We start from the raw sequence: 144,179 nt of genomic DNA on the forward strand, positions 1-144,179 counted from the left end.
TCAGCACAAAAACTGTGCTGAAAAACTCGGCTTATACTCGAGTATATACAGGTAATAATTAGAGATGAGCGAACACTAAAATGTTCGAGGTTCGAAATCTGATTCGAACAGCCGCTCACTGTTCGACTGTTTGAACGGGTTTCGAACCCCATTATAGTCTATGGGGGGAAATGCTCATTTCAGGGGTAGGCAACATTTGATCAAAATCTACTTACCAAGTCCATGAGTGAGGGTCGGGCTGGATTCTTCTCCCTGCGCAGCGTCCCGCGTCCTCTTCCGGCCTTGAATTCACTCTGCTAGGCATCGGGCCTAGGCATAGCCGACTGCGCATGTGCGGGCATGCGCAGTCGGCTCTGCCCAGGCCCGATGCCTAAGCAGAGTGAATTCAGAGCCGGAAGAGGACGCGGCAACGCTGCGCAGGGAGAAGACTTCTAAAGGTGAGAGAAGAACCAGCATTGATTGGCAATGTATAGCATTCTGCCAATCAACGCTGGTTCTGCATCGAATCCTAACTTCAAACAGCTAGTAGTACGAGTATTTTGAATACCGTAGCATTCGATCGAATACCTACTCGATATCGAATACTACATGCTTATCTCTAGTAATAATTAGAGATGAGCGAACACTAAAATGTTCGAGGTTCGAAAATTCGATTCGAACAGCCGCTCAATGTTCGTGTGTTTCGAACGGGTTTCGAACCCCATTATAGTCTATGGGGAACAGATACTCGTTAGGGGGGAAACCCAAATCCGTGTCTGGAGGGTCACCAAGTCCACTATGACACCACAGGAAATGATACCAACACCTCTGGAATGACACTGGGACAGCAGGGGAAGCATGTCTGGGGGCATCTAACACACCAAAGACCCTCTATTACCCCAACATCACAGCCTAACAACTACACACTTTACACACTCAATACCACCTCTCTGACAGTAGGAAAACACCTTGAAACATGTGTATTTGGCACTTGCAGTGAGGAGAGCTTGTCACCAGCAGTGAATTTGGCCCTTGTAGTAGGTTGAGGTTGGCACCAACATTTGTTTTGAAAATCAGGGTGGATTGAGCCTCTAACCAGCAGAGTTTGTGCAAATTCATGGTGGAGGGAGCCTCTAAACACCCCAGTTTGGGCAAATTCATGGTGGAGGGAGCCTCTAAAAACCCCAGTTTGGACCAATTCATGGTGAGGGAGCCTCTAACCAGCCCAGTTTGGGCAAATTCATGGTGAGGGAGCCTCTAAAAAACCCAGTTTGGACCAATTCATGGTGGAGGGAGCCTCTAACCAGCCCAGTTTGGGCAAATTCATGGTGGAGGGAGCCTCTAACCAGCCCAGTTTGGACCAATTAATGGTGGAGGGAGCCTCTAACCAGCCCAGTTTGGACCAATTACATGGTGGAGGGAGCCCTCTATCACCACCCCAGTTTGACCAATTCATGGTGGAGGGAGCCTCTAAACAGCCCAGTTTGGGCAAATTCATGGTGGAGGAGCCTCCTCTAAAAACCCAGTTTGGACCAATTCATGGTGGAGGGAGCCTAACCAGCCAGTTTGGACCAATTAATGGTGGAGGGAGCCTCTAAACAGCCAAGTTTGGACCAATTCATGGTGGAGGGAGCCTCTAAAAACCCCAGTTTGGACCAATTCATGGTGGAGGGAGCTCTAACCAGCCCAGTTTGGGCAATTCATGGTGGAGGGAGCCTCTAAACAGCCCAGTTTGGGCAAATTCATGGTGGAGGGAGCTCTCTCAACAGCCCAGTTTGGACCAATTAATGGGAGGAGCTCTCAAACCAGCCCAGTTTGGGACCAATTAATGGTGGAGGGAGCCTCTAAACAGCCAAGTTTTGGGAAATTCATGGTGGAGGGAGCCTCTAACCAGCCCAGTTTGGACCAATTCATGGTGGAGGGAGCCTCTAAACAGCCCAGTTTGGGCAAATTCATGGTGGAGGGAGCCTCCTAAAAAACCCAGTTTGGACCAATTCATGGTGAGCCACTTAATTCCAGCCCAGTTTGGACCAATTAATGGTGGAGGGAGCCCTCTAAACAGCCAAGTTTGGACCAATTCATGGTGGAGGGAGCCTCTAAAACCCCAGTTTGGACCAATTCATGGTGAGGGAGCCTCTAACCCCAGCCCAGTTTGGGCAACATTCATGGTGGAGGGAGCCTCTAACCAGCCCAGTTTGGACCAATTAATGGTGGAGGGAGCCTCTAAACAGCCAAGTTTGGACCAATTCATGGTGGAGGGAGCCTCTAAAACCCCAGTTTGGACCAATTCATGGTGGAGGGAGCCTCTAACCAGCCCAGTTTGGGCAAATTCATGGTGGAGGGAGCCTCTAAACAGCCCAGTTTGGGCACATTCATGGTGGAGGGAGCCTCTAACCAGCCCAGTTTGGACCAATTAATGGTGGAGGGAGCCGCTAAACAGCCCAGTTTGGACCAATTCATGGTGGAGGGAGCCTCTAAAAACCCCAGTTTGGACCAATTCATGGTGGAGGGAGCCTCTAAACAGCCCAGTTTGGGCAAATTCATGGTGGAGGGAGCCTCTAACCAGCCCAGTTTGGACCAATTAATGGTGGAGGGAGCCGCTAAACAGCCCAGTTTGGACCAATTCATGGTGGAGGGAGCCTCTAACCAGCCCAGTTTGGGCAAATTCATGGTGGAGGGAGCCTCTAACCAGCCCAGTTTGGGCAAATTCATGGTGGAGGGAGCCTCTAACCAGCCCAGTTTGGACCAATTAATGGTGGAGGGAGCCGCTAAACAGCCCAGTTTGGACCAATTCATGGTGGAGGGAGCCTCTAAAAAACCCAGTTTGGACCAATTCATGGTGGAGGGAGCCTCTAACCAGCCCAGTTTGGACCAATTAATGGTGGAGGGAGCCTCTAAACAGCCAAGTTTGGACCAATTCATGGTGGAGGGAGCCTCTAAAAACCCCAGTTTGGACCAATTCATGGTGGAGGGAGCCTCTAACCAGCCCAGTTTGGGCAAATTCATGGTGGAGGGAGCCTCTAACCAGCCCAGTTTGGACCAATTAATGGTGGAGGGAGCCTCTAAACAGCCAAGTTTGGACCAATTCATGGTGGAGGGAGCCTCTAAAAACCCCAGTTTGGACCAATTCATGGTGGAGGGAGCCTCTAACCAGCCCAGTTTGGGCAAATTCATGGTGGAGGGAGCCTCTAAACAGCCCAGTTTGGGCACATTCATGGTGGAGGGAGCCTCTAACCAGCCCAGTTTGGACCAATTAATGGTGGAGGGAGCCGCTAAACAGCCCAGTTTGGACCAATTCATGGTGGAGGGAGCCTCTAAAAACCCCAGTTTGGACCAATTCATGGTGGAGGGAGCCTCTAAACAGCCCAGTTTGGGCAAATTCATGGTGGAGGGAGCCTCTAACCAGCCCAGTTTGGACCAATTAATGGTGGAGGGAGCCGCTAAACAGCCCAGTTTGGACCAATTCATGGTGGAGGGAGCCTCTAACCAGCCCAGTTTGGGCAAATTCATGGTGGAGGGAGCCTCTAAACAGCCCAGTTTGGGCAAATTCATGGTGGAGGGAGCCTCTAACCAGCCCAGTTTGGACCAATTAATGGTGGAGGGAGCCGCTAAACAGCCCAGTTTGGACCAATTCATGGTGGAGGGAGCCTCTAAAAAACCCAGTTTGGACCAATTCATGGTGGAGGGAGCCTCTAAAAAACCCAGTTTGGACCAATTCATGGTGGAGGGAGCCTCTAAAAAACCCAGTTTGGACCAATTCATGGTGGAGGGAGCCTCTAACCAGCCCAGTTTGGACCAATTAATGGTGGAGGGAGCCGCTAAACAGCCCAGTTTGGACCAATTCATGGTGGAGGGAGCCTCTAAAAACCCCAGTTTGGACCAATTCATGGTGGAGGGAGCCTCTAAACAGCCCAGTTTTGGCAAATTCATGGTGGAGGGAGCCTCTAACCAGCAGAGTTGGTGGAAATCAGGGTGGAGGGAGCCTCTAACCAGCAGAGTTGGGGGAAATCAGGGTGGAGGGAGCCTAGTATTAGCAGAATTGTGCAACGCTTATGGTGGATGAGTATGAGGATGCGGAGGAATTGGAGAGGTTGAGTACAGACATGGAGTTTCATGTTGGGGTGCTTTACACAGGTGGGCACAAAAATGACGGCTCTACCCAGTGGTGGTTCATTTTTATCAAAGTGAGCCGGTCGGCACTCTCAGCTGACAGACGGGTGCGCTTGTCAGTGATGATGCCACCGGCTGCACTGAACACCCTCTCAGATAGGACGCTGGCGGCAGGACAGGACAGCACCTCCAAGGCATATAGGGCAAGTTCAAGCCACAGGTCCAACTTCGACACCCAATACGTGTAGGGCGCAGAGGGGTCGGAGAGGACAGGGCTGTGGTCGGAAAGGTATTCCCGCAACATGCGCCTATACTTCTCACGCCTGGTGACACTAGGACCCTCCGTGGCGGCACTTTGGCGAGGGGGTGCCATCAAGGTGTCCCAGACCTTAGACAGTGTGCCCCTCGTTTGTGTGGACCGGTGAGAACTTGGTTGCCTACTGGAGGAACTGCCCTCCCTGCCGCCAACGTCACATGCTGGAAACATCTCCATCATATTCTGCACCAATTGCCTGTGGCAAGCATTGATGCGATTGGCCCTCCCCTCTACCGGAATAAAAGACGAGATGTTGTTTTTATACCGGGGGTCAAGGATAGCAAAGATCCAGTACTGGTTGTCCTCCATGATTTTGACAATACGCTTGTCGGTTGTAAAGCACCCCAACATGAACTCAGCCATGTCTGCCACAGTGTTAGTTGGCATGACTCCTCTGGCCCCACCGGAAAGTTCAATCTCCATTTCCTCCTCATCCTCCATGTCTACCCATCCGCGCTGCAACAATGGGACGATTCGAAGTTGCCCGGAAGCCTCCTGTATCACCATCACATCATCGGACAACTCTTCTTCCTCCTCCTCCTCCTCCTCCTCCTCCTCCTCCTCCATTAAACGCAGTGAAGCGGACAGATGTGTGGACCTACTCTCCAGCTGTGACGGATCGGATGCTATCCCTAACTCCTCTGTGTGATCTGAGTTATCCCTGATGTCAATCAGGGATTCTCTCAGAACACACAAGAGCGGGATTGTAAGGCTCACCATCGCATCCTCAGAGCTCACCCTCCTTGTGGACTCCTCAAAGACCCGTAGGATGTCACAAAGGTCTCTCATCCATGGCCACTCATGGATGTGAAACTGAGGCAGCTGACTTTGTGGCACCCTAGGGTTTTGTAGCTGGTATTCCATCAAAGGTCTCTGCTGCTCAACCACTCTATTCAACATCTGAAACGTTGAGTTCCAGCGTGTGGGGACGTCGCACAAAAGCCGGTGTTGTGGCACATGCAGGCGTTGCTGGAGAGATTTTAAGCTAGCAGCGGCTACTGTCGACTTGCGAAAGTGGGCGCACATGCGCCGCACTTTCACCAGTAGCTCTGGAACATTGGGGTAGCTCTTTAGGAAACGTTGCACCACTAGGTTGAAGACGTGGGCCAGGCATGGAACATGTTGGAGTCCGGCAAGCTCCAGAGCTGCTACCAGGTTCCGGCCGTTATCACAAACGACCATGCCTGGGCCCAGGTGCAGCGGCTCAAACCATATTGCCGTCTCATCGAGGAGGGCATCCCTCACCTCGGAGGCAGTGTGCTGTCTGTCCCCCAAGCTGATCAGCTTCAGCACAGCCTGCTGACGTCTACCAACGCCAGTGCTGCAACGTTTCCAACTCGTAGCTGGGGTCAATCTAACAGCGGAGGAGGAGGCGGTGGCGGAGGAGGAGGCGGTGGCGGAGGAGGAGGAGGAGGAGGGGGGTGTTCTTCTCGTGTCCCTGCCAGGAATGTTAGGCGGGGAGACGAGGTACACCGGGCCAGTTTGGGAAGCAGTCCCAGCCTCAACTACATTCACTAAGTGTGCCGTCAGTGAAATGTAGCGTCCCTGTCCGCATGCACTTGTCCACGCGTCGGTGGTCAAGTGGACCTTTGTGCAAAGCGCGGAACTAAGGGCCCGCCTGATGTTGAGTGACACGTGCTGGTGCAAGGCGGGGACGGCACACCGGGAGAAGTAGTGACGGCTAGGGACGGCATAGCGAGGTGCCGCAGTTGCCATCAGGTCCAGGAAGGCGGGAGTTTCAACAAGCCGGAACGCCAACATCTCCTGGGCCAGCAGTTTAGCGATGTTGGCGTTCAAGGCTTGCGCGTGTGGGTGGTTAGCAGTGTATTTCTGCCGCCGCTCCAATGTCTGAGAGATGGTGGGTTGTTGTAAAGAAACGCCTGATGGTGCCTTTGATGGTGCAGGAGAAGGAGATAAGACAGGAACAGGGGAGGATGAGGGAGAAGTCAACAAAGTGGCGGAGGCAGATGAAGTGGTGTCCTGGCTCGTCCTCTGGAGTGCATCGCCAGCACAGTCAGCAGTGGCAGTGGCAGAGGCAGAGGCAGTGGCAGAGGCAGTGGCAGTGGCGTGAACGGCAGGCGGCCTTTGTCCTGCCGTTGCTGCCTGCCACTGATTCCAGTGCTTGGATTCCAAATGACGGCGCATTGAAGTAATGGACAGGTTGCTCTTCTCAGAGCCCCTAATCAATTTCGAGAGGCAAATTGTGCAGACAACACTATATCTGTCCTCGGCGCATTCCTTGAAAAAACTCCACACCTTCGAGAAACGTGCCCTCGAGGTGGGAGTTTTTCGGGGCTGGGTACGAACTGGAACATCTTGGGAGATTCCGGGTGTGGCCTGGCTTCGCCTAAGCTGCTGACCTCTGCCTCTGCCTCTAGCTACCCTTTTTGGTGCTGCACCTGCCTCAACATCCACACTACTTTCCCCGCTTGACATCCCCCCTGTCCAGGTCGGGTCAGTGTCCTCATCATCCACCACTTCCTCTTCCAACTCCTGTCTCATCTCCTCCTCCCGCACAATGCGCCGGTCAACTGGATGCCCTGACGGCAACTGCGTCACATCATCGTCGATGAGGGTGGGTTGCTGGTCATCCACCACCAAATCGAACGGAGATGGAGGAGACTCTAGTGTTTGAGCATCTGGACACAGATGCTCCTCTGTTAGGTTCGTGGAATCGTGACGTGGAGAGGCAGGTTGAGGGACAATGAAAGGAGCGGAGAACAGCTCTGGGGAGCAGGGACAGTTTGGGTTATTGTTCTGTAAAGCTTCGGAATTTTGGGAGGAAGGAAGACAAGACTGTTGGGTAATAGGAGGAGAGGAGGCAGAGTCTGACTGGCTGCTGGACAATGTGCTGTAAGCGTTCTCTGACAGCCATTGCAAGACCTGTTCCTGGTTCTCGGGCCTACTAAGGTTTGTACCCTGCAGTTTAGTTAATGTGGCAAGCAACCCTGGCACTGTGGAGTGGCGCAATGCTTGCTGCCCCACAGGAGTAGGCACGGGACGCCCTGTGGCTTCACTGCTACCTTGCTCCCCAGAACCATTCCCCCGACCTCGCCCACGGCCTCGTCCACGTCCCTTTCCGGGAGCCTTGCGCATTTTGAATTCCTAGTTAGAAATTGGCACTGTATACCAGTAGTAAAAATTGTGGGTGCACGTAACCACAATATATTCTTTGAATTACCAGTCAGAAACTGGCACTATATGGCAGTAGCAAGAAATGAGGGTATTTGTATTCCCAATATATTCTTTGAATTCCCAGTCAGACAATGGCACTGTATACCAGTAGTAAAAATTGTGGGTGCACGTAACCACAATATATTCTTTGAATTACCAGTCAGAAACTGGCACTATATGGCAGTAGCAAGAAATGAGGGTATTTATAACCCCAATATATTCTTTGAATTCCCAGTCAGACAATGGCACTGTATACCAGTAGTAAAAATTGTGGGTGCACGTAACCACAATATATTCTTTGAATTACCAGTCAGACACTGGCACTATATGGCAGTAGCAAGAAATGAGGATATTTGTATTCCCAATATATTCTTTGAATTCCCAGTCAGACAATGGCACTGTATACCAGTAGTAAAAATTGTGGGTGCACGTAACCACAATATATTCTTTGAATTACCAGTCAGAAACTGGCACTATATGGCAGTAGCAAGAAATGAGGGTATTTATAACCCCAATATATTCTTTGAATTCCCAGTCAGACAATGGCACTGTATACCAGTAGTAAAAATTGTGGGTGCACGTAACCACAATATATTCTTTGAATTACCAGTCAGAAACTGGCACTATATGGCAGTAGCAAGAAATGAGGGTATTTATAACCCCAATATATTCTTTGAATTCCCAGTCAGACAATGGCACTGTATACCAGTAGTAAAAATTGTGGGTGCACGTAACCACAATATATTCTTTGAATTCCCAGTCAGACACTGGCACTACATACCAGTAGCAAGAAATGAGGGTATTTGTATTCCCAATATATTCTTTGAATTCCCAGTCAGACAATGGCACTGTATACCAGTAGTAAAAATTGTGGGTGCACGTAACCCCCATATATTCTTTGAATTCCCAGTCAGAAACTGGCACTATATGGCAGTAGCAAGAAATGAGGGTATTTGTATTCCCAATATATTCTTTGAATTCCCAGTCAGACAATGGCACTGTATACCAGTAGTAAAAATTGTGGGTGCACGTAACCACAATATATTCTTTGAATTACCAGTCAGAAATTGGCACTATATGGCAGTAGCAAGAAATGAGGGTATTTATAACCCCAATATATTCTTTGAATTCCCAGTCAGACAATGGCACTGTATACCAGTAGTAAAAATTGTGGGTGCACGTAACCCCAATATATTCTTTGAATTCCCAGTCAGACACTGGCACTATATGGCAGTAGCAAGAAATGAGGGTATTTGTATTCCCAATATATTCTTTGAATTCCCAGTCAGACACTGGCACTATATACCAGTAGCAAGAAATGAGGGTATTTGTATTCCCAATATATTCTTTGAATTCCCAGTCAGACAATGGCACTGTATACCAGTAGTAAAAATTGTGGGTGCACGTAACCCCCATTTATTCTTTGAATTCCCAGTCAGAAACTGGCACTATATGGCAGTAGCAAGAAATGAGGGTATTTATAACCCCAGTATATTCTTTGAATTCCCAGTCAGACAATGGCACTGTATACCAGTAGTAAAAATTGTGGGTGCACGTAACCCCAATATATTCTTTGAATTCCCAGTCAGACACTGGCACTATATGGCAGTAGCAAGAAATGAGGGTATTTGTATTCCCAATATATTCTTTGAATTCCCAGTCAGACAATGGCACTGTATACCAGTAGTAAAAATTGTGGGTGCACGTAACCACAATATATTCTTTGAATTACCAGTCAGAAACTGGCACTATATGGCAGTAGCAAGAAATGAGGGTATTTGTATTCCCAATATATTCTTTGAATTCCCAGTGAGACAATGGCACTATATGGCAGTAGCAAAAATAGTGGGTGTATATAGCCCCAATTCTATTGCTAGGGGACTTGCAGGGTATTTCTGGGGTGAAGGTGGGGGGGCACACCGTTGGAACGGGTATCGGGGGTATATATCGGGTATACGGGAATACACTGTCAGTGTGTTCCATTCAGGATCCTGGGAAAGCTGGGTTGCGGCGATTGAGCCCGTCAGTGCCACGTTACACTGACAAGCTTCTCCCTGGAATTTAGCTCTTATAAGAGCTGTTGGTTGTCTTCTCCTTCCTATCCTAGCCTGTCCCTGCCTACCCAGAATCTAAGCCCTAGCTAGCTGGACGGAAACCTCCGTCCTCGGTGAATTGCAAGCTCAGAATGACGCGAACCTGGGCGGCGCTGTTCTTTTAAATTAGAGGTCACATGTTTTCGGCAGCCAATGGGTTTTGCCTACTTTTCTCAACGTCACCGGTGTCGTAGTTCCTGTCCCACCTACCCTGCGCTGTTATTGGAGCAAAAAAGGCGCCAGGGAAGGTGGGAGGGGAATCGAGTAATGGCGCACTTTACCACGCGGTGTTCGATTCGATTCGAACATGCCGAACAGCCTAATATCCGATCGAACATGAGTTCGATAGAACACTGTTCGCTCATCTCTAGTAATAATCATTAATCATTTTAAAAGCACAGATTTCAGCTATATCACAACTGCAATGTGTAAACAAAATCGAAATCCAAAATTAGTTGATAATTGTTATTAGAGATGAGCGGATCGAAGTTGACAAAGTAGAATTCGATCCAAATCGAATATCCAAATATTTGATTTGCATCAAATCTGGATCTCCTCACACTCCGTGGTAGCAAATTGCATTTTTTCTAAAACAGCTGTTGCACATGTTAGGACACGGGGCAAGAAACTCTAGGAACGCGGGATCACCCACAATGCCTTGTGTTCAGCCAATCATCAGCCAGCCCTGTAATGTCATAGCCCCTTAACCTCTTTGTGACTGTCCACAGCATCGGCAGCAGGTTTCAGCTGTAATTGACAGCTAACACCCTACCACATAACCCCAAGTCGGAGCACAGATCCAATAGGGGGTTATAAACCCTTTTATGTCGGAGTCAAATACAACTACAGCATCCAAGGGGTTCAGCCATGCTACATGTTCTCCTTGACACCCCCACACCGAAATTGGGGGGTGCTGCTATACATCTTCTGAAGCCCGGTCTGGTCAATGACCCCAGGCTTCTAGTAGCCTCCAGTACCCGGTTAATCCTGCCCAGAAGTGAGGAAGTCAGCCTATTCATCTGCATAGACTGACTTCCTCTATACAATGCAATACATGAGTATTGCAGTCTATAGTGCTGAACCAGCTATTAGTGCATCACGGGTTCAGGTCCCCTAGGGGGTCATCACTAAAAACCACTGCAAGGCACAGTATCCTACACCATGATACAGGATCTCTGCAGCCAGGAAATAGTTGGGTTTTTTAACGCAATTCTCCGCAAATTATTTTGAATCAAATTGAAATGGAAAATTCGAGAAGCTGCCAAATTAAATTTTCGCTCATCTCTAATTGTTATAAACATACTAGAGATGGGCGAACATCTGAAGATTTTTTTGTTTCATGTTTGTGTGGTTTAATTTCAAGATTAGTTTCCGGTTGAATGTATTTGTTGCTAATTGGAGTAAATTGACTTCAAACTTAGTGAATGACACTGTTAGGAGTCCATCTATATATATATATATATATATATAACTCAAATTCTGTAGTAGTCTGCTCTATACAAATCCACAGTTCTTGCCCGATTTGGGTGAAATTTGTCCCCTCTCCACCCACAGGAGCAGAATACTGCGCATGTTACATCTCGCTAGCGTCCCCCCATCATGAGATTGTGGCCCCCGAAGTTAGGCCCTATACATATAATGGGGAAATGTGAAAGTGAAAGCGCTGAGGGGAAACAACAGTTGTGACTGACAGGGACGGATTATAGCGACAGCGCCAAAGAGTCGTTGCTGAAGGGGCCGCACCGCCACACATAACACACAAACATTTCGCAAACACCATATATACATCACAAAGACAGCACACATACACCAACCCATAAGCACAACACCACACAAATGCCACAACACTCCACACAAACACCAGACCACTCTAGACACACACAACACAAACACCACCCCACAAATACCACATGCACCCAAACACACACGCATGCATTCACGCAAACACACTCGGATGGATGCACACTATACACATGGATGAACAGAGCACACATAACTGCTGCACGCATAGACACTTGCACTGCGCACACACAAACACATGGATCACACGCGCACATACATGCATAAATATACATGGACCACACACGTGCATGTACACACGTGTACATACCCATGGATCACATGCATGTACAGACACACACACGGACCACACACGTGCACACACACACACTTTCACACGCACGCACTGACAAAACATGTCTGGTATCCTTTGTGGCTGCTTGTACACTAAAGTGTTCTTCGTGGGCATCCAGGCCAGGGATTTTGCAATTCCATAGACTTCTTTGTGCACAAAGCTGTAAATTTTGCAGGTTGCATAGAAGTCTATGGAGCTGTAAAATCCACGGCCCAGAGACCCGTGAAAAATCCTGCAGTGTGCAAGCAGCCTTAGGGAGTGTTCACACTTCCGTCGGTGTCCGACAGGTAGTGTCCGCTCAAAATCTGTCACGGACATCAGGAGCGGACACTAGCTGTGTCCATGACACCTGTCATTCATTTCAATGGGCATCAGGTGCGTTCTTTTGCACTCTCTGCCCGTCCTTCCCTGTCTGCAAGTGAAGATGTCTGACTTCTCAAGCGGACAGAAGAACCCTGCATGCATCCGCCTGAAGACACTCCCTCCCAACTAGCCTCATTCATTTGGGCCTAATCCAGAGCGGAGTGCGCGCACTGCACCAGCATCCAGACCGAGGCCAGACGTGAGCAGCGGTGAGCATTTTATGCTCTCCGCCATGAAAGTTTTTTTTAAACCAGACACAGAGTACTGCATGTCCAACTCTGTGTTCGGTTTTAAAAAAATGGTTCCGCGGCAGAGAGCACAAAACGCTCACCGGCACTCACGGCCGAACATCTCTCAAACCCATTCAAATGAATGAGTATGAAAGAGTCCTGCAGGTTTCCGTCTCCTGCCTCTGTTTTGTGCAGGAAACGGAAACTTGCATGAACCGGGCGCAGATGTGAACGAGCCCTAACTCTTTGGTCCGTGAACTACTTATACATTACACTGGAGGGAGGGGGAACGGGTGCACTATATTATTAATTGGGTGTAAAGGTTTTATATGTTTGTGTAAGGGGCAGAAATTAAAATCTTTGATAAACAAAATAGTTAAAAAAAATTGCTGTAATAGTTTATACTACATAATATATAATGAATATGTAAAATCAATAAATATGTTGAAATTAAAGAAAAAGTTGTTGTTCACATCAATGTTACGACAAATTAGTGCCAAAATAATAAAAATTTAAAGCGGAAAAAAAAGATTTACTGTAGCTCTGAGAATGGCAATTTCACTGTGACACTGAAAATTTTACTTTAGCATAACCAACAATTTAATATATTTTACGAGAGCGAAGCCGCGGAGATTCTACTAGTATATATAAAAAAGAGATTATTTTTAGAGATGAGCGAAAACTGTTTGGATCAGCCGATCCGAACAGCACGCTCCCATAGAAATGAATGGAAGCACCTGTGACACTGACTTTGCCGGCGACCGGCCGGCGTCACAGGTGCTTCCATTCATTTCTATGGGTGCGTGCTGTTCGGATCGGCTGATCCAAACAGTGTTCACTCATCTCTAATTATTTTGATATGAAACTATATATCCAGTATTTTATTTTTTGATGCATTGTAAAAAAGAAAGAGAAAGTTGTATGCCAAAATGACGCTCAGATGCAGACCATTTTGTTTTCTTTTTTTTTTTTTAGCACAATTCTCCCGAATTATAACTAATCATATGCTAAATAGCTGTAGGTCAAATTCTGTATGAGATAGCCAAGATGATTGTCTATAAAATGACGGTAGTGGATGGTGAGATATGGAGCCTGAAAGTCACACGTTCTAAACATTGTTACTAGAGATGAGCAAGTAGTACTCGATCGAGTAGGTATTCGATCGACTACTATGGTATTCAAAATACTCGTACTCGATCGAGTACCACTCGCTGTTCGAATGTAAAAGTTCGATGCAGAACCAGCATTGATTGGTCGAATGCTATACAGTCGGCCAATCAACGCTGGTTCTTCTCCTACCTTTAGAAGTCTTCTCCGTGCAGCTTCCCCGCGGCGTCTTCCGGCTCTGCATTCACTCTGCCAGGCATCGGGCCTGGGCAGAGCCAACTGCGCATGTCCGCTTGTAGTGCCTGATGCCTGGCAGAGTGAATGAAGAGCCGGAAGACGCCGCAGGGACGCTGCAAGGAGAAGACTTGGGCGCATGCGCAGTAGCACGCGGCTTCTACTACGGCTACTGCGCATGCGCCCAGGCTATTTTTTTTTATCAGTGTCCGCGAGCAAGCGCCGGAGGAGGACGAGACCCGAAGACATTGGAGGAAGAAGAGGCGGGGAAGAAGATGAAGACACACCCTGAATGCCCGCCCAGCGTGCACGATCCGTAAGTAGAGCACATTCTTTTTTAGGTTATTATTTTAAAACGGGGGGGTAGTTTAATATAACTTTTACGGTGCCTGAATAGCCTTTTTAAAGGCTATGCACGCATATGTGGGGCTCTATCAGTATGATTTTGCTGATAGAGCCCCTTTAAGACTGGCATAGAATATACCTTGCAAGTTCAGAAAACATTTTGTTAATTTGTATACATTTTTTTTCAAGAATTATCTAGAGTACACATAACACATTAGCTGTACTGGGACCTATTGGTCCTTTAGGGTACTGTGTCATTCCGTAGTTGGTCCTTTAGGGTGCTGAGTAATTCCTTAGTTGGTCCTTTAGGGTGCAGTGCAATTCCTTTGTTGATTCATAATGTAGCATAAAATATCAGATGTGAACAAGTCTTTATGCTAACGTGAAGGCCAACATACAGTTTATACACACGAGCTGTGGAGAATATATTATTTGATTTCTTTTTTTCCTGGACATCTTTTGAGCATTTTTTATTGACTCCTTATGTACCAAGTACTGTATTCTAGAAGATCTTGGATGTGTATTCAGTAATTTGATGAATGTTTTTACAAGGTGTGTAAGATTTATACTCAAATATATCTCACTGGTAAATTGAACTTACTCTGAAAGCTTTACATTGATATGGATTAGATGAGATGCAATTCTGGAGGTTCATCTGGTTCATAATGTAATTTTTACATTTTTCTATATATGCCATACATATGCATTCTTCTAATAAATATACTATATACAGTGTTGGCCAAAAGTATTGGCACCCCTGCAATTCTGTCAGATAATACTCATTTACTTCCAGAAAATGATTGCAATCACAAATTCTTTGGTATTATTATCTTCATTTAATTTGTCTTCAATGGATAACCACAAAAAGAATTGTCAGAAAGCCAAATTGGATATAATTCCCCACCAAACATAAAAAAGGGGATGGACAAAAGTATTGGCACTGTTTGAAAAATCATGTGATGCTTCTCTAATTTGTGTAATTAACAGCATTAAAGATGAGCGAACACTGTTCGGAACAGCCGTTCTGAACAGCACGCTCACAACACGCTCCCATAGAAATGAATGGAAGCAGCCGGCATCGGCTGATCCGAACAGTGTTCGCTCATCTCTAAACAGCACCTGTTATTTACCTGAGGCACCTAACAGGTGGTGGCAAGAACTAAATCACACTTTCAGCCAGTTGAAATGGATTAAAGTTGACTCAACCTCTGTCCTGTGTCCTTGTGTGTACCACATTGAGCATGGAGAAAATAAAGAAGACCAAAGAACTCTCTGAGGACTTGAGAAGCAAAATTGTGAGAATCATGAGCAATCTCAAGGCTACAAGTCCGTCTTCAAAGACCTGGATGTTCCTGTGTCTACCGTGGGCAGTGTCATCAAGAAGTTTAAAGCCCATGACACTGTGGCTGACCATGCCTAGATGTGGACGGAAAAGAAAAATTGACGATTTCAACGCAAGATTGTGCGGATGGTGGATAAAGAACCTCGACTAACATCCAAACAAGTTCAAGCTGCCCTGCAGTCTGAGGGTACAACAGTGTCAACCTGTACTATTCGTCGGCGTCTGAATGAAAAGGGACTGTATGGTAGGAGACCCAGGAAGACCCCACTTCTTACCCAGAGACATAAAAAAGCCAGGCTGGAGTTTGCCAAAACTTACCTGAGAAATCCAAAAACGTTTTGGAAGAATGTTCTCTGGTCAGATGAGACAAAAGTAGAGCTTTTTGGGAAAAGGCATCAACATAGTGTTTACAGGAAAAAAAAGAGGCCTTCAAAGAAAAGAACACGGTCCCTACAGTCAAACATGGCGGAGGTTCCCTGATGTTTTGGGGTTGCTTTGCTGCCTCTGGCACTGGACTGCTTGACCGTGTGCATGGCATTATGAAGTCTGAAGACTACCAACAAATTTTGCAGCATAATGTAGGGCCCAGTGTGAGAAAGCTGGGTCTCCCTCAGAGGTCATGGGTCTTCCAGCAGGACAATGACCCAAAACACACTTCAAAAAGCACTAGAAAATGGTTTGAGAGGAAGCACTGGAGACTTCTAAAGTGGCAGCAATGAGTCCAGACCTGAATCCCATAGATCACCTGTGGAGAGATGGCAGTTTGGAGAAGGCCCCCTTCACATCTCAGGGACCTGGAGCAGTTTGCCAAAGAAGAATGGTCTAAAATTCCAGCAGAGCCATGTAAGAAACTCATTGATGAAGCAGTTGTGCGCAGTTATTTTATCTAAAGGTTGTGCTACCAAATATTAGGCTGAGGGGGCCAATACTTTTGTCCGGCCCATTTTTGGAGTTTTGTGTAAAATGATCAATGATTTTACTTTTTTTCATTCTCTTTTGTGTTTTTTTATTGCAAGCAAAATAAATGAAGATATTAATACCAAAGAGTTTGTGCTTGCAATCATTTTCTGGAAGAAACTGAGTATTATCTGACAGAATTGCAGGGGTGCCAATACTTTTCGCCAACACCGTATCTCATATTTTGTCTTACTGTGGTGTGCCGTGTACCACCAGCCAGGTGTCATGCCAGTTACATGCCAGTTCTTATGTTGCCGCTTTAAAGTTTACCACCAATCACAAAACTACTTTTGATCTGTTAGTTGCCTGCGGCAGATTGGAAAATTCCATCACTTTGGAATTGCTTAAGCTACAATTCCATAACAGAATAGCAAGCCTAAAAAGTAATTTTTTAGAACAGGTACAAAACATTTTGGATAAAAAGCTCTCTCTGAGTGAGCTGGTTCGAGAACTTGCTGAAAGACTTCAAAATGTTAAGTCTGCACAACGCCAAGCTCCTGTTACTACCTCTGCATAAGATGAACCAAAGGTTAATCCACCTGATCGATTTTCTGGTGATCATAAATCTTATATCAATTTTTGTAAGAAATTCAATTGCATTTTCATTTTCATTTAAGACTTCAATCATCAAGGACCTCATCAAGGATAGAGATCAGCGAACAGTAAAATGTTCGAGGTTCGATATTCGTTTCTAGTAGCCCCTCAATATTTGACTACTCAAATTGAATATCGAACCCTATTATAGTCTATGGGGGGAAAATGATCGTTTCATGGGTAGGCAATGTTCAAATTATGCTTACCAAGTCCACGAGTGAGGGTCAGGCTGGATCCTCCGAGAAGTCTTCTCCGTGCAGCGTCCCTGCAGCATCTTCCGGCTCTGAATTCACTCTGCCAGGCATCGGGCCTGGGCAGAGCCAACTGTGCATGCCCCCACTACACGCGGACATGCGCATTCGGTTCTGCCCAGGCCCGATGCCTGGCAGAGTGAATTCAGAACCAGAAGACGCCGTGAGGAAGCTGCACGGAGAAGACTTCTAAAGTTAGGAGAAGAACCAGCGTTGATTGGCCGACTGTATAGCATTCGGCCAATCAATGCTGGTTCTGCATGGTACTTTTACATTTGAATAGCGAGTGGTACTCGATCAAGTACGAGTATTTCGAATACTGTAGTATTCGATCGAATACCTACTCGATTGAGTACTACTCGCTCAAGGACCAAAAAGGGCCTCAGGGACTTCAATAGTCAAGTTCTTATCATCTCTCTATGGCAGGGAAGACTGGGCCTTTTCTTTGGACTCTAGTGTCCTTAAACTTTCCTCTGTAGTTTCTTTATTCACAGCTTTAGATCTCATATGATAAGCCAGATCACATACCTGTGGCTAAATCAAATCCCCATTGACTTTGCCAAGATCTTTGCCCTGTTGAGGACTAAAGCTCTGAAATTAGAGGTTATCTGCAGTCTCTCCATGGAACAATCCAGTTCCTTCCTTTAAAGTTTCACTAAGGATTGTCAAAAAATGTATATTACCTTTTGAATATCTGACTAGATTGACATTAATTGGAACACAAAAAGGGACATTGTCTTATGCACACTTCCCACCCTAAAGACTCCCCTGAATCACCCAAGAAACCCATGAATCTGGGGTCTGCTATTTCTCCATAGAATTGGAAAAATAATCTAAGGACAGGAATTTATATTCTGGAGAAATAGACACACTTATGGACCAGACCAGGTAACCTATAGCTCCAAGTTAACACCAGAAGAGCAGAGAAGTATCCAAATCAAAAGCAGAAGAATGAAAGGTTCCAAGCAAGGGCAGAGCCCAAGAGATCAAGGATAAAACTAAATCAGCAAGAGATTGATTAAACAGGAAATCAAACCTAAATCAGTAACCGGATATACTGCAGAAAACCAGATAACTTCTGATAACAAGCCCAATACAAACAATGCAGACACCTGAGAGCCTCAATTGTAAGCAAGTTCTGACTGACTGCCGACCCAGTCGTAATTTGACTTGTAGTCATAGCAAAATTAAAGTGATGGCTGTGAGCTTTGCTGCCCTGATAAGTATGATGGATACAAGGAGGATTACGGATATTGAGATTCATATCAACTTTAAAGACTGTATATAGTTAATTACATATTGTTACTGTACATATTTTTTGAAAATACCTTTCGAATTGCATTATGATGTCTGGACCTTGTGTCCATCCATTTGACAAAGTAATCTGATAATTTTACAGCTCATTGCGGAGAAATGAGTGGGAAACATTGGAATAGTGGTGAAAAGTCAATAGAGGACCTTGGGAGAGCTTGAGGATCGTCTCTGCTTCTGATTATAATTTTACTTTTACAAGTTGTGGTCCATAAACTGGCCATAAAAAACTCTATGTTTATTTCAAAATGCAAGATGCCAACGAAACAAAAGTGATGGAATTTGTCTTCTTGGGATTTTCCAATTTTCATAAATATCAGAACTTCCTCTTCTGTGCGGTTCTTCTGGCATATATCACTTGTGTTCTTGGAAACATCACTATCTTTGTGTTAGTAAGAATTGAGTCTTCTCTTCACACCCCAATGTACTTTTTCATCAGTACTTTTACTATTTTGGAAATATTTTTTGTCTCAGCACTGCTTCCAAACCTGTTGGCTATCCTGATACAGACTGAGAAGACCATCTCATTTTATGGTTGTTTTGCTCAGATGTATACCTTCAATTCTCTAGGACAAGCAGAGAGCTTCCTTCTTTCTTTGATGGTCTTTGATCGATACCTAGCTATTACCAATCCATTACATTATTCTTCTATCATGAACAGTCGATTCTGTTATAAGTTGGCCATCTTGCCATGGGTGCTTGGTTTCCATCTAGCTTTAATTACTACAGTTGAGACTTTTCTTTTGGACTTCTGTGGACCAAACAAGATTGACCACTTCTTCTGTGACCTGTCAGCAGTGCAAAATTTAGCATGTTCTGACCCATTTGTTAGTAACTTAGCTACAGTTATGGTAGCTTTTATTTCAATAGTTTTGCCATTTTTTGCCATATTGGGGTTCTATATTCGTATCATATATACTGTGTTGAAGATTAAAAGTGACAAGGGCAAAACAAAAGCTTTTTCAACTTGCTCGTCCCATCTCATTGTAGCGTCTCTTCTTTATAGCTCAGTTATTATTGTGTATATCAGACCTAATGGCAGCCACTATGACAAGTTTCTTGCCCTCACATACACTGTATTTATACCAGTATTAAACCCATTTATCTATACACTTAGAAATAGAGAGGTAAAGAATGCTGTTAGGAAAGTAACTAGACAAGTTATCATGAAGTTTTTAATGTTAACAAGCCACACAAAGAATTTTTAATCTTTTGGGGTCAGGGCCTTTGTTTACTTACTTTTGTTATATAATACCGCAATCAGGCTGTATAATCTACATCAGACCAAGCGAAGATCACTCCGTACAGAAAACTAAATGATTATGAAATCTTCCTTCTTTCTTTCTTCTCTTCCTTAGCTGCTATGGACTCCTAGTATATCTTCTCTTCTCAACATATGTGTGTCTATTTCCGTAATATATTACTGTGTATTACTATGCTGCTATAACATACTGAAATTTCCCCATTGTGGGACTCTTAAAGGATTATCTTATCTTAATATTCACCCCTTTGAGGCCTTAAAAACGATGGGAACATTTAGAGGTTTTCAATCTTTTAGTTTTCCAATGTGATTGGTCCAGCCATTGGTGCCCCTGTTACATTGTCTTTAGCAAAAAGAGACAATGAAAGAGCTAATCTTGGCTTGTTAAGATCTAGCAGGTCTGTTACACCAAGAGGTACATGGAGACAACAACAGAACCACGTCTTATAGAGTTGTTATCAACTTCTCCTGAAACCTAGTGGAATGATCTGAGATTAAATTCAAAACAGAATATTCCTTGTAAAAGGAAGAGAGACCTATCAGCAAACAATTGTTTTGTTGTGAGCCAGGGCTTCAGATATAGATATGGATCAAGAGAGGTATTATGTCGTCTTAAGGAGGCTATTGCCTTTTTACGGCTGTCTTGGTAATATTATGGCTTGGCTTTATTCCCAGATCATGCCACTAGATTTGAGAAGAAACAGACATTGATCTTTCTTCAAAGTGTCATAACATTAACGTGCCTCATATGACCTCTATGCCCAATGGTACCATGGGGCAACTAAGCTCATCCAGGAGGCTGCAAGAGACCAGAAAACACCTGAAGATACCCCAGATTAAAGACATCTGAATAACTCAACCAGGACTAGTGGGTATGTACTGGATAAACCAGAAAAAAAGTAGAACGCGCTCACTCAGACCAATTTAAAAACAATTATTGTAGTTTATTCAGATGACGCGTTTCGGGGTTTACTTGGAGTCACACAGGATTCCACCCCTTCATCAGATCTGCAGCCCTGTACACCGCCCGGAACCTCCACCAACACCGACAACAGTCTGTCGGTGTTGGCGGAGGCTCTGGGCGGTGTACGGGGCTGCAGATCTGATGAAGGGGTGGAATCCTGTGTGACTCCAAGTAAACCCCGAAACGCATCATCTGAATAAACTACAATAATTGTTTTTAAATTGGTCCGAGTGAGCGCGTTCTACTTTTTTTCTGGTTTATCCAGTACATACCCACTATGATCTTCGACCTTTGGTCGTGAGTTTAACGCTGCCATTGTATACTCGGTTTACCTCGAAAGAGTTTTTATTTACTTAAAATTGGATTTTCTCGCTAAGGCAAACTTTTCCTGCTGTTTCTAAGATCTAAAAGGAAGCGTGGTTTTTCTTGTCTATTTTTCTGTTCAACCAGGACTAGGGTTGAGTGATCAGGATCAGAAAAGATGATCCCAATCTTTCCCGGCGGGATCAAAGTCAGACATTATCTCAAGATCGGAATAACCCTATTCATGTACTGTATATATCATTAATAGGTTTGAGTGATCGGGAAAGATCGGAGACCGATCGGCGATTGAGCAAATTTCACAATTGGGATCAGGATCGGCTGGAAAATGATCGGAAATCGGATTTTAAAATCGATCCTGAAATCTCAAGATCAGCTCGACCGCAATGAGGACCTCTCTCATGGGTAGAGGAGTCATAGGGGTGAATTTTGCTGTCTAGAATGGTTGTTTCCCTGAGTATCAAAGGAATCAGATTTAAATCATTTTGCTGTCAAGATATGTCTGAATCCTTAATTTTTACTTTTCTGAAAGTGGACATAACATGTCTTTACATTTTTAGAATGTCTCATTCTCTTTTAAACCTATTCAGCATGTCCTTGAGGTTTCGTAAGCTTAGCTTACACAGCCTTGGCATATCAGTAGTACTTTCTTGAATAACAAATAAATTGTCAAGTTGAGTCTGCCTCTTTTAAGATACAAGACTTGCACGTTTTTACTATTTTTATTTATAGTTATATATGATATAGAGAATACTTTTCTATAACCAGTCTGAATTCAATAAGACAACAGTAACAGAATTTCCATTTATTGATGTACCAATGACAAATGTATATATATATATATATATATATATATATATATATATATATATATATATATTCCTATCAGTATTAGAGATGAGCAAACAGTAAAATATTCGATATTCATTGTTCGTTTTGAATAGCCGCTCAATATTCGACTATTTGATCGAGTAACGAACCCTATTATAATCTATGGGGAAAAATGCTTTGTTTCAGGGGAACCCACCAATCGACTCAGGAGGGTCACCAAGTCCACTATCACAGCTCAGGAAATGATGCCAACAGCCTGGAATGTAACTGGGACAGCAGGGGAAGCATGTCTGGGGGCATCTAACAAGCCCAAGTCACAGTTTTACCCCAACATCACAGCCTATCAACTGCACACTTTCCACACTCAAAAAAACCCTCTATCAAAGTGGGAAAATACCTGGAAACCTTCTTTCCTCCCCAATTGGATGGACACAAACCCCAATTTAAAGCTAAAGAAACATTAACAAGCAGCCCTTGACACGTTTCCCATGACAACCACAGATGGAATAGGCAACGGGAAATCCAACAGTTCCCACCCTTAACCGTCATTGTTCATGTGTGTGTGATGTGGTGAGACCTTCAAAAATTCACTTTTTTGGCCATTAACGTGAGCCCTTCCAAATTAAGTTACAGACCCTTAAACTAAGCTACCAGCAGAGACTGAGGCCTTTCAGGTGACTTCAGCCTTTTACTTGCAGAGTTTTAGGCCCTTTAACTTAGTTCAGCCTTGCACCAGCAGAGATTTGTTGATCCTTTGGGTGAGTTGAGCCTTTAAACAGCAGAGATTTAGTTTTTGGTACTTACAGTGAGTAGAGCCATTAAAACGCAGTACTTTTGGGCCTTTAAGTGAGTAGAACCTTTAAAAAACAGTGCTTTTTGCCCTGGGAGTGAGTAGAGCCTTTAAAATGCAGTGCTTAATGATTTGGTTATAACCTCATGTTGTTCAGGGTTGCTTGCTATAGAGGGCAGCATAACAGAGGCACTGTCTCCCTGTTTACATCTTGGGAGACAGATTTGCATATTCTTCCCATGTTCCTTTGCAGTGGAGCAACTATGGCTATAAGTCTCCACACACCTGAGAAGGTGGTCTCTCCCTAAGGATAGACGTTATCCCCACAATCAGCCTAATAGGTTTATTATTAGAGATGAGCGAGTAGTATTCGATCGAGTAGGTATTCGATCAAATACTACGGTATTCAAAATACTCGTACTCGATCGAGTACTACTAGCTGTTCGAAGTTAAGAGTCGATGCAGAACCAGTGTTGATTGGCAGAATGCTATACATTGCCAATCAACGCTGGTTCTTCTCTTACCTTTAGAAGTCTTCTCCCTGCGCAGCGCTCCCGAGTCCTCTTCCGGCTCTGAATTTACTCTGCCAGGCATCAGACCTGGGCAGAGCCGAATGCGCATGCCCGCACTACAAGCGGACATGCGAGGTCGGCTCTGCCCAGGCCCGATCCCTAGCAGAGTGAATTCAAGGCCGGAAGAGGACGCGGGGACGCTGCGCAGGGAGAAGAATCCAGCCCGACCCTCACTCATGGACTTGGTAAGTAGAATTTGATTGAATGTTGCCTACCCCTGAAACAAGCATTTCCCCCCATAGACTATAATGGGGTTCGAAACCCGTTCGAACAGTCGAACAGTGTGCGGCTGTTTGAATCGGATTTCAAACCCTGAACATTTTAGTTTTCGCTCATCTCTATTTATTATGGTTCACATCAGTTTTTTGTTCCGAACTGGTATAGATTTCCAATCTGTTGCAAAGACAGCAAACAGATTTGTATAGAGGTTGCAGCTTCTTCATGAATCTCTTGGTCCCTGCATCAGTCAGATAGTTTATTAAGAATGGCATACAATATAACTTGCAACTTCAGAAAACATTTTGTTAATTTGTAAAAATATTTTTCAAGAATTATCTAGAGTACACATAAAACATTAGCTGTACTGGGACCTATTGGTCCTTTAGGGTGCTGTGTCATTCCGTAGTTGGTCCTTTAGGGTGCTGAGTAATTCCTTAGTTGGTCCTTTAGGGTGCTGAGTAATTCCTTAGTTGGTCCTTTAGGGTATAGTGTAATTCCTTTGTTGATTCATAATGTAGCATAAAATATCAGATGTGGACAAGTCTTTATGCCAACGTGAAGGCCAACATACAGTTTATACACACGTGCTGTGGAGAATATATTCTTTGATTTCTTTTTTCCTGGACATCTTTTGAGCATTTTTTATTGACTCTAATGTACCAAGTACTGTATTCTAGAAGACTCTTACCTTGGATTTGTATTCAGTAATTTGATGAATGTTTTTACAAGGCGTATAAGATTTATACTCAAATATATCTCACTGGTAAATTGAACTTACTCTGAATGCTTTACATTGATATGGATTAGATGAGATGCAATTCTGGAGGTTCATCTGGTTCATAATGTAATTTTTACAGTTTCCTATTTATGCCATACATATGCATTCTAATAAATATACTATATATGTCACATTTTGTCTTACTGTGGCGTGCCGTATACCACCAGCCTGGTGTCATGCCAGTTACCTACACCTTAGTTCTTATGTTGCCACTTTAAAGTTTACCATCAATCACAAAACTACTTTTGATCTGTTAGTTGCCTGCGGCAGATTGGAGAATTCCTTCACTTTGGAATTGCTTAAGCTACAATTCCATAACAGAATAGCAAGCCTAAGAAGTAATTTTTTAGAACTGGTACAACACATTTTGGATCCAATTCTCTCTCTGAGTGAGCTGGTTCGAGAACTTGCTGAAAGACTTCAAAATGTTAAGTCTGCACAACCCCAAGCTCCTGTTACTACCTCTGCATAAGATGAACCAAAGATTAATCCGCCTGATCGATTTTCTGGTGATCATGAATCTTATATCAATTTTTGTAAGAAATTCAATTGCATTTTCATTTAAGACTTCAATTGTCAAGGACCTCATCAAAATCCAAAAAGGGCCTCAGGGACTTCAATAGTCAAGTTCTTATCATCTCTCTATGGCAGGGGGATCTTCAAGACTGGGCCTTTTCTTTGGACTCTAATTTATTCACGGCTTTAGATCTCATATGATAAGCCAGATCATGTACCTGTGGTTAAATCAAATCTTTGTCAAGGTCTTTACACTGTCGAGGAATAAAGCTCTGAAATTAAAAATTATCTGCAGTCTCTCTATGGAACAATCCAGCTCCTTGCTATAAGTTTCACTAAGGTTTGTCAGAAAATGTATATTACCTTTTAGATAACTGTCCTCTACCAGTGTCCTTGGAGGAAACGATGACTGCAGCCATCTGACGAGATTGACATTAGAGGGAACTCAAAAAGGGGCATTGTCATAGGTACACATCCCACCCTAAAGACTTCCCTGATTCACCCAACAAACCCATGCCTCTGGGATCTACTATTTCTTCATAGAATTGGAAAAATAATCTAAGGCCAGGAATTATTTTTATATTCTGGAGAAATAGACACACTTGTGGACTAAAGACCAGACCAGGTAACGTATAAAAGAATAAAACATAGATCCAGGTTAAAACCAGAAGAGCAGGGAAGTATCCAAATCAAAAGAAGAAGAAGACAGGATCCAAGCAAGGGCAGAGTCCAAGAGATCAAGGATAAAACTAAATCAGCAAGAGATTGATTAACCAGGAAAGCAAACCTAAATCAGTCACCAGATATACTGCAGATAACCAGATAAGTTCTGATAACAAGCCCAATACAAACAATGCAGACACCTGAGGGCCTCAATGCTGACTGGCTGCCGACCCAGCCTTAGTTTGACTTGTAGACATAACAACATTAAAGTGATGGCTGTGAGCTGTGCTGCCCTGATAAGTATGATGGATACAAGGAGGATTATGGATATTGAGATTCACATCAACTTCAAGACTGTATATAGTGAATTACATGTTGTTAATGTACATATATTTTAGAAAATGCCTTTAGAATTGCACTATGATGTCTGGACCTTGTGTCCATCCATCTGACAAAGTAGTTTGATAATGTTATGGCTCATGGTGGAGAAATGAGTGGAAAACATTGGAATAGTGGTGAAAAAGTCAATGGAGGACCTTAGGACAGCTTGAGGATACTCTCTGCTTCCAATTATAATTTTTCTTTTACAAGTTGTGGTCATAAACCAGCCATAAAAAACTCTGTTTATTTCGAAATGCAAGATGCCAACGAAACAAAAGTGATGGAATTTGTCCTCTTGGGATTTTCCAATTTTCATAACATTCAGAACTTCCTCTTCTGCGCTGTTCTTCTGTCATATATCACTTGTGTTCTTGGAAACATCACTATCTTCATGTTAGTAAGAATTGAGTCTTCTCTTCACACCCCAATGTACTTTTTTATCAGTACTTTTACTGTTTTGGAAATATTTTTTGTCTCAGCAATGCTTCCAAACCTGTTGGATATCCTGATACAGACTGAGAAGACCATCTCATTTTACGGTTGTTTTGCTCAGATGTATACTTTCAATTCTCTAGGACAAGTAGAGAGCTTCCTTCTTTCTGTGATGGTCTTTGATCGATACCTAGCTATTACCAATCCATTACGTTATTCTTCTATCATGAACAGTCGATTCTGTTATAAGTTGGCCATCTTGCCATGGGTGCTTGGTTTCCATCTAGCTTTAATTGCTACAGTTGAGACTTTTCTTTTGGACTTCTGTGGACCAAACAAGATTGACCACTTCTTCTGTGACCTGTCAGCAGTGCAAAATTTAGCATGCACTGACCCATTTGTTAGTAATATCTCTACAGTTATGGTAACTTTTATTTCAATAGTTTCCCCATTTTTTGCCATATTGGGGTTCTATATCCGTATCATATATACTGTGTTGAAGATTAAAAGTAACGAGGGCAAAACAAAAGCTTTTTCAACTTGCTCGTCCCATCTCATTGTAGCGTCTCTTCTTTATGGCTCAGCTATTATTGTATATGCCAGACCTAATGGCAGCCACTATGACAAGTTTCTTGCCCTCACATACACTGTATTTATACCAGTATTAAACCCATTTATCTATACTTTTAGAAATAGAGAGGTAAAGAATGCTGTTAGGAAAGTAACTAGACAAGTTATCATGAAGTTTTTAATGTTAACAAGCCACACAAAGAATTTTTAACCTTTTGGGGTCAGGACCTTTGTTTACTTACTTTTGTTATATAATACCGCAATCAGGCTGTATAATCTACATCAGACCAAGCGAAGATCACTCCGTACAGAGAACTAAATGATTATGAAATCTTCCTTCTTTCTTTCTTTTCTTCCTTAGCTATTATGGACTCCTATGGACTTACTATGCTGCTATAACATACTGAAATTTCCCCACTGTGGGACTATTAAAGGATTATCTTATCTTAATATTCCCCCCTTTGAAGCCTTAAAAACGATGGGAACATTTAGATGTTTTCAATGTTTTAGTTTTCCAATGTGATTGGTCCAGCCATTGGTGCCCCTGTTACATTGTCTTTAGCGAAAAGAGACAATGACAGAGCTGATCTTAGCTTGTTAAGATCTAGAAGTTGGGGGCCACACGGTGACTCAGTGGTTAGCACTGCGGCCTTGCAGCGCTGGAGTCCTTGGTTCGAATCCCGCCAAGGGCAACAAACCATCTGCAAGGAGTTTGTATGTTCTCCCCATGTTTGTGTGGATTTCCATCCCATACTCCAAAGACATACTGATAAGGAAAAATGTACATTGTGAGCTCTATGTGGGCTCACAATCTACATTTAAAAATAAAAAAGATCTAGAAGGTCTGTTACACCAAGAGGTACATGGAGACAACAACAGAACCAGGTCTTATATGGGTATCAACTTCTCCTGAAATCTAGTGGAATGATCTGAGATTAAATTCAAGACAGAATATTCCTTGTGAAAGGAAGAGAGACCTATCAGCAAACAATTGTTTCGTTGTGAGCCAGGGCTTCAGATATAGATATTGATCAAGAGGCGTATTATGTCGTCTTAAGGAGGCTATTGCCCTTTTATGGCTGTCCTGGTAATATTATGGCTTGGCTTTATTCCCAGATCATGCCACTAGGTTTGAGAAAGAACAGACATTGATCTTTATTCAAAGTGTCATAACACTAACGTGCCATATATATATATATATATATATATATATATATATATATATATATATATATATAATTTTATTTTTTCCTATCAGTATTAGAGATGAGCGAACAATAAAATATTCAATATTCATTATTCGTTTTGACTAGCCGCTCAGTATTCGACTATTCGACCGAATATCGAACCCTAGTATAGTCTATGGGGAAAAATGCTTTGTTTCAGGGGAACCCACCATTCGACTCAAAAGGGTCACCAAGTCCACTATGACACCCCAGGAAATGATGCCAACACGTCTGCAATGCAACTGGGACATCAGGGGAAGCATGTCTGGGGGCATCTAACACACCAAAGACCCTCTATTACCCCAACATCACAGCCTAACAACTACACACTTTCCACACTCAAAAAAACCCTCTATCAAATTGGGAAAATACCTGGAAACCTTCTTTCCTCCCCAATTGGATGGACAGAAACCACAATTTAAAGCTAAAGAAACATTAACAAGCAGCCCTTTAAATCACAATTCCCTTGACAACCACAGATGGACTAGACAATGGGAAATCCAAAAGCCTCCACCCTTAACTGTCATTGTGGATGTGTGTGTGTGTGTGTGTGTGTGTGATGTGGTGAGACCTTCAAAAATTCACTTTTCTGGCCCTTAACATGAGCCCTTCCAAATTAAGTTACAGGCGCTTAAGCTGAGCTACCAGCAGAGATTGAGGCCCTTCAGGTGACTTCAGCCTTTTACCTGCAGAGTTTTAGGCCCTTTAACTTAGTTCAGCCTTGCACCAGCAGAGATTTGTTGGTCATTTGGGTGAGTTGAGCATTTAACCCCTTCCCGCCGATGGCACTTTTTGACTTCCTGACCAAGCTTGATTTTTCAAAACTGATATGTGTCACTTTATGTGGCAATAACTTTGGAACGCTTTAACTTACCAAAGTGATTTTAAGATTGTTTTTTCGTAACACATTATACTTCATGTTAGTGGTAAATTTTGGTTGATATGTTTTGTGTTTAATTATGAAAAAATAGGAAATTTGGTGGAAATTTTGAAAAATATGCATTTTACAAAGTGTGAAATGATGTGCATTACATACAGATAGTCAGACCGCCAAAATTATATCATAAATCTCATGTCCCAGATCTCTGCTTTATGTCGGCATCAAATTTAGTCACCCTTTTATTTTTTACGGACATTAGAAGGTTTACAAGTGAAACAACAATATTCAAAATTTTCAAGAAATTTCCAAAACCCATTTTTTAAGGGACTAATCCAGTTATGAAGGGGTTTTGAAAGACCCTTGTATTAAAGCCCCCCATAAATCACCCCATTTTCAAAACTGCACCCCTTAAATAAGCCAAAACAACATATACCTAGTAGTTTAACCCTATAAGTGCTTAACAGGAATTAATACAAAATGGAGGTGAATTTTTCAAATTTGATTTTATTTTACTAATATTTTCGTTTAGCCCTAGAATTTGCACATTCACAAGGGGTTAAAGGAGAAAACGCATCCCACAATTTGTTATGCAAGTTCTCCCGACTACCATAGTACCCCAATTGTGGGTGTAAACTAATATGGACGCACAGCGAGACGCAGGAGGGAAGGCGCGCCAAGGAGCTTTTAGAGGGCAGATCTGGCTGTGATCAGTTTCAGGAACCATGTCGCATTTACAAAGCCCTTGAAGTGTTAAAACAGTGGAAACCTCTAGAAAGTGACCCCGTTCTGAAAACCGCACCCCTCAAAGAATTTATCAAGTGATGTCGTGAGCATTAGTAACCCTGAAGTGAATGTGTAAGCTGTGCGGAGTAAATTGGGTACACCAAATCCCATTCTATTTTCCCACTAGCTCCTATGACGCGGACGGGGAAGAGGGGCATTCTGGGGGATCAGTGCTGGTGTCTTCTCTATCATAAGCTCTAAATACGGGGTGTCCCCTGAAAACGCTCGCACTGCTTATACATTTCCTTCTAGTCGCAGCCACTTATATCCTAATGATTTGGCGACTTTTGGGTTTTTTGTCTTCACATTGTACAAGGTAGATTTTTATTTTCTGGCAGTGTGGCCATATGAGGTCTTGGTGTTTGCGGTATTAGATGTGCTTTTCAATGCCACCATTTTGGGGCCTGTAACTTATTGACTACATTTTATTAACTCTTTCTGGGTGGGATGTAAAAGGAAACATCAATTCTGGCATTGCTTTTTAGCATTTATTTTTTTCCCCGTGCAGCGTACACTATAAGTAACGTGTTACCCTTATTCTGCGGGTCGGTACGGTTACGGCGATAATTCATTTATATTATTTTTTAATGCGTTGCTATTTATGCAGAATAAAATTCAATTTAAGGAAAAAAAATCTATTATTTTTGCATCGCCATCTTCTGAAAGGCGTAACATTTTTATTTTTCGCTAGACAGAGCTGGTTGAGGGATTACTTTTTGCGGGAAGACCTCTGCTTTTTATTGGTACCATTTAGGTTTTCATCTGACCATTTGATTACTTTTTATTGAACATTTTGTAAGGGAAAGGTGATGAATAATCATTATTTTGTGCGGTTTTCTACGGGGTTTTTTTATACGACGTTCGCTGTTCGGGTTAAATAATGTTTTAATTTTATTTTTCAGGTTATTACGGACGCGGCGATACCAAATATGTAAGTTTTTTTTTTTCTTTTTTTCTTTATTTTACATAATAAAACATTTTATATGGGGAAAAAGGGATTTTTGGGGCTTTATTTATTTCTATTTTATTTTAAACTTATTTAAACTTTTTTATTTTTACTTTTTTCTAGAGATGAGCGAACAGTGTTCTATCGAACTCATGTTCGATCGGATATTAGGCTGTTCGGCATGTTCGAATCGAATCGAACACCGCGTGGTAAAGTGCGCCATTACTCGATTCCCCTCCCACCTTCCCTGGCGCCTTTTTTGCTCCAATAACAGCGCAGGGTAGGTGGGACAGGAACTACGACACCGGTGACGTTGAAAAAAGTAGGCAAAACCCATTGGCTGCCGAAAACATGTGACCTCTAATTTAAAAGAACAGCGCCGCCCAGCTTCGCGTCATTCTGAGCTTGCAATTCACCGAGGACGGAGGTTTCCGTCCAGCTAGCTAGGGCTTAGATTCTGGGTAGGCAGGGACAGGCTAGGATAGGAAGGAGAAGACAACCAACAGCTCTTGTAAGAGCTAAATTCCAGGGAGAAGCTTGTCAGTGTAACGTGGCACTGACGGGCTCAATCGCCGCAACCCAGCTTTCCCAGGATCCTGAATGGAATACACTGTCAGTGTATTCCCGTATACCCGATATATACCCCGATACCCGTTCCAAAGGTGTGCCCCCCCACCTTCACCCCAGAAATACCCTGCAAGTCCCCTAGCAATAGAATTGGGGCTATATACACCCACAATTTTTACTACTGGTATACAGTGCCATTGTCTGACTGGGAATTCAAAGAATATATTGGGAATACAAATACCCTCATTTCTTGCTACTGACATATAGTGCCAGTTTCTGACTGGGAATTCAAAGAATATATTGGGGTTACGTGCACCCACAATTTTTACTACTGGTATACAGTGCCATTGTCTGACTGGGAATTCAAAGAGTATATTGGGAATACAAATACCCTCATTTCTTGCTACTGCCATATAGTGCCAGTTTCTGACTGGGAATTCAAAGAATATATTGGGGTTACGTGCACCCACAATTTTTACTACTGGTATACAGTGCCATTGTCTGACTGGGAATTCAAAGAGTATATTGGGAATACAAATACCCTCATTTCTTGCTACTGCCATATAGTGCCAGTTTCTGACTGGTAATTCAAAGAATATATTGGGGTTACGTGCACCCACAATTTTTACTACTGGTATACAGTGCCATTGTCTGACTGGGAATTCAAAGAATATATTGGGGTTATAAATACCCTCATTTCTTGTTACTGCCATATAGTGCCAGTTTCTGACTGGTAATTCAAAGAATATATTGGGGTTACGTGCACCCACAATTTTTACTACTGGTATACAGTGCCATTGTCTGACTGGGAATTCAAAGAGTATATTGGGAATACAAATACCCTCATTTCTTGCTACTGCCATATAGTGCCAGTTTCTGACTGGGAATTCAAAGAATATATTGGGGTTACGTGCACCCACAATTTTTACTACTGGTATACAGTGCCATTGTCTGACTGGGAATTCAAAGAATATATTGGGGTTATAAATACCCTCATTTCTTGCTACTGCCATATAGTGCCAGTTTCTGACTGGTAATTCAAAGAATATATTGGGGTTACGTGCACCCACAATTTTTACTACTGGTATACAGTGCCATTGTCTGACTGGGAATTCAAAGAGTATATTGGGAATACAAATACCCTCATTTCTTGCTACTGCCATATAGTGCCAGTTTCTGACTGGTAATTCAAAGAATATATTGGGGTTACGTGCACCCACAATTTTTACTACTGGTATACAGTGCCATTGTCTGACTGGGAATTCAAAGAATATATTGGGGTTATAAATACCCTCATTTCTTGTTACTGCCATATAGTGCCAGTTTCTGACTGGTAATTCAAAGAATATATTGGGGTTACGTGCACCCACAATTTTTACTACTAGTATACAGTGCCATTGTCTGACTGGGAATTCAAAGAGTATATTGGGAATACAAATACCCTCATTTCTTGCTACTGCCATATAGTGCCAGTTTCTGACTGGGAATTCAAAGAATATATTGGGGTTACGTGCACCCACAATTTTTACTACTGGTATACAGTGCCATTGTCTGACTGGGAATTCAAAGAATATATTGGGGTTATAAATACCCTCATTTCTTGCTACTGCCATATAGTGCCAGTTTCTGACTGGTAATTCAAAGAATATATTGGGGTTACGTGCACCCACAATTTTTACTACTGGTATACAGTGCCATTGTCTGACTGGGAATTCAAAGAGTATATTGGGAATACAAATACCCTCATTTCTTGCTACTGCCATATAGTGCCAGTTTCTGACTGGTAATTCAAAGAATATATTGGGGTTACGTGCACCCACAATTTTTACTACTGGTATACAGTGCCATTGTCTGACTGGGAATTCAAAGAGTATATTGGGAATACAAATACCCTCATTTCTTGCTACTGCCATATAGTGCCAGTGTCTGACTGGGAATTCAAAGAATATATTGGGGTTACGTGCACCCACAATTTTTACTACTGGTATACAGTGCCATTGTCTGACTGGGAATTCAAAGAATATATTGGGGTTATAAATACCCTCATTTCTTGCTACTGCCATATAGTGCCAGTTTCTGACTGGTAATTCAAAGAATATATTGGGGTTACGTGCACCCACAATTTTTACTACTGGTATACAGTGCCATTGTCTGACTGGGAATTCAAAGAGTATATTGGGAATACAAATACCCTCATTTCTTGCTACTGCCATATAGTGCCAGTTTCTGACTGGTAATTCAAAGAATATATTGGGGTTACGTGCACCCACAATTTTTACTACTGGTATACAGTGCCATTGTCTGACTGGGAATTCAAAGAATATATTGGGGTTATAAATACCCTCATTTCTTGCTACTGCCATATAGTGCCAGTTTCTGACTGGTAATTCAAAGAATATATTGGGGTTACGTGCACCCACAATTTTTACTACTGGTATACAGTGCCATTGTCTGACTGGGAATTCAAAGAGTATATTGGGAATACAAATACCCTCATTTCTTGCTACTGCCATATAGTGCCAGTGTCTGACTGGGAATTCAAAGAATATATTGGGGTTACGTGCACCCACAATTTTTACTACTGGTATACAGTGCCATTGTCTGACTGGGAATTCAAAGAATATATTGGGGTTATAAATACCCTCATTTCTTGCTACTGCCATATAGTGCCAGTTTCTGACTGGTAATTCAAAGAATATATTGGGGTTACGTGCACCCACAATTTTTACTACTGGTATACAGTGCCATTGTCTGACTGGGAATTCAAAGAATATATTGGGAATACAAATACCCTCATTTCTTGCTACTGCCATATAGTGCCAGTTTCTGACTGGGAATTCGAAGAATATATTGGGGTTACGTGCACCCACAATTTTTACTACTGGTATACAGTGCCATTGTCTGACTGGGAATTCAAAGAATATATTGGGGTTATAAATACCCTCATTTCTTGCTACTGCCATATAGTGCCAGTTTCTGACTGGTAATTCAAAGAATATATTGGGGTTACGTGCACCCACAATTTTTACTACTGGTATACAGTGCCATTGTCTGACTGGGAATTCAAAGAGTATATTGGGAATACAAATACCCTCATTTCTTGCTACTGCCATATAGTGCCAGTTTCTGACTGGGAATTCAAAGAATATATTGGGGTTACGTGCACCCACAATTTTTACTACTGGTATACAGTGCCATTGTCTGACTGGGAATTCAAAGAATATATTGGGGTTATAAATACCCTCATTTCTTGCTACTGCCATATAGTGCCAGTTTCTGACTGGTAATTCAAAGAATATATTGGGGTTACGTGCACCCACAATTTTTACTACTGGTATACAGTGCCATTGTCTGACTGGGAATTCAAAGAGTATATTGGGAATACAAATACCCTCATTTCTTGCTACTGCCATATAGTGCCAGTTTCTGACTGGTAATTCAAAGAATATATTGGGGTTACGTGCACCCACAATTTTTACTACTGGTATACAGTGCCATTGTCTGACTGGGAATTCAAAGAATATATTGGGGTTATAAATACCCTCATTTCTTGTTACTGCCATATAGTGCCAGTTTCTGACTGGTAATTCAAAGAATATATTGGGGTTACGTGCACCCACAATTTTTACTACTGGTATACAGTGCCATTGTCTGACTGGGAATTCAAAGAGTATATTGGGAATACAAATACCCTCATTTCTTGCTACTGCCATATAGTGCCAGTTTCTGACTGGGAATTCAAAGAATATATTGGGGTTACGTGCACCCACAATTTTTACTACTGGTATACAGTGCCATTGTCTGACTGGGAATTCAAAGAATATATTGGGGTTATAAATACCCTCATTTCTTGCTACTGCCATATAGTGCCAGTTTCTGACTGGTAATTCAAAGAATATATTGGGGTTACGTGCACCCACAATTTTTACTACTGGTATACAGTGCCATTGTCTGACTGGGAATTCAAAGAGTATATTGGGAATACAAATACCCTCATTTCTTGCTACTGCCATATAGTGCCAGTTTCTGACTGGTAATTCAAAGAATATATTGGGGTTACGTGCACCCACAATTTTTACTACTGGTATACAGTGCCATTGTCTGACTGGGAATTCAAAGAGTATATTGGGAATACAAATACCCTCATTTCTTGCTACTGCCATATAGTGCCAGTGTCTGACTGGGAATTCAAAGAATATATTGGGGTTACGTGCACCCACAATTTTTACTACTGGTATACAGTGCCATTGTCTGACTGGGAATTCAAAGAATATATTGGGGTTATAAATACCCTCATTTCTTGCTACTGCCATATAGTGCCAGTTTCTGACTGGTAATTCAAAGAATATATTGGGGTTACGTGCACCCACAATTTTTACTACTGGTATACAGTGCCATTGTCTGACTGGGAATTCAAAGAGTATATTGGGAATACAAATACCCTCATTTCTTGCTACTGCCATATAGTGCCAGTTTCTGACTGGTAATTCAAAGAATATATTGGGGTTACGTGCACCCACAATTTTTACTACTGGTATACAGTGCCATTGTCTGACTGGGAATTCAAAGAATATATTGGGGTTATAAATACCCTCATTTCTTGCTACTGCCATATAGTGCCAGTTTCTGACTGGTAATTCAAAGAATATATTGGGGTTACGTGCACCCACAATTTTTACTACTGGTATACAGTGCCATTGTCTGACTGGGAATTCAAAGAGTATATTGGGAATACAAATACCCTCATTTCTTGCTACTGCCATATAGTGCCAGTGTCTGACTGGGAATTCAAAGAATATATTGGGGTTACGTGCACCCACAATTTTTACTACTGGTATACAGTGCCATTGTCTGACTGGGAATTCAAAGAATATATTGGGGTTATAAATACCCTCATTTCTTGCTACTGCCATATAGTGCCAGTTTCTGACTGGTAATTCAAAGAATATATTGGGGTTACGTGCACCCACAATTTTTACTACTGGTATACAGTGCCATTGTCTGACTGGGAATTCAAAGAATATATTGGGAATACAAATACCCTCATTTCTTGCTACTGCCATATAGTGCCAGTTTCTGACTGGGAATTCGAAGAATATATTGGGGTTACGTGCACCCACAATTTTTACTACTGGTATACAGTGCCATTGTCTGACTGGGAATTCAAAGAATATATTGGGGTTATAAATACCCTCATTTCTTGCTACTGCCATATAGTGCCAGTTTCTGACTGGTAATTCAAAGAATATATTGGGGTTACGTGCACCCACAATTTTTACTACTGGTATACAGTGCCATTGTCTGACTGGGAATTCAAAGAGTATATTGGGAATACAAATACCCTCATTTCTTGCTACTGCCATATAGTGCCAGTTTCTGACTGGGAATTCAAAGAATATATTGGGGTTACGTGCACCCACAATTTTTACTACTGGTATACAGTGCCATTGTCTGACTGGGAATTCAAAGAATATATTGGGGTTATAAATACCCTCATTTCTTGCTACTGCCATATAGTGCCAGTTTCTGACTGGTAATTCAAAGAATATATTGGGGTTACGTGCACCCACAATTTTTACTACTGGTATACAGTGCCATTGTCTGACTGGGAATTCAAAGAGTATATTGGGAATACAAATACCCTCATTTCTTGCTACTGCCATATAGTGCCAGTTTCTGACTGGTAATTCAAAGAATATATTGGGGTTACGTGTACCCACAATTTTTACTACTAGTATACAGTGCCATTGTCTGACTGGGAATTCAAAGAATATATTGGGGTTATAAATACCCTCATTTCTTGCTACTGCCATATAGTGCCAGTTTCTGACTGGTAATTCAAAGAATATATTGGGGTTACGTGCACCCACAATTTTTACTACTGGTATACAGTGCCATTGTCTGACTGGGAATTCAAAGAGTATATTGGGAATACAAATACCCTCATTTCTTGCTACTGCCATATAGTGCCAGTGTCTGACTGGGAATTCAAAGAATATATTGGGGTTACGTGCACCCACAATTTTTACTACTGGTATACAGTGCCATTGTCTGACTGGGAATTCAAAGAGTATATTGGGAATACAAATACCCTCATTTCTTGCTACTGCCATATAGTGCCAGTGTCTGACTGGGAATTCAAAGAATATATTGGGGTTACGTGCACCCACAATTTTTACTACTGGTATACAGTGCCAATTTCTAACTAGGAATTCAAAATGCGCAAGGCTCCCGGAAAGGGACGTGGACGAGGCCGTGGGCGAGGTCGGGGGAATGGTTCTGGGGAGCAAGGTAGCAGTGAAGCCACAGGGCGTCCCGTGCCTACTCCTGTGGGGCAGCAAGCATTGCGCCACTCCACAGTGCCAGGGTTGCTTGCCACATTAACTAAACTGCAGGGTACAAACCTTAGTAGGCCCGAGAACCAGGAACAGGTCTTGCAATGGCTGTCAGAGAACGCTTACAGCACATTGTCCAGCAGCCAGTCAGACTCTGCCTCCTCTCCTCCTATTACCCAACAGTCTTGTCTTCCTTCCTCCCAAAATTCCGAAGCTTTACAGAACAATAACCCAAACTGTCCCTGCTCCCCAGAGCTGTTCTCCGCTCCTTTCATTGTCCCTCAACCTGCCTCTCCACGTCACGATTCCACGAACCTAACAGAGGAGCATCTGTGTCCAGATGCTCAAACACTAGAGTCTCCTCCATCTCCGTTCGATTTGGTGGTGGATGACCAGCAACCCACCCTCATCGACGATGATGTGACGCAGTTGCCGTCAGGGCATCCAGTTGACCGGCGCATTGTGCGGGAGGAGGAGATGAGACAGGAGTTGGAAGAGGAAGTGGTGGATGATGAGGACACTGACCCGACCTGGACAGGGGGGATGTCAAGCGGGGAAAGTAGTGTGGATGTTGAGGCAGGTGCAGCACCAAAAAGGGTAGCTAGAGGCAGAGGCAGAGGTCAGCAGCTTAGGCGAAGCCAGGCCACACCCGGAATCTCCCAAGATGTTCCAGTTCGTACCCAGCCCCGAAAAACTCCCACCTCGAGGGCACGTTTCTCGAAGGTGTGGAGTTTTTTCAAGGAATGCGCCGAGGACAGATATAGTGTTGTCTGCACAATTTGCCTCTCGAAATTGATTAGGGGCTCTGAGAAGAGCAACCTGTCCATTACTTCAATGCGCCGTCATTTGGAATCCAAGCACTGGAATCAGTGGCAGGCAGCAACGGCAGGACAAAGGCCGCCTGCCGTTCACGCCACTGCCACTGCCTCTGCCTCTGCCTCTGCCACTGCCACTGCTGACTGTGCTGGCGATGCACTCCAGAGGACGAGCCAGGACACCACTTCATCTGCCTCCGCCACTTTGTTGACTTCTACCTCATCCTCCCCTGGTCCTGTCTTATCTCCTTCTCCTGCACCATCAAAGGCACCATCAGGCGTTTCTTTACAACAACCCACCATCTCTCAGACATTGGAGCGGCGGCAGAAATACACTGCTAACCACCCACACGCGCAAGCCTTGAACGCCAACATCGCTAAACTGCTGGCCCAGGAGATGTTGGCGTTCCGGCTTGTTGAAACTCCCGCCTTCCTGGACCTGATGGCAACTGCGGCACCTCGCTATGCCGTCCCTAGCCGTCACTACTTCTCCCGGTGTGCCGTCCCCGCCTTGCACCAGCACGTGTCACTCAACATCAGGCGGGCCCTTAGTTCCGCGCTTTGCACAAAGGTCCACTTGACCACCGACGCGTGGACAAGTGCATGCGGACAGGGACGCTACATTTCACTGACGGCACACTGGGTAAATGTAGTTGAGGCTGGGACTGCTTCCCAAACTGGCCCGGTGTACCTCGTCTCCCCGCCTAACATTCCTGGCAGGGACACGAGAAGAACACCCCCCTCCTCCTCCTCCTCTACCGCCTCCTCCTCCGCCACCGCCTCCTCCTCCGCCACCGCCTCTTCCTCCGCTGTTAGATTGACCCCAGCTACGAGTTGGAAACGTTGCAGCACTGGCGTTGGTAGACGTCAGCAGGCTGTGCTGAAGCTGATCAGCTTGGGGGACAGACAGCACACTGCCTCCGAGGTGAGGGATGCCCTCCTCGATGAGACGGCAATATGGTTTGAGCCGCTGCACCTGGGCCCAGGCATGGTCGTTTGTGATAACGGCCGGAACCTGGTAGCAGCTCTGGAGCTTGCCGGACTCCAACATGTTCCATGCCTGGCCCACGTCTTCAACCTAGTGGTGCAACGTTTCCTAAAGAGCTACCCCAATGTTCCAGAGCTACTGGTGAAAGTGCGGCGCATGTGCGCCCACTTTCGCAAGTCGACAGTAGCCGCTGCTAGCTTAAAATCTCTCCAGCAACGCCTGCATGTGCCACAACACCAGCTTTTGTGCGACGTCCCCACACGCTGGAACTCAACGTTTCAGATGTTGAATAGAGTGGTTGAGCAGCAGAGACCTTTGATGGAATACCAGCTACAAAACCCTAGGGTGCCACAAAGTCAGCTGCCTCAGTTTCACATCCATGAGTGGCCATGGATGAGAGACCTTTGTGACATCCTACGGGTCTTTGAGGAGTCCACAAGGAGGGTGAGCTCTGAGGATGCGATGGTGAGCCTTACAATCCCGCTCTTGTGTGTTCTGAGAGAATCCCTGATTGACATCAGGGATAACTCAGATCACACAGAGGAGTTAGGGATAGCATCCGATCCGTCACAGCTGGAGAGTAGGTCCACACATCTGTCCGCTTCACTGCGTTTAATGGAGGAGGAGGAGGAGGAGGAGGAGGAAGAAGAGTTGTCCGATGATGTGATGGTGATACAGGAGGCTTCCGGGCAACTTCGAATCGTCCCATTGTTGCAGCGCGGATGGGTAGACATGGAGGATGAGGAGGAAATGGAGATTGAACTTTCCGGTGGGGCCAGAGGAGTCATGCCAACTAACACTGTGGCAGACATGGCTGAGTTCATGTTGGGGTGCTTTACAACCGACAAGCGTATTGTCAAAATCATGGAGGACAACCAGTACTGGATCTTTGCTATCCTTGACCCCCGGTATAAAAACAACATCTCGTCTTTTATTCCGGTAGAGGGGAGGGCCAATCGCATCAATGCTTGCCACAGGCAATTGGTGCAGAATATGATGGAGATGTTTCCAGCATGTGACAGTGGCGGCAGGGAGGGCAGTTCCTCCAGTAGGCAACCAAGTTCTCACCGGTCCACACAAACGAGGGGCACACTGTCTAAGGTCTGGGACACCTTGATGGCACCCCCTCGCCAAAGTGCCGCCACGGAGGGTCCTAGTGTCACCAGGCGTGAGAAGTATAGGCGCATGTTGCGGGAATACCTTTCCGACCACAGCCCTGTCCTCTCCGACCCCTCTGCGCCCTACACGTATTGGGTGTCGAAGTTGGACCTGTGGCTTGAACTTGCCCTATATGCCTTGGAGGTGCTGTCCTGTCCTGCCGCCAGCGTCCTATCTGAGAGGGTGTTCAGTGCAGCCGGTGGCATCATCACTGACAAGCGCACCCGTCTGTCAGCTGAGAGTGCCGACCGGCTCACTTTGATAAAAATGAACCACCACTGGATAGAGCCTTCATTTTTGTGCCCACCTGTGTAAAGCACCCCAACATGAAACTCCATGTCTGTACTCAACCTCTCCAATTCCTCCGCATCCTCATACTCATCCACCATAAGCGTTGCACAATTCTGCTAATACTAGGCTCCCTCCAACATGATTTCCCCCAACTCTGCTGGTTAGAGGCTCCCTCCACCCTGATTTCCACCAACTCTGCTGGTTAGAGGCTCCCTCCACCCTGCTTTCCCACAACTCTGCTGGTTAGAGGCTCCTTCCACCATGAATTTGCCCAAACTGGGCTGTTTAGAGGCTCCCTCCACCATGAATTGGTCCAAACTGGGCTGGTTAGAGGCTCCCTCCACCATTAATTGGTCCAAACTGGGCTGGTTAGAGGCTCCCTCCACCATGAATTTGCCCAAACTGGGCTGTTTAGAGGCTCCCTCCACCATGAATTTGCCCAAACTGGGCTGTTTAGAGGCTCCCTCCACCATGAATTGGTCCAAACTGGGTTTTTTAGAGGCTCCCTCCACCATGAATTGGTCCAAACTGGGGTGGTTAGAGGCTCCCTCCACCATTAATTGGTCCAAACTGGGCTGGTTAGAGGCTCCCTCCACCATGAATTGGTCCAAACTGGGCTGGTTAGAGGCTCCCTCCACCATGAATTGGTCCAAACTGGGTTTTTTAGAGGCTCCCTCCACCATGAATTGGTCCAAACTGGGCTGGTTAGAGGCTCCCTCCACCATGAATTTGCCCAAACTGGGCTGTTTAGAGGCTCCCTCCACCATTAATTGGTCCAAACTGGGCTGGTTAGAGGCTCCCTCCACAATTAATTGGTCCAAACTGGGCTAATTAGAGGCTCCCTCCACCATGAATTGGTCCAAACTGGGTTTTTTAGAGGCTCCCTCCACCATGAATTTGCCCAAACTGGGCTGTTTAGAGGCTCCCTCCACCATGAATAGGTCCAAACTGGGCTGGTTAGAGGCTCCCTCCACCATGAATTTCCCAAAACTTGGCTGTTTAGAGGCTCCCTCCACCATTAATTGGTCCAAACTGGGCTGGTTAGAGGCTCCCTCCACCATGAATTGGTCCAAACTGGGGTTTTTAGAGGCTCCCTCCACCATGAATTGGTCCAAACTTGGCTGTTTAGAGGCTCCCTCCACCATGAATTGGTCCAAACTGGGGTGGTTAGAGGCTCCCTCCACCATTAATTGGTCCAAACTGGGCTGGTTAGAGGCTCCCTCCACCATTAATTGGTCCAAACTGGGCTGGTTAGAGGCTCCCTCCACCATGAATTTGCCCAAACTGGGCTGTTTAGAGGCTCCCTCCACCATGAATTTGCCCAAACTGGGCTGGTTAGAGGCTCCCTCCACCATGAATTGGTCCAAACGGGTTTTTAGAGGCTCCCTTCACCATGAATTGGTCCAAACTTGGCTGTTTAGAGGCTCCCTCCACCATGAATTGGTCCAAACTGGGGTGGTTAGAGGCTCCCTCCACCATTAATTGGTCCAAACTGGGCTGGTTAGAGGCTCCCTCCACCATTAATTGGTCCAAACCGGGCTGGTTAGAGGCTCCCTCCACCATGAATTGGTCCAAACTGGGGTTTTTAGAGGCTCCCTCCACCATGAATTGGTCCAAACTTGGCTGTTTAGAGGCTCCCTCCACCATTAATTGGTCCAAACTGGGCTGTTTAGAGGCTCCCTCCACCATGAATTGGTCCAAACTGGGCTGGTTAGAGGCTCCCTCCACCATGAATTTCCCAAAACTTGGCTGTTTAGAGGCTCCCTCCACCATTAATTGGTCCAAACTGGGCTGGTTAGAGGCTCCCTCCACCATGAATTGGTCCAAACTGGGCTGGTTAGAGGCTCCCTCCACCATTAATTGGTCCAAACTGGGCTGGTTAGAGGCTCCCTCCACCATGAATTTGCCCAAACTGGGCTGGTTAGAGGCTCCCTCCACCATGAATTGGTCCAAACTGGGTTTTTTAGAGGCTCCCTCCACCATGAATTTGCCCAAACTGGGCTGGTTAGAGGCTCCCTCCACCATGAATTGGTCCAAACTGGGCTGGTTAGAGGCTCCCTCCACCATGAATTTGCCCAAACTGGGCTGTTTAGAGGCTCCCTCCACCATTAATTGGTCCAAACTGGGCTGGTTAGAGGCTCCCTCCACCATGAATTTGCCCAAACTGGGCTGTTTAGAGGCTCCCTCCACCATGAATTGGTCCAAACTGGGTTTTTTAGAGGCTCCCTCCACCATGAATTGGTCCAAACTGGGCTGGTTAGAGGCTCCCTCCACCATGAATTTCCCAAAACTTGGCTGTTTAGAGGCTCCCTCCACCATGAATTGGTCCAAACTGGGCTGGTTAGAGGCTCCCTCCACCATGAATTTCCCAAAACTTGGCTGTTTAGAGGCTCCCTCCACCATGAATTGGTCCAAACTGGGCTGGTTAGAGGCTCCCTCCACCATTAATTGGTCCAAACTGGGCTGGTTAGAGGCTCCCTCCACCATGAATTGGTCCAAACTGGGTTTTTTAGAGGCTCCCTCCACCATGAATTTGCCCAAACTGGGCTGTTTAGAGGCTCCCTCCACCATGAATTGGTTCAAACTGGGCTGGTTAGAGGCTCCCTCCACCATTAATTGGTCCAAACTGGGCTGGTTAGAGGCTCCCTCCACCATTAATTGGTCCAAACTGGGCTGGTTAGAGGCTCCCTCCACCATGAATTTGCCCAAACTGGGCTGGTTAGAGGCTCCCTCCACCATGAATTGGTCCAAACTGGGTTTTTTAGAGGCTCCCTCCACCATGAATTTGCCCAAACTGGGCTGGTTAGAGGCTCCCTCCACCATGAATTGGTCCAAACTGGGGTTTTTAGAGGCTCCCTCCACCATGAATTTGCCCAAACTGGGGTGTTTAGAGGCTCCCTCCACCATGAATTTGCCCAAACTCTGCTGGTTAGAGGCTCAATCCACCCTGATTTTCAAAACAAATGTTGGTGCCAACCTCAACTTACTACAAGGGCCAAATTCACTGCTGGTGACAAGCTCTCCTCACTGCAAGTGCCAAATACACATGTTTCAAGGTGTTTTCCTACTGTCAGAGAGGTGGTATTGAGTGTGTAAAGTGTGTAGTTGTTAGGCTGTGATGTTGGGGTAATAGAGGGTCTTTGGTGTGTTAGATGCCCCCAGACATGCTTCCCCTGCTGTCCCAGTGTCATTCCAGAGGTGTTGGCATCATTTCCTGGGGTGTCATAGTGGACTTGGTGACCCTCCAGACACGGATTTGGGTTTCCCCCTTAACGAGTATCTGTTCCCCATAGACTATAATGGGGTTCGAAACCCGTTCGAACACACGAACATTGAGCGGCTGTTCGAATCGAATTTCGAACCTCGAACATTTTAGTGTTCGCTCATCTCTACTTTTTTCCAATATTTTTTTCTGTCCCCATGGGGGATTGAAGCAGTGATTGGCTGATCACTGCTTCAATAGATATACGCTGCAATACACTATTACGGCGCATGTCGGGAAGGGGTTAAACAGCAGAGATTTAGTTTTTGGCCCTTGGAATGAATAGAGCCTTTAAAAAGAGCGTTTTAGGACCTTGGGATGAGTAGAGACTTTAAAATGCAGTGTTTTTGGCCCTTGGAGTGAGTAGACACTCTAACCAGCAGAGTTGGGGAGAATCAGGGTGGATTGATCCTAGTAGGAGCACAATTGTGCAACGCTGACGGTGGAGGAGGAGGAGGAATTGGATAGGGTGAACACACACATGAAACTTCATGTCGGGGTGCTTGACACCGGTGGACATGAAAATGATGGGTCGATTCAGTGGCTGTTCATTTTTATCAGTGTTAGCTGGTCAGCACTGTCAGCTGACAGCCGGCTGCGCTTATCTGAAAACACGCTGGCGCTAGGGCAGGAAAGGACCTCCAATACGTTCAGCACAAGTTTCAGCCACAAATCCAACTTAGAGACCCAATAAGTATTGGGCACAGATGGATCGGAGAGGACAGGGCTGGTGTTGGCCAGGTACTCCCGAAACATGTGCCTGTACTTGTCCCTCCTGGTGACACTAGACCCCTCAGTGGCGGTACTTTGGCCGCGGGGTGCTAGTAACGTGTCCCAGACCTTGGAGGGTGTGCCCCTGCTGGGTGTGGACTGGATGACAGTTTCTCGCCTGTTGGAGGAACTCTCCTGTGTGCCGCCAATGACAGTTGATGGAAACATCTCCATCATATTCTGCACCAGTTGCTTGTGGCAATCACTCATGCGACTGGCCCTCCCCTCTACCGGAATAAAATTACAAATATAATTTTTATACTGGGGGTCGAGGATTGTAAAAATACAGTAGTCGTTGCTCTCCAGGATTTTGGCAATGCGCTTGTCAGTTGCAAAGCACTCCAACATGTATTCAGTCATGTGTGCCAGAGTGTTACTTGGCATCACTTGGTTGCCCCCACCAGAATGGTCACTCTCCATTTCCTCCTCTTCCTCCTCCATTTTGCCCCAACCACACTGCAGCAATGGGACACAGTGAACTTCCCCGCTACCCTCCTGTGTGACAATGAGATCTGCCACTTTGTCCTCCTCCTCCTCCCTCAATATATGCTGTGAAGCGGACAGGAGTGTGCCCTGACTATCCTGCTGGGATAGTTGTGCTCCTATGCCAGACTCCTCAGTGTCCAATGCGTTATCCTTGATGGCGATAAGGAATTCTCACATCACACACAGGAGTGAAGTCGTCACAGCTGACCCTCATGGTTGACTCCTCAAAGACATGCAAGATCTCGCATAAGTCTGCCATCCATGGTCACTCGTGGTGAAGAAACTGCGGGAGCTGACTCTGAGGAACCCTTGGGTTTTGGAGATGGTACTCCATCAAGGGTCTCTGCTGCTCACACACTCTGCTCAACATGTGGTACGTCGAGTTCCAGTGTGTGGGGACGTCGCACATCAGCCGGTGTTCTGGCAGATGGAGGCGTTGCTGGAGGCTTCAGAGGCTAGCAGCGGCTACTGTGGACTTGCAAAAATGGGCGCACAAGCGCCGCACTTTCACCAGTAGCTCGGGCACATTTGGGTATGTTTTTAAAAAACGTTGCACCACTAAATTGAACACGTGGGCCAGGCATGGAACGTGTCGGAGGTTGGCAAGCTCCAGAGCCGCTACCAGGTTGTGGCCCTTATCGCACACGACCATGCCTAGGCCCAGGTGCAGCGGCGAAAACCATGTTGCTGTCTCATCAAGGTGGGCATCCCTCACCTCTGAGGCAGTGTTCTGTCTGTCCCCCAAATTGATGAGCTTCAGCATGGCCTGCTGACGTCTCCCCACGCCAGTGCTGCAGCATTTCTAGCAGGTAGCTGGGGTCGATGTGATGGCAGAGGCGGAGGAGGGTGGTGGCTCAGAGCCCCTGCCAGGAATGTTGTGCGGGGAAATGAGGTAGACCTCCCCTGATTGTGACCCGGTCCCAGCCTCAACTCACCCAGTGTGTCATCAGTGAAATGTAGCATCCCTGTCTGCATGCACTTGTCTACGCGTCGGTGATCAAGTAGACCTTTGCGCAAATCGCAAAAGTTAGAGCCCGCCTGATGTTGCATGACACGTTCTGGTGCAAGGCGGGGATGGCACAGCGGGAGAAGTAGTGACGGCTAGGGATGGAATAGCGAGGTGCCACACTCGCCATCAGGTCACAGAAGGCCTGAGTTTCCACAAGCCGGAATGGCAACATCTCCTGGGCCAGGAATTTGGAAATGTGCGCGTTTAAGGCTTGTGCTTGGGGGTGGGTAGTGCTGTATTTTTGCCTGAGCTCAAAAGTTTGGGAGATGGTGGGTTGCTGCGAAGAGGCGCATGAATGTACAGGAGAAGGAGCTAAGGCAGGAGAAGGAGCTGAGGCAGGAAAGGGGGAGGATGAGGGAGAAGTGGTGGAGCAAGATATGGGGTTTTCCTAGCTGCTGGTCTGAACTGCAGTGCCAGAACTGGCAACAGTAGAAGAGGCAGTGGCGGCAATGCCGGACGACGATTGTCCTGCGTTTGCTCTCTGCCACTCAGCCCAGTGTTTGCCTTCCAAATGACGGTGCATGGCAATGGTTGTAAGGTTGCTCTTTTCAGAGCCCCTACTTAGTTTTGTGTTGCAGAGTGTGCAAACCGCAGTATATTTGTCTGCCGCACAGACATTAAAAAAATTCCACACCACCGAAGACCGTGGCCTCAATGTGGGATTTTTTCTAGGCTGGCTACAAGAGGGAACATTTTGGGCCCTTCTGGCTGTGGCCTGGCTTCAGTGAAGCAGCTGTCCTCTGCCTCTGGACATACCTCTACCTCTAGCCACCCTCTTTGGTGCTGCACTTCCCTCCACATCTCCACTGCTCTCCCCGCTTGAGATACACCCTGTCCAGGTCGGGTCAGTATCCTCGTCGTCCACCACCTCCTCTTCCAATTCCTCCTCTTGCACACTGCACATGGCAACAGGCTGCCCAAGCTGCAACTGTGTCTCGTCATTGTCATCACTGAGGGCCGATTGCTGGACAACAACAACAGGAGATAACGGATGCTCCAGTGTTTGTGCATCAGGACACAGCAACTCATCTGTTACCTCTGGTGATTCAGGACGTGGTGGGACAGAGAGAGGGATAGTGGATGGAGCCAACAACTTTTCCCACCTCCCCAAAAAGGGAGGTGGGAAAATTGGGATTAGGTTGCTGGGAAGATTGGGCATGTTGTGAGGAAGAAGGACCAGACTATTGGGTAGGAGGAGGAGTTGAGGTAGAGGCTGACTGACTGGTGGAGAATGTGCTGGAAGCATTGTCCGCCAGCCATTGTAACACCTCTTCCTGGTGCTCTGTCCTGGTTAGGGTTATACCCTGCACCCTACTGATTGTGGCCATCAAGCCGAAGACTGTGGAGAAGCGTAATGCTTGCTGCTGCAGAGCAGTAGGCACAGTAGACGCTGTTGGTTGAGCACAACCTTGCTCCATATCTACATTTCCACACCCCCGTCCTCATCCCCGTCCCCTTGCGCTAGCCTTATGCATTTTTTTTTAGCAAGAACTGCCTGCTGTGGATTCCTGCTATTTTGTGGGGGGACACCCCTAATAAAGGCTATTTATCACGTATATAGCAAGAAATAACTGCTTTGGATTCCTGCTATGTTTTTGGGGACACCCCTAATAAAAGCTGTTTGTAACGTATATACCGAGTTTCTCTGAAAGTAGGACCCCCCCCCCCCCGAAAGTAAGGCATGCGGGGGGGGGGGGTTCTGTTGAATTGCCTAATATAAGGCACCCCCCGAAAATAAGGCATGCCCAAAAAATCTTTGCAGCCGACTGTACACTGTTCAATGTGCACAGGAAATCCGGCTGCTGCCTCTGCTGTTGTGTCCACTGTCCCTGCTGCTGTAGGATGAGCTCTCCCAGCTCATCGCAGAGGCAGCAGCCGCCATACAGAAGAGGCAGGAGTTGGCTTTCCTGTGCACATGAAGCTGCTTTGTCAGTGAAGTGAAGATCTCTAAGCCCCGCCCACGAAAGGCCCGCTAAGCCCTGTGCCCTAAAGGCTCGCTAAGTCCTGCCCACCACTGCTGGGACAAACAGCAGCACCAGCGCTACTATGAAGATGGGAAAGGTAAGTATAATACCTTTCCCCCCTCCCCTACACTACTTACAACCGGCAGTCATGCTGACGCTCTGCTAAGGAAGTGCCGGCATGACTGCCGGTTGTAATAAGACATCCCCCGAAAATAAGACAGGACCTATATTTAGTATGTCAATTTAATATAAGACACTGTCTTATTTTCGGGGGAACATGGTAGCAAGAAGTAACTGCTGTGGATTCCTGCTATTTTTGGGGGCACCCCTAATAAAAGCTGTTTATCACGTATACAGCAAGAAGTAACTGCTATGTTTTTTGGGGGGACACCCCTTGTTCTGCCCTCATAGGCTAATTTATATTGTTTGGTAACAGCACCATCTACTGGTCATTCGCTCTAACCTCCTTTTCAGCTCTAGCCCTGTGCATTATGGTTAGTGTCCGGGTTTTTTCTACTTCCCTCCTCTCCAGCCACCATTTTAGATCATCTCTCAGAGTGAGGCGGTCACTCCATTCCACCTGTGCCATGTGTTTGCTATCTCAAGCCTGTTTCAAGCAATAAGAGAGTTATACTTATGTCATTATGCCTTGTTTTACTCTTTGTTTGATGCATTACAAAGTTCTGTTCATAGCCTGTATTACTATCTCATATTGTACCATACTTGAGATTATCTGTGTGTGTATATATGTATATGTATATATATATATATATATATATATATATATATATATATATATATATATGCACTGTACAGATTGTATTCTAAGTGCCATTACTTCTTTCTATAGTTTCACCTTTCCTGTCAACTTCCAGTAGAGAGGTTTACTACATCACAAGCCTTTTTCTTAAGAAGACAGCTACATGTCTATTACACACCTCAGTCACGTGTATGAGGACAGTGTACCCCTAATAAAAACTGTTTATAACGTATATAGCAAGAGGTAACTGCTGTGGATTCCTGCTATTTTTTGGGGACACCCTTAATAAAAGCTGGTGTGCACGTATATAGCAAGAAGTAACTGTTCTGTATCCCTGTTTTCCACCGTCCGTGGAACGCTGGACTCCTCTCCCTACAGTGTATAGCTCTGAGAAGAGCTGTTGGTTTTCTTCTTTAGTTTTTCCCTGCCTATCTGAAGCTAATTGCTATCTACCCCTCAGCAGATCTCTCTCTCTCTCTCTCCCTATCTCTGAACACAAAAATGGCGAATACGGAGGCGGCCGTTCTTATAAATGGGAGGTCCCCTGATTTCGGCAGCCAATGGATTTTTTAAATTTTTTTCACTGCCCCCGTTGTCGTAGTTCCTGTCCCACCTCCCCTGCACAGAGTTTTCAATGAAATGGAAAGACGGCGCTCTCAGGTCACAACAGGATTTTATTCAAAAAGACAATGATGCACAACGCTAAAAAATCGCCGCGTTTCGGGCACACCTGCCCTTTCTCAAGTGCGTAACTAATTAGAAAATAGATAAAACAAGTATTCACTTCAACGTTTTTTTGGCCAGAGAAGCACTTAGGCCTAAGTTAAAATATACAATGAATTCAAAAAATAATAATACATGATTTATAAAATAATAGTAAAACAAATCTCATATACCAACCTTATCATTTAAAATATAAAAAAATCTATATATACATAATTAGAGATGAGCGAACAGTGTTCTATCGAACTCATGTTCGATCGGATATTAGGCTGTTCGGCATGTTCGAATCGAATCGAACACCGCGTGGTAAAGTGCGCCATTACTCGATTTCCCTCCCACCTTCCCTGGCGCCTTTTTTGCTCCAATAACAGCGCAGGGTAGGTGGGACAGGAACTACGACACCGGTGACGTTGAAAAAAGTAGGCAAAACCCATTGGCTGCCGAAAACATGTGACCTCTAATTTAAAAGAACAGCGACGCCCAGGTTCGCGTCATTCTGAGCTTGCAATTCACCGAGGACGGAGGTTTCCGTCCAGCTAGCTAGGGCTTAGATTCTGGGTAGGCAGGGACAGGCTAGGATAGGAAGGAGAAGACAACCAACAGCTCTTGTAAGAGCTAAATTCCAGGGAGAAGCTTGTCAGTGTAACGTGGCACTGACGGGCTCAATCGCCGCAACCCAGCTTTCCCAGGATCCTGAATGGAATACACTGTCAGTGTATTCCCGTATACCCGATATATACCCCGATACCCGTTCCAACGGTGTGCCCCCCCACCTTCACCCCAGAAATACCCTGCAAGTCCCCTAGCAATAGAATTGGGGCTATATACACCCACAATTTTTACTACTGATATACAGTGCCATTGTCTGACTGGGAATTCAAAGAATATATTGGGAATACAAATACCCTCATTTCTTGCTACTGCCATATAGTGCCAGTTTCTGACTGGGAATTCAAAGAATATATTGGGGTTACGTGCACCCACAATTTTTACTACTGGTATACAGTGCCATTGTCTGACTGGGAATTCAAAGAGTATATTGGGAATACAAATACCCTCATTTCTTGCTACTGCCATATAGTGCCAGTTTCTGACTGGGAATTCAAAGAATATATTGGGGTTACGTGCACCCACAATTTTTACTACTGGTATACAGTGCCATTGTCTGACTGGGAATTCAAAGAATATATTGGGGTTATAAATACCCTCATTTCTTGCTACTGCCATATAGTGCCAGTTTCTGACTGGTAATTCAAAGAATATATTGGGGTTACGTGCACCCACAATTTTTACTACTGGTATACAGTGCCATTGTCTGACTGGGAATTCAAAGAATATATTGGGAATACAAATACCCTCATTTCTTGCTACTGCCATATAGTGCCAGTTTCTGACTGGGAATTCAAAGAATATATTGGGGTTACGTGCACCCACAATTTGTACTACTGGTATACAGTGCCATTGTCTGACTGGGAATTCAAAGAATATATTGGGGTTATAAATACCCTCATTTCTTGTTACTGCCATATAGTGCCAGTTTCTGACTGGTAATTCAAAGAATATATTGGGGTTACGTGCACCCACAATTTTTACTACTGGTATACAGTGCCATTGTCTGACTGGGAATTCAAAGAGTATATTGGGAATACAAATACCCTCATTTCTTGCTACTGCCATATAGTGCCAGTTTCTGACTGGGAATTCAAAGAATATATTGGGGTTACGTGCACCCACAATTTTTACTACTGGTATACAGTGCCATTGTCTGACTGGGAATTCAAAGAATATATTGGGGTTATAAATACCCTCATTTCTTGCTACTGCCATATAGTGCCAGTTTCTGACTGGTAATTCAAAGAATATATTGGGGTTACGTGCACCCACAATTTTTACTACTGGTATACAGTGCCATTGTCTGACTGGGAATTCAAAGAGTATATTGGGAATACAAATACCCTCATTTCTTGCTACTGCCATATAGTGCCAGTTTCTGACTGGTAATTCAAAGAATATATTGGGGTTACGTGCACCCACAATTTTTACTACTGGTATACAGTGCCATTGTCTGACTGGGAATTCAAAGAGTATATTGGGAATACAAATACCCTCATTTCTTGCTACTGCCATATAGTGCCAGTGTCTGACTGGGAATTCAAAGAATATATTGGGGTTACGTGCACCCACAATTTTTACTACTGGTATACAGTGCCATTGTCTGACTGGGAATTCAAAGAATATATTGGGGTTATAAATACCCTCATTTCTTGCTACTGCCATATAGTGCCAGTTTCTGACTGGTAATTCAAAGAATATATTGGGGTTACGTGCACCCACAATTTTTACTACTGGTATACAGTGCCATTGTCTGACTGGGAATTCAAAGAGTATATTGGGAATACAAATACCCTCATTTCTTGCTACTGCCATATAGTGCCAGTTTCTGACTGGGAATTCAAAGAATATATTGGGGTTACGTGCACCCACAATTTTTACTACTGGTATACAGTGCCATTGTCTGACTGGGAATTCAAAGAATATATTGGGGTTATAAATACCCTCATTTCTTGCTACTGCCATATAGTGCCAGTTTCTGACTGGTAATTCAAAGAATATATTGGGGTTACGTGCACCCACAATTTTTACTACTGGTATACAGTGCCATTGTCTGACTGGGAATTCAAAGAGTATATTGGGAATACAAATACCCTCATTTCTTGCTACTGCCATATAGTGCCAGTTTCTGACTGGTAATTCAAAGAATATATTGGGGTTACGTGCACCCACAATTTTTACTACTGGTATACAGTGCCATTGTCTGACTGGGAATTCAAAGAATATATTGGGGTTATAAATACCCTCATTTCTTGCTACTGCCATATAGTGCCAGTTTCTGACTGGTAATTCAAAGAATATATTGGGGTTACGTGCACCCACAATTTTTACTACTGGTATACAGTGCCATTGTCTGACTGGGAATTCAAAGAGTATATTGGGAATACAAATACCCTCATTTCTTGCTACTGCCATATAGTGCCAGTGTCTGACTGGGAATTCAAAGAATATATTGGGGTTACGTGCACCCACAATTTTTACTACTGGTATACAGTGCCATTGTCTGACTGGGAATTCAAAGAATATATTGGGGTTATAAATACCCTCATTTCTTGCTACTGCCATATAGTGCCAGTTTCTGACTGGTAATTCAAAGAATATATTGGGGTTACGTGCACCCACAATTTTTACTACTGGTATACAGTGCCATTGTCTGACTGGGAATTCAAAGAATATATTGGGAATACAAATACCCTCATTTCTTGCTACTGCCATATAGTGCCAGTTTCTGACTGGGAATTCAAAGAATATATTGGGGTTACGTGCACCCACAATTTTTACTACTGGTATACAGTGCCATTGTCTGACTGGGAATTCAAAGAGTATATTGGGAATACAAATACCCTCATTTCTTGCTACTGCCATATAGTGCCAGTGTCTGACTGGGAATTCAAAGAATATATTGGGGTTACGTGCACCCACAATTTTTACTACTGGTATACAGTGCCATTGTCTGACTGGGAATTCAAAGAGTATATTGGGAATACAAATACCCTCATTTCTTGCTACTGCCATATAGTGCCAGTGTCTGACTGGGAATTCAAAGAATATATTGGGGTTACGTGCACCCACAATTTTTACTACTGGTATACAGTGCCAATTTCTAACTAGGAATTCAAAATGCGCAAGGCTCCCGGAAAGGGACGTGGACGAGGCCGTGGGCGAGGTCGGGGGAATGGTTCTGGGGAGCAAGGTAGCAGTGAAGCCACAGGGCGTCCCGTGCCTACTCCTGTGGGGCAGCAAGCATTGCGCCACTCCACAGTGCCAGGGTTGCTTGCCACATTAACTAAACTGCAGGGTACAAACCTTAGTAGGCCCGAGAACCAGGAACAGGTCTTGCAATGGCTGTCAGAGAACGCTTACAGCACATTGTCCAGCAGCCAGTCAGACTCTGCCTCCTCTCCTCCTATTACCCAACAGTCTTGTCTTCCTTCCTCCCAAAATTCCGAAGCTTTACAGAACAATAACCCAAACTGTCCCTGCTCCCCAGAGCTGTTCTCCGCTCCTTTCATTGTCCCTCAACCTGCCTCTCCACGTCACGATTCCACGAACCTAACAGAGGAGCATCTGTGTCCAGATGCTCAAACACTAGAGTCTCCTCCATCTCCGTTCGATTTGGTGGTGGATGACCAGCAACCCACCCTCATCGACGATGATGTGACGCAGTTGCCGTCAGGGCATCCAGTTGACTGGCGCATTGTGCGGGAGGAGGAGATGAGACAGGAGTTGGAAGAGGAAGTGGTGGATGATGAGGACACTGACCCGACCTGGACAGGGGGGATGTCAAGCGGGGAAAGTAGTGTGGATGTTGAGGCAGGTGCAGCACCAAAAAGGGTAGCTAGAGGCAGAGGCAGAGGTCAGCAGCTTAGGCGAAGCCAGGCCACACCCGGAATCTCCCAAGATGTTCCAGTTCGTACCCAGCCCCGAAAAACTCCCACCTCGAGGGCACGTTTCTCGAAGGTGTGGAGTTTTTTCAAGGAATGCGCCGAGGACAGATATAGTGTTGTCTGCACAATTTGCCTCTCGAAATTGATTAGGGGCTCTGAGAAGAGCAACCTGTCCACCACTTCAATGCGCCGTCATTTGGAATCCAAGCACTGGAATCAGTGGCAGGCAGCAACGGCAGGACAAAGGCCGCCTGCCGTTCACGCCACTGCCACTGCCTCTGCCTCTGCCTCTGCCACTGCCACTGCTGACTGTGCTGGCGATGCACTCCAGAGGACGAGCCAGGACACCACTTCATCTGCCTCCGCCACTTTGTTGACTTCTACCTCATCCTCCCCTGGTCCTGTCTTATCTCCTTCTCCTGCACCATCAAAGGCACCATCAGGCGTTTCTTTACAACAACCCACCATCTCTCAGACATTGGAGCGGCGGCAGAAATACACTGCTAACCACCCACACGCGCAAGCCTTGAACGCCAACATCGCTAAACTGCTGGCCCAGGAGATGTTGGCGTTCCGGCTTGTTGAAACTCCCGCCTTCCTGGACCTGATGGCAACTGCGGCACCTCGCTATGCCGTCCCTAGCCGTCACTACTTCTCCCGGTGTGCCGTCCCCGCCTTGCACCAGCACGTGTCACTCAACATCAGGCGGGCCCTTAGTTCCGCGCTTTGCACAAAGGTCCACTTGACCACCGACGCGTGGACAAGTGCATGCGGACAGGGACGCTACATTTCACTGACGGCACACTGGGTAAATGTAGTTGAGGCTGGGACTGCTTCCCAAACTGGCCCGGTGTACCTCGTCTCCCCGCCTAACATTCCTGGCAGGGACACGAGAAGAACACCCCCCTCCTCCTCCTCCTCTACCGCCTCCTCCTCCGCCACCGCCTCCTCCTCCGCCACCACCTCCTCCTCCGCTGTTAGATTGACCCCAGCTACGAGTTGGAAACGTTGCAGCACTGGCGTTGGTAGACGTCAGCAGGCTGTGCTGAAGCTGATCAGCTTGGGGGACAGACAGCACACTGCCTCCGAGGTGAGGGATGCCCTCCTCGATGAGACGGCAATATGGTTTGAGCCGCTGCACCTGGGCCCAGGCATGGTCGTTTGTGATAACGGCCGGAACCTGGTAGCAGCTCTGGAGCTTGCCGGACTCCAACATGTTCCATGCCTGGCCCACGTCTTCAACCTAGTGGTGCAACGTTTCCTAAAGAGCTACCCCAATGTTCCAGAGCTACTGGTGAAAGTGCGGCGCATGTGCGCCCACTTTCGCAAGTCGACAGTAGCCGCTGCTAGCTTAAAATCTCTCCAGCAACGCCTGCATGTGCCACAACACCGGCTTTTGTGCGACGTCCCCACACGCTGGAACTCAACGTTTCAGATGTTGAATAGAGTGGTTGAGCAGCAGAGACCTTTGATGGAATACCAGCTACAAAACCCTAGGGTGCCACAAAGTCAGCTGCCTCAGTTTCACATCCATGAGTGGCCATGGATGAGAGACCTTTGTGACATCCTACGGGTCTTTGAGGAGTCCACAAGGAGGGTGAGCTCTGAGGATGCGATGGTGAGCCTTACAATCCCGCTCTTGTGTGTTCTGAGAGAATCCCTGATTGACATCAGGGATAACTCAGATCACACAGAGGAGTTAGGGATAGCATCCGATCCGTCACAGCTGGAGAGTAGGTCCACACATCTGTCCGCTTCACTGCGTTTAATGGAGGAGGAGGAGGAGGAGGAGGAGGAAGAAGAGTTGTCCGATGATGTGATGGTGATACAGGAGGCTTCCGGGCAACTTCGAATCGTCCCATTGTTGCAGCGCGGATGGGTAGACATGGAGGATGAGGAGGAAATGGAGATTGAACTTTCCGGTGGGGCCAGAGGAGTCATGCCAACTAACACTGTGGCAGACATGGCTGAGTTCATGTTGGGGTGCTTTACAACCGACAAGCGTATTGTCAAAATCATGGAGGACAACCAGTACTGGATCTTTGCTATCCTTGACCCCCGGTATAAAAACAACATCTCGTCTTTTATTCCGGTAGAGGGGAGGGCCAATCGCATCAATGCTTGCCACAGGCAATTGGTGCAGAATATGATGGAGATGTTTCCAGCATGTGACAGTGGCGGCAGGGAGGGCAGTTCCTCCAGTAGGCAACCAAGTTCTCACCGGTCCACACAAACGAGGGGCACACTGTCTAAGGTCTGGGACACCTTGATGGCACCCCCTCGCCAAAGTGCCGCCACGGAGGGTCCTAGTGTCACCAGGCGTGAGAAGTATAGGCGCATGTTGCGGGAATACCTTTCCGACCACAGCCCTGTCCTCTCCGACCCCTCTGCGCCCTACACGTATTGGGTGTCGAAGTTGGACCTGTGGCTTGAACTTGCCCTATATGCCTTGGAGGTGCTGTCCTGTCCTGCCGCCAGCGTCCTATCTGAGAGGGTGTTCAGTGCAGCCGGTGGCATCATCACTGACAAGCGCACCCGTCTGTCAGCTGAGAGTGCCGACCGGCTCACTTTGATAAAAATGAACCACCACTGGGTAGAGCCTTCATTTTTGTGCCCACCTGTGTAAAGCACCCCAACATGAAACTCCATGTCTGTACTCAACCTCTCCAATTCCTCCGCATCCTCATACTCATCCACCATAAGCGTTGCACAATTCTGCTAATACTAGGCTCCCTCCAACATGATTTCCCCCAACTCTGCTGGTTAGAGGCTCCCTCCACCCTGATTTCCACCAACTCTGCTGGTTAGAGGCTCCCTCCACCCTGCTTTCCCACAACTCTGCTGGTTAGAGGCTCCTTCCACCATGAATTTGCCCAAACTGGGCTGTTTAGAGGCTCCCTCCACCATGAATTGGTCCAAACTGGGCTGGTTAGAGGCTCCCTCCACCATGAATTGGTCCAAACTGGGCTGGTTAGAGGCTCCCTCCACCATTAATTGGTCCAAACTGGGCTGGTTAGAGGCTCCCTCCACCATGAATTTGCCCAAACTGGGCTGTTTAGAGGCTCCCTCCACCATGAATTTGCCCAAACTGGGCTGTTTAGAGGCTCCCTCCACCATGAATTGGTCCAAACTGGGTTTTTTAGAGGCTCCCTCCACCATGAATTGGTCCAAACTGGGGTGGTTAGAGGCTCCCTCCACCATTAATTGGTCCAAACTGGGCTGGTTAGAGGCTCCCTCCACCATGAATTGGTCCAAACTGGGCTGGTTAGAGGCTCCCTCCACCATGAATTGGTCCAAACTGGGTTTTTTAGAGGCTCCCTCCACCATGAATTGGTCCAAACTGGGCTGGTTAGAGGCTCCCTCCACCATGAATTTGCCCAAACTGGGCTGTTTAGAGGCTCCCTCCACCATGAATTGGTCCAAACTGGGCTGGTTAGAGGCTCCCTCCACAATTAATTGGTCCAAACTGGGCTAATTAGAGGCTCCCTCCACCATGAATTGGTCCAAACTGGGTTTTTTAGAGGCTCCCTCCACCATGAATTTGCCCAAACTGGGCTGTTTAGAGGCTCCCTCCACCATGAATAGGTCCAAACTGGGCTGGTTAGAGGCTCCCTCCACCATGAATTTCCCAAAACTTGGCTGTTTAGAGGCTCCCTCCACCATTAATTGGTCCAAACTGGGCTGGTTAGAGGCTCCCTCCACCATGAATTGGTCCAAACTGGGGTTTTTAGAGGCTCCCTCCACCATGAATTGGTCCAAACTTGGCTGTTTAGAGGCTCCCTCCACCATGAATTGGTCCAAACTGGGGTGGTTAGAGGCTCCCTCCACCATTAATTGGTCCAAACTGGGCTGGTTAGAGGCTCCCTCCACCATTAATTGGTCCAAACTGGGCTGGTTAGAGGCTCCCTCCACCATGAATTTGCCCAAACTGGGCTGTTTAGAGGCTCCCTCCACCATGAATTTGCCCAAACTGGGCTGGTTAGAGGCTCCCTCCACCATGAATTGGTCCAAACGGGTTTTTAGAGGCTCCCTTCACCATGAATTGGTCCAAACTTGGCTGTTTAGAGGCTCCCTCCACCATGAATTGGTCCAAACTGGGGTGGTTAGAGGCTCCCTCCACCATTAATTGGTCCAAACTGGGCTGGTTAGAGGCTCCCTCCACCATTAATTGGTCCAAACTGGGCTGGTTAGAGGCTCCCTCCACCATGAATTGGTCCAAACTGGGGTTTTTAGAGGCTCCCTCCACCATGAATTGGTCCAAACGTGGCTGTTTAGAGGCTCCCTCCACCATTAATTGGTCCAAACTGGGCTGTTTAGAGGCTCCCTCCACCATGAATTGGTCCAAACTGGGCTGGTTAGAGGCTCCCTCCACCATGAATTTCCCAAAACTTGGCTGTTTAGAGGCTCCCTCCACCATTAATTGGTCCAAACTGGGCTGGTTAGAGGCTCCCTCCACCATGAATTGGTCCAAACTGGGCTGGTTAGAGGCTCCCTCCACCATTAATTGGTCCAAACTGGGCTGGTTAGAGGCTCCCTCCACCATGAATTTGCCCAAACTGGGCTGGTTAGAGGCTCCCTCCACCATGAATTGGTCCAAACTGGGTTTTTTAGAGGCTCCCTCCACCATGAATTTGCCCAAACTGGGCTGGTTAGAGGCTCCCTCCACCATGAATTGGTCCAAACTGGGCTGGTTAGAGGCTCCCTCCACCATGAATTTGCCCAAACTGGGCTGTTTAGAGGCTCCCTCCACCATTAATTGGTCCAAACTGGGCTGGTTAGAGGCTCCCTCCACCATGAATTTGCCCAAACTGGGCTGTTTAGAGGCTCCCTCCACCATGAATTGGTCCAAACTGGGTTTTTTAGAGGCTCCCTCCACCATGAATTGGTCCAAACTGGGCTGGTTAGAGGCTCCCTCCACCATGAATTTCCCAAAACTTGGCTGTTTAGAGGCTCCCTCCACCATGAATTGGTCCAAACTGGGCTGGTTAGAGGCTCCCTCCACCATGAATTTCCCAAAACTTGGCTGTTTAGAGGCTCCCTCCACCATGAATTGGTCCAAACTGGGCTGGTTAGAGGCTCCCTCCACCATTAATTGGTCCAAACTGGGCTGGTTAGAGGCTCCCTCCACCATGAATTGGTCCAAACTGGGTTTTTTAGAGGCTCCCTCCACCATGAATTTGCCCAAACTGGGCTGTTTAGAGGCTCCCTCCACCATGAATTGGTTCAAACTGGGCTGGTTAGAGGCTCCCTCCACCATTAATTGGTCCAAACTGGGCTGGTTAGAGGCTCCCTCCACCATTAATTGGTCCAAACTGGGCTGGTTAGAGGCTCCCTCCACCATGAATTTGCCCAAACTGGGCTGGTTAGAGGCTCCCTCCACCATGAATTGGTCCAAACTGGGTTTTTTAGAGGCTCCCTCCACCATGAATTTGCCCAAACTGGGCTGGTTAGAGGCTCCCTCCACCATGAATTGGTCCAAACTGGGGTTTTTAGAGGCTCCCTCCACCATGAATTTGCCCAAACTGGGGTGTTTAGAGGCTCCCTCCACCATGAATTTGCCCAAACTCTGCTGGTTAGAGGCTCAATCCACCCTTATTTTCAAAACAAATGTTGGTGCCAACCTCAACTTACTACAAGGGCCAAATTCACTGCTGGTGACAAGCTCTCCTCACTGCAAGTGCCAAATACACATGTTTCAAGGTGTTTTCCTACTGTCAGAGAGGTGGTATTGAGTGTGTAAAGTGTGTAGTTGTTAGGCTGTGATGTTGGGGTAATAGAGGGTCTTTGGTGTGTTAGATGCCCCCAGACATGCTTCCCCTGCTGTCCCAGTGTCATTCCAGAGGTGTTGGCATCATTTCCTGGGGTGTCATAGTGGACTTGGTGACCCTCCAGACACGGATTTGGGTTTCCCCCTTAACGAGTATCTGTTCCCCATAGACTATAATGGGGTTCGAAACCCGTTCGAACACACGAACATTGAGCGGCTGTTCGAATCGAATTTCGAACCTCGAACATTTTAGTGTTCGCTCATCTCTATACATAATAACAAGTAAATGTGCCAAATCATCTCAATCTCATGATAGAAAGCCATTGCATATCAAACACTGATCGTTAGCATGCATCATTGTGTTGTTATTTATATCAATGTGGCTACCAATAATCCCTAGTTTACAACTACAGCAAAAAAAGGGGGAGCATAGAGAGTCTTACCTTCACACAAAGCTCGGTCAGTCTGGAAGATGTATACAAATTGTATGCCGTGTGCTCCTAGGTTTAAATATAGTGGAGCTCGTTTGGCTCCCTACATTCCTTGGAGTGTTGCCAGATGGTGCGATTCAGGTTGGAGAACATATATGTCCACGCAAAATATTAAAGCTACACAACAATGTGCTCTAAGTTGTAGCGCATACGTGACTCACGCGTGCGTGGTATATTTAGCATTACTAAGCGCATAGCTAAGTGCTCATACGTGATATGCATATTCGTGGTATGATTACCATTACGGAGCACGTGACTGAGTGCTCATGCATAATTCGCGCATGCGTGGTGTATTTAACATCGCGGGACACATGACTAAGCGCTCATATGGTAAATAAAAGGTATTGATGTTTTTTCGGATTTCTCCCTAATATTACAAATGAATTGGAGCAACTCATAATGAAAACAATTGTTCCAAAAAACAACAGATATAGTAAGAAAAAATATATATACATACATATAAACACATACATACACATACATACACATACATACACACACATACACACATGCTACAGACTGGGACTTATATATTTTCAGCACATATATAATGATTAAACAATGTAGACCTTATTACTATGTGATTACATTTGGGTAAGAAGTATTGATGGTCCTTAAAAGTGCAAAAGTAATAAAGAGCTAAATCTCCAACTATATTTTTGAATACATATTTGGGATAGGAGTAGATAAACTCTTTAGGTATTTGGAGGGAAAATACATTAAATACCTAAAATCAAACACATAGGGGACAAAAAGTAAGATATGGAGTTAGATTAAAGATTGGATTACATACATTTATTTATTTATTAACGTCTTCTGAAGCTATATTAAGACCAAAAGGATGTAATGTATTAAACTTAAATAACCAAAACATTTCTCTCTTATTTAATGTACCATGCCTATCTGTAATTCCAGGAGGGATCCAATCGATGGGTGTTACAGTGAAACCACTAAAGCTTTTGTTATGATGTTCAGCTGCGTGTCGTGAAACGCTATGTTTAGTATATCCGTTTAGAACATTCGAGCGATGTTTATTGAGACGTTCACTCAATTGTCGAGTAGTTCTACCAATATACTGGAGGCCACAAGGGCACTCCAGTAAATAAATAACAAAGGTAGATGTACAATCCAAATGATGTCTCAATTTAAAGACTTCGTTTGTGGTAAAGCTGCTAACTTCACCAATTCCATTCTTAATGGATTTACAGCATTTACACCTATTACGATTGCAGCAAAAGCTTCCTTTAGGCAATGTGTTTGTCGTCAGGACAGTTGGTTTTGAAGAACGTAGTTTACTAGGGGCTATTAAACTTTTCAAAGTTCTTGCCCTTCTAAATGTAAAACCTGGTTTTGCGGGAAGAACTTTCTTAAGAAAGGGATTGTTAGATAAGACTGGCCAATATTTACTAATTATATCCTTTATATGTTGCTGGGACGAGCTAAAAGCTGTAATAAAATTTATGTCATAGTTCTTAGAGGTTGAGGTACATTTTGGAACTAGACATTCTGTTTGTTTTAATTGACTGGCTCTAGAGCAAGCTGCTTTGATCAGTTTATTAGGGTAGCCTTTTTCTCTAAACCTATCAGAGAGAACCATACTCTGAGTCTGAAAATCTGCATCATTAGTACAATTCCGTCTGATGCGGCGGAATTGTCCAAAAGGAACATTTTCTTTCCACCTCCTATAATGGAGGCTACGAAAATCTAGCAGACTGTTACAGTCGACAGTTTTAAAAAAAGTTTTTGTGCAAATTTTTCCATGGTCATTAGTTAATATAAGATCTAGATATTCAATCGAGATGGGATCTGATTTTCCAGTCAAATGAATCCCCCAGGTGTTAGAGTTAAGATAATCTGTAAAAAGTTCAAAAGATGCTGCTGGTCCGTCCCAAATAAAAATTAAATCGTCAATGTACCGTCTAAAATAAATAAATAAATAAATATTATTTATTTTAGACGGTACATTGACGATTTAATTTTTATTTGGGACGGACCAGCAGCATCTTTTGAACTTTTTACAGATTATCTTAACTCTAACACCTGGGGGATTCATTTGACTGGAAAATCAGATCCCATCTCGATTGAATATCTAGATCTTATATTAACTAATGACCATGGAAAAATTTGCACAAAAACTTTTTTTAAAACTGTCGACTGTAACAGTCTGCTAGATTTTCGTAGCCTCCATTATAGGAGGTGGAAAGAAAATGTTCCTTTTGGACAATTCCGCCGCATCAGACGGAATTGTACTAATGATGCAGATTTTCAGACTCAGAGTATGGTTCTCTCTGATAGGTTTAGAGAAAAAGGCTACCCTAATAAACTGATCAAAGCAGCTTGCTCTAGAGCCAGTCAATTAAAACAAACAGAATGTCTAGTTCCAAAATGTACCTCAACCTCTAAGAACTATGACATAAATTTTATTACAGCTTTTAGCTCGTCCCAGCAACATATAAAGGATATAATTAGTAAATATTGGCCAGTCTTATCTAACGATCCCTTTCTTAAGAAAGTTCTTCCCGCAAAACCAGGTTTTACATTTAGAAGGGCAAGAACTTTGAAAAGTTTAATAGCCCCTAGTAAACTACGTTCTTCAAAACCAACTGTCCTGACGACAAACACATTGCCTAAAGGAAGCTTTTGCTGCAATCGTAATAGGTGTAAATGCTGTAAATCCATTAAGAATGGAATTGGTGAAGTTAGCAGCTTTACCACAAACGAAGTCTTTAAATTGAGACATCATTTGGATTGTACATCTACCTTTGTTATTTATTTACTGGAGTGCCCTTGTGGCCTCCAGTATATTGGTAGAACTACTCGACAATTGAGTGAACGTCTCAATAAACATCGCTCGAATGTTCTAAACGGATATACTAAACATAGCGTTTCACGACACGCAGCTGAACATCATAACAAAAGCTTTAGTGGTTTCACTGTAACACCCATCGATTGGATCCCTCCTGGAATTACAGATAGGCATGGTACATTAAATAAGAGAGAAATGTTTTGGTTATTTAAGTTTAATACATTACATCCTTTTGGTCTTAATATAGCTTCAGAAGACGTTAATAAATAAATAAATGTATGTAATCCAATCTTTAATCTAACTCCATATCTTACTTTTTGTCCCCTATGTGTTTGATTTTAGGTATTTAATGTATTTTCCCTCCAAATACCTAAAGAGTTTATCTACTCCTATCCCAAATATGTATTCAAAAATATAGTTGGAGATTTAGCTCTTTATTACTTTTGCACTTTTAAGGACCATCAATACTTCTTACCCAAATGTAATCACATAGTAATAAGGTCTACATTGTTTAATCATTATATATGTGCTGAAAATATATAAGTCCCAGTCTGTAGCATGTGTGTATGTGTGTGTATGTGTGTGTATGTATGTGTATGTATGTATGTATGTGTGTGTGTATGTATGTATGTATGTATGTATGTATGTATATATATATATATATATATATGTATATATATATGTGTGTGTGTGTGTATGTATATATGTGTATATATGTGTTTATATGTATGTATATATATTTTTTCTTACTATATCTGTTGTTTTTTGGAACAATTGTTTTCATTATGAGTTGCTCCAATTCATTTGTAATATTAGGGAGAAATCCGAAAAAACATCAATACCTTTTATTTACCATATGAGCGCTTAGTCATGTGTCCCGCGATGTTAAATACACCACGCATGCGCGAATTATGCATGAGCACTCAGTCACGTGCTCCGTAATGGTAATCATACCACGAATATGCATATCACGTATGAGCACTTAGCTATGCGCTTAGTAATGCTAAATATACCACGCACGCGTGAGTCACGTATGCGCTACAACTTAGAGCACATTGTTGTGTAGCTTTAATATTTTGCGTGGACATATATGTTCTCCAACCTGAATCGCACCATCTGGCAACACTCCAAGGAATGTAGGGAGCCAAACGAGCTCCACTATATTTAAACCTAGGAGCACACGGCATACAATTTGTATACATCTTCCAGACTGACCGAGCTTTGTGTGAAGGTAAGACTCTCTATGCTCCCCCTTTTTTTGCTGTAGTTGTAAACTAGGGATTATTGGTAGCCACATTGATATAAATAACAACACAATGATGCATGCTAACGATCAGTGTTTGATATGCAATGGCTTTCTATCATGAGATTGAGATGATTTGGCACATTTACTTGTTATTATGTATATATAGATTTTTTTATATTTTAAATGATAAGGTTGGTATATGAGATTTGTTTTACTATTATTTTATAAATCATGTATTATTATTTTTTGAATTCATTGTATATTTTAACTTAGGCCTAAGTGCTTCTCTGGCCAAAAAAACGTTGAAGTGAATACTTGTTTTATCTATTTTCTAATTAGTTACGCACTTGAGAAAGGGCAGGTGTGCCCGAAACGCGGCGATTTTTTAGCGTTGTGCATCATTGTCTTTTTGAATAAAATCCTGTTGTGACCTGAGAGCGCCGTCTTTCCATTTCATTGAAAACTCTATCTTCCCTGGCCTTGGCCGGTGTCCATCAGACGTGCTGCCTCCTCCACCTGACGGTAAACCCCAAACGTAGTTGTGAGCGATTGTCACAACCTCATCAGGTGAGAGGCCATTTGGTCCTTTTAAATCTTCTGGTTATTTCCACCAAAATTTATCAGACATTCTACACTATATAGTGTGCTCGGTGTCTCTTTTGTTTTTTATTCACCTCCCCTGCACAGTTATTGGTGCAAAAAACGTGCCAGAGAAGGTGAAACAAATTTTTACTGCGTTTGCCTCGTGGTATTCGATTGTAATCGAATACCTCGAACGGCTTGATATTTGATTGAATACACAGGGGAACAAAAAAATAATTTTCTGTTGAGTTAAATTTTTGAGCTGTTTAATACTGAAATTGACATGCTGAACTCAAATCTGCAGTTACTTTTCTTCTATCACGTCAAGTTTTTTTTCTACAGCGCATCTTGATGTGACCACGCTAGGCTATTTGGTAACGCATGCGACAAGGTGGTGGGAGGTTGTGCACCCGTCTCCCGTGCGCGTGGTGACATCATAACTGTCCTGACTGACTGGGAGAAGACGCTGAGAGGTGAGTACTCAGTGTCGGGCTGTGGGGAGCGCCATGGTTACTATACTGTGTGTAGTGGGGGCTGCAATGTTGCACTGTGTGTGTAGTGGGGGCTGCAATGTTGCACTGTGTGTGTAGGGGGGCTGCAATGTTGCACTGTGTGTGTATGGGGGCTGCAATGTTGCACTGTGTGTGTAGGGGGGCTGCAATGTTGCACTGTGTGTGTATGGGGGCTGCAATGTTGCACTGTGTGTGTAGAGGGCTGCAATGTTGCACTGTGTGTGTAGGGGGCTGCAATGTAGCACTGTGTGTGTAGTGGGGCTGCAATGTATCACTGTGTGTGTAGTGGGGCTGCAATGTTGCACTGTGTGTGTAGTGGGGCTGCAATGTTGCACTGTGTGTGTATGGGGGCTGCAATGTTGCACTGTGTGTGTAGAGGGCTGCAATGTTGCACTGTGTGTGTAGGGGGGCTGCAATGTAGCACTGTGTGTGTAGTGGGGCTGCAATGTATCATTGTGTGTGTAGGGGGGCTGCAATGTTGCACTGTGTGTGTATGGGGGCTGCAATGTTGCACTGTGTGTGTAGGGGGGCTGCAATGTTGCACTGTGTGTGTAGGGGGGCTGCAATGTAGCACTGTGTGTGTAGTGGGGCTGCAATGTATCATTGTGTGTGTAGGGGGGCTGCAATGTATCACTGTGTGTGTAGTGGGGCTGCAATGTAGCACTGTGTGTGTAGTGGGGCTGCAATGTTGCACTGTGTGTGTAGGGGGCTGCAATGTTGCACTGTGTGTGTAGGGGGCTGCAATGTTGCACTGTGTGTGTAGGGGGGCTGCAATGGGGAATGTGATTGTGATGGAGCAATGGGCAGGCTTTGTGCCCTGCGCTCCAGACATCCTGTGTCCTGTTCTAGTCTACTACCACAGAATAGAACAGAGCAGGCCTCGCACACGGATGTTTTCACGGTCGTGTGCGGGAAGCCTTAAGTATATTAGTCTGGCCCTCTGAAACCATTCCAATTTCTAATGTGGCCCCATGGGAAAATGAATTGCCCACCCCTGGTCTAGATAGCTATCATTTTCCGAATTTTGTTGTGAGTTCTTGTTTGTAGACAAGCAGTTAACAGAATTTATTCTTTTATAGACATAAGTACTTTTTTTGCTTTCCATTCGATCATATCTGCGGCTTCATCTTCTCGTCGTAAGTGCCTCAACAGCCCTGATTCGTTATCTGTGGCAGTTTCACCATTCCAAGTCAAAACTTTACTACTTCTAAAACAATGGACCAAACTGAGCAATAAATAGCAATTGTAGGAGGAAAATAACTCTAGTATATTCAGATTAATTTCTGCTTCATTGTCATGTAAGTGTATATTTTGTAAGATTTTCATGAAAAATGGAGGGTATCCTGTATCTTAAAAACTTGATGTGCTTGAGAAAAATGGGGGTCATTTTTGGAACCAAGAGCTAAAAGTAAGTCTGAAACAAGTGTCAGATCTAAGTCAACAAAAATTGTGTTCCCCAGTGATATCTATTTGATCGAACGGTGTTCACTCATCTCTAATCAGTATGTTTTTGTAGAATGGGAGGAAATCCACGCAAGCACAGGGAGAACATACAAACTCCTTGAATATGTTGTTTCTGGCGGGATTCAAACCCAGGACTCCAGCACTACAGTGCTAACTGCTGAGCCACCGTGTTGCCTCACCAATGACAATCATATTTTGTATTGCTGGGACCTGTGTAATACCTATCCTAGTAATATACAGTATGAGCAATCACTTCATTCACCAATGCATTTCTTGTTTAGAGATTTTACTCTTCTGGATACAACATTCGTATTTGTCAGTGTTCCTACATTTCTAACAAGCAGGAATATATCATTTATATATCATTTATTTATTGGATCCTTTGCCATTAATTCTTTCAGAGCAGCAGAATGTTATCTTCTAATGCTTATGGTCTTTCAAGATCTAGATTCAGATCGGGATTTGGCCATGATCAGCCCTTAGCATTACTCCAATGAAAGAACAGGGCTCTTTATATGATTCTTGCAGTTGCTCCATAGGTGTGTTATGGCTGATCCTTTAGTGAGTAACCTTTTCATCAAATATATTTGCCAGCTTGTTTCCATTCATGATCCTTTAAGAATGCTGCATCTACATTATTGCAATCACCACTAAAGCCGTAAAGCATTACAGACCAGTCTATTTTACCTGTACTTGTCACCTCATTGTGACTTTCTGGTTTTATGGTTCAGTCATTGTTGTTAATGATAAACCCAAAGGCAGTCAACAAGACTAATTCTTTGCCTATATGTCATTATTCTACTAGTAAATCCATTTTTTTATAATAATAGATGTCAACCAGGTCAAAAAGGCAAAATAGTGTGCCAATCGTGAAAAGTGACATGAGAAGAGACATAGTGTTGAGATGGCAGCAGCATGAGGAGGCCACAGAGTGGTAAGGTGACAGATTGGGGAGGTTGCAGCTGTATGAGGAGGCCACAGAGTGGCAAGGTGACATAATGTGGAGATGGCAGTAGCCTTAGGAGGCCACAGAGTGGCAAGATGATATAATGTGAAAGTGGCAGCAGCCTGAGGAGGCTACAAAGTGTCCCGGTGACATAATGTGGAGGTGTCAACAGTATGAGGAGACTACAGAGTGGCAAGATGACATAATGTGGAGGAGACAACAGCATGAGGAAGCCACAAAGTGGCAAGGTGACATTATGTGGAGGTGGAAGCAACATAAGGAGGCCACATGTGACATAATGTGGAGGAAGCAACAGCCTGAGGAGGCCAAAGAGTGGCAAGCTGACATAATGAATGAAAAGAAAAGATGTTATAACAGATAAATATCAAAAGTCTGAAGGGTCAGTCACAAAATATGGGGCTAATATAAAACACTAACTTTATTAATCACCAAAATTAAAAGGTCTTGTCAAAACTCTCATAAACATTGTTACATACATATAAGGAGTCTAGACAGATTGTCCAAACATAAATCTCTAGGCATATATGGCATAGGGGTCCCTTCCTCCTGGATGTAATCCAGATTCTAAGCCGGGTAAGTATATCTTCACTCTAGGTCCTTTCCTCCTGAATTTTTATCCAGATTCTAAATCAAGTAAAAATATCTTCCAGCTGATTACACAGAAAAAACCCTTTCCCCTGACAATGGACACTAGGACTCCTACATAAATCTAAGTAAGATAAGTTGCTGAGCAATATTCCTGTATGTAATCCCCGAGGCAGCTGAGACCGCCTATCCTGCTACAAGTAAGCTGATCTAGCTGCCATCTCACTATCTCACAAGGGGTTATTTGTCTCAATTGGTGTTTTGCTAGTACAGCTCCTCATCCACCCTTACATCTAACGCATTTCCTCACTGTCTATTGCTACAGTTATTCCTCAGAGGTGCTATTAAGGTAGCTATTACAATCTTGTGGTACAGAGAACAATGTTTTCCCCGCTCCCACCTTGGAATTTAGGCAGCTAGCGACCTCTGATGAATATGTGTTATCCTGGGTACAACAGTGTTATACATGTGGGCATAAACTGCAGCGCACAGAAGGGAAGGAGCAGTATGCGGCTTTTGGTGCGCAGGTTACATGTTTGGTAACTGGACCCTATGTCATGTTTGCAGAGCCTCAAAGGTACCAGTAAAGTAAGAACCCCTAGAGAGTGAATAAGTATACTGTATTGGGAACACCAAATTCCCTATTATTTTTCAAGTAGCTCCTATGATTTGAGGGGGGTCACTTCTGGTGTATTTCCCTTGTAACCTCTAGATTTGGGGAGTAACCTGATATAAATAATAATAATAATAATAATAATAATAATAATAATAATAATAATAATAATAATACCTTTATTTATATAACACTACAAATCAAAGGGTGCATGAACAGACAGTATAATGTGACAAATAGGGTTGAGCGATCGTGTTCGGAAAAAATCGGATTCCGATCGGCAATCGAGAAAATATCGCGATCGGAATTCCGAACACGATCTTTTTAGGTGGGATCGGGATTGGTAGTATTTCCCACAATGCCTTCACACTGAGTATATAGTGTATACTCAGTGTGAAGGCTCCGCTGCGGTTCCATAGGAATGAATGGAAGCAGCCGGTATACAGCCTTAACCCCCTGCGCGCCAGCTGCCTCCATTCATTCTAATGGGAGGCTAAACTAACATGTCTCGTAGCTACTTACCTCTAGAGATGGCTGCTCCTCCTTCTTGTCCTTGCTGCCAGTCCAGCTGCAGTCTTCTTTGCCTCGCAACATCTCCGACGTGACATCTCCCCTCCCAGTACCCGCCCACACTCTCCTAACCCGCCCACACTCTCCTAACCTGGCAGGGAGGGGGCCGCGAGGTGAAGAAGACTGCAGCTGGACCGGCAGCGAGGACAAGAAGAAGGAGGAGTAACCATCTCTAGAGGTAAGTGGACACCAGGGGGGACTAAGTAAAAAAAATCCTCTGACTACTTAGTGATTCACTACACAGCGTGGATTCTAACAATTGTTAGATTCCATGCTGTATAGTGAATAGGATTGCTTTTAAAATCCGATCTCCGATTAATAATAAAAATCCCATTGAATTGCATTGGGATCGGAATTGGGATCGAGATCGGGTTCGAATTCAAATGAAAAATGATCGTAAATCGGATTTTAAAATCGATCCTGAAAAGTCAAGATTGGCTCAACCCTAGTGACAAACAATTAACATATCAAACAATAGAAGTAAGAGCTTACATTCTATGATCCTCACACAATATGACTCTTCACTTTTCTCTTTTCTGCTCTTCACACAACTACCATCAATATTTCTTCTGTGCATCCCCCTGTACTCTGGAATTCACTACATAAGATTAGCCCCCACCATTACAACCTTCAAGACGACTGTGAAGTCTCACCTCTTCAGGAAATCCTACAACCTCCGATATACAAGGTTACTAATAACAGCTCGTGTCCTCACCGACTGTATCCTTTCCCCTTCCCTTGTATATTGTAAACCTTCTCAGGCAGGATTCACTCTTACATTGTACCAGTACAATTGTAGTTTATTGTACTTATCTTATGTGCTTATTGTACTATTGTTCGTGTAATGTATTAATATGTATTATGTATGTATCCTTATTCACTTCCCCTATGTTAGGTTTGTTTTCTGAAAGTTGTACATGCCTTGTCTGTGTTTGTATAGCCTGAAAATCATGAAAGTTGCAATAGCCTTATAACAATGATTGCTAAATCCACGTATTCTCAGGGGCCCTCTCGAGCCTTTGTCTGTCTGTGGGCTCAGTAATAAGAGCAGATGGACAGACATGGACCCTTGTTTTTGTTTATAAGTTGTATTTAATGACATGACTGTGATGTGAAGTCTCGAAGGAGCATAATCCCTTTAGGTTTAGTTACTAAGAATCCCTTTCCAGTAAAGCTCATTATAAAAGCGAGGATCTTTGCTCTGTCCAAGTTTAGCTTTTATTGGCCTGTGACCTACAGATAATGCTCTCGGAACAAACCATTATTCATACTCAAATATGGGAAATCTATCAATTCTAACTGCAATTTTTTTTTCTTTCTTAAAACCTATTTTCATGGCATATAATGTGAAGATTTTGACCACAGATTTTACCCTTTACAATACCAAGAGTGAAATCCAGACCAACTGTGCATCTGAATATACCAAGCTGTGGATTTGAAAAATTCAAGATTTTTTTTATTTCCTGCATTTTCTAATTTTTATATTTAGTTTTTGGTGTGAAATTCCTGCACTTAACTCCATCTCATCTGAATTTAAACGTTACTAGAGATAGATAAATCTACAGATAAGTGACGTAAACAGTGATGACGGGAGGAGAGATATTTCTGGATCTTCTGTAAGTAATCCCACTGCAGAATCCTTATCTGTATCCCAATGCTGTATCCTTCTCTTAAGAATAGCTGTCACTGTCACTGTTAACTTTCCCTGAATTTTTTATTTAGTTTGTGTCATTGTCGCATTTCATGCCTTTGTATTTTTCCATTGACGCAGCAGTTGAATATTCAACGGCAGAATTTTAGAAAATATTGAATTGACTAACATTGACTAACTCTTTCTGGGGTCAAGGGAAAAAACAATCCAATGCATTTTTTTCCACTGTATACCATACAATAAACCTTATATTTTACATTTCAGTACAAACACGATGATATATAGGTATATAGATACAGTAAGTATATATTGTTTAATGTTTAAGTTCTACTGTAAAATCAATATAAAATGGTCAGTAAAGGGTTAATTGTAAAGTTCACGGTGATGAGAGAAATGGGTACGGCTGATTTCAGGGGTAGACCATTCTTGCTATTACATATAATGACAAACTGTCTATCAAAAATATGAATGACTTACTTTACCAACAAATTTATGAATTGAAACGCACCATCCAGCTCCATGATGAGGTTGGTTCTCGGCTCAAATTTATATAAGGTCATTTCCAGTGTATTTCCAGATACAGATACAATAATAATACTGATGTGAATAAATCCCATTGCAGATGGAGCAGTCCATAGAAAACTGTTCTCTCTTTCTATAATTCACCTTCACCTTTGTGTTACGTAGGTGACTTGTCGAATATTGCTCTACTGGATACAGAGACTTCTGTTTCTTTAATTGTATGTCCAGGTCATGAAACAATTGAGAATATACTGTTTAGTGTTTGAATTGTCTGAACCGAGCAAGTAGAATTGTTCTGCGTGAGGAAAGGGCACATAAAACTTAATGAAAGTCAGGTGGCTCTGGAAAGCAAAACTAACCCTCAAATTTTTAAAATATACAAATGCAAAAAACAAAAAAAACAAACAAGGTCACAACAGGTAGGTCCCCTAAATAATGGTGATGGGGAGTTAGTCATTGGGGACCAATAAAAAGCAGAACTACTAAATGGGTTCAATAGTAAGAGTCAACTAAAAATGGCGGCCACCATGTGAAAAGCGTGGAGACAGAAATACCATGACCTCAGAGACAAAATAGTTGTTATGTTCGTGTCTATGTCCAGACCCAGAATCCGGACTGCAGACTGCACCGCTAAGGAAACAGGGGAAGCAGACTTTCCCTAACGCTACGGCTAGGTGCAGATGGTGGTCAGCTGTTCCCAAGCTAGCCTTGGCCCCGACAACTCCTGGCTCTCTAACACGAAGGCCTAGCCGACAGATAGGGCAAGAGCTACAAGATAATTAGGGACTGGGGATACTAGGGTGGTCACCCCTGCAGAAACCAAGGTGCAGCTGCAGACAAAACAAACAGGATGGGATGTGCTGGACAACAGACACGCAGCACAACACAATACGCAACAAGAGAATGAAGGGAGGGACAGTGGAGAGGTGAGGAAAGGATTAACACAGGACTGGGGCAAAACAAACTGGAACCCAAACGTCAAACAACAAGATAGTGCCAGGCAACCAGAACTGAAGGACAGGGTAGAGTAGACGTGTGGAGGGACAAACCAGACTCACCCACAGAGCAACACTCACACCACTTCCTAGTCAGTTGAAATTCTAGCAAAAACACTCCTCCTCCCAGAGCCATGAATTCTAGGTGGTAACCACGAAAACCGTCAACTAATGGAGCCAGCCCTCTTCCTTATACAGGAACCAGACTCGTCCGATAGGATGATGGTAATGATCAACACCTGAGGTTCAATCCCAAGAACCTCAAATATATACTGAAGGCCGGAACGCTATGTACAAACAGATGGCTCCAAGGCAAGGAAACCACCAGAAGACCAGATCAAATCCCCAACAGAAACACACACAAATATATACAAGTATACAGGTCATGACAATAGTCTCACTCATAATGCCTTGAAAGCAACTCCTAACAGAGAACAGAAAATCATGATGACTTGTAGTTTACATTTCATTGATGACTCAAAGGCAGTGTAAAAAGTCCAGAAAGACAAGGTGTTCATTTTTTGGGGAGAGATTAGAGAGATAAGTTCTCAGACAGTCAGAATGAGACAGGAAATAATACGCAGAGAAATAATAATCTTAGTACGTGTCTAAGTATCTGTCTCATCACAAGCAAACATTCCTACAGGGCAAACCTTAAAATTCTCTTCTACAGAAGGTCAATTTTAATTAAAATAATTTTTGGCTTCTCACTTCTCACAATTTAACTTCTCATTTACAACATCTGGATGTCCAGAGTCTTCTTCCTGGCCACCACTTTATCTGACTGTGGTCATGGGTTGCGAATAGAGATGAGCAAACACTATTCGAAACAGCCGTTTCAAATAGCATGCTCCCATAGAAATGAATGGAAGCGCTGGCACAGCTACGTCCATTCATTTCTATGGGAGCATGCTATTTGAAATGGCTGTTTCGAATAGTGTTTGCTCATCTCTAGTTGCGAGCAATTCCCTACTTCTAAACTCTTAAAAGTCTAATGTGACCAATTACCCCAAGGCTTCATAAAACAGCTTTATTAATACACAGCAAACACAATAGATATAGTCAAGAGAAAAACTAAGAGCACTGTAACGTCTCTGCTTGCTCAAGCCTCTGTGTCACCCTCCGGTCATGTACAGTGGTGCAGGAGATGTGTTCAGTTATTATTCCTTGCTTTAGGTTATTCTTGTATTGTCTGAACACTGCTGTCTTCCCTCACCTCTGTAATTGACTTTCCACCACACCCATTTCCTTCACCTCGGTTTCCCTCTGCTCCTCTAATAGTTAATCTTAGTGTTACCTGTGTGATGGACAGGCTATCTGCCAATCAAGTCTGGGGCAGGTTCTGGACTTCCTGTAAACAGATCATCTGCCCACATGTTTGCTGGCTATTGTGACTTTGCCCTTGCTAAGCTTTCTGCTTGATCTTATTGCATTGTTCTTACTGACTTCTTACCTTTGGCTTGTCTTGTGATTACTCTTTTGGATTACGATTTGGTACTGTTTTGTCTCTCTGGCTTTGACCTTTGACTTGCTGACTCCTCTTCTGTGTTGTGTTGTTTTGTCTTGTTCGCGTTTAGTGTTTTCACTTAAAACAGAAGATACTGTCACCCAGTTGTGCCTGTCATTAGGACATTTGTAGCAAGTACGTAGGGACAGGGGCTGGGTCAAGTTAGGACTCACCGTCTGTCTTTCCCTTCATCCTTGGTTTCAGTTGCAGCACTGGGGAATTGCTCAAATAGCAATTCCCTTAAAGAGCACCTTCTTTGAATTCTATTGTTTTACGTATCAGGACATAATAAAGGAACATCTAGCCTTTGGAAGACCCTAAAATAAGAAAAATACAACCTTGGACTAAAAACAGCACACAAAAGATCAGGGAGGATTCACACCTGCACTCGGTCTCTGTTTTGTGGGTTTCCGTTTACTGCCCTAGAACCTTGGCAGGAGATGGAAACCCAGCAGTCAGTGTCCGCCCGTGAACATCTTCTGGTCTCCTCCATGAAACCCCCCCCCCCTTTTTTTTTTTTTTTTGTAATCGGACACAAAGTCCTGCTTGTCCAGTTAAAAAAAATGTTTTTTGCCACAGAGAGGCAGAAGACGCTCACGGGCAGACACTTTGTAAACCCATTCAAATAACTTGGTGACTGTTGGTTTCTGTCTCCTGTCCAGTTTCTCGGGCAGATGATGGAAACCTGCAAAGTGGAGACTGGGCACTGGTGTGAACACACCCTTACACTGTTTATTTATTTTTACAAAATATAAGGAAAGGTCAAGTGTGAAAAACTGTGTCCCCAATGAATAAATAGCTTGAAGAAACACCTTTAACAGCAATAACTTGAAGTTGTTTTGTTGTATAATTGTTTTTCTCACTCTTTTTGCATTATGTTGCTACAGGTTATTGAAATTTATGTGCATTCATTTCTGCGCAACTCTTTTATGATCCCAACACAATATTTCAATTGGATCGAGTTCAGTACTTTGACTGAGCCATTGCAATATCTTTATTCTATTTTTTCTTTGCTTGGAATCATTGTCCCGTTGCATGACCAAGTTCAACAAGCTTTAACTGTTGAATACAAGACCCCACATTCGTCTCTCGAATAGTTCATGGTCAACTCAATGTCTGACATTCTGCATTTCTATTTATCATATTAATGTGGCACAAACACTGGACACATGAAAATCTATGTTTAGGTCAAATGGAAGGTGTCAACACAACGACCCTAATGGAATTTGTCTTCTTGGGATTTTCCAGTTTTCAGAAATATCAGAACTTCCTCTTCTGCGCGGTTCTTCTGGCATATATCACTTGTGTTCTTGGAAACATCGCTATCTTTGTGTTAATAAGAATTGAGTCTTCTCTTCACACCCCAATGTACTTTTTCATCAGTACCTTTACTGTTTTGGAAATATTTTTTGTCTCTGTAACGGTCCCAAACCTTTTGGCTATCCTCATTCAGACTGAGAAGACCATCTCGTTTTTTGGTTGTTTCACTCAGATGTATGCCTTCAATGGTCTGGGAATAACTGAGTGCTTCCTTCTATCTGTGATGGTCTTTGATCGATACCTAGCTATTACCAATCCATTACGTTATTCCGCTATAATGAACAGTCGATTCTGTTATGGGTTGGCCGTCTTGCCATGGTTTTTTGGTTTCACCATACCTTTATTTGCTACAATTGAGACTTTTCTTTTGGACTTTTGTGGACCAAACAAGATTGACCACTTCTTCTGTGACCTGTCAGCAGTGCAAAATTTAGCATGTTCTGATCCATTTGTTAGTAATATCACTACAGCCGGGGGAAGTTTAATTTCAATAGTTTTGCCATTCTTTGTTTTAGTGGGGTTCTATATCCGTATCATATATACTGTGCTGAAGATTAAAAGCAAAGAGGGTAAAAAGAAAGCCTTTTCTACTTGTTCTTCCCATCTCATTGTAGCTTCTCTGTTCTATGGCTCAGCTATTATTGTATATGTCAGGCCTAAAGGTAGCCACTACGACAAGTTTCTTGCCCTTGTGTACACGGTGGTGGCCCCAGTCCTAAACCCATTTATCTATACCTTTAGAAATAGAGAGGTAAAGAACGCTGTTAGAAAACTAGCTAGACAGGTTATCACGAAGTCTCAATGTTAAAAAGTCACACAACTTCATGAAACTTTCAGGGATCAGGGTCTTCAGTTTTCCAAATAATCACATAAAAAAATCATCTTTTGCTTGGCACATTGTAATTTTTTTTTTTTTAATTTCCTTCATTTACTTTGGCAGTTAATTCCCTTGTCTTGTCTTTACACACTAAGTGCCAGGAAATTACTGTTGGATAAATCACTCAGTCCCTCTGGTTGTTTGAGAATTTCTTTGGGATGGAGGGAGCTATGAGGTCACATGAATATATTTGTATTTATTAAATAACCAGCTTTTTATTTTTGAACGAAGGGTACAATTCATAAGGGTCTATAGAGGTGACCTTCATCAGACATGGATTGCATGGACAGAAACAGAGCGTTGTGGAGAGGTGGCAATGGTGGCTAAGTGTAAAGCGCTTCGATTTTCTGCGTTTGATGAAGGCTGCCTTTATAAAACAAAATGTTACGAGAATAAATTGCCCCTTTTGTTCGTAAATGGAGTATTTTTTTTTTTTATGTAGATTGTGAGCCCCACATAGAGCTCACAATGTACATTTTTCCCTATCAGTATGTCTTTTTGGAATATGGGATGGAAATCCGTAAATGGGGTATTTTTTGTGGTTCAAGTGGCCGTTAATAAATAGACCCTTAATATTTCACAATTTTACAAGTAAACTGCAATTTAATCATCATAAATCATTTTAAAAGCACATATTTCAGCTACATCACAACTGCAATGTGTGAACACAGTCGAAATCCAAAATTAGTTGATAATTGTTATTAGAGATGAGCGAATCGAAGCTGACAAAATAGAATTTGATCCGAATCGAATATCCAAATATTCAATTTGCATCAAATGTGGATCTCCTCACACTTCGTGGTAGCGAATTGCATTTTTTTTTCTAAAATGGCTGTTGCACATGTTAGGACATTGGGCAAGAAACTCTGGGAACGCGGGATCAACCACAATGCCTTGTGTTCAGCCAATCATCAGCCAGCCCTGTAATGTCATAACCCCTTAACCTCTTTGTGACCGTCCACGGCATCGGCAGCAGGTGTTAGCTGTAACTGACAGCTATCACCCTACCTCATAACCCCCAGTCGGAGCACAGATCCAATAGGGGGTTATAAACCCTTGGATGTTGGGGTCAAATACAACTATGGCATCCAAGGGGTTCTGCCATGCTACATGTTCCCCTTGACAACCCCCCGCAGCGAGATTGGGGGGTGCTGCTATGCATCTTCTGCAGTCCGGTCTGGTCAATGACCCTGGGCTTCTAGTACCCCCAGTACATGGTTAATCCTGCCCAGAAGTGAGGAAGTCAGCCTATTCATCTGCATAGATTGACTTCCTCTATACAATGCAATACACGAGTATTGCAGTCTATAGTGCTGAACCAGCTATCAGTGCATCACGGGTTCAAGTACCCTAGGGGGTCATCACTAAAAACCACTGCAAGGCACAGTATCCTACACCATGATACAGGATCTCTGCAGCCAGGAAATAGTTGGGTTGTTTTAAACGCAATTCTCCACAAATTATTTTGGATCGAATTGAAACGGAAAATTCGGTGAAGCTGCCAAATCAAATTTTCGCTCATCTCTAATTGTTATAAACAAAATAGAGATGGGTGAACTGAAGATTTTTTTGTTTCAGGTTTGTGTGTTTTAATTTTATTAATGTATTTGTTACTAATTGGAGTAAATTGACTTCAAACATAGTGAATAACACTGTTAGGACTCCTAGAACTTCATTTATATATATAAAAAAAGAGATGATTTTGATATGAAACTATATCCAGTGTTTTATTTTTTGATGCATTGTAAAAAAGAAAGAGAAAGTTGTGTGACAAAATGACACTCAGATGCAGACCATTTTTCTTTCTTTTTTTTAAAGCAATTCTCCCAAATTATGACTAATCATATGTTAAATAGCTGTAGGACAAATTCTGTATGAGATAGCCAAGATGAATGTCTATAAAATGATGGTAGTGGATGGTGAGATATGGAGCCTTAAAGTCACAAGTTCTAAACATTGTTACTAGAGATGAGCGAACAGTGAAATATTCGAGATTTGAGGGGGCGGAGCCTGACTGTGGAGCTGGATGGAAGCGTGAAGAGTGAGCTCTGTCCATAACTGCCACAAAAACCCTCTCCTACAACGTCTCCTCGACTCAAAATGGTCAAAACAGGCAAGAATACGAACCTGGAAGCACCTGGTACCCCTAAAAGTCAAAAGAGTCAAGGGTAGGGTTGAGCCAATCTTGAGATTTCAAGATCGATTTTAAAATCCGATTTCCGATCATTTTCCAGCCGATCACGATCGTGAAATTTGCTCGATCACCGATCGGAATCCGATCTTTTCCGATCCCGATCTTCAACGCTAGTCAATGCTTTTCTATGGGAAAAGTCACTTTTAGGGTTGAGCCGATCTTGAGATAATCTCTGATCTCGATCCCACTGGAAAAGATCAGGTCGGAATTCCGATCTCGATCGTGAAATTTACTCGATCGCCGATCGGAATCCGATCTTTTCCGATCCCGATCGCTCAACCCTAGTCAAGGGGATTTACAGAAATTCTTGCGGAGAAAAGCCTCACAGTCTCCAGCCAGGGCTCTCAAAATGGCACCAAGTCCTAGACAAGAAGCTGCAGAAGCAAATGACTCTGACATGGACAGCTACACTGAAGGTGAGCAAGCCGATGCTAATATATTTCCTGCTATGAAAACTTTTTTTCAAAAGACTCTCTCTGTGGCTTTTTCACCTATTCTAGCTGAATTAGTAGAGATCAGAGAAGTTATGGAGAATGTGGGATTCAGGGTTCGCGCCTTAGAATCTAGCTGCGTGGCTCTCACAAATCATGCTGCTTCTGTTTTGGCAAGGCTTCACTTACACAAAGATTATATAGACAGATCACTAGTCCTTATAGAGGACCAGGAGAATAGAAACCGCAGGAAGAACATACGGATAAAAGGCTTACCTGAGATGGGTCCTGCAGAGGAGTTAGATAAGATGGCGTCTGCTTTATTTGTAGACCTCCTAGGAGAAGAACGTGCATCATCTGTTGTAGTGGAGAGGATTCATAGGGCAGTATGACCACGGCCACAGCAAGGTGATCCGCCAAGGGACATTGTTTGTGGGCTCCTATCATATCAGGATACAGCAGCAATATTGGCTGCAGCTAGAAGCAGACCAGAAGTAAAAATTGGTGATGATGATGCCATTGCAATATACCAGGACATAGCCCCCTCCATCTTGGCTAAAAGACGCATACTGAAGCCTTTATTGGAAATTTTAAGGCAAAAAGAAATCAGATATGCGTGGCTATATCCCTTTGGGTTGGCAGTTACTCATAGGGGCAAAAGGCTGACTATACACTCCCCAGATGATCTGCCTGCCTTGTGGTCTCACCTAAACATCCCACCAGTAGAGATCCAGTCCTGGGCTCCTACACCTCCATTACCGGATATGCCTGAACTCCTGGAGCTGGATCCTGAGGTTCATTCACCGAGGTATGTCGCCGAGAGTCAAAAAAACATCTCCATAAATCCAGATTCCTTTCTCAGGAATGATAATCCCTTGATTGTCCTGGTAAAGCACAATATTAATTAATTAATATAGTAATAGAAACCCATGCCTCTGGGGTCTGCTATTTCTCCATAGAATTGGAAAAATAATCTAAGGACAGGAATTTATATTCTGGAGAAATAGACACACTTATGGACCAGACCAGGTAACGTATAAAAGACAGAGTAAACCATACCTCCAAGTTAACACCAGAAGAGCAGAGAAGTATCCAAATCAAAATCAGAAGAATGAAAGGTTCCAAGCAAGGGCAGAGCCCAAGAGATCAAAGATAAAACTAAATCAGCAAGAGATTGATTGATCAGGAAAGCAAACCTAAATCAGTAACCGGATATACTGCAGAAAACCAGATACGTTCTGATAACAAGCCTCATACAACCAATGCAGACACCTGAGAGCCTCAATTGTAAGCAAGTTCTGACTGACTGCCGACCCAGTCGTAATTTGACTTGTAGTCATAGCAAAATTAAAGTGATGGCTGTGAGCTTTGCTGCCCTGATAAGTATGATGGATACAAGGAGGATTACAGATATTGAGATTCATATCAACTTTAAAGACTGTATATAGGGTATCACAAATTGTTAATGTACATATAGTTTAGAAAATGCCTTTAGAATTTCACTATGATGTCTGGACCTTGTGTCCATCCATCTGACAAAGTAGCCTGATAATTTTAAGGCTCATGGTGGAGAAATGAGTGGGAAACATTGGAATAGTGGTGCAAAAGTCAATGGAGGACCTTGGGAGAGCTTGAGGATCGTCTCTGCTTCCAATTATAATTTTACTTTTACAAGTTGTGGTCATAAACCAGCCATAAAAAACTCTATGTCTACTTCGAAATGCAAGATGCCAACAAAACAAAAGTGATGGAATTTGTCTTCTTGGGATTTTCCAATTTTCATAAAATTCAGAGCTTCCTCTTCTGTGCTGTTCTTCTGTCATATATCACTTGTGTTCTTGGAAACATCACTATCTTCATGTTAGTAAGAATTGAGTCTTCTCTTCATATCCCAATGTACTTTTTTATCAGTACTTTTACTGTTTTGGAAATATTTTTTTGTCTCTGCAATGCTTCCAAACCTGTTGGATATCCTGATACAGACTGAGAAGACCATCTCATTCTTTGGCTGTTTCACTCAGATGTATACCTTCAATTCTCTAGGACAAGCAGAGAGCTTCCTTCTTTCTGTGATGGTCTTTGATCGATACCTAGCTATTACCAATCCATTACATTATTCTTCTATCATGAACAGTCGATTCTGTTATAAGTTGGCCGTCTTACCATGGGTGCTTGGTTTCCATCTAGCTTTAATTACTACAGTTGAGACTTTTCTTTTGGACTTCTGTGGACCAAACAAGATTGACCACTTCTTCTGTGACCTTTCAGCAGTGCAAAATTTAGCATGCACTGACCCATTTGTTAGTAATATCACTACAGTTATGATAACTTTTATTTCAATAGTTGTGGCATTTTTTGCCATAGTGGGGTTCTATATTCGTATCATATATACTGTGTTGAAGATTAAAAGCACAGAGGGAAAAACGAAAGCTTTTTCAACTTGCTCGTCCCATCTCATTGTAGCGTCTCTTCTTTATGGCTCAGCTATTATTGTTTATATTAGACCTAAAGGTAGCCACTACGACAAGTTTCTTTCCCTCACATACACTGTGTTTATACCAATCCATTTATCTATACTTTTAGAAATAGAGAGGTAAAGACTGCTGTTAGGAAATTAACTAGACAAGTTATCATGAAGTCATAATGTTACACCAAGTGGCACATGGAGACAACAGAAGCAACAGGTCCAATAGAGGTATCAACTTCTCCTGAAACCTAGTGGAATGATTTGAGATTAAATTCAAGACAGAATATTCCTTGTAAAAGGAAGAGAGACCTATCAGCGAACAATTATTTTGTTGTGAGCCATGGCTATTACCCTTTTATGGCTGTCTTGGTAATATTATGGCTTGGCTTCATTCCCAGATCATGCCACTAGGTTTGAGAAAAAGCAATCCCAGCAAAAGGCAACCCAGAAAAAGGAATCCATTGAGGTCAATGGGAGGGTTTTTTTTCGCGCTGAAATTCCACACCAAATTCTTCACCATTGTCCTCCGTGTGAATGGACCCTAACTCCAATGAAAAAACAAGGCTCTTTGTGTGATACTTGCAGCTGCTCAATGGGTGTGTTATGGCTGCCATACCTACCATATGTACTGCTAGACTGGAGTTTTGTAGACCTAATAGTCAACCATTTCTTCTGTGATAGGGCCCCAGTGCAGAGTGTACTGTAACCCATTCTGATCCTTTAGTCAGTAACCTGTTCATCAAATATATTTGGCAGCATGTTTCCATTCATGATCCTTTAAGAATGCTACATCTACCTTATTGCAACCACCACAAAAGCTGTAAAGCATTACAGACCAGTCTATTTTACCTGTACTTGTCACCTCATTGTAACTTTCTTGTTTTATGGTTCAGTCATTGTTGTTTATGATAAACCCAAAGGCCGTTAACAAGACTAATTCTTTGCCTATATGTCATTATTCTACTAGTAAATCCATTTATTTATAATACTAGATGTCAACCAGGTCAAAAAGGCAGAATAGTGTGCCAATCATGAGAAGTGAAAAGTGACATGAGAAGAAACATAGTGTTGAGGTGGTAGCAGCATGAGGAGGCCGAAAAGTCGCAAGGTGACATAATGTGGAGGTGGCAGCATGAGGAGGCCACAGAGTGGCAAGGTGACAGATTGGGGAGGTTGCAGCTGTATGAGGAGGCCACAGAGTGGCAAGGTAACATAATGCGGAGATGGCAGTAGCCTTAGGAGGCCACAGAGTGGCAAGATGATATAATGTGAAGATGGCAGCAGCCTTAGGAGGCCACAGAGTAGCAAGATGATATAATGTGAAGATGGCAGCAGCCTTAGGAGGCTACAAAGTGTCCCGGTGACATGTGGATGTCATTATTGTACTAGTAAATCCATTTATTTATAATAATAGATGTCAACCTGGCCAAAAAGGCAAAATAGTGTGCCAATCATGAGAAGTGAAAAATAACATGAGAAGTCACATAGTGTTGAGGTGGCAGCAGCATGTGGAGGCCACAGTGTAGCAAGGTGACATAATAGGAAGTGGCAGCAGCATGAGGAGGCTAGAGTGGCCTGGTGACAGATTAGGGAAGTGGCAGCAGTATGAGGAGGCCACAGAGTGGCGAGGTGACATAATGTGGAGGTGGCAGCAGCATGAGGAGGCTAGAGTGGCCCGGTGACAGATTAGGGAGGTGGCAGCAGTATGAGGAGGACACAGAATGGCAAGGTGACATAATGTGGAGGTGGCAGCAACCTAAGGAGGCCAATGAGTGGCGAGGTAACATAATTTGGAGGTGGCAGCAGCCTTAGGAGGCCACAAAGTGTCTCGGTGACAGATTAGGGAAGTGGCAGCAGTATGAGGAGGCCACAGAGTGGCGAGGTGACATAATGTGGAGGTGGCAGCAGCATGAGGAGGCTAGAGTGGCCCGGTGACAGATTAGTAAGGTAGTATCATCATGAGAATGCCACAAAGTGTCCTGGTGACATAATGTGGAGGTGTCAGCAGCTTGAAGAGGCTACAGTGGCCCAGTGACAGATTAGGGAGGTAGCAGCAGTATGAGGAGGACACAGAATGGCAAGGTGACATAATGTGGAGGTGGCAGCAACCTAAGGAGGCCAATGAGTGGTGAGGTAACATAATTTGGAGGTGGCAGCAGCCTTAGGAGGCCACAAAGTGTCCCGGTGACAGATTAGGGAAGTGACAGCAGTATTAGGAGGCCACAGAGTGGCAAGGTGACATAATGTGGAAGTAGCAGCAGCATGAGCAGGGCACAGAGTGGCAAAATGACAAAATGCGGAGATGGCAGCAGACTTAGGATACCACAGTGATCCAGTGACAGATTGAGGAGCTGGCAGCAGCACGAGGTGACCACAAAGTAGCAAAGTGATATAATGTGGAGGTAGTAGCAGCATGAGGAGGCCACAGAATGACAAGGTGACATAATGTAGAAGTGGCAGCAGCATGAGGAGGTCAAAGAGTGGCAAGGTGATATAATGAATGAAAAGAAAAGGTGCTATAACAGATAAATATCAAAAGTATGAAGGGTCAGTCACAAAATATGGGGCTAGGGGGGGCGTGGCTTGCCGGCAAGGGAGCAAGACGTGTGTGCAGGGAGCTCCGTACGAGACTGCCTAAATCTCGGGTTTCCTTCCCTCACCCGGAGCCGACTTTCACCGAGGGTCCTCAGGGGTCTTCCCCCAACCCCAGTCTAGCTTACTGTGAGGCCCTCTTCACTTTTCCCGCTGCCCGGAGACTATTTCTGTGGCGGGGCCTGCCCAGACGGCTCGCGGCCGCCATCTTAATTAGAGGCCCGACGGAGACCTTGCCTACCTTGCGGGGACTGTGTGGCCGGACCTGCACCGCACTACAGCCGGAGAGGAGAGAACGGAGCAGTCGACACAGTCTTGCCTGAGCTCCGGTGCTACAGCTGCTCCTCAGGACACGCTTCACATTGCGGCCTATTTCTTCTCCCTCCTGCACGGACGTCCGCCATCTTGGACCTGGACCTGGAGTTTTTACATCTCTCTTCATCTGCCTGGAGGTCCCTAGCCCATACAGGGCCCTGTCAGCCTTCCGGTGAGTCTCTGGAGGCATTTGGACTTCTGTGACACCCAGAGATCCTGTTCTGTCTGCAGCAGCCCAGACAGATACCCATCTGATTTTTTGAGATCCCCACTTCCCTTTCCATATTGACCAGCCTGAAAGATATATCACATACTGCGGACTTGCCCTGACACTTGGCTTACAGGACTGTTTTTGTCTACATTTCTCTAGTCTACAGGGTCTTCAAGCCCACCTCCCCCCCCCACCACCACCACCACCCCCTTGCACTTGAATAACTGCTTTTTGATATACTCCATTCTATCCACCCTTTGGTATGCATACTTAATTTACTTTCTCTGCGGGGGCCCCTGACGTTTTTGCGCAATTTTGATCTATCCGCTACTGACAATGGTGAAAGTGGGCGGTAGCCGCCCTCGTGATACTCAAACACAACTGAAACCTACACAATCGCAAGGTGAATTAGATAAATTCCTCATGAAGAAACAAAGTTCCTCACAAGTTAAAACTGCAACTCAACCTAAACAGGTTCAGGATGATAGCCAAAACTGCTTGACAGATGGAGGTAGTGAGGACGAGATGTTAGCCTCCACGAATGATCTGCCTCTCACTCGCGGCTATTTCCAACAGGCTTTAGCCGGAGCTCTCTCCCCAATTATGCAAGAACTGGCAGTCATGAGGCAAGAAATACGTCAAATAGGACAAAGAGTTGAAACCTTGGAGTCCAATCAGTCCTCGCTGATTGATTATGGCTCTGCAGCCACCAACAGTTTTTCTGCCTGCCAAGACCATATTAATTCACTTTATAGGGCTTTGGAGGATCAAGAAAATCGAGGGAGACGCAACAACGTACGGATCAGAGGTGTTCCTGAAACAGTAGCTACGGAGACGATTCCTACTGCAATACGCCAGATTTACTCTACTCTTTTGGGTGAAGACAAAGCTGCAGCGGTTATTATTGAAAGGGCTCACCGTGCCCTCAAACCAAAACCTCAGCCCTCTGAACCTCCGAGAGACATTATCTGTCGCTTCCTAAACTTCCAGGATACTGAAGCCTTACTCCTTAAAGCTAGGGACTCTGATCCAATTATGTTTGAAAATTCGCAGATCTCTCTGTTCCAGGATTTGTCTCCTATGACACTTCAGAAACGGAGGAAACTGAAACCTTTAACTGATTGGCTGCGCCAGCGCAAAATACCTTACAGATGGACATTCCCTTTCGGAATTTCTTTCTTCTACTCAGGGCGTAGAGTCAATATTGCCTCCTTATCTGATTTGAAGTTGGCGAGTGAGCAGCTCAACTTACCACAGTTTGACGTCGAAAACTGGGACGTTGTCACTACAATTGATGACCTGCCCCCTCTACCATCCGTCCAACCTTGGGAACAGGTTACACCCAAGCAACAGAAGCTGAAGAAAAAGCTGCTTAAAACAACGCCCAGGAAATCTCTTTCGCTTCCTGTCTGACCCTCCAATACTGACATTTTGAGATTGTTACCATGTATTAGGGTTTGTTTTTCTTGTTTCTTGTTCTCTGTTCTCCTTTTACAGGTCCTTCTCGCTTGCCGATCCTCGCTACCAGCTAGCCGACCCATATTTGCGATACGCTGGACTCATCTCTACACTTAAGAGTTTTTTTTTTTTTTTTTTTGTTCCAAGGATCTGACCCACAGTTTCAGGTTTTCTGGTTATATCTCATGTTTATAATGCACAATTTTTTTTTTCTTTCACCATTTGTCAGCTGTGATTAGTATACTTAGTATAATATTTCTATATCATATGTCATTGGCCCCCCCTCCAGGGGAGTTCCGCTAGGTATTCCTTTTGTTCTATTATGATTACGTTTAGGTTATCTGTTTCCCCCTTCCCACTCTCCTTATCTGTCTTAGTTTTGGTTCTCCCCCATGGTGCAGTAGACAGCAGATTGACTCTTACATCTCTTGATTTGCTTCCAAGCATAGCAGCTACCTGTAGGAAAGACGCTTATCTCTATGACATTGACTATGGCCGCTGAATTGTGTATTTGCTCATTTAATGTGAAGGGATTTAATATTCCTCAGAAAAGATCTCAAGTTCTTAGCTTTCTTAAAAAGCGTAAGGCTTCTTTAATTATGCTGCAGGAAACTCACTTCAAGACAGGGAAAGTCCCTAGTCTCCACACGCGTGATTATAGTCTGTGGTACCATAGCACTTATTCCGCCTCTGCCAGGGGAACTAGCATAGCTATCTCTCGCAATATCCCCTTTTCCCTTTCGGCTTCATTAAGTGATCCTGAAGGACGTTATATTTTTATCAAAGGTTTCATTAGGACTACTACCTATACATTTGCAAACCTCTATGCTCCTAATAACTCCCAAGTGGCTTGGTTGGTACAAACTCTAGGTCTCTTGGACAAGTTTGCTGAAGGCACCCTTATTGTGGGGGGAGACCTTAATCTTGCTTTAAACCCAATCATAGATTCCACTGGCGCAAGGCACGTTTCATACCGCTCCCTTTCAAGGTTAGCTAAATCTCTCTCTAGCCTTTGTCTTGTTGATACCTGGCGCCTACAACACCCCACTACTAAAGATTACACCTACTTTTCCCACACGCATAATTCATATCATAGACTAGATTATATTTTCCTTCAACAAAAATCCCTTGACACACTAATCTCCTCCTCTGTAGACAATATTTTGCTTTCTGACCATGCCCCGATATTTGTCACAATTAGCCTTAAAAACATCCCTAGAGGGGATTGGAGCTGGTGTCTAAATGAAACCGTGCTTGGGGATCAGAATAATTCCCAAAGGATAGAAACCCTCTTAAAGGAATACTTCTCCCTTAACAAAACTGACGACATATCTGATCCTGTGCTGTGGGAAGCCCATAAGGCAGTTGTACGGGGTGAGCTTATCTCGCTGGGCACACACGCGAAGAGGTCCAGGCAGAAAGTACTTGACGATTTGCTGTCTCAGATCTCGAAGTTGGAATGTGCACATAAACGCTGCCAAGCGTCCACTGTCTTTCGGGAACTTACCTTAACGCGAGATAAAGTGAAAGATCTCCTTAATGTCAAATCTGCCAGGCTTCTGCAGGCATCGCGATGTAAGTATTATATGCATGGGGATAAGGGGAATAAGATCATGTCGGCGTTAGTGCACAAACGTAGGGACAAATCCTTCATTTCGAAAATTACTAGGTCTCCCAAGGTCACTGTCTCTTCTACGGACCTCATAGCGGAAGCCTTTCGAGATTTTTATCATAATTTGTATAATCTAGACGTACATTCTCAGTTGCCTGATATGCCACTACTGGGTAAAGATTCCAATGTTATAGAGGCATTTTTGTCGTCCATCTCCCTCCTGCATCTGGCGGAAGCTGATAAAACCTCCCTATCACGTCCCTTTACTGACACAGAACTATTGGATGTTCTTAAGTCAATACCAATTGGCAAAAGCCCTGGCCCTGACGGTTTACCAATCGCCTATTATAAAACTTTCCGTTCAATTCTTCTACCGCATTTCACCTCTCTCTGTAACTCGCTTTTGTCTGGCCAGAATTTACCCCCCCAATCACTAGAAGCCTTTATCACTATCCTGCCTAAAGAGGGGAAAGATCCCACCCTTTGTAGCAGCTACAGACCTATTTCACTCTTAAATGCTGACGTGAAATGGTGGGCTAAGGCTCTGGCGACCCGCTTGTCCATTTTTCTACCTTCTTTGATAGGAAGGGAACAGGCAGGGTTCGTTCGGAACAGACAGGGTAGAGACAATGTATGGAGAGTCATTAGACTCATAGACCATGCCGGATTCACTAGAACGCCATTACTGTTACTCAGCACTGACGCCGAAAAGGCGTTTGATAGGGTTAGTTGGGCCTTCCTCATAGCCACACTTCACAAATTTGGTTTCCCCAAAACCTTTATTGATGCTGTGTTCACACTCTATCGCCTACCAAGTGCTAGGATTCGTGTAAATGGCACACTTTCTCGCCCTTTTCATATCAACAATGGCACGAGGCAGGGTTGCCCCCTGTCTCCCTCTTTATTTATTCTTGTTATGGAGACATTGATACAATCGATTAGACAAAATCCATTGATAGAAGGAATCACTGTGGGAGACTACACGCATAAAACAGCTGCCTTCGCAGATGACTTAATGGTCCTACTATCCAATCCTGTTTCTGCCCTCCCTCAGTTAACCACTCTCTTCACTGAATTTGGAAGAGCATCCAATTTTAAGATAAATTTGAGTAAATCCGAAATTCTGAATATCACCTTAGATGATATTTCAGTGGCCCAATTAAAATCAAACTCACCCTTCCACTGGCCTCAGACGGAAGTTAAATTCTTGGGAATCCGCATTTCAAACGACCCGTCATATCTCTTTCCACATAATTACTCTTCCTTGCTTGCTGGCATTGAGGAACAATTGTCCAACCTCTCTTTACCATTTACATCCTGGCTAGGGCGCAAGAATCTGATTAAGACTTACATTTTTCCTAAATTTTTATATTTGTTACGCTCTTTGCCTATTAAACTCCCTAGATCCTTTTTTGACAAAGTTAGACGCATCCTCTTGTCCTTTCTTTGGAAACGCAAGAGGCCTAGAGTTAAGTACTCCCAATTGATTCAGTTGCCTTGCAGAGGTGGAGTGGGCTTCCCTGACTTGTTTACTTACTATAAGGCTCAACAATTAGAGAGATGGATCCTACTAACGAATCCGCAATGCGATAACCTTGCTATTCAGCTGGAACGTGGCCTTCTTACTCTGTCTGACAGACTGGCACTGTGGGGCATTACACCTCCACTACCTACAGCCAGTTCTCTCTTGCATAGTACGTTGGCCACCTGGCACTCCATGCAAAAAGTACATCCATTGTTGTCCGGTCCTAGACCCACTATGCCCCTAGACCTGCTACCATTTCTGGTATGTCCGACAAGGACTCACATACATTCGCAGCAATTCTGGCGCAGGCTACATTGTCACACTATGTCTTCCTTCTTTACTGAGGACTCACCCCCCTCCGAATCTGAGCTGTTATGTAAAACGGGCTTGGTCCTTACAAACTTCCTGCAACGCTTGGATTTTAGCTCCACTTGCGATACTTACTATACAAAATTTAGGACAGATGAACCATTAACCTGGTTTGAATCTTTCTCCAAAAAGTACTCCAAGTTACGAAACCCCTGCTCCCATTTGTATCGTTCTCTGCTGTCCTCTTCGGACTCCTCTCGACCCAGTTTTATAGTTAATTGGGAAAAGGACTTGGGCATTACTTTCGACCAAGAAAACTGTCAAACGATACTCCGAAATGCCCAGGGATTCTCAAGATGCATTCGCATTCGAGAGAACTCATATAAGCTGGTCACCCGTTGGTATAAGACACCTGCTTGGCTTCATAGAATTAACCCCTCCATCCCTGATGTTTGCTGGAGGTGCTCAGCTGGAACTGGGGATCTCTTACATATATGGTGGCATTGTCCCCTCATTGCTCCATTTTGGAGCGAGGTTCTTAATGCAATTGACAAGATTTGCTCAGTATCGATCCCCCGTTCCCCTGAGCATGTTCTTTTGTGGCTCCCCCACGAGCAGTTTCATCCACGAAGGGGTGATTTGGCAACTCTCCTACTCTCTGCCGCAAAACTTCTTATCCCTCTGCATTGGAGAGACACCAACCCACCATCACTGGCCCAATGGGTTCTTAAAGTTTCGGACATTTGTAGGCTAGAGGAATTGGCCCATTGGCACACCATGACTAGATCTTCATTCTTGAAAACGTGGTCCCCCTGGTTGGTGTCCAAGGGGACCTTACTGTCTGACATTTTGCCTGCTATCTCACCCCCTGCCCGTTAGATCCCCACCCCAACCCCGGGCGGGTGCCTGTGTGTGAGTATGTATGTCTGTGTGTGGTATGTATGTGTATGTGTGTACGTATGTATGTGTACATGGGTATATATGTGCATGGTTCGTATGTGTTTGTATATATGTATATGTATATATATATGTATGTATATATGTGTGTATGTATGTATATATGTATGAATGTGTGTATATGTATGTGTATGCTAAATATTCTATAAGCTCGATATACTATACATTATCTATGGTCTACAATACCTATTCTTTGAATATATCTATTGTTTATGCCCACTATGCCCGCTCCCTGGCCCTGTACTCTGTACTCGGTGTTCTTCCCTTCACACATATACACATATACATCTGCAAAATCGCTATAAACCATTGATTAGCCATGGCTTTGCCGTTGATAATTAACGTCAATGATGATCTGCTATTCCGTAAAATTCTGTAATATCTCTGTTCGATGTATTGTCTCTGCTGTTCCTGACCCTTCCCCTTGCTCCACCCATTACCCCTACCCCCACCTCACATCCACCCTGTTTTTACCACCTGTTTTTGGTTCCTCCCCATGAAAATGAAAAAAAAATGTATACAATGTCTGCTTTTATACGATTGTTTCCTCCTGTTATCTAGTGCATTGTATTCAATAAAAACAGTTTTCAAACAAACAAAATATGGGGCTAATATAAAACACTAACTTTATTAATCACCAAAATTAAAAGGTCTTGTCAAAACTTTCATAAAAAATGTTGAACACATATAAGGAGCCTAGACAGATTGTCCAAATATAAATCTGTAGGAATATATGGCATTGGGCTCCCTCCTGGATATAATCCAGATTCTAAGCCAGGTAAGTATATCTTCACTCTAGGTCCAAGTAAAAATATCTTCCAGCTGACTACACAGAAAAAAACTTTCCCCTGATGATGGACAAAAGGACTCCTACATTAATGTAAGTAAGATAAGTTGCTCAGCAATATTCCTGTATGTAATCCTCTGAGGCAGCTGAGACCTCCTATCCTGCTACAAGTAAGCTGATCTAGTGTTAGGATTTGTTCCCACAGGTTTGCCTTCAGGCGCACAGTGCCACCAGTGGGCCAATCCAACCCTCGCCCTCAACATCGGACAGTGAGGTGTGTGGAGCTTAAGTCCAGCTCTATGCCTACTGAGCATGCTCAGACCTCTTGGAGCCACGTGGAGGCTAAGTCCCATTCTGCTCATACTGAGCATGCGCGGTGAGGTTATGCCACCGCCCTGTGGGCGGGGACTTGCCTTTATATAGTGTGAGCCGACGCCCACCAGGTGCTCACTCTTTGACTAAAATTTTGAGACAGGAGGTCAGGGCTAGGTTCCTGTGAAAGGCAGGTTGTCAGCTTAGGGGATCTAGTTAGGATTCCTTGGCTTTGCCAGTGGGAATCAGTGATAGCCTGCTTGAACTGTCCAAAATATTGTAGCTCCAAGCTGTTGTGGAGCCAATTTGCGTTGCTGACCAGGGGTGACTGTTAACCCTTGGCAGCCTTTGCTGCAGCCTATACTCAGGTGCAGTTCTCCAGTAAGTTTACTGGTGTACGGTCATTGCAGCCTGTTCACATTGCCGCTGCATAAACACATTTACCCAGTGAAGACAACTGGTATAAAACCTCATTGCAGCCTCGTCACATTGAAGCTGCACAAATGCATTCACCCAGTGAACTGGTGAACGTGTGTTACTCCCTGTTCACACTAGTGCTGTTCAGACATACTGCTGCCTGGTTCAGGCACACAGCTGCCCTCAGAGGCTTGTGGACCTCACTGCAGTGTCTTGCAGTTGAGCGGTTCTGTTGTCGTTAAAATTATTATTTTTTACACATAGGCAGAACCGTAACATCTAGCTGCCATCTCACTATCTCACAAGGGGTTATTTGTCTCAATTGGTGTTTTGCTAGTACAGCTCCTCACAGGGGTGAACTTGCTTTTATCGCCGCCCGAGGTGGACGACAGAAAGCCCCCCCCCGGGAGGAGGGGGCGGGTGGAGGGGTGGGGTTGAGTGAAGGAGGCGGGGCTTAGTGGAGTTGGCAGGCAGAGAGCAGGCAGGGAGAGGACCTGCTCTCTGCCTGAGCGTGAGGGGAGGCCGCTGGAGCATCGCTGCTCCAACGGTCTCCCAAATCCACCGCTCAGTGCTAAGCCAGTCCAAGACAGCTTGTCCTGGACTGGCTTAGGTAAGCAAAAATGACGCCCTCCCTGGGGCCCTGGCATAGCGCCGCCTGAAGCGGTCGCTTCAGGTCGCCTCATGGGAGGTGCGGCACTGGCTCCTCATCCACCCTTACATCTAACGCATCTCCTCACTGCCTATTACTACAGTTATTCATCAGAGGTGCTATTAAGGTAGCTATTACAATTTTGTGGTACAGAGAACAATGTTTTCCCCGCTCCCGCCTTGGAATTTAGGCAGCTAGTGGCCTCTGATGAATATGTGTTATCCTGGGTACAACAGTGTTATACATGTGGGTATAAACTGCAGCGCACAGAAGGGAAGGCGCGAGATGCAGCTTTTGGTGCGCAGGTTAAATGTTTGGTATCTAGACGCCATGTCATGTTTGCAGAGCCTCAAAGGTACCAGTAAAGTGAAATTCCCTAGAGAGTGACACTATTTAGAAAACAGCACCCCTCAAAGAATTTATCAAGGGGTGTAGTGAGCATTAGTTTCCCAGATGTGAATGCATTATAGATGGTGAACAGTGAATAAGTTAGCTGTGCAGAGTATATTGGGAACACAAAATTCCCTACTATTTCTACCAGTAGCTACCATGATTTGAGGGGGGTCACTTCTGGTGAATTTTCCCTTGTAACCTCTAAATTTGGGGTGTATCCTGATATAATCTACTACCACTCATGGGGGCCACACGGTAGCTCAGCCTTGCAGCGCTGGAGTCCTGGTGTTCAAATCCCGCCAAGGGCAAAAAACCATCTGCAAGGAGTTTGTATGTTCTCCCCGTGTTTGCATGGATTTCCATCCCATATTCCAAAGACATATTGATAGGGAAAAATGTACATTGTGAGCTCTATGTGGAGCTCACAATCTACATTTAAAAAAAAAAAAAAAATCTACTACCACTCATATAATAATAATAATAATAATAATAATAGTAATAATAGTAATAATAATAATAATCTATATAGCACTACAAATAAAAAGGGTGTATGAACAGACAGTATAATGTAAGAAACAATTAACATATCAAACAAGAGAAGTGAGGGCCCTGCTCGTGAGAACTTACATTCTATGGACCTCACAGGATATGGTTTTTCACATTTCTCCTTTCTGCTCTTCACACAACTACCACCAATATATCTTCTGTGCATTCCCCTCTACATATACATTCACTACATAAGACTATCCCCCACCATTGCAACCTTCAAGACGACTGTGAAGTGTCGTTTCTTCAGGAAATCCTATAATCTCCAATATGCAAGGTTACCAATATGCAATAATCAAAATAGCTTGTGGCCTCACCAACTGTATCCTTTCCCCGTCCGTTGTAGATTGTAAACCTTCTCAGGCAGGATTCTCTCTGTCATTGTACAAGTACAATTGTAGTTTATTGTACTTATCTTATTATGTACTTACGCTAGGTTCACACCTGCGTTCAGGGTCTCCGTTCTATGGTTTCCGTCTTCTGCATGCCAGAAGACGGAAACCACAGACCGGGTCCGGCCGTGCGCGGCGGTGAGCGTTTTAGGCTCTCCGCCGCGAAACTGGATTTTTTTATCCGGACACAGAGTACTGCATGTCCGACTCTGTGTCCGGATTATAAAACCCGGTTTCGCGGCGGAGAGCCTAAAACGCTCACCGCCGCGCACGGCCGGACATCTCTCTCACCCATTCAAATGAATGGGTGAGAGAGACTCCTGCAGGTTTCCGTCTCCTGCCTGTGTTTTAGGCAGGAAACGGAAACCTAAGTACGGAGTGCCGGGCCGCAGATGTGAACGAGCCCTTAATGTGCTATTGTTCGTGTAATGTATTAATATGTATAATGTATGTATTGGGAACACCAAATTCCTTATTATTTTTCCAGTAGTTCCTATGATTTGAGGGGGTCCAAAGACACTTCTGGTGACTTTCCCTTGTAACCTCTACATTTGGGGTGATTTCCCCTATCTTAAGTGTATTTTCTGAAACTTGTACATGCTTTGCCTGTTTTTTATAGTCTAAAAATCATGAAAGTTGCAATAGCCTTATAACAGTGCTTGTTAAATCCACGTATTCTCAGGGGCCCTCTCGAGCCTTTGTCAGTCTGTGGGCTCAGTAATAAGAGCAGATGGACAGACATAGACCCTTGTTTTTGTTTATAAGTTGTATTTAATGACATGACTGTGATGTGAAGTCTCGAAGGAGCATAATCCCTTTAGGTTTAGTTACTAAGAATCCCTTTCCAGTAAAGCTCATTATAAAAGCGAGGATCTTTGCAATGTCCAAGTTTAGCTTTTATTCGCCTGTGACCTACAGATAATGCTCTCGGAACAAACCATTATTCATACTCAAATATGGGAAATCTATCAATTCTAACTGCAATTTTTTTTCTTTCTTAAAACCTATTTTCATGGCATATAATGTGAAGATTTTGACCACAGATTTTACCCTTTACAATACCAAGAGTGAAATCCAGACCAACTGTGCATCTGAATATACCAAGCTGTGGATTTGAAAAATTCAAGATTTTTTTTATTTCCTGCATTTTCTAATTTTTATATTTAGTTTTTGGTGTGAAATTCCTGCACTTAACTCCATCTCATCTGAATTTAAACGCCACTAGAGATAGATAAATCTACAGATAAGTGACGTAAACAGTGATGACGGGAGGAGAGATATTTCTGGATCTTCTGTAAGTAATCCCACTGCAGAATCCTTATCTGTATCCCAATGCTGTATCCTTCTCTTAAGAATAGCTGTCACTGTCACTGTTAACTTTCCCTGAATTTTTTATTTAGTTTGTGTCATTGTCGCATTTCATACCTTTGTATTTTTCCATTGACGCAGCAGTTGAATATTCAACGGCAGAATTTTAGAAAATATTGAATTGACTAACATTGACTAACTCTTTCTGGGGACATGGAAAAAACAATCCAATGCATTTTTTTTCCACTGTATACCATACAATAAACCTTATATTTTACATTTCAGTACAAACATGATGATATATATGTATATAGATACAGTAAGTATATATTGTTTAATGTTTAAGTTCTACTGTAAAATCAATATAAAATGGTCAGTAAAGGGTTAATTGTAAAGTTCATGGTGATGAGGGAAATGGGTACGGCTGATTTCAGGGTTAGACCATTCTTGCTATTACATATAATGACAAACTGTCTATCAAAAATATGAATGACTTACTTTACCAACAAATTTATTAATTGAAACGCACCATCCAGCTCCATGATGAGGTTGGTTCTCGGCTCAAATTTATATAAGGTCATTTCCAGTGTATTTCCAGATACAGATACAATAATAATACTGATGTGAATAAATCCCATTGCAGATGGAGCAGTCCATAGAAAACTGTTCTCTCTTTCTATAATTCACCTTCTGTTTTCCGTACAAAACATAAAAAGAATGTTTGTGTTACGTAGGTGACTTATCGAATATTGCTCTGTTTCTTTAATTGTATGTCCAGGTTATGAAACAATTGAGAATATACTGTTTATTGTTTGAATTGTCTGAACCGAGAAAGTAGAATTGTTCTGCGTTCTTGCTCTGGAAAGCAAAACTAACCCCTCAAATTTTTTAAATATACAAGTGCAAAAAAAAAAAAGAAAAGGTCAGAACAGGTAGGTCCCCTAAATAATGGTGATGGGGAGTTAGTCATTGGGGACCAATAAAAAGCAGAACTACTAAATGGGTTCAATAGTAAGAGTCAACTAAAATTGGCGGCCACCATGTGAAAAGTGTGGAGACAGGGATCCCATGACCTCAGAGACCAAATAGTCTCACTCATAATGCTTTGAAAGCAACCCCTAACAGAGAACAGAAAATCATGATGAATTGTAGTTTATATTTCATTGATGGCTCAAAGGCAGTGTAAAAAGTCCCAGAAAAACAAGGTGTTCGTTTTGTGGGGAGAGATTAGAGAGATACGTTCTCAGACAGTCAGAATGAGACAGGAAATAATACGCAGAGAAATAATAATCTTAGTACGTGTCTAAGTATCTGTCTCATCACAAGCAAACATTACTACAGCAGCCAGCAGTGTATTGCTAGCAAGGTGGTATGTGTATGGGATGTATGCAGCAGCTGCATCAAGCAGTCAATCACAAATCCCAAGTGTCTATTTCTAATGGGAACTATGTTGTGTAGGAACTGCATGAATCAATCACAAACACACAATCTGTACAGTGTGTGTCCAAGAAGTCCAAGAACACGCAATTTAGCTAAATCAATACAATTGTGCCAATTAGGGCATGATTTGGCTATTTTATCAATGCCAAAAAAAAAACCATTACTTTTTTTCTTAAAAGTTTCATGAAAAATTGCCTTTTTTCATTGATAAACATTTCTTACATACAAGTTACAAAAACCCCAGGATAATGAATTTAGTGAAGCATTTGGTCAGTATTTCGCATCTACATTTTCATGCCAAAACCAGTAGTGGATTAATATAATAGAAAGAATTGTAGGCTATTGGTGTTTTGGATCTACATCGGATTTTGGAATACAAATAGGGATGCAAAATACTGACCAAATACTTGGAAAGTGTTCTCAGGGTGGGTTCACATCTGCGCCCGGTCTCCACTTTGCGGGTTTCCTTCTTCTGCTGTCAGGAGACGGAAACCCGGCAGTTAGTGTCCGCCCATGAGCACCCGTGAGCGTCTTCTGGTCTCCACGGTGAAACCATTTTTTTTTTAACCGGACACAAAGTCTTGCATGTCAGACTTTGTGTCCGGTAAAAAAAAAATGGTTTTGCCGCGGAGACCAGAAGACACTCATAGGCGCTCACGGGCGGGCACTTTGAAAAATAACTACCGGTTTCTGTCCCTTGTTCAGTTTCTCAGGCAGAAGATGAAAACTTGAAAGCAGAGAGCAGGTGTGAACCCTGTTTTTTTTCCCCAAAATGTTTATAGTACAACTATAGATATTATCTCCATTAGCTCTTTTGAAGACTCTGAAAAGTTTGAGAAATGATTGCATATACATGTATCTGCTGCAAGTTATTTTAAAAACTTTATATGGAGAATTAAGTGATAAAATTATTAATATATTTTAGGAAATACCTTGAAAGGGACATTATGAAGTTTGGAACTGCTAAATGTCCATCTGATGTATCAGAATAATAAGCTTTACAACTTGCGGATAAGCAAAGAGTGGAAAACCTTGGAACAGTGGTGAAAGATCATTGGAGGATCTCAGATGAGCTTGAAGACCTTCTGTGCTTCTAAATATAGTCTTAACTGCACAAATTGTGGCCCATATACAAAATATACAACTTTATGGATAAATCAAAATGCCAAATGCCAACAAAACTACAATGATGGAATTTGTCCTCTTGGGATTTTCCAATTTTCATAAATATCAGAACTTCCTCTTCTGTGCGGTTCTTCTGGCATATATCATTTGTGTTCTTGGAAACATCATGATTTTTGTGTTAATAAGAATTGAGTCTTCTCTTCACACCCCAATGTACTTTTTCATCAGTACCTTTACTGTTCTAGAAATAATGTTTGTCTCTATAACTGTCCCAAAACTATTGGTTATCCTCATTCAGACTGAGGCGACCATCTCATTTTTTGGTTGCGCTCTGCAGTTGTATACATTTCATGCTTTGGGAGAAACAGAGTGCTTCCTTCTTTCTGTGATGGTCTTTGATCGATACCTAGCTATTACCAATCCGTTACGTTATTCCGCTATAATGACCAGTCAGTTCTGTTATAAGTTGGCCGTCTTGCCATGGTTATTTGGTTTGACCATATCCTCAATTCCTACAGCTGTGACTTTCCTCTTGGACTTCTGTGGACCAAACAAGATTGACCACTTCTTCTGTGACCTGTCAGCATTGCAAAATTTAGCCTGTTCCGACCCATTTGTTAGTATTATGATAACAATTATGACAGCTTTTATTTCAGTAGTTTCACCGTTTTTTGCCATAGTGTGGTTTTATATCCATATCATATATACTGTGTTGAAGATTAAAAGCACAGAAGGTAAAAAGAAAGCCTTTTCTACTTGCTCGTCCCATCTCATTGTAGCTTCTCTGTTCTATGGTTCAGCCATTATTGTGTATACCAGACCTAATGGCAGCCACTACGACAAGTTTCTTGCCCTTACGTACACTGTGGTGACTCCGCTTCTAAACCCATTTATTTATACATTTAGAAATAGAGAGGTTAAAAATGTTTTTAGAAAAGTAACTAAGACGTCTCAATCTTAACAAGCTGAGATGGAAATTTTGAAAAAAAAATTGCAATTTTCAAAATGTGAAATGTTCTGCTTTTCAGACAATCATACTACCCAGATACATTAATAAATATTATCCACCATATCTTTGCTTTATACTGGCATCATCTTTTAATCGTCCTTTAATTTATTTTGGATGTTAGAAGGTTTACAAGTGTAAGGTCCATTGACACAGATTTTTTTTGGTGAAGATTTTGGAAAGGAAAAAAAATCTGCTTAAGGAATTAGGAAATGTGCCAATTCCACGTGAATTTTTCACCTCTTATTGACTGCGTTGGTTTTTGCAGGTGGAATCCACCTGAAGGAAGCTTTTTTTTTCCGCTAACAGAACCCATAAAAATCTATGGGGAGGTGTTTTTTCCACGTTGATTCTGACCCGGATTCAGAGCCAAAATCCTCACCATAAAACTCAGTGTAAATGGACCCTTTCAGCGATTTTACAGATTTACAAGAAAATTCCCCAAACTAATTTCTTAAAGACCACTTCAACTCTGAAGAGTATTATAAAAACCCTATATATTAGAAACCCCCACAAATCACCCCATTTTCAAAACTGCACCCCTCAAATAATTCTAAATAATATGTGGAATGTTTGTTAAGCCTTTAAGTATTTCACGGGAATTAAAACAATATGGAGATGAAATTTAGACATTTAATTTTTTTTTCAAAAATACATTCATTTAGCCCTAAAATTAACACATAAAAAGGGGTTAAAGGAGAGAATGCATCTCTCAGATTGTTATGCAATTTCTCCCGAGCACAGAAATACCTTACATGTTGATGTAAGCTGATGTTTGAGCAAATGACCATGCAAAGAAGGCTAGGACACTGGGCATCTGAAGAGCAGATTTTTCTGGAATAGTTTTCGGTGCCATATCTCATTTGCAGGGACCCTAAAGTATCAATAAAATGAAAACCCTCCAAAAGTGACTCCATTTTGGAAACTACACTTCTGACAGAATTTATCAAATTATATAATGAACATTTTGACCCTATGGCTGTTTCACAGATTTTATGAGCATTGGGAAGTTCAAATGAAAAATTATTAAAACGTCACTTTTTCCTCGAAAGTTTTCATTTTCCCAAGGGGTTAAAGGAAGAAGAGCACTCCACAGTTTGTTACACCATTTTTTCATAACCATGGAATTACCTCATATATGGTCACTAGCTGGTACCCGCAACTTCGTCTATGGGTTGGCGGTGGGGCTGAACCTCTTATATTTCTTGTCCCCCTATCTGTGCCCCCAGTCTAGTTCATCTGGCCCCAGTATTTTGTCCCCCCATCTCTGCCCCCAGTTTCTTCTCACCCCATCTGTGCCACCAGCTTCATGTCCCCCCTTCTCTGCCCCCAGTCCACTTCATCTACCCCCAGTTTCTTGTCCCCCCATCTGTGCCCCCAGTTTCTTCCCCCATCTCTGCCCCCAGTCTCATGTCCCCCATCTCTGCCCCCAGTTTCCCCCATCTCTGCCCTCCTGTCTCATGTTCCCCCATCTCTGCCCCCAGTTTCTTCCCCCATCTCTGCCCCCAGTCTCATGTCCCTTCCATCTCTGCCCCCAGTGTCTTCCCCCATCTCTGCCCCCAGTCTCATGTCCCCCCATCTCTGCCCCCAGTGTCTTCCCCCATCTCTGCCCCCAGTCTCATGTCCCCCATCTCTGCCCCCAGTGTCTTCCCCAGATCTCTGCCCCCCAGTCTCATGTCCCCCCATCTCTGCCCCCAGTGTCTTCCCCCCATCTCTGCCCCCCAGTCTCATATCCCCCCATCTCTGCCCCCAGTGTCTCCCCATCTCTGCCCTCCAGTCTCATGTCCCCCCATCTCTGCCCCCAGTGTCCCCCCATCTCTGCCCCCCAGTCTCATGTCCCCCCATCTCTGCCCCCAGTTTCTTCCCCCCATCTCTGCCCCCAGTCTCATGTCCCCCCATCTGTGCCTCCAGCTTCATAGCCCCCCCCTCCTACATCGGCCCCCATATAGTAGCACTCACCTTTGACTATGTCCTCCACTGCAGACGGTGCAGACAGTTCTGTGTCATTTATGTAGCAGAGCAGGCCTGGCGTCATAGCAAGCAGCAAGCCAGAGCTTTCCGTGCTTCATATAGGACACAGGCAGCCGGCTGTATGCAGTGAGGAGACACAGGAGAGGAGGAGATAGGCCGAGGTGAGTGCTACTACACGGGGGCCGATGTAGGGGGGAACTGAAGCTGGGGACCTGGGGACACCCCCTTCCCCCGGGACACCCCCTCCCCCCCACTGCACTCACCTGTATGTGTGGACTGTCGAGTGCAGCAGCCTCCTCCGCGATGTGTCTAGGCAGCCTGGCATAGCTGCAGCTCCGGGACCCTGTGGGCAGCCGCCATCTTCCTCACTGTGTCCCTGGTGAATCGGCACGCCCACATGCAGCCCTGAACCTATGGTGCTGCAGCCCTGGCTCTATAGCCTGCCCACAGCCTGCCATGCACCAATAGGAGGAGCGTGGACACAGCAGCACTGGCAGAATGCCAGCTTCTATAGCCGAGGCAGAGGGGTCTTTGGAGGGTGACGGTGGCGATTTGGGGTGAGTGACCCACATTTAAAGTAGCCTATTCGTATTTTGTGGGAATTATGTAGGTGTGTGTGAAATTTCACCCAAATCCGTTCAGCCGTTTGGCTGTGATTGAGGAACAAACATCCGAACAGCCAAACATCCAAACACACAAACCCACAAACTCACAAACATTCACCTTTATAATAGGATAAACTGCTGTATGGGTACTTGGTGGGGCTCAGAAAAGGAAGAGTGTTGTTTGGATTATGGAGAGCAGATTTTGTTGGAATAGTTTTCAGGTGCCATGTCTCATTTGCAGAGACCCTAAAGTACCAGTACAATGGAAACCCCTTAAAGGGGCTCTATCATTGGGAAAAAGTCATTTTTAACTAATCACATCCTTGCATAGCCTTTAGAAAGGCTATTCCACACCTATCTTTAGTATGTAGATTGCCTCAGTGGTTTCTGAATAAGTCAGTTTATATTCATATTCTAATTAGACTGGTGCACGATGCATCATGCACCCCCTTTGCTATTGTTTCTTATGGGAAGCTGCTGCTGCTGATGACTCAGCTTCCTGTTTGCACACACACATAGGAGATAATAGGAGAGACAAGTGCTGCTGGGAACTTCCTGTGCTGGCTGGAAGCTGATTAGCATATGTATAAAAACGGACTTATTCAGAAACCACTGAGGCAATCTACATACTAAAGGTAAGCGTGGAATAGCCTTTCTAAAGGCAATGCAAGGATGTGATTAGTTAAAAATGACTTTTCCCAGTGATAGAGCCCCTTTAAAAGTAACCCCATTTTAGAAATTACATCACTCAAGGAATTTCTCAAGGGGCATTATCATTTTTAATCCAATAGTGCTTACAAAAAATGAATGTACAAAGTAAAAATTGAAATTTATAAATAAATATGCCATTTCAGTGCCCAATATGTTGTGCTTACTTTGTGTTATCAAAGCTATGGACTCATAAATGCATAATCCTGTTTACAAAGAAAAAAACAATGCCGCTTGGGCAACACTATCACAACAAATATAATAAAAATACAAGTTTTTATTAGAATTAACACATATTTGGACATATTGCATACAAAAAAGTGTGAATAAGGGGACAAACACATCCATAATGTATACACATGTGGGAGACCCTGATGGACAGATAAAGGGACAAAGTATTCCAACACATTAAAGAATAGTATAAAACCAACTCCACTGCATAAATAGTAATTATGTACATAAAATCAATGAAAAAGTGAGTTGGGATATACCAAAAAGTAACATAGTGTTGTACTGCCCTTATAAGCATGCTGCAAACAAAGTGAACATCAGGGTATCTTACCATTTGTTATACGTGCCTCGACGCATGTTTCGCCATATTGGCTACGTCAGGGCTATAAAAGTAACATAAGTAACATAGAAAGCCCAGCAGGGCTTTCTGGATGCCATGTTGTTTTTTCAGAGCCCCGGAGGTGCCAGTAAATTGGAATTCCCCTAGAATTGACCTAATTTAGTAAGCATGATTTTCGGGTCTCAAAAATATGACATGGTGTCCAAAAACCAACAATCTAAATTAGCAGTCCAAAAACATATATGGCTCATTCACATGCGTTCCCAAGCAGCAGTTTATGCTCACATGTATGACACTGCTGTACATAGGATGAAGTACTTAACAATGCCGTATGTGGGTATAAACTGCTGTTGGGGCACAGCCGGGAAGGAGTGCAACTTTGGTTTTCAGACATTATGCCGAGTCTGGTCATGTCAAGTAGAATCTGCAAACATGTGACCTCATTTTGGAAACTACACCCCTCAAGGGATTTATCAAGTGGTCTAGTGAGCATTATTAACCCATGAGCATTGTATTAATTCAATTTCCAAAAATGAATGAGCAAAATTAATGGAAAGTGAAAATTGCAATTTTTCCAGAGATAAACCAATTTAGTGTCAGAAATGTTTCACCCAGCAGAGAGACACACTCCAAAAACTGTTAAGCGGGTATCCTGGACACAACAGCTTTTGGAGCGTTTGCCTCTGATATAAGCTGGGCATAGCATATTACATATTCATGGGAAAATTGCCATTTTCATCTTTCACCATCAGCTGCGTATTCATTTCTGAAAATTAAATTAATGCAACACTTATGGGTTAAAAATGCTCACTATACCCCACTGATCGCTGATTCAGTACTATAGACTGCAATATGTGAGTATACATGTGTATTGAAGTCTATAGACGAGATCAGCCTATGCAGCCTATACTGGCACATCAATTTACACATCAAGGTACTTCTTCTAATGACGTACTGGTTAGTTATTTTGCATTAAGGGATTAATGCCTGCTGATCAATAGATTACTATACACAGTGATCTGCCTACAGAGAAATGCTGGTATGACAGATAATTGTACTCAGAACATGCTCTTCTCTCCCATGTGACTGTTGTAGACCTGTTTCCATGGTCACATCCCAAATGCAAGAAAGAAGCTGTCTTCTTTCCAATCCCAGTTTCATATGCAGCAGAGTTTCACTATTATTTGTGACACTGTCACATTATGAGAAGGAGGCCATTATTTTAGGAGTCACTTTATGAGGACAGGGCTGACATAGCAACAAATCAATGTCTTTAATGGCTGACCGCCATCCACTATGATCTGCCATTACAAATAACTATGTACAGTTATAGTACAGTGTAACTGCATGGGGCAATGCCAGTAGAAACATAAATATATGCATACAGTATGCAATGGTTGTATAGGTGTTAGAAACTGGGCACATTAGAATGGGTTACTATTAAGCAAATGTCTCTGCTTAATGTTGGTGAAAGTAAAACTAAATAAAAAAGAGGTCAAAAGATAAAATTGCTGAAATAATTGTGTAAATTAAAATGGTTTACTCATCCAAGGATTTTTACAGATTTTTTTTTATTTATTTATTTTTTTCACTCAACTCTCAATATGGTCTTACTGTATTCCACAAGACTTTTCATGTAAACACGTTTCAATGCCATGCATGTGTCCTTCTCAGGCCAACTAAACATAAATAATCCAACACAGATATACTGTAGGTCATTGTAATGGGCAAACATCAAACCAGTTTGGTCCAAAAAAAAAAAAAAATTATATATATATATATATATATATATATATATATATATATATATATATATATATATATATATAAACACATTGTTTTTCCCCTGTCTGGATCACCATTACTTATACGAGCAGCACTCTACCCTGTAGCCATACCATTTTTCCTCCCACTATTTTTGCTATCGACTACCACTGTCTTTGGAGATATGTGGTCATGGGGCTGAGCTGCATCTCATACCAATACCAAGAAGGACACACCTTCTGATCCTTGATCTTCTACGATTACCATAGACCAGCTGAGGTGATGGTTCACCTTTTACCCCGTATTATTTAGTATGGTATTGAATAGATGATGGTTCATTTTTAGGGTTGAGACGATCTTGACTTTTCAGGATCGATTTTGAAATCCGATTTCCGATCATTTTTCATTCGAACCTGATCTCGTTCCAATTCCGATCCCAATGCAAGTCAATGGGATTTTTTTTTACTAATCAGAGATTGGATTTTAAAAACAATCCTATTCACTATACAGCATGGAGTCTAACAAGTGAACATTTTAATTGTTAGAATCCACGCTGTGTAGTGATTTTTTTTAATCACTAAGTAGCCAGAGGATTTTTTTTTTAATCCTCTGGCTACTTAGTCCCCCCTGGTGTCCACTTACCTGAAGAGATGGCTGGTCCAGTGCCCGGTGTTCTCGTTCTTCTTTGCCTCGCTGCCCTCGACTCCCAGGTTAGGAGAGTGTGGGCGGGTGAGGAGAGTGTGGGCAGGTACTAGGAGGGGAGAGTACAGACTTAAGCAAGTGATCTCCATTTTGGTTAAGGACACATATGTATTAGATGAGTTCACATTAGACAGTTTTTCACTTTACATAGTGTGTACGATGTAATCACACAACCAGATGGTGTTGTGCTCACTTGGTTAAATTATGCAGTGCAAACACAATGTCACTGTAGGTTTCATGTAAACCCTCGGTCCAATGTTGTACATCTCATTGTCCAGATCAGTAGCAGAATACATCACAAAGTCTTTCATTTCTTGTGTAGCAGTGGAGGTGGCTCGTTTGCCTCAGAAAAGTGAGATCACAGATGTCTGTGTGAAGCAAATTACACAAGTCTGAAACAATGGCCTGAAAAATGGTGAAGAAGCCTTGACTCCAACATCATCATAAGAAGTGTCAGTTCTAGAAAGGTGTACAGTAGAAGATTGGAAATGAGTGGCTTAGAGCAATGAGATAAAAGTCAATAGTGTGGAGTCTGACAGATGCAAATGGATCTAGAAGAAACATAGGAAAAGGGGGCTAAATGATCGAGAAACTGAAGGAAATGTCAAGTTGTTTCACAGCTACAGGCATTGGTACTTGACCAGGATTGATGGTGGTCTCAATGCTGAGCTATGGGTGAGTAGCCAACAAGACACATTATTTCAGGCACTCAAATACTATCGGTATGAAAAGTACGGCATAGTGTTCCATCAGAACACCGTCTGACTCCAGTCCCTACCAGAGGTACCTGAAACAGGCAGTAACTGGTAATGATAGCCTGCTACTACATCAAGCTTTTTATGAAAAATGGTTTTAAAAATGATGTGGGATTGTCCTATTTTTCATAACAAGCCAGATTACACAAAGCTGCAAAAGACTAGCATTACCAGGGTGGGGAAGCCTGACTTTTGGACTATCTCAGACCAATAGAACTAGTCTGATGCCACATCAGTTCCTAACAATTATGAGATTGTAGGGCACTATACCTGACTCTTCCTGTAACCCCTGGTGGTGGTGGATACCTGGGTTATACAGTTCAGCTAGTACAGGAAGATTTTTTGGGGGGTGTACCAAAACAGTTGCTGTTCGCGCTCAATCAGAAAGGACAAGTGACTTCATATAAGGGGAGTATTTATTAGAATAATGACGCGTTTCGGGGTATCGGAACTATACAATTATTCCACCCCTTCTTCAGATCTTAATTTCTTAGCTGAGCAGCATGCAATCATCATTGCATGCTGCTCAGCTAAGAAATTAAGACGAAAACATCATCTAAGACTCCTACAAAGATCTATAAGAAGCGCGGTTCGTCTTGAATATTTTTTCAATTTAGTACCACAGTTCAGCTAGTGTTAGTCTTTTCAGCAGCTAACACTAAGCCTGACCTTACCAATCTGTGGGGCTCCATGTGCCGCCAGAGTACAGTGACTACTTCTGCTAAATGTAGCAAGTTAAAGATAAGGGAAAACAATGTGAATAATGAGTCTCTGCATACAATTGATGTATTTTTCAATAAAGTGTAAAAACTTATGACATTCTTATAATTTTTCTTCAATAACCATAGAAACTAGAGATGAGTGAGTAGTATTCGAACGAGTAGGTATTTGATCGAATACTACGGTATTCGAAATAGTCGTACTCAATCGAGTACTATCACTATTCAAATGGAAAAATTTGAATGCTATACAGTCGGCCAATCAACACTGGTTCTTCTCCTACCTTTAGAAGTCTTCTCCGCGCCGCGTCGCCGCGTCGTCATCCGGCAATGAATTCACTCTGCTAGGCATACAAGAAAATGGCCACTTTGACTGTAAATGGCCATTTTTGGTAGATATAGTTCAATAACTGCCCATGTGGTGCTGTGCTGATGCATTATGGGATAGGAAACAGAAGGAGAAGTATAAAGGCTAAGATGGAGTTTGATCCAGAGCTAAGGGGAAGCTAGGTTGCAAGCATATGAGGACAGTACACATGAAAGAGCTCAAAGAGAAACAATCAGGTGATGAATGTAAGGATAGGAAAAAGGGGATTTGCTAGAGTGTTTAGTAAGGGTAAGGCCCCACGTTGCGGAAACACAGCTTTTTTTTGTTGCAGATGCTGTTGCCTTTTATTAAGCCAATTCCAAGAGTGGATTGAGCAGAAGGTAGAAGTATAAGAACTTCCTATATATTTCATATTCATTTTGAAGACATTGTTGGCTTTGGCGCAAAAAGAAAAAACACAGCAAAAACTGCAACAAAAAAAGAAAGAATATGTATTTCCACAACATGGAGTCTTAGCTTTAAAATGTTTTCTTATAGTCCCACTAGGAGTAATTGTAGTCAATCAAAACTTAAACATTTTTGCAAATATAATTAATTACAAATTTTGCAGTGTTTTAGTGTTCTCTAACCATATCAGTGGTGCAATCTGTTGTCCTGATCATTTGCCGATGGATATGATCATGAACGCAGGAACTTTCTATCCTGTGAAAATCAATCAGTGTTTCCTCGTTGTGGCAAGGTTTTCCTTCTTACATTGTTACATAGTTACATAGTTGATGAGGTTGGATAAAAACATCAGTCCATCAAGTCCAACCTATAACCCTACAATCCCTACAGTGTTGATCCAGAGGAAGGCAAAAAAAAAACCCATGAGTCTCATGCCAATTGCCCTGTTTCAGGGGAAAAAATTCCTTCCTGACTCCAAATCTGGCTGTGCATGTAGTGTCCTTGCCTGATAAACCGACCACAATAAGGACATCATGACTGGGTTTCTGCTAAGTCTCAGTCCTTAGAAAGTTCCTACATTCATGGTCACATCAATTGTCAACCGATCAAGACAAAAGATTGTAATTAGAGATGAGCGAACAGTAAAATGTTCGAGGTTCGATATTCGTTTCGAGTAGCCCCTCAATATTCGACTACTCGAATCAAATATTGAACCCTATTATAGTCTATGCGGGGGGGGGGGGAATGCTCGTTTCAGGGGTAGGCAACATTCGATCAAATTACACTTACCAAGTTCACAAGTGAGGGTCGGGCTGGATCCTCCGAGAAGTCTTCTCCGTGCAGCTTCCCCGCGGCGTCTTCCGGCTCTTCATTCACTCTGCCAGGCATCGGGCCTGGGCAGAGCCGACTGCACTTGCCCGCACTACAAGCAGACATGCGCAGTTGGCTCTGCCCAGCCCCAATGCCTGGCAGAGTGAATGAAGAGCCGGAAGACGCCGCGGGGAAGCTGCACGGAGAAGATTTCTAAAGGTAGGAGAAGAACCAGCGTTGATTGGCCGACTGTATAGCATTCGGCCAATCAATGCTGGTTCTGCATCGAACTTTTACATTCGAACAGCGAGTGGTACTCAATCAAGTATGAGTATTTCGAATACCGTAGTATTCGATCGAATACCTACTCGATCGAGTACTACTCGCTCATCTCTAATTGTAATTGTAAAGCTGGGCAAAAGCTCTGCAAAATTTTTCATTAATTATAATTGCAAAAATGTTTAAGTTTTAATTTTCACCAAATCTAAATATTACAATGCCTGTTAAAGCTTATTTTCATGTATATGTTTATGTAATGTTGTGTTGAGTGGAGGAGCACGTGGACCCTCTGGCCCCATATTAGTATATAAATCGTATTTAATAACATCTCCAACCGGTGAAATCACAAAGGAATATATTCCCATTAGCTTTAGTTATCGAGAATCCCTTTCCAATTACACTTATTATAAAAAGCGTGGATCTTTGCTAAAGTCAATATTATTTTTTATTCACTCGTGATCTACAAGACAATAATGCTCTGGCAACAAACTATCAAAATAAATCTAATTGTTTTCTTTCTTAAATTGTATTTTTGGAACAAGTAATGTGCAGATACTGACCACAGTTTGCAATACTAAGAGTGAAATCTGTAACAAAATCCCGTCCAACTGTGCAGATAAGTGAAGTAAATAGGGATATTTCTGGATTTTCTGGAAGTAATCCTACTGCAGAACATGATATTGTTATACTGTATCCAGGCTTTCCTTGTCTTAGGAATGGCTACTTATAGGACATACTGCACATAGGTCACTGTTATCTTTCCTTGAATTTCGCTCATTTTTATTTAGTTTTTTTGTTACTGTCACACTTCAAGCATCATACCTTTATATTTTTCCATTGACACAGAAGTTGAATTTTCAATTGAAGAATTCTAGAAAACATATTGACTAAGTCTTTCTGGGGACAACCATACAGCTCTATTTGATTGGTTCTAGACTCAAATTTATATAAGGTCATTTTTAACAGTGAATTTCCATGTACCGGTACAATAATATTAATGCTGATGTGAATAAATCTCATGGCAGATGGAGCAGTCAATAGAAAACTGTTCTCTCTTTCTATAATTTGCCTTATTTGTAGGTTTGTGTTATGTAGGTAACTTGTCGAATATTGCTCTACTGGATACAGAGACTTCCACAAACATGGAGACAGGGATCCCATGACCTCAGAGACAAAATAGTCTCACTCATAATGCTTTGCAAGCAGTCTACTGACAGAGAACAGATCATAATGGAAGGACGAAGGCTCAAAGGTAGTGTAAAAAGTCTAGAAAGACAAGGTGGTCATTTTGTGGGGATAGATTAGAGAGATGAGATTAGAGAGATGAGATTAGAGAGATAAGGTCTCAGACAGTCAGAATGAGAAAAGAAATAATAAGCAGAGAAATAATAATCTTAGTAAGTGTCTAAGTATCTGTCTTATCACAAGCAAACATTCCTACAGCAGTCAGCAGTGTATTGTCGACAAGGTGGTATGTGTATGAGATGTGTGAAGCAGCTGCATCAAACAGTCCCAAATCCCAAGTTTCTACTTCTAATGGAAACTATATTATGTAGGAACTGCTTGAATCAATCACAAATACACAATCTGTACTGTGTGTGTCCAAGAAGTCCAAGAACATGCAATTTATGATGTCTCAACATGCTAGCTACCAACAAAACTATAATAATTGAATTTGTCCTCTTGGGATTTTCCAATTTTCATGAATATCAGAGCTTCCTCTTCTGTGCTGTTCTTCTGGCATATATCACTTGTGTTCTTGGAAACATCATGATCTTTGTGTTAATCAGAATTGAGTCTTCTCTTCACACCCCAATGTACTTTTTCATCAGTACCTTTGCAGTTTTGGAAATAATGTTTGTCTCTGTAACAGTCCCAAATCTGTTGGCCATCCTCATTCAGACTGAGAAGACCATCTCATTTTTTGGTTGTTTTGTGCAGTTGTATGCTCTCAGCGCTCTGGGAGAAACAGAGTGCTTCCTTCTATCTTTGATGGTCTTTGATCGATTCCTAGCTATTACCAATCCATTACGTTATTCCGCTATAATGACCAGTCAGTTCTGTTATAAGTTGGCCATCCTGCCATGGTTATTTGGTTTTACCATATGTTCATTTCCTATATTTGTGACTTTCCTTTTGGACCTCTGTGGACCAAACAAGATTGACCACTTCTTCTGTGACCTGTCACCATTGCAAAGTTTAGCATGCACTGACCCTTTTGTTAGTAATATGACAACAATTGTGACAGCTTTTATTTCAATAGTTTCCCCATTTTTTGCCATATTGGGGTTCTATATTTGTATCATATATACTGTGTTGAAGATTAAAAGTAAGGAGGGTAAAACAAAAGCCTTTTCTACTTGTTCCTCCCATCTCATTGTAGCGTCTCTGTTCTATGGCTCAGCTATTATTGTGTATTGTAGACCTAATGGTAGCCACTATGACAAGTTTCTAGCCCTCATGTACACTGTGGTGACTCCGCTTCTAAACCCATTTATCTATACACTTAGAAATAGAGAAGTAAAGAACGCTGTTAGAAAAGTAACTAGACAAGTGATCATGAAGTCTCAATTTCAACAACCTACAAACATATTTGAGGGAACAGGGCCTTCCCATGGCTGGATGTTAAAAGCAAATTCTCACCTTTTGGAATGCTAAATTGTAATTTTTGAAATATTTTTGTTGACTTTTTTACTGTTGCAATTTAATGTGATCAGTCTGTGAGATAAACCAAAACAATGTCTGTACTTTCCAATGTATAAATACTCCAAATTTGGCAAGACCTATATGATCACTGTATTACCCACGCAAAGGTCTCCATTTTTAAGTGTACTTCCTTCCTTTATATGGGTTGTGCAAGGGAAAATGTAGGGACAAACACCTCTGAATGGTTAACAAATAAAAGAAAGAATTCTTATCTCACCTAACCTCGTTAATAACCACAAATCAAAACCACTAACATTGCTTGTTCATTGAACATTTTTAGGCATTTCCTGGAACTTTTTTGCTCAGACATTTTTTTTTTTCTTTTGGTTTGGAGGTAACATAAGCTGTGTTATCTCCATATTCTTCTATATTCAGATGGATAATAACTAGAGATGAGCGAACACTAAAATGTTCGAGGTTCGATATTCGTTTCGAGTAGCCCCTCAATATTTGACTGCTCGAATCGAATATCGAACCCTATTATAGTCTATGGGGGGAAAATGCTCATTTCAGGGGTAGGCAACGTTCGATCAAATTATACTTACCAAGTCCACGAGTGAGGGTCGGGCTGGATCCTCCAAGAAGTCTTCTCCGTGCAGCTTCCCCGCAGCATCTTCCGGCTCTGAATTCACTCTGCCAGGCATCGGGCCTGGGCAGAGCCAACTGCGCATGCCCGCACTACAAGCGGACATGTGCAGTCGGCTCTGCCCAGGCCCGATGCCTGGCAGAGTGAATGAAGAGCCGGAAGACACCGCGGGGAAGCTGCAAGGAGAAGACTTCTAAAGGTAGTTGAAGAACCAGCGTTGATTGGCCGACTGTATAGCATTCAGCCAATCAATGCTGGTTCTACATCGAACTTTTCCATTTGAATAGCGAGTGGTACTCGATCGAGTATGAGTATTTCGAATACCGTAGTATTTGATCAAATACCTACTCGATCGAATACTACTCGCTCATCTCTAATAATAACCTTTTAACCACCCCACCACTATAGTGGCCCCCATTGGTCTTTATTTGCTTTTCAGCCAGTATCTTCTGCTGCTGCTAGGCTACTTTTTTTTTTTTTATTATTATTATATCTCATCCATAGAACCCCTTTAATGCCTATTTATCAACAGATTACTATAGACAGTGATCTTCCCTACCACACTTTCATGCACCTATGAACCTTATACAGAAATGCCTAATTTTTCTTTGTTTATTTGTAGTTTAAATATGTTTCCATTTATAAGAATGCTGACATCCAATATGGCAGGTCAGTATAGGTACAGTCTATTTATGAAACAAAATAAATCACATTTCAGTTCACCATGTGCGACCAAACAGTCCAAATTCCAAAATAGACAAGGGGTACAGAGAAATTTGGAAAGATCCAAAATGTAATAAAAACCGGCACTACTATGGAGTCACATTGAAATAAAAAAAAAATACTTTTAGTGGGGCATTAAAAGCCAAAGAAAAAGCAAAAAAAAAAAAAAAACATATTTGAAAATAGCCATATTTCTGCTGTTCTTAAATATGGGGTATTTTCTTCTTTTTGTTTGTTTTTTCTTTGGTTGTTAATGCTCCATTAAAAAGTATTTTTTTATTTCAACGTGACTCCATAGTATTGCCGGCTTTTATTACATTTTTTTTTTTTTTTTATTTATTGGTTTTTTTACATGTAGATTGTGAGCCCCACATAGAGCTCACAATGTACATTATTTCCCTATCAGTATGTCTTTGGAACATGAGATGGAAATCCATGCAAACACAGGGAGAACATACAAACTCCTTGCAGATTCTTTTATGCCTTTGAAGGGATTTTAACACCAGTAATATTGGCTGATACACGTCATACGACTGAATATTTAAGGACCTGTCATAAATAGCTTTATTGCCATCTGAACCTGATGTAAAGTTGTGTGTATGTCAAGACTGAAGAACCTGCGAGTTTCCATTGGTCCATAAGTGTCATGTGATCATGTGGATCTCAGTTGGAATACAAGTGAAAGACTTGCAGGCTTCTATTGGCTAATGAAGGTAATTTTTTGGGAATACTGTATCTCAGGACCGATGCACTCTTAGAGAGCTGAGACCCAGTCTAAAACCTTCCTGGACACCTGATGTACCTGTGTGCCAAATTTGGTGAAGATCAGCCCAGTTGTTTAGTTGCATATAAAGAACAAACAAACAGACAGACACACAGAATCTCATATATATATATATATATATATATATATATATATATATATATATATATATATATATATATATACAGTCCTATGAAAAAGTTTGGGCACCCCTATTAATCTTAATCATTTTTTGTTCTAAATATTTTGGTGTTTGCAACAGCCATTTCAGTTTGATATATCTAATAACTGATGGACACAGTAATATTTCAGGATTGAAATGAGGTTTATTGTACTAACAGAAAATGTGCAATATGCATTAAACCAAAATTTGACCGGTGCAAAAGTATGGGCACCCTTATCATTTTATTGATTTGAATTCCCCTAACTACTTTTTATTGACTTACTGAAGCACAAAATTGGTTTTGTAACCTCAGTGAGCTTTGAACTTCATAGCCAGATGTATCCAATCATAAGAAAAGGTATTTAAGGTGGCCAATTGCAAGTTGATCTCCTATTTGAATCTCCTCTGAAGAGTGGCATCATGGGCTACTCAAAACAACTCTCAAATGATCTGAAAACAAAGATTGTTCAACATAGTTGTTCAGGGGAAGGATACAAAACGTTGTCTCAGAGATTTAACCTGTCAGTTTCCACTGTGAGGAACATAGTAAGGAAATGGAAGACCACAGGGACAGTTCTTGTTAAGCCCAGAAGTGGCAGGCCAAGAAAAATATCAGAAAGGCAGAGAAGAAGAATGGTGAGAACAGTCAAGGACAATCCACAGACCACCTCCAAAGAGCTGCAGCATCATCTTGCTGCAGATGGTGTCACTGTGCATCGGTCAACTATACAGCGCACTTTGCACAAATAGAAGCTGTATGGGAGAGTGATGAGAAAGAAGCCGTTTCTGCACGTACGCCACAAATAGAGTTGCCTGAGGTATAAAAAAGCACATTTCGACAAGGCAGCTTCATTTTGGAAACAAAAATTGAGTTGTTTGGTTATAAAAAAAGGCGTTATGCATGGCGTCCAAAAAGAAACAGCATTCCAAGAAAAACACATGCTACCCACTGTAAAATTTGGTGGAGGTTCCATCATGCTTTGGGGCTGTGTGGCCAATGCCGGCATCAGGAATCTTGTTAAAGTTGAGAGTCGCATGGATTCCACTCAGTATCAGCAGATTCTTGAGAATAATGTTCAAGAATCAGTGACGAAGTTGAAGTTACGCCGGGGATGGATATTTCAGCAAGACAATGATCCAAAACACCGCTCCGAATCCTCAGGCATTCATGCAGAGGAACAATTACAATGTTCTGGAATGGCCATCCCAGTCCCCAGACCTGAATATCATTGAACATCTGTGGGATGATTTGAAGCGGGCTGTCCATGCTCGGCGACCATCTAACTTAACTGAACTTGAATTGTTTGTCCAAAATACCTTTATCCAGGATCCAGGAACTGATTAAAAGCTACAGGAAGCGACTAGAGGCTGTTATCTTTGCAAAAGGAGGATCTACTAAATATTAATGTCACTTTTCTGTTGAGGTGCCCATACTTTTGCACCGGTCAAATTTTGGTTTAATGCATGTTGCACATTTTCTGTTAGTACAATAAACCTCATTTCAATCCTGAAATATTACTGTGTCCATCAGTTATTAGATATATCAAACTGAAATGGCTGTTATAAACACCAAAATATTTAGAACAAAAAATGATTAAGATTAATAGGGGTGCCCAAACTTTTTCATAGGACTGTATATATATATATATATATATATATATATATATATATATATATATATATATATATATATATATATAATCCTACTAGTATCATAAATGTGAAACTTTGTGTGTTTGGTGCCAACAACTCGCTCATTATATGGTGTCTCAGCAAGCTGCTGAGATGCCGGAACAATCACAGGCACTGCATGAGGAACGAGTTCATCAGTAGGCCAGCTTGAGAGCTGCTGAAACGCCGGAGCACTCAAATCATCGACAGCAGTAATTTGCTGAATATAGGCGGATCATCGATGAACAACATGGTTGTGCAATAGATTGAAATAAACATGTGATAGACTGACAAGGTATGGCATGTAAACTGGAAGGGTCAGTAATACACTGAGTAGCAAAAAGGTAACAATGTTTTGATCTTTTGACTTTCATGCTCTATATCTCACCATCCACTACAGCTTTCTATGTGAGACTATCATCATTTTATAGACAATTATCTCAGCTATCTTATACATAAAATTGACTTGCAACTATTTAGCATATAATTAGTTATGCTGATTCGTATCATATAACTGTATTGTTACTGTTTTGGTCCTGGTGGTGAAGAAATCTTTTCCATCTTAGATACTACAAATTACAACCTGTTCTCACATTCCCTAATATCTCAGTGTGTGATTAGGTTGCTTCTCAAGCAAAAGGTTCAAATTGAGGATCAGCCATGAAGAAATCTCAAGAAAAGAGAAACCACTCCATCCAGGATATTGATGAAGATCTCTCGGCCGAGAAAATTGCCAAACTGTATCAAGTGAGAGCCATGACAGTTAGAGGATAGAAATAAGCGATTAGTTAAAAACTCGATATTCGATATTTGTTTCAAGTAGCCCCTTAATATTTGACTACTCAAACTAAATATTGAATCCTATTATACTCTATGGGGGAAAAATGCTCGTTTCAGGGGTAGGCAACATTCGATTAAATTGAACTTACCAAGTCCACGAGTGAGGGTCGGGCTGGATTCACCGCGAAGTCTTCTCTGTGCAGTGTCCCCACGGCGTCTTCTGGCTCTGAATTCACTCTGCCAGGCATCGGGCCTGGGCATAGCCGACTGCGAATGCCCGCACTAGAAGAAAATGGCCACTTACAGTCAAAGCGGCCACTTTCTTGTAGCGCGGGCATGTGCAGTCGGCTCTGCCCAGGCCCGATGCCTGGCAGAGTGAATTCAGAGCCAGAAGACGCTGCGGGGTAGGAGAAGATCCAATGTTGATTGGCCGACTGTATAGCATTCGGCCAATCAATGCTGGTTCTGCATCAAATTTTTCCATTCGAATAGCGAGTTGTACTCGATCGAGTACGAGTATTTTGAATACCGTAGTATTCGATCGAATACCTACTCGATCGAATACTACTCGCTCATCTCTAGTAGAGGACTATGAAATTAAATTTGTTCATCCATAAAAGTTGCAAAAGACTTATAACAATGCCCGTTAAAGCTTATTTTCATGTATATGTTTATGTAATATTGTGTTGAGTGGAGGAGCACGTGGACCCTCTGGCCCCATATTAGTATATAAATCGTATTTAATAACATCTCCAACTGGTGTAATCACAAAGGAATATATTCCCATTAGCTTTAGTTATTGAGAATCCCTTTCCAATTACACTTATTATAAAAACCGTGGATCTTTGCTATATTCAATCTTATTTTTTATTCACTCGTGATCTACAAGACGATAATGCTCTGGCAACAAACTATTAAAATAAATCCAATTATTTTCTTTCTTAAGTTGTATTTTTGGGACAAGTAATGTGCAGATACTGACCACAGTTTGCAATACTAAGAGTGAAATTTGTAACAAAAACCCGACCAACTGTGCAGATAAGTGAAGTAAATAGGGATATTTCTGGATTTTCTGTAAGTAATCCCATTGCAGAAAATTATACTGTTATACTGTATCCAGGCTTTCCTTATAGGACATACTGCACATATGTCACTGTTACCTTTCCTTGAATTTCACTTATTTTTATTGGGGTTTTTTTATTGTCGCACTTCAAGCGTCATACCTTTATATTTTTACATTGACAAAGAAGTTGAATTTTCAATTGAAGAACTTTAGAAAACATATAATTGACTCTTCTTGGAGATAACCATACAGCTCTAAGATGTGGTTGGTTCTAGGCTCAAATTTATAGAAGGTCATTTTTATCAGCGTATTTATCTGTACAGGTACAATAATATTAAGGCTGATGTGAACATCTCCCATTGCAGATGGAGCTGTCTTTCTATAATTCGCCTTCTCTTTTCCATACAAAATATAAAAAGAAGGGTTTTATGACATTTTACAACAACTAGACACCATGTCAATGATCAAAAGAAGCTATAAACCTAGAAAGCTTTCCTGTGAACTGATATATGTTTTTTTAAACTGTGTATTTACATGTTCTGTTTTCCATCTATTTTGCATCTAACACTCCATTCCTGTGTATGTATATGCCTACCTTCAGAAATTGTGTTATACCATCCTTATGAAGGGACCTAGTAGTCCCGAAAGCTCGATATGTCATCATGAATTTTTTTTTTTTTTTTTTTAAAGTTAGCCATTAAAAAAGTATCAACTACTGAGGACTTCTCTCAAATTGTTTTTTTTTTCCATTAAAAATAGTAAATGAAGTACAAGTGTCTGTCTCATAACAAGCAAACATTACTACAGAAGCCAGTGTATTGCTGACAATATGGGATGTGTATGGGATGTATAAAGCAGCGGCATCAAACAGTCAATAACAAATCCCAAGTGTCTATTTCTAATGGAAACTATGTTATGTAGGAACTGCATGAATCAATCACAAATACACAATCTGTACCGTGTGTGTCCAAGAATTCCAAGAACATGCAATTTATGGATGACTCAAAATGTCAGCTGCCAACAAAACTATAATAATTGAATTTGTCTTCTTGGGATTCTCCAGTTTTCATAAATATCAGAGCTTCCTCTTCTGTGCGGTTCTTCTGGCATATATCACTTGTGTTCTTGGAAACATCGCTATCTTTGTGTTAATAAGAATTGAGTCTTCTCTTCACACCCCAATGTACTTTTTCATCAGTAACTTTACTGTTTTAGAAATCATGTTTGTTTCTGTAACAGTCCCAAAACTATTGGCCATCCTCATCCAGACTGAGAAGACCATCTCATTTTTTGGTTGTTTTGTGCAGTTGTATGCTTTCAATGCTCTGGGAGAAACAGAATGCTTCCTTCTATCTTTGATGGTCTTTGATCGATATCTAGCTATTACCAATCCATTACGTTATTCTGCTATAATGAACAGTCAGTTCTGTTATAAGTTGGCCATCTTGCCATGGTTATTTGGTTTTACCATATCCTCATTTCCGACAGCTGTGACTTTCCTCTTGGACTTCTGTGGACCAAAAAAAATTGACCACTTCTTCTGTGACCTGTCACCATTGCAAAATTTAGCATGCTCTGACCCATTTGTTAGTAATATGACGACTATTGTAGCAGCTTTTATTTCAATCGTTTCCCCATTTTTTGCCATATTGGGGTTCTATATTCGTATCATATATACTGTGTTGAAGATTAAAAGTAAAGAGGGTAAAAAGAAAGCCTTTTCTACTTGCTCGTCCCATCTCATTGTAGCGTCTTTGTTCTATGGCTCAGTTATTATTGTGTATTGTAGACCTAAAGGTAGTCACTATGATAAGTTTCTTGCCCTCACATACACTGTGGTGACTCCGCTTCTAAACCCATTTATCTATACTTTTAGAAATAGAGAGGTAAAAAATGCTTTCAGAAAAGTAACTAGACGGGTTATCATGAAGTCTCAATATTAACAACCTAGAAACATATTTATCATTTGAGGGAACAGGGCCTTCCCATGGCTGGATGTTGAAAGCAAATTCTCACCTTTTGGAATGTTAAACTGTAATTTTTGAATTTTTTTGTTGCCTTTTTTACTATTGGAATTTAATGTGATCAGTCTGTGAGATAAACCAAACCAATGACTGTACTTTCCAATGTATAAATACTCCAAATTTGGGTTCCTTGTCAGACCTATACATGTAGAGCCTCAATATTCGACTACTCGATCGAATATCGAATCCCATTACAGTCTATGGGAAAAAATGCTCGTTTCAGGGGAAACCACTATTTGACTAAAGGAGAGTCACCAAGTCCATGAGTAGCAGGAGGAGAGTGTTTAGGAGGAGCGAAGTGCAGTTAAAGCGCACGGACCCCATAGACTATAATGGGTCTGTGTGCTTTAACTGCACAGCGCTTGCAGTTTCGCTGATATTCCATTCGGGGGGGTTCTCCTGCGGACTCCTTCCAAAGGGGAGGCAAGCGCTAATGTGAACTTACTCATCCTGCAGAACCAAAGTGCCAAGGAAGGTGGGAGGGGAATCAAATTCTTACTGCATTTACAGCGTGGTAGTCGACCGAGTGCCAGTGTTTCGAATATCATAGTAATTGAACAATATAAAATGGTCAGAAAAGGGTTCATTGTAATTTTCATGTGAATGAGGACAAATGGTTAAAGGTGATATCAGGGTTAGACCAATCCTTCTATTACATATGATAATAAACTGTCTATTACAAATATGGATTATGTACTGTACCAGTGAACTTTCTGTAGTGAAATTCACCATATAATTCCATTATGTGATTAGTTTTAGGTTCAAATTTATAGTGCAGACATGCGCAGTCGGCTCTGCCCAGGCCCGATGCCTGGCAGAGTGAATGAAGAGCCGGAAGACGCCGTGGGGATGCTACACAGAGAAGACTGCACAGAGGATCCAGCCCAACCCTCACTCGTGGACTTGGTATAATTTGATTGAATGTTGCCTACCCCTGAAACGAGAATTTTCCCCCCATAGAGTATAATAGGATTCGATATTTGATTCGAGTAGTCGAATATTGAGGGGCAACTCGAAACGAATATCGAACCTCGAACATTTTACTGTTCGCTCATCTCTAATAGGCAGTATAAAAGGTCCATAAAGAGAAGGTATTCATTTTGTGTGGAGAGATTAGAGAGATAAGGTCTCAGTTAGAATGAGACAGGAAGTAATTCACAGAGAGACAGCAGACTAAGTAAAAGAGTCTGTTTCATCGCAAAATTACTACAGCACGAGCAGTGTATGACCACTTTCACTTCTGTTTAATAACGGAAGTTCGAACCAGGGAATTGGAACATGAATTGAACCTCATTTCTAACCACAAGAAGCTTCAAAGATCCACTATTTTTTTCAGTAAAATTTCAATGGTCTCCCTCTTGGGAGCTTGGTAATTTGGGGCTATTATGCATGTTTGGGCTATTATTCATGTTGTAAGTAGTAAATATAGAGCCTGGTTCCGTACAGGAACTTGAGTTGTTTGATATCTCTTATGGTGATCTGGACAAATAAGGTATATGTACAGTGTTGGCCAAAATTATTGGCCCCCCTGCAATTCTGATAATACTCCTTTTCTTGCAGAATATGATTGCAAGCACAAACTCTTTGATAATATCTTCATTTATTTTGCTTGCAATGAAAAAACACAAAAGAGAATGAAAAAAAAGTCAAATCATTGATCATTTTACACAAAACTCCAAAAATGGGCGGACAAAAGTATTGGCACCCTCAGCCTAATACTTGGTAACACAACCTTTAGACAAAATAACTGCGAACAACCGCTTCCGGTACCAACAATGAGTTTCTTACAAGGCTCTGCTGGAATTTTAGACCATTCTTCTTTGGCAAACTGCTCCAGGTCCCTGAGATGTGAAGGGGGCCTTCTCCAAACTACCATCAAGATATCTCTCCACAGGTGTTCTATGGGATTCAGGTCTGGACTCATTGCTGCCACTTTACAAGTCTCCAGTGCTTTCTCTCAAACCATTTTCTAGTGCTGACCTGAAGTGTGTTTTGGGTCATTGTCCTGCTGGAAGACCCATGACCTCTGAGGGAGACCCAGCTTTCTCACACTGGGCCCTACATTATGCTGCACAATGTGTTGGTAGTCTTCAGACTTCATAATGCCATGCAGACGATCAAGCAGTCCAGTGCCAGAGGCAGCAAAGCAACCCCAAATCATCAGGGAACCTCCGCCATGTTTGACTGTAGGGACCGTGTTCTTTTCTTTGAAGGCCTCTTTTTTTCCCTGTAAACTCTATGTTGATGCCTTTCCCCAAAAAGCTCTACTTTTGTCTCATCTGACCAGAGAACATTCTTCCAAAAGGTTTTTGGCTTTCTTAGGTAAGTTTTGGCAAACTCCAGCCTGGCTTTTTTATGTCTCTGGGTAAGAAGTGGGGTCTTCCTGGGTCTCCTACCATACAGTCCCTTTTCATTCAGACGCTGACGGATAGTACGGGGTGACACTGTTGAACCCTCGGACTGCAGGGCAGCTTGAACTTGTTTGGATGTTAGTCGAGGTTCTTTATCCACCATCCGCACAATCTTGCATTGAAATCTCTCATCAATTTTCTTTTCCGTCCACATCTAGGGAGGTTAGCCACAGTGCCATGGGCTTTAAACTTCTTGATGACACTGCACACGGTAGACACAGGAACATTCAGGTCTTTGGAGATGGACTACTGAGCCACCGTGTTGCCCCTGTTTTTTGTATTTTTTGGGAACAGTTGTGAACCTAACCTAAATTTGCATTGATGGATATTGTGCTCTAAAAATTGGAACCTTATATTATACCGTATTCATTGGGAATGCAAAGGGTTGTGCCACCAATACAGGTTATGATTATCTAGCCTACTGGCAATCTTGGGCAGTCCATAGAGAATGAATAGAGCACCTATGTGCACCCCCTACTAGTTACTTCATCCATAGAGGGGAAACCGAACCCATTCTCAGGATTAGTGGGGGTCCCAATGGTTAGACCCACATCGATCAGGTTATGACCTATACTTTGGAATTAGTTTTTTCTCATGGCTATAGTAAATCCTCTACATATTCAATGTTAAGGAAATGAACCTGGCGAGAGTATAATTTTTTTTCTGTAATTACTAAGTCACTAATTAGACTTCTGTATTATCCAAGGACTTGTTATTCCCTATGATCTCAATTCCCTTTTTGACTTAAGGATATAAAAAGAGGAATACATGGTTACAACTATATTTCACAAGATACAGCGTGATGCCAAAAATACTGAGTCTTATTTGATCAAGTCGGATGAGTAACAAGTACTGTAAGAGAAGTGAATGCCGTATATTGATATTCACAGGACAATGACTGGAGAGTTCCTGCCTTCGTATCTAAAGCCAAACCAGCTGATTTATACATCCTCTTCAGTAAATGAGATAAGACTAGTAAGAATACATCCTGGCTATATGTTTTTTAAAGAGGCTATCTTACAAAACACAACTTTACCCTGACTCAAAATTTCCAGATGGCTCAACATCTTCAAATTTGCCTTAAATGTGGTATTTTTTTTTTTATTGAAATGTAAAATACAGCTACATGTAGAAACCTGAAGGATGAAGAATGAATCTCAAACACCTTTATAAAAGTCATTTTATAATATTCCATTCAAGATGGAAGTTCATTTCATCCGCTAATTTATCAGCTTTAAATGCTATAGGAAGTTATTAAAAAATTACAAAAAAATTTACAACATTATGAAAAATACAAAATTTACCAATGGGTTGCTCTTGTTAATTTTTTTTACATTTTATTACATAGTCTAATAAAAAAAAATACTATATTTTTTTTTTTTTTTTGTATATACCTATTGTAATGTAGTTTCTCATTGTATATATTATTGATCCAGGGTTTTTATACTGACTGATGGATTTGGAGTCTGGAAGGAATTTTTTCCCCTGAAATGAGGCAATTGGCATGAGCCTCATGTTTTTTTTTTTTTTTGCCTTCCCCTGGATCAACACTGTAGGGATTGTAGGGTTATAGGTTGGACTTGATGGACTAATGTCTTTATCCAACCTCATCTACTATGTAACTATGTAACTATTGTATGGCATCCATCCATTTTAACCAAAAATGCAACATATCAACAGAACCATTGTGACTGATTTCTTTCTTTTGGGTTTTTCCCACTTCCACTCATTTCAACCCTTACTCTTCTGTACTGTTCTACTTGCCTATACCATTTGCTTTTTTGGAAACCTTACTATCATTCTGTTAGTTAGTACGGTGCCTACTCTTCATTCTCCGATGTACTTCTTTATCAGTATGTTTACCATTTTAGACATAATGATAGTCTCCGTAACCATTCCAAAACTGTTGGCCATCCTCATTCAGACTAGTAATTCCATCTCGTTTTTTGGTTGCTTTGTCCAAATGTACACCTTCAATGCCCTGGGAGAAACAGAATGCTTTCTTCTAGCTTTAATGGTCTTTGACCGGTATTTAGCCATCAGTAATCCATTACGGTACTCCGCCATTATGAACACACGTTTCTGTTGTAGATTGGCGGTCCTGCCATGGTTTCTTGGTTTTGTTATCTCTTTTTTCCCTACAACTTTTACTTTTCTATTAGACTTTTGTGGACCAAATGAGGTTGACCATTTCTTCTGTGACTTTGCACCATTGCAAACTTTAGCCTGTTCGGACCCATCTTTTAGTATTATGATGACGAGTTTGGCTGCTGTTGTTGCAACAGTTTTTCCCTTTCTTGCTATCGTAGGGTTCTATATTCACATTTTATATACTATGCTTAAGATTAAAAGTAAAGAGGGTAAAATGAAGGCTTTTTCTACTTGCTCATCCCATCTCATTGTGGCTTGTCTAGCTTATGGCTCTGCTATTATTGTTTATGTCAGGCCTAAAGGTAGTCACTACGACAAGTTTCTTGCCCTCACGTACACTGTGGTGACTCCGCTTCTAAACCCATTTATCTATACACTTAGAAATAGAGAGGTAAAAAATGCTTTTAGAAAGGTAACTAAACAGGTTATTGTGATACTTAAACCAACACATTATAATTGTTTACTATAATTGTGTGTTGGGTTTTTTGTGTGATATGTTACATATTGTATAAGATTATTAAAAAAAAAATCAATATTTTTCATAAACAGCTCCGTTTTTGTCTGTTTTTGATATTACAGATCACTCTCACTCACTTGGATGGTTAATGATTCATTATACTGTGAGATGTAATGAGATATTTTCCGAACCGTGAAACATGTTGGAATTGAACCAGCTCGCTTTGAGACCCTACAGTTTATATATACAGTGCTTACTATAGTGACTTGGGGCATACTGTAGTTACCAACAGACCACAAAGAGTCTCAATAAGGGCCCCTTCACACGGCGTAAGCGCTTGGCTCATTCTGAGCCGTACACGCGAGCGCTGCTAAACACTTCCCATTCACTTCAATGGGAGCGCTCGTAATGTTTTACTATTTTTATACAATAAATATCATTCTTCCAGATGTCCCAAACAGTCAAATGGGCTTTATCCAATAACTTCACCCCAGTCCTTTGTAGTCTACTCCTTGGACTTCCTACAGAATGTTAGTCTGCCCTTAATTATTTTCTTTAATAGAGATAAGGGTCCAGAGAAGAAGTGTGGGGTTGCTTTTCATCCAAGGAATGGACTTTGCCTGAAAACACTGCCGTGGACCAAGAAAGTATCTAAACATCCTCCACGAGCAACTTCTCCCCACCATCCAGGCGCAAACTGGTGATGCACAATGCTTTACATAAAATTGTTGTATTTGTCTATAAAGTGTAAAAACATATTAATTGCTTCTAATTCAATAACCATAGAAACATCTAAAATCTAAAAGATTTTTTAAAAATATAAAAGATTCCAAAACACAGAAGCAGCAAACTTTGTGAAAACCAAAACTTGACTCAGTCTCAAAGCACTTAGGCTGAATTCACACTGGGTTTTTTGGACCGGATTTTGAGGCAGAATCCGGCTCAAAAAACCGCCTCCCATTGACTTCTATGAAAGCCGTTCACTACCTTTTTCCACGAGTGGTTTCTTGCTGCTGGTGGAAAAAAGAAGTGAGCTATCGTTTCTAGCTTCCTGTCCAGGCCCATTCATTTGGGGCCTAATCTAGAGTGGAATGCCGCGATTGTCGCGGATAGCTGTGGGAGGCGTTTTTTGGTCCGGATTCTGAAGCGGCTTCCCATGTCAAAATCCAGTCCCTGTATGAATTTAGCCTTAGAAGAGCCAAAACACGTAGAAAGACGCTAACCCATGGAAACCCGCAGACTGCCTAGACTATAATGGGGTCTGCTAGGTTTATTCTCAGTTTATGCCCAAACGACGTGGAAAGAAAATTTCTGTTTGCAGGATTTTTTGCTCTGCATTTTTCAAGTGAATTTGAGTATGGAATCCCCATATGGAAACCAAACTCTACCTGTTCAGAAAATGTCAGCATTTCCGACAGTATAATTGACAGCTAAGATAGCAGCTTTTCCACTGCAGCTTTTTTCTGCTATGTCCTGGCTAATCCCCTCCACTTTGCAAGTGATGGAAAATGCAGTGTTTTTTGCTGCCATGGCCTAAGGCAACATTTAGGCGACCAAGGTGCAAAATGGATTTCTCATGGCTTACACCCAGGGAGCACCTTATTAGATTGATCCCCCATACGTTTGATTGTATGGATGGATCTGTGAAAACGACCCAAAATAGAACATGGCCTATATTTTTACAGTCTGTTACAAAATATGCGGTCTATCAAAATAAAGGTCATGTGAGTAGTCTTTATTCCCTGACATTCAAATGAATGCTGCCGCGTGACGTCCATTAAAAAAAAGTCACATTGCCATTAATCAATGTCGTGTGAATGTAGCTTGTCTACAATGGCTACCAATACGTATTTGGACACCTATGGTAGAACAGAAATACAACATTTCTTCATACACAATAGTTGGTAGACCCCAGCAGATGCTTCCTTATGGATGGTATTGATCGACACAATACTCCCGGATGCCTGGTGACACTCCTGGTGTATGTGAGCCATCGGTTGGGTGCGGTTTCTCTGGCCAGCACTTGTTGGTCTGTATCTCCCAGTTTTGGGGGTCTGCCAACTCGGGGCACATTCCGACAATCACCATTCACATTCCACTTCATAATCACATAGGACACTGTTGATTTTGGGTAATTCAGTTCGCTTGCTATGTCCCTTAAGGATCAACCATTTCTGTGGTACCCCACAATTACCCCTTTCTCGAAATTGGGCAACTCTACACTTCGTGGTATCTTAAATGCGACTAATGCCAATGTTGTTTCCTATTTAACTGCAGAAGGCGAGACGTACATCACGACCGCAGATATCTTCATTTGCATGGGTGTCCAAATACTTATTGGTAGACCGTGTATAAGCAGTGATATTGCGAAGATCTATCTGATTTTCTTTAATAGTGTTTACACATTGGAAAACTAGTACTGTACTTATTATTGTGCAGAAAAATATACAATTGCTTAGGGGATAATTTTCAGAATTTCAGCACATCGGGCACAAAGGACGAGATATTCCCTCTGGTTCCAATTTTCTTCTTAGCATTAAGACTATAAAAAGAGGATTGTGTGGTTTTCCTACGTAGTCTATGTTATACAGAGTCAATACTATGTCAAATATAACGAATACGATAAGGCTTCAATTACTTCTGGATTGATTGATTTTAGTCACATGGAAACAAGTAAGTGAAATAAATAATTGTATATTAATATTAATAGCAGAAGACATGAGAAAGATTCTTGCACCAGAACGATGATCCAAAGGAACCCCTGACAAAGGGCTAATAAATCTTTAACTGGGGTTTTAATAAGTTGTTGTACTAAATACAGATATGTTAGACATTAGGAAAAACTTTCTGACAGTGAGGGTAGTGAGAGAGTGGAATAGGCTGCCACGGGAGGTGGTGGGCGCTCCATCAATGGAAATCTTCAAGCGGAATCTGGATAGACATATAGCTGGGATGATTTAGGAAAACCTGCACTCGCAGGGGGTTGGACCCGATGGCCCTTGAGGTCCCTTCCAACTCTACCATAAAAAAAATAAATAAAATAAAATAAAAAAAAATGTCCAGATTACCGTAGCTCAAATCAATATTTCTCAAGAAACCAACTCAATGCCATATCACAGATGTAGCCATCAACTTGGGTCTAACTCACCTCTCCAGGATAAGGCTAAAGCCCCACGTTACAGAATGGATGAATTTTGCTTTTTTTTTTTTTTTTTTTTTTACCAAACCTAGAAATGGCCACAAAAAGAATGGAAAAAATAAAGGAAGCACTTAAACTTTATACATATGACAGCAACGGTTTGGATAGATGTAATGGCCATTAAAGACAGATGTACATGTTCTACTTTAACAGCCATTTTGCATTTACCTGTTTTTGATGGCCAAATTTCATGTGTTTTATATCAGTTTTTATCTTTCATTGAAAAAAAAAATAATTTCATTAGATTTTCTTTTTTGACCCAACCCATACATCTGTCTTTAATATACATAAGGCAGAAGTCAATCTGCTTTACATTTATTTAAAAATGAATCTATTGATTTTCTATTGGGTTTGTGTGTCCGTCAAAATGGACAAAGATAGAGCTTGTCAGTTTTTGATGGCCATGAAAATGGACCGTTAGAAAAAAATTGACTTGTAAATAGACACATTGAATTCAATGAGCTCTCAAAACAGATGTGGGATGAACATGTAAAACCAGATGTCTGTATTTTACTGAGATGTGAATAAACCATTGTGCACTCAGAGACTGCAGAGACTGTAAAGCACAATGTTCACGCCATGTGGTTCCCCGGCCTAAGGCTATGTTCATATCTCCAGCAAAGTCTGTTTTTTCAGTGGCCGCATAAAAATTGTCAAAGGAAAAAGTTCTGCATGGTGGACCTTTTCTTCTGCCAGTTTTAAAACAATGGACTACATTAAAGTCAAAGGGTCCATCTGAGTCTGAGGGTAACTGATTGTTTTTTTGCGGTCTACCTCGTGGCCCTTCATACATACCCATGATAATACCTGGGCTTGTGTTTGGGGGCATTAGAATATAGTAGGTAAGTGTGATAGCCATGAAAAAGATATTTACTGGACATAACACATAGCACTGACACTGATAACGTACTGTTTACTACTACTATTAGGACGGGTTCACACGGGAACTCATGGGAGTTTTATGGAGGCAGAGGCCACTTCAGAATCTGGTCCAAAAAACGGGTAGCCATGACTGGATTCTGGGCAGTACATACAGTGCACCAGCCTCCAGTCACGACATTCCGCTCTGGAGTAGTCCCAAATGAATGGGCCAAGTCGGGAGGGAGTGTCGTGAGGCGCATGAATCAGCCGCAAATCTGCCTGAAGAAAGGGCATGTCGCTTCTTTTTTCCACAAGCGGAAATGATCAGCTCCCATTGAAGTGAATGGGAGGTGGATTTTTGAGCAAAAAACTCACGTGTGAACTCGGCCTTACTGTTATTACTACTGCTACTACTCCTATGACGACTACTGCTACTACTCCTATGACGACTACTGCTACTACTACTGTTACTTCTAAAACTACTACTATAACTACTACTTCTACTACTACTGTTACTTCTACTACTACTATTACTACTATGACAACTACTACTATAACTACTACTTCTACTACTACTGTTACTTCTACTACTACTATTACTACTATGACAACTACTACTATAACTACTACTTCTACTACTACTGTTACTTCTACTACTACTATTACTACTATGACAACTACTACTATAACTACTACTTCTACTACTACTGTTACTTCTACTACTATGACAACTACTACTACTTCTACTACTACTTTTACTTCTACTACTACTATTACTGCTATGACTACTACTACTACTGTTACTACTACTACTACAACTACTGCTATTAATACTACTACTATGACTAATACTACCAGTACTGTTACTTCTACTACTACTACTGTTACTTCTAAAGCTACTACTATGACTACTACTTTTACTACTACTGCTGCTACTACTACTTTTACTTCTACTACTACTATGACTACTACTACTACAACTACTGTTACTTCTACTATTACTACTACTATGACTACTACTACTACAACTACTGTTACTTCTACTATTACTACTACTATACTACTACTGTTACTTTTACTACTACTACTACTACTACTATGACTACTACTTCTACTACTACTACTACTACTATTACTGTTACGTCTACTACTACTGTTACTTCTGCTACTACCACTGTGACTTCTACTTCTTCTACTATGACTACTACTACTACTACTACTACTACTACTATTACTGTTACTTCTTCTACTACTACTATGACTATTACTACTTCTACTACTACTATTACAGTAACTTCTACTACTATTACTACTATTGTTACTTTTACTTCTACTACTATGACTACTACTGTTACTTCTACTACTACTATTACTGCCACTTCTTCTACTACTACTACTACTACTACTACTACTGTTACTTCTACTACTATGACTACTACTACTACTACTATTACTACTACTACTGTTACTTCTACTACTACTATTACTGTCACTTCTTCTTCTACTACTACTACTACTGTTACTTCTTTCTTTTTTTCTTTTTTTTTTTCTTTTTTGGTAGAGTTGGAAGGGACCTCAAGGGCCATCGGGTCCAACCCCCTGCGAGTGCAGGTTTTCCTAAATCATCCCAGCTATATGTTTATCCAGATTCCGCTTGAAGATTTCCATTGATGGAGCGCCCACCACCTCCCGTGGCAGCCTATTCCACTCTCTCACTACCCTCACTGTCAGAAAGTTTTTCCTAATGTCTAATCTGTATCTCTTTCCCTTTAGTTTCATCCCATTGCTTCTTGTACTTCCTTGTGCTAATGAGAATAGGGGAGATCCCTCTGCACTGTGACTACCTTTCAGATATTTGTAGACTGCTATTAAATCTCCCCTCAGCCTTCTCTTCTGCAAACTAAACAATCCCAGTTCTTTTAGCCGCTCCTCATAGGACATGGTTTGCAGACCTTCCACCATTTTGGTTGCTCTTCTCTGGACTTGCTCCAATATATCGATGTCTTTCTTGAATTGAGGCGCCCAGAACTGTACACAGTATTCCAGGTGTGGTCTGACCAGGGAAGAGTACAGCGGAATAATGACCTCTCTTGATCTAGATTCAATGCTTGTCTTAATACATCCCAGAATTTTATTAGCCTTTTTTGCAGCAGCACCGCACTGTTGGCTCATGTTGAATTTGTGATCTACTATTATGCCCAAGTCCTTTTCCCCTATGCTATCACTTAGTTCTATTCCTCCCATACTATATATGTTTTTTACATTTCTGTTACCCAGATGTAGAACTTTGCATTTGTCCCTGTTAAATACCATTTTGTTGGCCTCAGCCCATTGTTCCAGTGTGTCTAAGTCCTTTTGAATACACTCTCTCTCCTCTCTAGTGTTGGCTATTCCTCCTATCTTCGTATCATCTGCAAATTTTATGAGTTCCCCAATAATTCCATCGTCCAGATCATTTATAAAGATATTAAAAAGTACTGGGCCCAGAACAGAGCCCTGCGGCACCCCGCTTTTGACTTTCTTCCAGTTCGATGTGTAGCCATTTAGTATTACTTGTTGTGCCCGATCATTAAGCCAGTTGTGAATCCACCTAACTGATTTTTTGTCAAAGCCATACTTAATCATTTTTTCAATAAGAAGGTTATGTGATACTTTATCAAATGCCTTACTGAAGTCAAGATATACTATGTCCACAGCATTCCCTTGGTCCAACCATTCAGTGATTTTGTTGTAGAAGGAAATCAAGTTAGTCTGACAAGATTTATTGGTCATAAAGCCGTGCTGGCTCTGGTTAATTAATGCCTTCCCATCCAGGTACCGAAGTAAATGTTCCTTGACAATTTGCTCAAAGATTTTTCCTGCTATCGAGGTCAGACTTACCGGCCTGTAATTTCCTGGATCGTCCCTTTTCCCCTTTTTGTAGATGGGGACAACATTTGCCCTTTTCCAATCTAAAGGGACCACTCCTGTTTCCCATGACTTACCAAAGATTATAGCAAGGGGTTCTGTTATTTCCTCTGCTATCTCTTTCAGGACTCTAGGGTGTAAATCATCTGGTCCTGGGGACTTGGTTTCCTGTAACTTGGCTAAGTGCTCTCTTACCAGACCTTCGCTTATAGTCAGCTTGGAGTCCTCCTTCCCCTCATCTCCATCACCATTAATGTCGATATTTCCATTAGTTTCTTAGGAGAAGACGGATACAAAATATGAATTTAGTAGCTCCACCTGCTGTTCCACCATGTTAACTGTTTCTCCTTTGTCATTCTTCAGGACTCCAATGGTCTCCTTCACTTTTCTTTTGCTTTAAACATATCCCCAAAATCCTTTTACCTTACTCTTTGCCTCTTTTGCAAGCTTCAATTCGTGTTCAGCCTTAGCTCCTTTGATGCTTGTCTTGCAGAGTCTGCAGACTGCTGTGTACTCTTCCTTAGGTATAGTTCCCATCTTCCACTTTTTGTATGTTTCCTTTTTCCTTTTTAGCAGGTTATGTAATTTTTTGGTCATCCATCCTGATATTTTTAGGTGCTTCCCATTTTTCTTCCTTCTAGGTATTGTTAGTTCCTGTGCTTTAATGATTTCCCTACGGAAGATTTCCCACCCTTCATGTGCATTTTTGTGCTTAAGAATTTTGCACCATGGAATTCTGCTAACCCTTGCCTTCAGGCTCTTGAAGTCTGCCCTGCTAAAGTCGAGCCTTGAAGTCTGTGTCTTCTCAGGTCTTCTTCTTCTTACAACCCCAAACTCAAGTATAGTATGATCGCTGAATCCCAGTGTCCCTGCTACCCGTAGTCCCTTAACCATGTGCTCTTTGTTGGTTAGGACTAGGTCCAAAATGGATGTTCCTCTCGTGTTTTCTTCTACTAGCTGGGCAATGAAGTTGTCTGCTAGAGAGGATAAAAATTTGATGGAGCCTTTACTCTTGGCTGTATGGGTTTCTCAATGAATGTCAGGGTAATTGAAGTCTCCCATGATCACTATTTCATGTTTCTTTGAGAGCGTGGTCATTTGCTGTGAAAAAATCTCATCCATGTCTTCTGTCTGTCCTGGTGGTCTGTAATAAATGCCTAGTATGATGTCCTTATCATTGTTTTTCCCTTGAATTACTACCCAAATAATTTCCAGTAGATTATCATTCTGTAAAACTGTAATTTCTGTGGAGATGTGTTCTTTTTTAACATACAATGCAACTCCACCCCCTCTTTTATTAGTTCTATTCTTTTTGAATAAGTTGTATCCTTCCATCTGTATGTTCCAATCATGCATGTCGTTCCACCAGGTTTCTGTGATGCCGATGACGTCATAGTTTTCCTTGTGTATCATCAGCTCTAGTTCTCCTTCTTTGTTTCCCATACTTTGTGCGTTTGTGTAAAAACATTTCAGATTGTGCTCTGTTGTATCCTTTTTCGAAATTTCCTTCTGAGTATCCTGTCTTGGGTCCTCTTTACCACATCTAGTAACCTTGTTTAGTATGTCTTTTAGCTGCATGTTCTTGTCTTTCTTTTTTCTTCCCATCCCCTCTTCTTCTAGTTTAAAGCCCTTCTGATGAGTGTGGCAAGTCTTCTGCTTCTACTACTACTATTACTGTCACTTCTTCTACTACTACTACTACTACTACTACTACTACTACTACTACTACTACTACTACTACTGTTACTTCTACTACTACTACTACTACTACTGTTACTTCTACTACTACTACTACTACTACTACTACTACTGTTACTTCTACTACTACTACTACTACTACTACTACTACTACTGTTACTACTACTACTACTACTACTACTACTACTACTGTTACTTCTACTACTACTACTACTACTACTGTTACTTCTACTACTATGACTACTACTACTGTTACTTCTACTACTACTATTACTGTCACTTCTTCTACTACTACTACTACTACTACTACTGTTACTTCTACTACTACTACTACTACTACTACTACTGTTACTTCTACTACTACTACTACTACTACTACTGTTACTTCTACTACTACTACTACTACTACTACTACTGTTACTACTACTACTACTACTACTACTACTACTACTACTGTTACTTCTACTACTACTACTACTACTACTACTACTACTACTACTACTGTTACTTCTACTACTATGACTACTACTACTGTTACTTCTACTACTACTATTACTGTCACTTCTTCTACTACTACTACTACTACTACTACTACTGTTACTTCTACTACTACTACTACTACTGTTACTTCTACTACTACTACTACTACTACTACTACTGTTACTTCTACTACTATGACTACTACTATTACTACTACTACTGTTGTCTCTACTATTACTCATACAATAACTAATAATAATAATAATACATTTACATGTATATTTATAATACACTTGTATATCATCTTCTTTCAATTTTTGTGTTATTTTTCCTTTTTAAGGACTATCATCCATTTCATTCTTTTTATTTGCTCATTTTTTGATTTATTTCATTGTCTTCCATTTTTCTATCTTATTAATAGAATTAAAGGTGAGGTTTTGTTTTGTTCCTCACTTACTAATTTTAATACTTTTCATTGTGATGTCTCACGATAAAATATGGCAACATACTGCCATCTTTTTCAGTACAAGTTTCTTATGAATGATGTATTACCGGTATTTTTATGATTTTCCTGTCTCCAAATCCTTATTGGTTGCCTATAAAATCAAAATGCAAATTGCCAACAAAACCGTTGTCAATGAATTTTTTCTTTTGGGTTTTTCCAATTTCCCGCTGTTTCAGCATTTTCTCTTTTGTGCTGTCCTTCTGGCCTATACCATTTGTGTTTTTGGAAACTTTACTATCATCCTGTTAGTTAGAAGTGAGCCTTCTCTTCACTCTCCAATGTACTTCTTCATCAGTAGTTTTACTGTTCTGGAGATTATGTTTGCCTCAGTAACAATTCCAAAACTGTTGGCCATCCTCATTCAGACTAGGAAGACCATCTCGTTTTTCGGTTGCTTTGTCCAGATGTATGCATTCAACGCCTTGGGAGAAACCGAGTGTTACCTATTAGCCATAATGGTCTTTGATCGATACCTAGCCATAAATAATCCATTGCGGTACCCGGCCATAATGCACAGCCATTTCTGCTATAGGTTGGCTGCCCTGCCATGGTTTCTTGGTTTTGTTACCTCTTTCATTCCAAGTATTTTTACATTTTCATTGGATTTCTGCGGACCAAATGAGGTTGACCACTTCTTTTGTGACTTGGCACCGCTGCAAAATTTAGCCTGCTCAGATCCATCTATTAGTAATATAACAACTAGTTTGGCAGCTGTTGTTGCGACTGTTTTGCCCTTTTTTACTATAGTAGGGTTCTATATTCACATCATACATACAGTTTTAAAAATTGAAAGCACAGAGGGTAAATCTAAAGCCTTTTCTACTTGCTCGTCCCATCTCATCGTAGCGTCTCTGTTTTATGGTTCAGCCATTATTGTGTATACCAGACCTAAAGGCAGTCACTACGACAAGTTCTTTGCTCTTATGTACACTGTTATAATACCGGTACTCAACCCATTTATTTATACATTCAGAAATCGAGAGGTAAAGAACGCCTTAAGAAAAATTATTAGACAGTTCACCAATTTTCTGCATTGATTTAATATACTTGCTATGCTCCAACTTGCTTGCACAATCAATGGATATTACTGTGGTTCCGGCAGAAAGGAGTAGTGTAACCCCAGCCTGAGAGAGAGAAGGAGAACTGCCCCACCCTTCCCCTCATCCGGCAGAACTATATCATTTTATCTTTACTATTTCTAGTAGTAAAAATAAAATTATAGTTGAAATATCATCCATGCGCAGTTCTGCTCTGGTCAGACTGTACTACGCATGTCCGTGCGGCAGTTTTGGTGTGTTCAGTTATTTTGCAGGTGCAGTACGCTGTAGTTGATCACAACAAAATGGCCACTTGGACATGCGTAGTACACTCTGACTGGAGTGGTACTGCGCATGCGCAAGATTTCAACTACAACGTCGCGGCATCAGAGGCCAGGAAGGAGGAGGAGAGACGAAGCACAAGCAGTGGAGGGGCAGTGTTCAAGGCTTGACGTGAGGGGTGCTCAGAGGCTTTGGGGAATGCTTAGGGTGCTCTGTGAGGATCATTTGCATAACGAAAGAAAGCATTTTAACAAGAAATGGTGGGATCAAGACAAGGAGTAATGGTAGTAGTAGAATAGACATTTTAAAGGCTATTCAAACATATGTTTAGCTAAAAAGGACTTTTTGCAATGATAAAAAAGGGAAAAAACCCGGCACCGAGCCGTTCCTTGTGGAGCACCCTCAGTACATAGGGTAATGATAGGAAGACAGTACAGGTGACTGCTCACCTGATTTGGTTGTGTGTGACACAACAACCAGTGGATATAACAACCAAGAGACCAATTTGGTACTGGAGGACAGCTGCTAGTGACCGTCACAGGGACGTCAGAACAAATGGAAGAATGGACCAGCCATATGGAAGTCAGGCAGTAAACCAGCGCTCACCCACAGTAGGATTCAGAAGGCAACTTTATTTGGCACGACACATTGCGGGCATTGGAGCCCTTTCTCAAGTGCAATATCAATCTGGCCGTCCCCGTTGCTGCTTCCCCCTGCGCCCTCCAGCAGCTTCTCCCTGTACAGAGACCACAGACCTACGTTGGACAGGAAGAGCAGGGCCTTTATTTCAGTGATCAATAGGGATTTTTTTTTCTTGCTTTTATTTTTGCATGGTTTTAAATCTCTGTAAACAAATTCCTTTAGTAATTAAAAAAAGTCCCAAAAATAATAATAATAATAATAATAAAAAATTTTATTTCTATAGCGCCAACATATTCCGCAGCGCTGTACAATTTGTAGGGTTCAAATACAGACAGATACATAACAAAGAACGTCATTTCACACAATGGGACTGAGGGCCCTGCTCGCAAGAGCTTACAATCTATGAGGTAGAGGGGGTGACACAAGAGGTAACAGGGGCAGCATTGCTTATACAGTGGTCAGACAATTTTGTAATAGAGGTGACTGTCATTACACAAACATAAAACTTTGAGCCGTCAACAGTCGTGTCCTTTAACATGTGGATGGAGCTTGGACAGATAAAGTTATCCTGAGATGACATCATATCATGTGGGGAAATGTGGGAGTGGGGATAGAGTAAGGTTAAGGGTTTACGTTAGACATTGTGATAAGCCTGTCTGATAAGATGTGTCTTTAGTTTGCATTTGAAGCTGTAGAAATTGGGAGTTAATCTGATTGTCCGGGGTAGAGCATTCCAGAGAAGTGGTGCAGCTCGGGAGAAGTCTTGTATATGAGCGTGGGAGGTTCTGATAATAGAGGATGTGAGTGTTAGGTCATTGAGTGAACAGAGAACACGGGTTGGGCGGTAGACAGAGATGAGGGAGGAAATGTAGGGAGGTGCGGCATTATGGAGAGCCTTGTGGATGAGGGTGATAACTTTATATTTTATTCTATAATGAATAGGCAGCCAATGTAGCGACTGGCACAGACCAGAGGCATCGCTGTAGCGTCTAGCCTGATAGATGAGCCTGGCTGCTGCATTCAGAATAGATTGTAGAGGGGAGAGTTTAGTGAGGGGAAGACCGATTTGTAAGGAGTTACAGTAGTCAAGGCGAGAATGAATCAGAGAGACAATAAGTGTCTTTAGTGTATCTCTGGTAAGGAAAGGGCATATTCTGGAGATGTTTTTGAGGTGGAGGTGACATGAGCGTGCAAGTGATTCAATATGAGGGGTGAAGGAAAGGTCTGCGTCAAACATGACCCCGAGGCAGCGGGCATGCTGCCTAGGAGTTATAGTAAGGCCTGAGACTGCAATGGATATATCAGGGACAGATCTATTAGATGGTGGAAACAGTAGTAGTTCAGTCTTGGAGAGATTTAGTTTCAGATAGAGTGAGGACATGATATTTGAGACAGCAGAGAGACAGTCACTGGTGTTCTGTATTAGTGCAGGGGTGATGTCACAGGAAGATGTGTATAATTGGGTGTCATCAGCATAAAGATGGTACCTGAAGCCAAATCTGGAAATGGTTTGTCCAATGGGGGCTGTGTAGAGAGAAAATAGGAGGGGGCAGAGGACCGAGCCCTGAGGAACCCCAACAGCAAGGGAAAGAGGGGAGGAAACAGAGCCCGCAAATGATACACTGAAAGTGCGGTCTGAGAGATAAGAGGAGAACCAGGAGAGCGCAGTGTCATTGAGGCCAACTGAGCGGAACATAGTGAGGAGGAGATGATGGTCAACAGTGTCAAAAGCTGCAGAGAGGTCCAGAAGAATAAGAAGAGAGAAGTCGCCATTGGATTTAGCCATTAGGAGATCATTGGAGACTTTTGTGAGAGCCGTTTCAGTAGAGTGCAGAGCGCAGAAACCAAATTGTAAGGGGTCAAGAAGAGAGTTAGCAGACAGATAGCGGATTAAACGAGAATAGACCAAGTGTTCCAAGAGTTTAGAGATGAAGGGGAGGTTAGAGACAGGTCGATAGTTAGCAGCACAGGATGGGTCCAGGGAGGGTTTTTTCAATAGCGGGTTATAACAGCATGCTTGAAGGAGGATGGGAAGATTCCAGAAGAGAGAGAGAGGTTAAATATTTTAGTAAGGTAAGTAGTGACAGCAGGCGACAGAGATTGGAGAAGGTGTGAGGGGAAGGGGTCACTGCTGCAGGTTGTAGGGTGAGATGAAGAAAGTAGTTGGGAGACTTCCTCTTCTGTAACAGTTTCAAATGATGAGAATGGATAGTCTGTAGTGCGGTTGGTGAGGGGATCATTGCTATGGTAGGTGGTGGTATCAAAAAAATTATTCCTCTTTGAAGGATGATGCCTCTTGGTATTTATATATACACAATGGTAATGGCAGAAATAATGCCTTTCACAAGTGGTTCAAAAAATTATTATTTTGGGGGGAATAGCAACACATTTTGTATTATTTAAAAGAAATATTTTAAATTATTGTTTTAGCCCCTACCTGTCCTGAGGAACTAGCCGCCGGAGTCAGAAGATGCTCAAGTGGATTAACCCCTTCCCGCCGATGGCACTTTTTGACTTCCTGACCAAGCTCGATTTTTCAAAACTGATACGTGTCACTTTATGTGGCAATAACTTTGGAATGCTTTAACTTACCAAAGTGATTTTGAGATTGTTTTTTCGTAACACATTGTACTTCATATTAGTATTAAATTTTGATTGATATGTTTTGTGTTTAATTATGAAGAAATAGGAAATTTGATGAAAATTTTGAAAAATATGCATTTTATAAAGTTTGAAATGATGTGCATGATCTCTGCTTTATGTCGGCATCAAACTTTAGTCGCCCTTTTATTTTTTACGGACATTAGAAGGTTTACAAGTGAAACAACAATATTCAAAATTTTCAAAAAATTTCCAAAACCCATTTTTTAAGGGACTAATCCAGTTATGAAGGGGTTTTGAAAGACCCTTGTATTAAAAAACAAAACAAAACATAAATCACCCCATTTTCAAAACTGCACCCCTTAAATAATCCAAAACAACATATACCTAGTATTTTAACCCTATAAGTGTTTAACAGGAATTAAGACAAAATGGAGGTGAAATTTACACATTTGATTTTATCTTACTAATATTTCCGTTTAGCCCTAGAATTTGCACATTCAGAAGGGGTTAAAGGCGAAAACGCATCACAATTTGTTATGCAAGTTCTCCCGACTACCATAGTACCCCACTTGTGGGTTTAAACTAATATATGGACACACAGCGAGAAGGGAAGGAGTGCCAAGGAGCTTTTAGAGGGCAGATCTGGCTGTGATCAGTTTCAGGAACCATGTCGCATTTACAAAGCCCTTGAGGTGTCAAACAGTGGAAACCTCTAGAAAGTGACCCCATTCTGAAAACCGCACCCCTCAAAGAATTTATCAAGTGATGTAGTGAGCATTAGTAACCCCAAAGTGAATATGTAAGCTGTGCGGAGTAAATTGGGTACACCAAATCCCATTCTATTTTCCCACTAGCTTCTATGACACGGACGGGGAAGAGGGGCATTCTGGGGAATCAGCGCTGGTGTCCTGGTGTCCCCTGAAAGCGCTCGCACAGCTTATACATTTCCTTCTAGTCGCAGCCACTTACGTCCTAATGATTTGGCGACTTTTGGGGTTTTGTCTTCACATTGTACAAGCTAGATTTTTATTTTTTTATTTTCTGGCAATGTGGCCATATGAGGGCTTGTTGTTTGCGGTATTAGATGTACTTTTCAATGCCACCATTTTGGGGTGCCTGTAACTTATTGACTACATTTTATTAACTCTTTCTGGGTGGGATGTAAAAGGAAACATCAATTCTGGCATTGCTTTTTATCATTCTTTTTTTTTTTCCGTGCAGCGTACAGCAGAAGTAACATGTGACCTTTATTCTGCGGGTCGGTACGGTTACGGCGATACCTCATTTATATTATTTTTTAATGCGTTGCTATTTGCGCAGAATAAAATTCAATTTAGGGGGAAAAATCAATTATTTTTGCATCGCCATCTTCTGAAAGGCACAACATTTTTATTTTTCGCTAGACAGAGCTGGTTGAGGGCTTATTTTTTGCGGGAAGACCTCAGATTTTTATTGGTACCATTTTGGTTTTCATCTGACCATTTGTTTACTTTTTATTGAACATTTTGCAAGGCAAAAGTGGTGAGTAATCATTATTTTGTGTGGTTCTATACATTTTTTTTTTTTTTACGCCGTTCGCCGTTCGGGTTAAATAATGTTTTAATTTTATTGTTCAGGTTATTAAGGACCCGGTGATACCAAACGTAATGTGTTTTTCCTATTTTTCTTTATTTTACATAATAAAACATTTTACATTTCATATGGGGAAAATGGGATTTTTGGGGCTTTATTTATTTCTAATTTATTTTAAACTTATTTAAACTTTTTTATTTTTACTTTTTTATAACTTTTTTTTTCCTGTTCCCATGGGGGATTGAAGCAGTGATCTGCTGATCACTGCTTAACTACATGTATGCTGCAATACACGTGTATTGCAGTGTACAGGAAGCTGTCAGCCTGTGTCGCAGGGGATGCCGATCGAGACCGATCGAAACCGAAACCCCTGAGATGCCGGTGGTTATGTTTGACCGCCAAAATCTCAGGGGTTAACACCCGCGATCGGACCCGGTTCTGACTGCGGGTGTTACAGGGCATTGTAAGCCGTATGTTATAGCTGACACCCGTAGGGCATGGTGCGCACACAGTTTCTGTGTGCGCAGCATGCAGCCACCGTAGTACTACGGCGGTTTGCGGGAAGTCCTTCCCGGCAGCGCTGTAGTATTACGGCGGATGTCGGGAAGGGGTTAACCATGTTTATGCCGTGATCAATGGCAATCACTATCCAAAAGTCAATCAGTTTTCAAGCTTTTTATGAATTGGAGAAGTTTTATGGCATCTATCTGATCATGGTTTTCAGCCAGTTATGAAGGAGTTGGATACCCTTTGCCATTTTAGGTTCAGGCATTTTACATTGTACTTATTATAGGGAGAGACGTGAGCAGGCACTAGGGAAAGTGTTAGAAACACAACACACAACAAATCTTTGCACTTATCTAGTATAAAACAGTTATCTGCTATAAAGCAGTTATCTGTTCATTTGATCTAACAGTATGTCAGACAGAGAAGCGATAGGCCCTGCACATGGGAGGGACACAGGTCAAAGCAAAGTAAGGGGTGTAGCAGCAGGGATCATTTTCAGAGGCCTGAGCCCCCAGTGTCAGCTAGTGGTCATGTCTTGTTCAGCAACCCAGTGGTTCTAGTCACATCAGACACCCCAGCCAAGAATTGGTGGGTTCGTGAGACACAACCCTTGATTGGCATGCCCCAGGAGCAGGCTCTGTACCCTCAGATGTCCTGAACCTTCCTCTGTCCTTTGCTGTCCCTCAGCCAGAAAGTACTCTATGGTATGGGCTCAGATCTACAATACAGTGAGGAGGAGCTACTAGAAAACACTCAACAACTTCTGACCAACCAAGATCAGGAGGAGACATATGCCTCTTCCTCCGTTAGGCGGGCAAGTAGTGATAAGGAGAATTCCTGAATTAGAGGACAGTGAGGAGGATATCAGTGTCCTGCAGACAGTAGTCGATGATGATGTTGATCATAATTGTGAGCTGGGTGACAAAGTGGACTGCGAGAACCGTAGCTCCAATGTGGTGGCCCAGCCTGCTGCAGAAACTGCTACACCAGCCAATGGCATGCACCCCATTTCAGGCAGTCAAGGCTCCACCACCTCAGCCGAAGGAAGCTGTTTGTCCTTCCCATCATCTGCTGTTCCTCATGCTCCTGCTCCTCCTCCTCCTAGTCAGTCATTGTGTCAGCAATCCATCATCGAAGCAATTTCAAAGAGACAACAGTATGTGTGCATTCATCCAACGGTGCAGAAACTGAATGTGTTCCTGTCCAAGTTGCTGATGCTGCAGTACCTCCCTTTCCAAACGGTGAACTCTGCACCTTTCAGAGAACTGATGGCTTGTGCCGAGCCGAGGTGGAGAGTCCCAAGCCATCATTTCTTTTCCAAAAAGGCAGTACTAGCCCTTCACAAATAAGTAGAACAGAAGGTGGGCCTGTCTTTGAGCCTGTCAGTGTCTGCCAAAGTTCATGGCAGCGCCGACGTGTGGAGCTGTAACTATTGATAAGGACAAAATATGTCTTTCACGGCCCACTGGGTGAATATGACTCCTGCCCAGATATACCAGAAATTTGGTACAGTGATGCCGCTTCAGGCTCCACGTTCTCACATAGTTGGTCCTCTCATCCTCCATTGTGTCCTTACATATTCACTTTTCGCTGTGCATTCATATCTGGGAAACTGCACACCGTCAAACTTCAATCTGTACTTTCTATAAAAAGAGCTGCAAGAAAAAAACCGTGATGCATTTTCCCATGGTTTTTAATACTTCACTTGTTTGCTGTGGCCGCTATGTGAGGTCTTAGCCAAAATCACTGGTCCTTGAGGATCTGCTGGTGTTTTATTGTTTCAAATGCACCTGACAGGATGGGAATGAGGTAATACGACAAAGACATCAGTTGTAGAAAAACTGTAGAGATGTGCCCTTCCATTCATTAAGTTCTTCCATTCCATCCAAATTTGTGTGTGAAAAAGTAATCAGCTTTTCAAGACATTATGGTTTAGCTAAATTGTGACATAAAGTGCTACAGGGGTTCATGTGGTCTCCAGTAGAGATGAGTGAGTAGTGTTCGATCGAGTAGGTGTTCGATCAAATACTACGGTATTCAAAATACTTGCTGTTCGAAGTTTAAGGTTCGATGCAGAACCAGCGTTGATTGGCAGAATGTTATACATTCTGCCAATCAATGCTGGTTCTTCTCTTACCTTTCCGAAGTCTTCTCGGCGCTGCGTCCCCGCGTCTTCTTCCGGGTGGAATTCACTCTGCCTAGGCATCCGGCCTAGGCAGAGCCGACTGCTCATGCGCCGGCATGCACGCGCATGCGCAGTCGGCTCTGCTCAGACGTTGGGCCTGGGCAGAGCTGCATGCGCATGCGCAGTCGGCTCTGCCTAGGCCGGATGCCTAGGCAGAGTGAATTCCACCCGGAAGACGCCGCGGGGACGCTGCACGGAGAAGACTTCAAGCGGAATCCAGCCCGACCCTCACTCGTGGACTTGGTAAGTATGATTTTATCGAATGTTGCCTACCCCTGAAATGAGCATTTCTCCCATAGACTATAATGGGGTTCGAACAGTGGAACAGTGTGCGGCTGTTTGAATCGGATTTCGAACCTCGGACACTTTAGTGTTCGCGCATCTATAGTCTCCAGTGGTTGTAAATTGCAGTCTTTCAACTTTGTTTTATCATGTCATAATATTGTACAAAATTGCTGTCATGAAACCAGTCCTTAACCAGTTTTGACTTGAGTTGTGTTGAGGGTGGTACACTGGGTGCACAGTTTTTAAGACATTCATATAATGCGTAGGGAGTACAGTGCAAAGTTCTTATTATTTATAGTACAGCCTATGTATGAGTCCACCAAATATCCTACAATTCCTTTGGTACAAATCGGTGGTAAGGTAATTTTTGGAAGAAGTACACCGTAAATCCATAAATATTACTTATAATAATTAGCCTTACTTACAATATTTTACTTTATGTGGAATTATTATATTTTTTTTTTCCTCAATAAGTCAATATAGTCAGTATATTACCAGCAACAGGTTAAATTTATACTCTGTCTTCTGAGATTTTTAATCTTTGTTTTAAATGTAAATCCCATGTGGTTATACCATGTGAGATATTCACACAGTTTCTATATAAACATGTATTATAAGGCCGTATATTTAGTGCTATGTCTATTCTTTGATAAATCTTCACTGTTTTTGTTCATGATTCACTTCATAATATTAAACTAAGCAAGTAAGTAAAATTTATGGAGATTTATTGTAATAGAGATAAGGTGTGGTTTTTTAGGTGATATATTTTTATAAGGTACCGTATATACTCGAGTATAAGCCGCATTTTTCAGCACAGTTTTTGTGCTGAAAAAGTCCCCCTCGGCTTATAGTCGAGTCAAGCGCAGGGGGGAATATTGTTATATACACTCCAGGTGCTGTATTGTTTGCACGGTGTAGGTTACACTCACATTCTACTGCGGTTGTTCCAGGGAGAGGTTGTCCAGCCAAAGGTCCACGGTGAGTGCAGTGGGATGTCCTCACTGTTTAGCTCTTACGGCAGCTCCAGGCTGGTGAT

At 42.6% G+C, this 144,179-nt stretch overlaps 7 protein-coding genes across 7 annotated transcripts; all 7 read left to right on the forward strand.

Moving 5' to 3' along the window:
- Positions 1-26,089: 26,089 nt before the first annotated feature.
- Positions 26,090-75,676, forward strand: LOC142214512 (olfactory receptor 2A25-like). Its single transcript, XM_075283459.1, has 2 exons — positions 26,090-26,692; positions 75,467-75,676. The coding sequence occupies exons 1-2, from the start codon at positions 26,090-26,092 to the stop codon at positions 75,674-75,676; spliced, it is 813 nt and encodes a 270-aa protein (XP_075139560.1).
- Positions 75,677-75,771: 95 nt separating this feature from the next.
- Positions 75,772-76,707, forward strand: LOC142214513 (olfactory receptor 10AG1-like). Its single transcript, XM_075283460.1, has one exon. The coding sequence runs from the start codon at positions 75,772-75,774 to the stop codon at positions 76,705-76,707; it is 936 nt and encodes a 311-aa protein (XP_075139561.1).
- A 21,546-nt stretch (positions 76,708-98,253) lies between these two features.
- LOC142214514 (olfactory receptor 6E1-like) lies at positions 98,254-99,177 on the forward strand. Its single transcript, XM_075283461.1, has one exon. The coding sequence runs from the start codon at positions 98,254-98,256 to the stop codon at positions 99,175-99,177; it is 924 nt and encodes a 307-aa protein (XP_075139562.1).
- An 11,345-nt stretch (positions 99,178-110,522) lies between these two features.
- On the forward strand, positions 110,523-111,539 carry LOC142214515 (olfactory receptor 6N1-like). The gene has a single exon (XM_075283463.1). The coding sequence runs from the start codon at positions 110,523-110,525 to the stop codon at positions 111,537-111,539; it is 1,017 nt and encodes a 338-aa protein (XP_075139564.1).
- Positions 111,540-118,343: 6,804 nt separating this feature from the next.
- On the forward strand, positions 118,344-119,279 carry LOC142214516 (olfactory receptor 10A7-like). The gene has a single exon (XM_075283464.1). It carries the CDS (start codon positions 118,344-118,346, stop codon positions 119,277-119,279), a length of 936 nt encoding a protein of 311 aa, XP_075139565.1.
- A 4,368-nt stretch (positions 119,280-123,647) lies between these two features.
- LOC142214517 (olfactory receptor 10A4-like) lies at positions 123,648-124,528 on the forward strand. Its single transcript, XM_075283465.1, has 2 exons — positions 123,648-124,334; positions 124,502-124,528. Exons 1-2 carry the CDS (start codon positions 123,648-123,650, stop codon positions 124,526-124,528), a joined length of 714 nt encoding a protein of 237 aa, XP_075139566.1.
- Positions 124,529-134,067: 9,539 nt separating this feature from the next.
- LOC142213359 (olfactory receptor 10C1-like) lies at positions 134,068-135,066 on the forward strand. Its single transcript, XM_075281675.1, has one exon. It carries the CDS (start codon positions 134,068-134,070, stop codon positions 135,064-135,066), a length of 999 nt encoding a protein of 332 aa, XP_075137776.1.
- The last annotated feature ends 9,113 nt before the right edge of the window (positions 135,067-144,179 follow it).

This window comes from Leptodactylus fuscus, chromosome 7, assembly GCF_031893055.1.
Source record: "Leptodactylus fuscus isolate aLepFus1 chromosome 7, aLepFus1.hap2, whole genome shotgun sequence".
Lineage (NCBI taxonomy): Eukaryota > Metazoa > Chordata > Amphibia > Anura > Leptodactylidae > Leptodactylus > Leptodactylus fuscus.

Coding starts and splice junctions, on each gene's coding strand:
- LOC142214513 (XM_075283460.1), top strand. CDS start 75,772: ATGGAAGGTGTCAACACAACGACCCTAATGGAATTTGTCTTCTTGGGA.
- LOC142214514 (XM_075283461.1), top strand. CDS start 98,254: ATGCCAAATGCCAACAAAACTACAATGATGGAATTTGTCCTCTTGGGA.
- LOC142213359 (XM_075281675.1), top strand. CDS start 134,068: ATGTATTACCGGTATTTTTATGATTTTCCTGTCTCCAAATCCTTATTG.
- LOC142214517 (XM_075283465.1), top strand. CDS start 123,648: ATGATAGTCTCCGTAACCATTCCAAAACTGTTGGCCATCCTCATTCAG. Junction 124,335..124,501: donor TAAAAAATGCTTTTAGAAAG/GTAACTAAACAG, acceptor TTGATATTACAG/ATCACTCTCACTCACTTGGA.
- LOC142214516 (XM_075283464.1), top strand. CDS start 118,344: ATGTCAGCTGCCAACAAAACTATAATAATTGAATTTGTCTTCTTGGGA.
- LOC142214512 (XM_075283459.1), top strand. CDS start 26,090: ATGCAAGATGCCAACGAAACAAAAGTGATGGAATTTGTCCTCTTGGGA. Junction 26,693..75,466: donor GTAATATCTCTACAGTTATG/GTAACTTTTATT, acceptor ATGTTGCTACAG/GTTATTGAAATTTATGTGCA.
- LOC142214515 (XM_075283463.1), top strand. CDS start 110,523: ATGCTAGCTACCAACAAAACTATAATAATTGAATTTGTCCTCTTGGGA.